General features: G+C 34.7%; 2 protein-coding genes across 2 annotated transcripts; one reads left to right on the top strand and one right to left on the bottom strand.

The window, feature by feature from the left end:
- Positions 1–6571: 6571 nt before the first annotated feature.
- LOC149799395 (ubiquitin-like-conjugating enzyme ATG3) lies at positions 6572–48532 on the bottom strand. Its single transcript, XM_089958734.1, has 10 exons — positions 48370–48532; positions 42463–42504; positions 38315–38435; positions 33750–33860; positions 32581–32636; positions 25513–25635; positions 18161–18310; positions 10475–10602; positions 9722–9790; positions 6572–9047 (listed from the first exon to the last, which is right to left on the bottom strand). Exons 1-10 carry the CDS (start codon positions 48439–48441, stop codon positions 8966–8968), a joined length of 954 nt encoding a protein of 317 aa, XP_089814860.1. The 5' UTR covers positions 48442–48532; the 3' UTR covers positions 6572–8965.
- Positions 48533–61953: 13421 nt separating this feature from the next.
- On the top strand, positions 61954–103132 carry LOC149799394 (uncharacterized). The gene is made up of 8 exons (XM_089958732.1): positions 61954–62631; positions 72143–72495; positions 74549–74704; positions 82744–82988; positions 84179–84250; positions 89677–89788; positions 93095–93157; positions 95236–103132. The coding sequence occupies exons 1-8, from the start codon at positions 62499–62501 to the stop codon at positions 95317–95319; spliced, it is 1218 nt and encodes a 405-aa protein (XP_089814858.1). The 5' UTR covers positions 61954–62498; the 3' UTR covers positions 95320–103132.
- Positions 103133–105856: the final 2724 nt, after the last annotated feature.

Below are 105856 nucleotides of genomic sequence, written 5' to 3'. Positions count from 1 at the left end.
CATATCGAATAATAAGGTCCTATTATGATATTAAGGTTGACCGAGCCCAAAGCAAATTACAAAAATAAAGAGCACACTAGGAAACGATTGTGGGGTCACACCGAGACTTTCTCGGACAAAGTTAACTAGAACTAATCGTGTGCGGTTGTCACGAACAAAATTTAATCAGCTTAATGCAGCCAAACGAAAGAACACCTATTTGACATAAAAGTTCAAAATTAGGGGTGTCACATATGCAAAAGACCAGTGGAATCTTTCCATTCCTCTTGGCCGTTTTTGGGCTGTTAGTGGCTCCAGCTCCCGCTGTTGCAAAAGGGCTGTGTTACGGGTTGAACAAACTTCATCATGGCTCTGAAAAAGGCAAACAGAGGATGCACACTATCTTGTAAAGGAGGAAAAGGAAAGGTCTTTGAGTGTCCCATTGGTCTAAAGGTCTTTGGTAGTGGCTTTGCTATTGACAGCTGCAGTGAATCCATTGAACTATGTTGACTTTCTCTCCATCACAAAGCCAGTCACACATTTCAGCTTGGATTCATAAACAGGACCTTGGATTCAATGTATTACATACTTGGTGACATCAAAACAGCTTTTAATATTTTGACTCATATGGACTTGCACCACCACTTGAATTTGCCGATCTTAATCAGCCGCTCGGAAAGTATGCATGATTATAATACAATTGCTTGTTGATATTTACAGACACTTTGCTGCTCTGTGACACAGCCCTGATGTGGATATGTCCAGGCTTTCTACCAATGTGGGTTTGACTGTTTACTGGCAGGGTTGTTGTTGATGTCAACCTGGGGGAGCTTCTTATTTTTGAAGATCCAACTGAGAAGCCTAAAACATCCAATGAAGACATTCAAGATATTATTTTGAAGATGCTAGGAGCCGTCAAAAACAACATTGTTGAAATCAATAAAATCGGTGGAAACAGGGACTCTGGCATGTCGATTGTTCATGCTCCAACAAGACAATATGAGGATGAACAGATCAAAGAGATTCATTCTCCATCATGTGTAATAACTTCATTTATGCCATACCAAAATCTGATGACCAATAAAGGAGAAGAACACACTTATATTAAAAAATGGGTCGAATTGGTTTTGATAAAAAAACTGAATGTTTCTGATGAACTTAAAATTCATATCATAACAGTATATGAATCTGGATCATACTTATTTATTGTATGCAGGTACTATAATATACCAACTCGAGGCCAGCTTGGTGTTATAGCATTAACATGTGAAAATACCCAATCACAGACTACACCACCAGGTGTGAAACCACTCAGGGATTGTTTGTACAGCAATAAAATAATATTCACGGGAAAATCCACCCCAGCTGCATTTCAAGTTAATTATGTTGCTCCAACATTAATTTGGCCGAGAAAAGAAGACATCATTAGCTGATATTAAACAAGAATGTACTATTATAGGTACACCAATCTGAATTGTGTTTGGAGCCATAACAATAACTGGTTTGACTGGTGGTGCTGGTAGAATAACCTTGTCATGGCTGCATTCATAAATATGTGTCTACTCTGAACTTCTTGCAGCAGCACAAGGTAGTCTCAATACAATTACAAAGCTGTACTCAGTGGTTACTGAGGATAAAATGACTAGCATGGCTCAGTTTGACACTGTGTTGCGAGAAATGGAAAACCACCAGCGACTGTGAGGTCAGATAAGGAACTGGATCATTAACAAAGCTTATTTACAGGAGGAGAAAATGAAATTATTGTTTGCATGTTTGCGAACGCATTTCTGGTTTCAGGATCTGAACCATAAAGCAGTATGATAATTGCATTTTTTAAGTTACTGATCCAGGCTAAAGTCTTCTACCCCATATAACCATCCTCTTGCAAGGGCGTATGATGGTAACTTTGGAAATGCATGTGGATTGCAATCATGAATTCGCATGTTGGGTCGCATGCATTAGCATCTGATATGAGGACAAAGTCTTTGGCGTTGGTGTAAAAGGCCTTGACCTACATAGGTAACGAAATTCTAAAATTGCTATTATCATTCTGCTCAAATTCATCAAAGTAGGTGTTCAGATGGTGCAAAATGAGGATAGAATTCAATTTACCATGTACCAGTGTTTTCATACCCATTAGAAATAAGTTGATTCTTATTTCACTGATTTGTCTCAGTGAAATTTGTTAAGACTTCGTTTTTGGGTTAAAAATATCCCTCAAAACCAAATCTTAAAAAACAGGTCACCACTCATGACTTTGCGACAATTTGTCTCCATTCTGCTATGCTCTCCAATGCGCTTTGGGACTATGCAAAGTCCATGCCTGTCCAGTCTTTGATGTTATCTTCCCATTTCTGATTCTGTCTGCTTCATTATCTCTTTGCTTTCACTATGGCCTGTGGGATTAATTGTCTTTGACAGGCCAGATGAGCCTAAGACATGACCATACCATCTTTTTTTGCATTTCGTTAAAGTGATGAGCAGATCTTCATATGGTCCACTTCACCTTGGATTCTAATGTGCACCTCCTCATTAGAGACGTGGTCTAACACGTTAACCTTGAAATAATCGACAGGGTTGTACAAAATGTTTTCTTTCACGTCATTATAAAAGTTAATTTTCAACGCAGATACAGAATGAATCTGTGTGAAGTTGAAGTCTTTTCAGCTTCTTGTTGTGAAATTCATACATCAACCATTTCGAGAGCTCTGACCCTCTAAATCTACAGTAAATTGGTTTGGATAATTTGGTTTAATTTCTTGTTTTTCATTCTAACTAAAACAAACTGTAATCTATGGCAAATCAATGAGGGATATAAGGACATATTCATTTGTTTTTTTAATTCTAAACATGTTTACAGCATGCAGTGTTTTTATCAATTTAAAAAGTTCTGGTCAAAATTTCTAATTGCTTTTTTTTAAATCAAACTTTAATTCAATTTATTGTCAGAATTTATCTACAGTTTTGTTTGTTTTTTGGTTTCCGTTTTACTTTTTACTGTGCACAATAGTTTAAGCTCTGTCAATTTTAGGCCTTTTTCTGTATGATAAACATTCTTTGAAATTAATATAATTTTTGCATAGAAATAACAATTTTTTCTTCCACTGCCTTGTAGATGTTAACAGATATACCAAACAGCATCTACAAATCTGACATTCTATAATTTACTGGTCGTTTATAAGGATCTTATAGGGAATATTTACAATTGATTCAAAAGTATAAATGAAACCTTTATCAGTATTTTTCACAAGATCTTTTTGTTCTTCACCCCATGGTGCATGTCCTTTTAGTAGCTTCCCCAAAATGGTTCATACTTATCAACTGTCAAACATCCATTTCGTGCCACTAGTTCTCTTTCTTTGATCAAATTAGAGTATAAATCAAACAGTGCATAAAGTATAGAATTCATCTGTTTTGTTTATTATTGATTTAAATGTTTTTAATTTTTTCATTGCCTTAGTCCGACAGTTACAGTCAGCTGAACAAGTACTGTACAGGTATCAGGATCTATGCTGTTTGTTCTACTGATTACTCCTAACAAATTGCACAAACAAAATCTGCCACACATTATACACTGGCAGATCTGGGTCTGTGCAGTTTGCATTTGGACTTGTCTTATAAGCAAATATACACAAATATACACAGTAGTTTTATGTGAAATATGTACTGTATCAAATTTTTCAATAACATGACAATTATTTTCTTCATGTGTGGTTATATCTGGCAGATGACTATAAACAGGCCTTATCACTGTCACTAGAAAATGTGGATTTTTTTTAACTACATTCCTAAATAATGTTGCCATTCAATTTTGATTGGACTTTATTGCATAAGACATTGTCTCTGATGTTCAATTTTGTTTCATTTAGTCAATTCTTTGTCAGGGTTGGAATTCCTCTTGCCTTTGCCATTGGGCTTTACTTTCATATTTAAACTTTGTGCTCTACTTTGCTATTCTCTGGAATTAAAAACATTAAGTCATCAATTTGTTTCTAATATTTATCCATTTAGCCAGATTTATCTAAAAGTCTGTCATAAACACATGCATATATGGCATTTGTATGGTGAAGCTAGTCAATGTGTCAGACAATCGATGACACATGATGCCTTATAGTCCAGCAAGCCACGCACAACTATCCAATGGCACATAACAAATCACAAAACAAATTAAACATGGTTTCACTTGATAGAGTGGGCAGTGGTCCACTAGAAGTTTTACAAAATTGATTAACTTGTAGCTTTCGGTAGGCAGGTGGAGCTTGAGGTTTGGCTGATTTCATAATAATTAAACCACTGGCATTCCACCAATCAGAACCCACTGTTCTGATTCCATTGCTCATTTGAAGAGATGACTGACTTATTGTTTATCCTTTAGTTCCCGTGATTTTTTAATATGGATAAAAGCTTTAGAAATGGTTTATTAAGAACTAAATATTTTGGTTCCAAAAGCCAAGATATTATTTATTTTTCAAATTCACTACCTCCCCCTGCAACCCCAACCCATAAAATTGATGTACTTACAGTACTGGGTCTCTTCAGTTTGTAAGGGACAATGAGAAGAACAATGTAGACCTTTGCCAACACACTATGCAATGGCAGATCAAGGTCTGTGTTGTCTACAGTTGGACTCCACTTCTGAGTATATGTGGTACCTGCATGCAATCTGCTACACAATCTATTCCATGTTATACTCAGGTGCTGTATATTTACAGACCATGTAATACTGAGGTGTTGATAGAAGGTATCATGTTATACTGGGTACTACATATTCCATGTTATACTCTGGTGCTGTATATTTACAGACCATGTAATACTGAGGTGTTGATAGAAGGTATCATGTTATACTGGGTACTATATATTTGATGTTATACTCATGTGCTGTATATTTACAGACCATGTAATACTGAGGTGTTGATAGAAGGTATCATGTTATACTGGGTACTATATATTCCATGTTATACTCAGGTGCTGTATATTTACAGACCATGTAATCCTGAGGTGTTGATAGAAGGTATCATGTTATACTGGGTACTACATATTCCTTGTTATACTCAGGTGCTGTATATTTACAGACCATGTAATACTGAGGTGTTGATAGAAGGTATTATGTTATACTGGGTACTATATATTCCATGTTATACTCAGGTGCTGTATATTTACAGACCATGTAATCCTGAGGTGTTGATAGAAGGTATCATGTTATACTGGGTACTACATATTCCATGTTATACTCTAATGCTGTATATTTAGAGACCATGTAATACTGAGGTGTTGATAGAAGGTATCATGTTATACTGGGTACTATATATTCCATGTTATACTCTGGTGCTGTATATTTACAGACCATGTAATACTGAGGTGTTGATAGAAGGTATCATGTTATACTGGGTACTATATATTCCATGTTATACTCTGGTGCTGTATATTTTTACAGACCATGTAATACTGAGGTGTTGATAGAAGGTATCATGTTATACTGGGTACTACATATTCCATGTTATACTCAGGTGCTGTATATTTACAGACCATGTAATACTGAGGTGTTGATAGAAGGTATTATGTTATACTGGGTACTATATATTCCATGTTATACTCTGGTGCTGTATATTTACAGACCATGTAATACTGAGGTGTTGATAGAAGGTATCATGTTATACTGGGTACTACATATTCCATGTTATACTCTGGTGCTGTATATTTACAGACCATGTAATACTGAGGTGTTGATAGAAGGTATCATGTTATACTGGGTACTACATATTCCATGTTATACTCTGATGCTGTATATTTACAGACCATGTAATACTGAGGTGTTGATAGAAGGTATCATGTTATACTGGGTACTATATATTCCATGTTATACTCTGGTGCTGTATATTTACAGACCATGTAATACTGAGATGTTGATAGAAGGTATCATGTTATACTGGGTACTACATATTCCATGTTATACTCTGATGCTGTATATTTACAGACCATGTAATACTGAGGTGTTGATAGAAGGTATCATGTTATACTGGGTACTACATATTCCATGTTATACTCTGGTGCTGTATATTTAGAGACCATGTAATACTGAGGTGTTGATAGAAGGTATCATGTTATACTGGGTACTACATATTCCATGTTATACTCTGGTGCTGTATATTTACAGACCATGTAATCCTGAGGTGTTGATAGAAGGTATCATGTTATACTGGGTACTACATATTCCATGTTATACTCTGATGCTGTATATTTACAGACCATGTAATACTGAGGTGTTGATAGAAGGTATCATGTTATACTGGGTACTATATATTCCATGTTATACTCTGGTGCTGTATATTTAGAGACCATGTAATACTGAGGTGTTGATAGAAGGTATTATGTTATACTGGGTACTATATATTCCATGTTATACTCTTGGTGCTGTATATTTACAGACCATGTAATACTGAGGTGTTGATAGAAGGTATCATGTTATACTGGGTACTATATATTTAGACACATTTTTTTTCCTGTTCAATACATATTTGACAGAAAACATGATAAAGAGTGGAAAGCAAAGATGTATTTCAGTCCTGTGTAGAAAGAATGCCACTACTAGGTCTTTACAGTTTTGTATCTTTGATTCGGCAAGTTTCTGTTTAATTTCTATTCTTGCAAAATTTCTTTGAAAAATTATGTTTTTAACGGAGAAACCTCAGACACACTATCAACTGTTATTTATTTGTTCAAATTAGCAAATTACAAATATGACAAAAGCAACTGTTGCACCAGTGTGATAATAACTTTTTCAGCATCATGATGTAGTATATTCTTTACTTAAAACTGAAAACAGATATCTCCACAACAAAAAAGCAGCATTCCCATTCAGGACAAGAAAACTATCAATCATTTATCCTTGATCTTAACATTTCTCATCCCTTCTTACATGTAACAATAAACTGGAATCCTGATTACCCAAAATCATCATTATGGGCTGATGTTTAAAAATAACTGAAATAATCATTAGTATGAATATTAATTAATAAATAAAACATGCAAACTCTTTCCAGGATCTGTTTGGTCATGTGGACTATCATCTACAACCAAAGTAATGGGCTTGAATCCACATCAGGATAAGTATTGTTTATTGTTCCTCAAACCTAACTCAACAATAGTTGATTAAGGAGACTGATGTTTTACTTGCTAAAAAGACGTTTTAGCTATTCACATGAAGTCAGTTACTTCCCCATACCCCATCCAGTTTATTATTCTTTTCATTGCTGAGTACTGAATTCATGTTAAATATTCCAGAGACTCCAACATATCAAATTGAGTAACAAATATATTTTCTTATATGTCTCAGTCAACATGTACCTGAAGTGCAAAAATCTTTGTCATGGCATTTGACCTTGAACCTGATGTGAAGGACAGAAGACAGAAGATCACTAACACATCTGAGATACTGTCAAGATTTACCCACATGCCAAGTTTAATCAATAATTTGTATCATTTTGGAAGACCCCGCCACACAAAAAAAGGAAGCTCCAGAACTCATATCATTTGAGACATTCCTCAGATGTACAGGGTTTGAAAAAATCTATTTCATACTTGTTTATGTCATCATGCTCACAGCAGCACAGAAAAATGACTGTCCAAGTGCTGACCTTAAACTTGTTTATTGAAAGAAATACAAACTCTGGTATAAAAAGATTATTTCATATATTTACAAGTAACTGTATTCATAAGCTCAGTGAAGAATAAAAATGCAAGCAATGACCTTGATCTGATCCCAAGACCAAAGAGAGGCCTGGTTTTCAAACTTGTTCACAACAGCGCAAACATGGTTGGTCAGACCTGCACCATTTTTATTTTACAGGTCATTCTGTGAAAACTCCATGTCAGCGCCATCATTCTTTCAAGAGGAGTAGATATAGCAATATTTTTGCAATGTTCATTATTGTAAGCGGCATCACGTTGATAGAGACAAACCAGACCATGGAGTGAATGTTTGTGTAGAGTTTCATGGCAACCCTCCATGTAGTTTAGGAGGAGCAGCATTAACAAAATTGTGCTAACAGAAAGAAGCATGATTCCCAACAGGCCATCCAACAGGTTCTTCAGGTCTATGATCAGTAGCTAAAAACACATCAACATCACTGTTCATTTAGAAGCAGCAATAATGGTATTTTCACATTAACCACAAAAGCTAGGTTGGCTGTCAGACGAGCACCACATTATCAACAATTACCAAGTCCCTTGTGTCTGTTGAAACCCTTTTCCATAGAACTCTAGCTTCAACAACCCCTACCAGATCTGGCAAATGTTGATATCAGAAGAAAAAAAAAAAAAAAAACATGCATGATTCCTATATTAGTACAAGTAAATGGAAATGTATTGTTACCCAAGGGCAGTAACCCTGGAAGCCTTATTTATTATATAAGGGCAAAGAGCATAGTTCAAGCCATCTTACACAATCAGTCCAGAAACATCTAAACTGTTTAGTTACAAAGTTTCAGAAGATGAAGGCCAGTCAAGGGAACACATTTAGGAACAACCTGCTTGAACAGAAAAATATTTCACATAAGTTGACACATTTCAAAAACATTACACTGGAGCCCATTTATATCAACTCAATTTTACTAAATTTATAACATCTTGGATTTAATAAATTCAGATTTAGAAATTTATCAGATAAACTGAAATACTACCAAGCCTGAATGTTTAAATTGTCCTAGCATTTTTTCCTCCACTTGTATCAGCATTCAGGTTTAATCAAGCAAATTTTACTGGTCCCACAGAGTTCATAATATACGAGTGCTAATGTAATCAGGTGTGTGCATAATCAAGGTTGGATCATATTTTTTATACTTGGCTTGACCCCACTACTTCAACATTTGACCAACAGTAATTCTTACATCTAATCCGAATGATGTATAATTCTGAATCAGTGAAATCAGTAATATTTCCTGTGTTTCCTCTGGTATCATTTGTATCACAAAAATGCAGACTAATTATATCACATGGTAAAATGTCTTGTGTAGTCGTATTCTATGGTTGGTATTACTGCCTGGACAAACTTCAAAAATATCATGAGGTACCTGAGAAGTCATTAAGGAAATAACAGCTGAAATTAGTATATATACTTACATATTAGTTGGATGCAGCTACAAACTGAACAGACCCAGATCTGCTATCATATAATACACTGGCAGTTCTGGGTCTATGCAGTTTGTAATTAGTAATCAGTAGAAGGAAAAAAACATGGACCCTGATTTGATGGCACATCTGCTGGCAGATCAGGGTCCATGTTGTTTGTATTTTGGACCTGACTTAAATGTCAGTACATGTGTATATTTTTCAATAGCAGCTAAAATTTGAAGACATTACAAGACTTACATTCGTCTCACTAACTAATTCCCACAGAGAGATGGATAGACATACACACTACTTTGGCAGTATGTACCTATACCACATACTAAATGGAATAAACTGCATGTATTGAAACTTCATGACTATGGAATCAAGCATAAAATAAGCTTCCATTGGGTAAAAGTTTCATGTAGTGGCTATCACTTACCGTCTTGACAAAATCAGTATATTGTGCCTATGGAACCCATTCTAATGTGTTTACACTTTATTACTGAGCCATGAACATTTGATGATTTCATCTTTCTCTCTCCCTGTCTAATATTTTCAAACATTAGAAATATACATCTTCTTTTACTATTAATTTGCCCCAAAATAATTTCTTCCTTTATTAAAAGAAGGATACATATGAACACCAAGCTCTCCTCCACCATCAGCTACCATTTCTATGATTTTCTTCATAACGTCAGCATGTCTGTAAAGAACCACAACCATAAATTTTATTAGCAAAAAAATCAAGCTATTATGTCGGGGTATGTAAGTGATTTCCTAGATAAAGTAACAAAGCCTTTAATCTAGAGAACTTCAATTTTTATACAAGTATCAGGCCTATGAGTTTGTTGTTTTAAAACAAAAGGCTGGAATCTCAGCCTGCACTGTTTTCTCTTGCTGACTGCATACATTTGACAGGATTGTATATCATGAACAAATATCTTCAAGAGACTTGAGTCTGTATCAAAAACAAACAATGCATAAAATCACTGTTATGAAAGAAGTTTGGATTAATCTGCCAAATATACTGTATATTCTATAATTCTCACCTGAAAAAAAGCAGTCATTTTTCAAATGTTAACCATGAGATTCAGGATTTCACACCTAATGACACCCAGTCTTGACACTCAGAAATCCTAATAAATTTGAAGAGAAAAATGACATTCATAAAAAATCTAATTCATGGGTGTGAGTTTCACTAATCTCCCTTTTTTTTTACTTGGACCATCACTTACCTTTTTCATGGCAAAGTTAGTCTTCGGATTTTTGTCACTTTCTGTTTGGTTGCTTTACAAACTAAAATTACATTCTTCAACAATATTAAATCTCTTGTGACCTCTACCATTTAACACATTGTAATGAGTATATAAATAAGAATTCTTTATACCTGCAAGGATGTACAGAAGCCATTGGAGGACCAGAAATGTTTGGGTGGGTTTCCATAGTAACTGTTTTCTTAGCATGGTCCTGACTAAAATCTTCATACATCTGATCCACTGACAGTGGTTTACCATTCTGAACAAAAAAAAGACAACAACTGGAAATAAAGAGGTAAAACTATAGAGTGTGGCTGTTTTCTTTTATTTATTTTTTTTCATATGAAAAAAATTGTTTTGAAACCTAAATACTTTCTGAAAATCTTTTTTGTTAATAATTACCATTGACACCCTGACAGAGGATAATTGTCTTTTCTGTTAATAATTACCCAGAACTAACAACCTGACAAAGTCAAATAGTCTTTCTTGTTAATAATTACCCAGAACTGACACCATGACAAAGGTAAATAATCTTTTTTGTTAATAATTACCCTAAATTGACACCGGGTCAAAGTCTTTTTTCTTAATAATTACTCAGAATTGACACCCTTACAGAGTCAGTTTTTATTGTTAATAATTACCCAAAATTGACACCCTGCCAGAATCAAAGTCTTTGTTTGCTAGTAATTAGTCAGAATTGACACCCTGAGAGAGTCAGTCTTTTTTGTTAATAATTACCCAGAACTGACACCTTGACAGAGTCAAATAGTCTTTTTGTTAATAATTACAGAGAATTGACACCCTGACAGAGTTAAATAGTTTTTTTCATCAGCTTTCAGCATCTTTCATGAAGTATTGCACTGTTCATTTTAATCATTACTGAAAACAAATTTAAATGCCTTGTATAGGGATAATTCTGCTACATTAATTTTGGGTACCTGGCAGCTCCAATTTTCCCTGGCAGCCATATAATTTTTATTGAGATATCCCACTTGAAATTTAGTAACTCTTGCCAGAACTTTACCCCCATTCATTTTCATTATAAATGTTACTAGATATCATAGTAACTGCACATTTTCCCTTACTAGAAATTATTTTAAACCCAAAAAACTCCGAATTACTTTTAAGCACATATAATCTTAATAAGTCAAGATCCAAGTTGGACCCTAATATATGGGTGAAATTTCCCTCTTGCTAGAATAGACCAAATTAGCAAAAATATGGTGAAGTGGGTGTAGAAAATTCACTTTATACTACTTTTTTTGCTTATTTTGATTCAAATTATTAAAATGCTGATGAAAGATTACTGAAAGCTTATAAAAATGTAACACATTTCTTATTTTGCTTTGCCACAGTTGTTATACAATGAAAAACAGCAATCTCAAAAATAGGTTACAGTTGAAAATCAGCAACATTTTCCATAACAGAATTCATCTTTTCATGGGATGATGTGGTGAAATGATCAACATCATTAGTAATGGACCTATTTATGTCCACTGAGACATAATTATCTTCTGATCAGGCAAAACAAATTAAAGTTTTCACTTGTTTTTCAAGTTATGTCAGAATTTTTGCAGAAATTCCAAACATATCAAAAAACATATACTAACCACCATGTACAGCCTATCATTTGTTGAAAATGGTGTTAAACACATCAAACCAAAACATACATTGCAATGTAATTTTTGGTATTTATTATCATCACTGATAACAGATTATAAGACTTCTTTTTCTATTTTCCACCTTCATCTTTGATGGGAAAATTGACACAAAAGTCAAGCTTTTATATTAATTATTAATGTATTGTATTGATACAAACAGGGTCGAGGTAATAATTAGTAATGTGTTGTATTGATACGAACAGGGTCGAGGTAATAATTATTAATGTGTTGTATTGATACGAGCATGGTTATGGTAATAATTATTATTGTGTTGTGTTGATACGAACAGGGTTGAGGTAATAATTATTAATGCGTTGTATCGATATGAACAAGGTCGAGGTAATAATTATTAATGTGTTGTATTGATACGAACAGGGTCAAGGTATTAATTATTAATGCGTTGTATCAACATGAACAAGGTCAAGGTAATAATTATTAATGTGTTGATATGAACAGGGTTGAGGTAATAATTATTAATGTGTTGATATGAACAGGGTTGAGGTAATAATTATTAATGCGTTGTATTAATACAAACAGGGTCGATGTAATTTCAACAAATCATTGCAAGGTGAAAAGACACATTCTAAAGTGACCATTTTGTCTGTATCGCCTCCCAGCATGGACCCTATATGTACTGGGATTCTCCAACATACAAAAAGCTGACAAGACAGCTCCCATTATTTGTAGCAACAGATGTATTCATTCCTTCCATAGTTAAAAATTTTTTTTTTTTGTTTTTGGCATTTGGGCTTCACACCATTTTTCAGCACAACATACAAGATGGCCATTATAACTAGTGGAGGAAGAACCCTCTGTTACAACTCAAATGTCTTGAACTAAGTAACAGAAAAGACCAAAAACCATCAAGTTTTGTAAAATTCCACAAATAATTTATTTCCCTTGAATACAAAGTGAAAATTCAAAAAGTACTTAAGTACTGTGAATTAAATCCCAAATAGTCCTATAAGATCTATCACAAGTCCAAATGTATGAACCACCTATTGAATTTCAGTGGTGTTCCAAATAAATTCCAATAATGAATTAGTGTGTGTGTGTGTGTGTGTGTGAGAGAGATTTAGATTTTTAACATAGCTTTAACAATTTTTCAGTCCTAACGCTAACCTCTTAATGTTGAGAACCAAGTGAGGCAGCTGTTATTACCATTTTTAAAGTATCTGGTATGAGTCTGCCAGGGTTCAAACCAGTGACCTTCTGCATCCAAGGCGGATGCTCTAACCACTAGGCCAAATTTGTTGACGTGCCTAAAGTCTCAATTTTGCTACCAATGGCCTGCAACATGACAATATGTTGAGTCTTATGATGTATCAGAATAATGTAATCCAAAATGTCCTTCACTGAATTCATTATAATTCCAAAGTAACATCTTAGTTCAAGAATATAATTGAGCACACTTTAATTCCAGCAAATAATTTAAATAAACACAACAATAAGACTGATTCCGCTTCAGATGTTCAGACAGGTACGAGTAATATATCAAATAAACAACACTGATATAAAAAGCAAAGACACAATATTAGTTCCAGAATGTACACCTACATTCAAAGTTGTCAACAAATTTAGGAATATCCAACTGAAAAACTAATATCCTACATTAAGATAAAAATAAACATGATGACCTCCATTAATAATGATCTGAGTAATTAATCTTTAACCACAGAAAAATATTAGTCATGTATTATACTGTTTACAAAATAAATGTCACTGCTTACAAACTAAATTTCACTAGTCAAATCAATCATTGACTTGAATTGGGACCAAGGTCAATTAAAAAATACAGATATACATAACACATTATCATTTAGAAAATCCACCAAACAACACAAATGACCCATACATAACACTGGGAAAACCCCAATAAGAACCAGTAACACACAGGAAGATACTGGCAAGCCTTTTCACACTGGCTGAACCCAATACTCTAACCCTAGTGGACAGAAGTGAGATGGCAATGATCGGTAAAGACAAGGACTCTAGACCACATTGCAAGCTGACTTGCCATTTGGATAATTGACAGTATATATTGGTAATTGTCAATTCACACATTTTGTACTCTGAATGGCTTGTATTCAGCACATGGCTAGATATTCATCTGGAGTAGCATGCTTGATCAAACATGAAACATGAAATGAATTTTTGACTTTACTTCCACTGAATGAAATCATATTTTTTATGACATCTATTTCATGCTTTCTTATATTGAAAATGGAGAATAGTTTTAATTAGTGTTCAGTTTCTAGTTTGTTGACTTTTGTTGGTCTACTTGATAAATATACTGCAAAGATTCCTATCATTTAAGACACTTAAATTTTATGTAAAGCTAACAACTGGTGTCATATAATGCAGCCTCCATATATATTATTGAATTTGTTTCTACTATCATACTATCTAAACAAGTAACATGTCTACAAAGCAAGAACTATAACTTATACTGCAATAAAAATTACAAGTGATGAGGTTTAGGAGGATATAAATCTTAAGTCTTAACAATTCCCCAAAATACTGATTTTGCAATGAAAAATTCCCAACTCTAGGGATGTTGACCCCAACGTTGTATTGTCTGAATCATCCATGTTGCACAAAACTTGGAACACAACAGTTTTAATGCTCGTACAGGGGCATACATTCAAAGTCAACCTAATCCTTAATTCCCTTGAAACTATTCTAATTTAAACTTTTACTGCATTGAACAGTGTTGATTGCACAAAATAGAAACTAGCTATACACAGTGGTGTTCATTACTTTAAGAAAAATTACCCCAAAATGTAGGACATTTAAATTTTAAAACATACAGTATATATGGTATCCCTATGTTTCCCTGCTCTGAGCTTGACACACACTCTATGCTTCCCTGCTCTAACCTTGACACACTCTTTCTTTGACACACTCTTTCTGTGTCTCTAAAGAACTGTCTTGGGGGAAACTTTTAGCATGGTATGTGCACATGTCCTTTGAAGCAAAGAGTGTGTGTGTGATTTGGATTTTTAATGTAGCTTTAACAATTTGTCAGTCATACCGCTATGACGTCTGCAGTGTGGCAGTTTATAGTGATGTCCAGCAGTGGGGCATCATGCTGCAGACATGTATTTACAAGGTCATGAACATGTGGGTTGTCAAATTTGTGTACTCGTACGACTACCAATGCAAATTGCAAGTACCAGGTCAAATTTAATCAATGTCCTAGTTTTATTTTGTCTTTCAGCAGATTAAGACAATTGTTGTTGTTGTGGGGTTTAACGCCATTTTTCAGCACGATAGGCTATACATGGCGGCCAGTATTAATGATGGAGGAAGAACCCGGAAAACCCCGGAAAGAACCACCAACCCACGAGAAGCTACTGGCAAGCTTTCTCACATGCCCACATTGGCTGAATCTTAGATTAAGACAAGATTTTAATACTCGCAATTTATGAGAAAATAAATAATTTTCAGATGAATTTAATGCGGGTCTGACTTGATTTAACAATGTTTAAGTTTGCTAGGCCATTTGGTAAGCGGCTATGCTTTGCCGACACCTTGTTGGCCTCTTGTGATGCTAGACTGGTTTTCATATCTTCCATGCAAGAAAAAATACAGATATCGAGCTGTCTGTTGGGAAAAAAAGCCTACTAGACAAATCTAATCCAGTAAGCATTTGGATTGACTCAACAATGTGTTTATGGCAAGCACCCAAATGATATATACTGCAACCTCCAAAATATTCTAGTCAGAATTCAATAAATTTAACTCATGATCAATTCAGTTACGACTCAATTGCATAATTGTTTTGGGCATCAAGTGGTGGCAGAAAATTCCTGGTTTTTTCCTGAATTACATCAATATTTGCAAAAATCAAAGACTTTTCAGGGTCGGGAACATTTTTATCATTTCTCCCGACTTTTTCCCCGATTTCCCAGTAGTGTGGGAACCCTGTAGGTATTTTACTTATTCTGATGAAAAAATTCTTTCTAACAATTAAGGCCTGATCAACATATACAGTCTCTCACTCATAATCCAAGTCATCATCCAAGATTCTGATCAAATAAACCCATTACCAATTTTTATAAAAACTGAATGAGAAATCAAGACAGGTAACAAGCTCAGCCAATCTGACGAGTGTGTGATTTGGCCTTGTCATGTAGCTTTAACATTTACCATTTTTATAAGTCTTTGGTATGACTTGGCCAGGGTTTGAACATGTGACCTCCCATATCCGAGGCGGATGCTCTAACCACTTAGCCAGAGTTGCAAAACTGATGAAGGATATGTCATTAATATGTGCAACCCTGGGTGGTTGAGTGTTCTATGGCACTCGCCTTTATGGAACACTCACATTTCACCTTTGTCGATACAAGTTCAAGTCTTGGTTCAACTGACATGGGTATGTAAGAAAGCTTGCTAATAACTTCCCAGGAGTCAGTGGTTCTTCCTCCACCAAATATAATGGCTGTCATGCATAAAATATCATGTGCTACAACATGGCATTAAACCCCACAAAACCAAACAATCATTAACATGTGCTGATTTCACTTATTAAAGAGCTATGACAGTGACAACATAAACCTAAAATGGAGCAAATCCAATTCGAATTCAGTCTCCAGACTGGTAACAAGTTAAGCCGATTAGAAACAAGATTGCCTCAGTAATATATGTAGATCTTGTGTGTGTGTGTGTGTGTGTGTCTGTGTGTGTGTGTGTGATTTGGATTTTTAACATAGCTTTAAAAATCTTTCTATCGTATCGTTACAGTGTCTGCAGTCTTGCAGTTTACTGTGAAGTCTGGCATGGGGCATCATGCCACAGACATGTAGCATCATGTCCCACCCAGTCACATTATCCTGACACCAGGCTGACCAGTCCGAACAATAGCCTCTTAATGAGGAGTGCAAAGCTAGGCAGATGCTTTGGTATGACTTGGCCAGGGTGCGATCCCACAACCTTGCACAGTCTAGATGGACACTCTAAAGTTGGTACAGTCAAACCCGGTTATCTCAATTGTGTCGGGGGTGTCAAAAAATTGTCCACATAACCTTGTCCCGAGATATCAGGGTTTAGTTGATATATCTAATGCAGAACAATAATTATGCATCTGAAGTATCAAAAATGAGGAGTTTTGTTTCTAAAAACAAATGGCATTTCTAACGCACAATAAAAATAATAAATTTAAATTCAGTCATGCCTGGTTGCAGAAAAAAGATTGGAGGTCTATTAAATGAGATTAAGTAACAAGTGACACATTTTTACAATAATAAGTTACTGCAACAATGTCAGTGGTTTGTATTTCCCTGTGAATAGCCTCGTCCATTTGGTAGCCTCAGCAAGACAAAGATTTTCTCATGCCATCCAAAATCTAGGCCAACTGAAGTACATGTGCATGTAGGACTATACTTTAAAAAAAAAAAGTATTTTCTTTTGTTAGAGTTGACTTGTGACTAGCAGCATAATGTTGCTGACGAATATTGTGCGTGAAAATCAATCAATATTTTTTGTTTGATCATCAGAGGCTCCTTTACACCAGCTGGTTTTCGCCAATAAAATTGGTTTGTGTACTGGAAAAAGACAGGGCTGTCGGTATTCAAATTCTGTATGAAGCCAACTTATTCCATTCATATAGTTGTAGTCACATATCCCTCCCCACTTTTATCAGTGACTGTCATCAAGAACACAGCACCAGAAGGAGAGTTGGCTAATCTCACTGATGGATTGCAAGACTTTGATATTCATGATAAAAAAATACAAATGTTTTAAATTTTAATCCTATCAGTTGCTTTCTGCTTCATTCTGTTTGTGTTGAAGAACATGTAATCATGGTACAGCGATTGACAATTTCACGCAAAATATACTGGGCGCTATCAATTTTACTTTACAATACTGTTGGTGCTTTTATTTACTCTTGTTCAAAACAAATTAATAACCAATGTGGGGGGTGGGGGGCAACTTAGTTTGGAATTTTGCAGGTTTCTATTTATAGATTATTGTGAGTCACATGATCTAGCCATGCTGAAGTGGAAGGATTAAACTCACACCAAGCATGGAAACACTTTAACTATTGGTGGTTCTTCCCTGGTCCTTCCTCCATCAATTATACTCAATGCTGAAAAAGGGATGGTCACTGTTCTGTATTATTATTATTGTAAAACAAAAGTTACATGTGCATACCTCATCATACCCATTCAGCCAAAGTCTTGGAGTTTGGTAGTATTTATCATATGTAATGTTGAGATCGTATGTCCGTGTTTGTAGCACACCACTATCTGCCCCACTCTCCGAATCCTGGTTCTGGGTTGTTGTGGGGTGATTCAGGGTAGCCTGCAACGATACAAACATAAATAAATTTGTATATACTTTGAAACCTGGTATAGCATTTAACCTTTTTTGTTTTGGTGTTTTGATTGTTCCAATATCAATGTTAAAAGCCTTTATTTTGCTGGGAGTGAGCAACCATTATCAATGAAAAGGCCTTTATTTTGCTGGGACGAAGCAACCAATATCAGTGTTAATGGCCTTTATTTTGCTGGAACTGAGCAACCATTATCAATGTAAAAGCCTTTATTTTACTGGGACTGAGCAACCAATATCAATGTTAAAGGCCTTTATTTTGCTGGGACTAAGCAACCAATATAAATGTAAAGGCCTTTATTTTGCTGGGATGAAGCAACCAATATCAATATTAATGGCCTTTGTTTTGCTGGGACTGAGTAAAACCTCCAAATAATGCCAAATATCTGAGTAACATATGTTTATCTTAAAACATTTTGAAAAAAACATATGTTCATAAGAACTGCATCAGGGTGTATAGGTGGTGGTCATTAGCAACTGGGGTTCCTGAGTTCTCTTTGTACAGGTATAAATTGTGTTTTTCAATATGCTTGCATTTTCTTGTCAACTACAATAAAAAAGACAACACAAGGAAAGTGTATACATAATTAATTTTTATTAACTTGTAGCATTTCTATTTTTATTTTGCTTTACGTTCCAGGTTCAAACCCCTAAGATGTATTATTTTGCCAATTTATGTAACATGTTTTATTGAAATTTACCCATTCTGTATTACAAAATTATTTTTCAAAATTTGTTTCAAAAGTTTCTGAACTCTGCATACTAGACCTAGTCATATGTTACTGCCCAATATTTAATTTGCAAACTTGCAAGTTTAGGATGCTTTCAATCAAGTTTTGTTCAATTTCTATTTAATGCTTTTGGAGAAGTCATTCATGTTTTGCTTAATTATAGTGATGATGGATCATTATCACTTGTAAAAAGATTAAAAGCACTCCATACCAGGATTATATCTGCCAAAAGAGATCCAATTATTTAAAGTGGTTTGCAAAACAAAAGTTTTTTTAAATAAAAATTCTAACTGTGGCCATACTGGATGGAAGATCTGCAGCTTTTACATAAATCTGAAAGGTCTTCATGCCTGGATGCTTCCACCAAGGTTGTCTAATTCTGTGATAAGAAGCTACAGTGGTACAGTGCTTAGGTCACTGGACTCATTGCTGACAGGGTACAGGTCAGAATCCTACCATTAGATCATCCCTGGTTGGCTACCACAGTGTACCCTTGGGCAAGGTACTTTATTCCAACTACACTTGCACTAGGTAACCTGCTGGTGTGCCATACAAACAATAAACCAAACAAGAGTTCCATAATGGGACTGATGCTCTACTAGCTGTAAAGAACTTCCAGGAATTTCTTCCTTTTAACTGCTGGAGCTATCTCTGATAAACTTCAATTAAAACAAGATTTTCAAATTAGCTACTGTGGTGAATTGATCAGAATGATACCATTTTCGTTTAGGGTCAAGAAGACATTATACATTATTTATGACCAACAAAACATTTATAATCATCAAGACATCTTAAGAAGTCTTCTGATGGAAACTCTGGGGTGATATGGCTTTCAGTTTTTGGAGGTGCAACAATAACAAGATATTAAATTTGGATGTTATGGTGGTTCTTTTGGATACTAGATTGTCACCATGTCCATTTAGGACCAACCATATCATAAGTCTTTTAATCAAAGCACAATACTGACATGAGCAACTAACAAAAGTAGCAATAACAAGATATTTAGTCTGGGGGGCCCCGAGTGGCCGAGTGGTCTAAAGCACTCTCCGTTACGGATCACTGCCATCTCACCTCTGTCTGTGTGAGTTCAAGTCTAGGATTCAGCTAATGTGGGTATGTGAGAAAGCTTGCCAGTAACTTCTCGTGGGTTGGTGGTTCTTCCCGGGGTTTTACCGGGTTCTTCCTCCACCATTAATACTGGCCACCATGCATAGCCTATCATGTGCTGAAAAATGGCATTAAATCCTACAACAACAAAAACAACAACAATATTTAGTCTGGCCATTATAGCAGCCATACTGGAAGAATGATTTGCACCATCTTCACTCTGGACCAGCGAGACATGATAAAAAGTCATTCAGCAATAACCCCATGCTGGTAAGACCATTCATTCTGGAGGAGTGGCAATTAGATTTTTAAGACCCCATATCAATATGACTTTGTTCAGTAATAACAAGATTTTCAAACTGGCTGATATGGCAGCCATATTTGACACAGGTTGACACCATTTTCATTTATGACCAAGCAGACACTGAATGAAGTCTTCTGGTGAAAATACTATGCTAATATGACTTTTTGTTCAGGCAGACGAGTGATAAGATTTTCAAGATGGCTGCTGTGGTGGCCATACTGGATGTCAGATTGGCATCATTTTCATTGTGGATCAACTAGACATCACATGGAGTCTTTTGTTGAAAACCCCATGATGATATGACCATCCATTCAGGAGGAGTAACTATAACAAGACTTTCAAGATGGCCATTGTGGAGCAAGCAGCACAATTTCACTTATGACCAACTTGACATTATAAAAAGTTTTCTGGTAAGAACCCCATTTCATTCAGGAGGAGTGGCAATAACAAGATTTTCAAGTTGGCCCCAGCTTCATTTAGGACCAATTAAAAATCATTAGATGTTTTCTTGTGACAGCCATGTCAATATGACTTCCCATTCAAGAGAAGTAGTGATAATAAGCTTTTCAAGATGGCTGCTGTAGTGGTCAAACTGGACATCAGATGGGTACTATTTTCATTTAGGACCAACCAGACTTGACACCTCATGGTGATATGACCATCCATTTAGGAGAAGTAGCACTAACAATGCAGCGGCCTTATTGGATATCTGTGTAGTACCATTTTTTTTTATAGAACCAACTAGACCATAAATAATGAATTTGACTTTTGTGTACATAAAGTTTAATGGTGATCATCCAAATAGTTTATGTGGAACAGCGATAGCAAACTTGTACTAATGGATGAAATGAAACAAGACCACGCCACTGGTTCTTCTTGTCTATGACCACTACTGAACAATTCATCAGTTCTGACGAAGTCATTTAAAGGTTTTTCTATTTATAGTAACAGTGGCCATTTTTGATGGAGTATCAACATAATTTAAATAAGTCTGAAAGGACCTCATGCCAGGATGCTTTCTTTCGAGCTTGGTCAAATTATATTCAGCAGTTTCAGAGAGCAAGTCATATAACAGTTTTTCTGTCTTCAGTAATGGCAGCCATATTTGTCAACTGATTGGTAAAAATTGAAAGGGTTTCATGCCAGGATACTTTATATCAAACTAAATCAAATTCTCAACAGCAGCTTTGGAGAAGTCATTGAAAGTTTTATGTTTTTAGTAATGGTGTCATATTTGATGGTACATCAGCATCATCTGAGGTCTTCATGCCAGGATGCTTTCTGTCAATTTAGTTTATATTAAGTACTTTGGGAGAGGATGTTAAGATTTCTGTTTTAAGTAATAGTGGCCATATTTGATGATGGATTGGTCTTATCTGAATAATTCTTCAAGTCAAGATACTTTCAGTAAAGCTTGGTCAAATTCAAATTTTTGTTTTGGAGAAGTGCAAAGGCTTTTCTATTTTTAGTAATAGTGGTCATATTTGATTGTGCATCACCATATTTGATCAAATCTGAAAGGTCTTCATGCATAATGATTTCTGTTAAGCTTGATCAAATTATATTCAGCAGCTATGGAGAACAGGCCATTTAAAGGTTTCCTATTTATGGTAATGGTGGTCATATTTGATGATGGAACAATTTGAAACAGCTGCATGCCAGGATTCTTTTCATCACATGTAATAAAAATTCTATTCAGCAGATTTGGACATATCATTTAAAGATCTCTTTATTTTTTTTGTAAAGCCAGCCATATCTAATGACCGACTGGCATCACCTGAACAAATTTGAAAGGTGTTTATGCCACACAACTCTCTGTCAAGCTTGGTCAAATTCAAATTGTACTCAACCTTTCTGCAGATGCTTTTCTGCTTTCAGCAATGGCAGCCAAATTTTGAAGAAATACTGCCATAGTTTTTAGGGGCCCCGAGTGGCCGAGTGGTCTAAAGTGCTCTTCATTACGGATCACAAAATACTGGCATAATTTATACAAGTCTGCATGGTCAGAATGACTTCTGTAAAACCTGATCAAATTCTGTTCAGAAGTTTTCAGAGAAGTCATTTTAAGGGATTTTACTATTTAATGGTGACCATACTTGATGGCCGATGGTCATCATTTATAAAAATTTTAATACTCTTCATGCAGTAATAAATTGTGCACAATTTGGTCAAAACTGGTCTGGTGGTTTTTGAGAAAACATTTAATATAGGAACTGTTGATGGACACAGACCAGATGGAGAGTCATACGATAAACTACCCTGGATTTATTTTCCTTGTTGTTGTTTAGTTTAATTATAGTGGTGTGCGCACAATTGTGCATGTGCCACTTTTTTCTGACTGCACCACAGCCTGCTAGTTGTTCCTGGGGAAGGGGATGGTGCCACCTCCCCCAGGCTTTTATGGATTCAAGGAACCCTGATAGTTTGACCTCAATCTGTGGGTCCATAAAGGTCCCTACAGTTGAATGGTTGGCTGTCATTAGTGGGAAGGAGAGTTCAGGAACGGTCCTGCTTGCTTTACATCACTGGTTTCTTGTTGCATTTGCCTGGTATTTCTTGCAATTTTTTTTTTTTATTTTTTTATTTTTTTTTTATTTATTTTTTTCTTCTTCAAAATGTTCTAAAAGGAGGAGGGGATGTTCTATGCTGTTTATAGAGGTTCTTAGTAGAAATCATGTATGAAGAGAGATTTTCAAGGTTATTATGGTATTACTAGTTGAGGTGTTTAGGGTGTGTTTCCTACGTTATGTTATTTATAAGTTTTTAGATATTACCTCTTTAAGTTATTTATTAATTAATGTTTTTAGAGATTGAATGTTATTTATACTTTATTTAGCAAGAGACCGGAGTCCTAGCCGATTACACGGTTCGTTAAGGACATCAAGGACCAGAATCCTAGCTGATTACTCGGTTCCTTAAGGACATCTAGGACATCCGATTTTGCGGTTTCCTTAGTTTTTTATAGGTGCTTCGTAAGTGAATTATTTATTAATACTTTTATAAAATTGAATGATATGTTATGGGTTTTTATGTGGTGGCTTCTAAATTTATTTAGCTAGTTACTGGGTCTTTTGGTTTTGTGGGGATAGTAATTATATTTTGTTCCTAAGTCCTGCTGAGTCTATGAATTGATTTATATTTTTATATGCTGATTGTTTATTTTTATTAGAGTCCATAAGTAACTCTGGGTATGTGTGTGGTGATCCAATCTCTTTTTGGTTTTTGATAAATATTTATTTTCCTGGTGAACTAAAATATTATGAAAGGTGTTCATTGAATGCAGATGCCCCACCAAAAGTGTCTAAAATGAGAAAAAGTTTAACCAATGTGTAATGGATGGGCATAAAGACATACAGACATGGGTATCACTATGTGCCTCTACCAGTGCTGATGTGAGCCATAAATAAACAATGAACAGTTAGCAGTTCACATGTTTAAGCTCAAATTCTCATTTCCATCACTAAAGACTTCATCATGATATAAGGCAGGCACATGTGTAGTTATTGTATGCAATTAAGATTTTGTACGAGTACAAGATATGTCCAAGTGAGAACAGCTTCAACCAAGCTACATATTCTCAAAAAATCCTCAGTCTGAGCATGCATTCAAACTTGCATTCAACAGTGAATTCACTAATTCATATACTTGAGATCTGAAACTAATGATTCAATCAGTTCAAGATGGTAAAAAATATTGTGAAAATCAAATAATATGATGTAATCCACAGAATCCAAATTAAATTGGGGAATTTTGTAGTGAAAGTATGCTTAATAAAATGTCAGCTATGAATCTGTTTTTAATGAAGCGTGTTATAGTGGGGTTTCACTGTATGGCACCTGCTGTGTATGTGTTTTTAATGTAGCTTTAATTATTTGAGTCCTACCGCTACAATGTCTGCAGTGTGGCAGTTTATAGTCATGTCTAACATTGGGGCATCATACCTCAGATATGTGGCATCATGTCCCATCAAGTCACATTATCATGACACCTGGCCAACAAGTCCTAACACTAACCTCTTAATGCTGAGCATCTAGTGAGCCAGCTGCTACTATTAATTGTACAAGTCTTTGGTATTACTCAGCTAGGGTTTGAACCTGCAACAACCCGCATCCAAGACAGATGCTCTAACCATTCAGGATACCAAGGCAGATAAGGCACTATATTCTCAAAACTTCTTGACCACAAAACTCAAGTTTTAACATGAAACCCAAAAATCTGATACAATAGTTGGAGTTTACCTACCGTATATACTCTATTATAAGTCAGTCCAACTACAAAACAAGAGAGACTCTGACCTGCCATTGCATACTGTCATGCCAGATCAGGGCCTATGTTATTTGTTGTACTGATTACTCAAAACAAACTACATAAACCATATCTCCTGGCACACTATGTAATGTCAGATCCAAGTCTATGCAGTCTGCATTTGGAAATGACTGAATGGATGGCAAAAAATGAAGAAATGTACTGCAACACAATAAATTGCATTACAATATACATGTATCACAAAACAATTTTTCTATAAAATACTTATCCATACACATGTTCTGTTTATGTATGTTAATGAACAAGTTGTTTGGCATGTGATTGATAAGCTTATGAGTAGGCTACCCCAAAATAAATCCACTCAAGATATCATACAGTACACATATAATAACCTGTTTATTATTTACTCTAATTTATAATTAGCATCAGTTACCATATCTCTTAACATTACTCTAAGGAAAATTACAAATATGTCAAAAATATGCTCGACATTCTATTCTTTGCTCTTTCCTCAGCTTGATTCATAATTTCATTCATGACTCGGGTAAATATGTCTATCACACTGATGACCTGATAATGCGATATGATGGATGACACCATAATGTTTATAAGGAACATCCTTATTAATGACATATACTGCTTGATGCTGATGTATACAGCAAAATAATGTTTAGTTAAATCATATGTTCAGTCAGTGGCTCAAAATCAGAGTATATAATAATCTGTATTGATGTTTGCAGTAATTTGAATCCAAAATATCTTACATCATCCAGTTCTTCCAACATCCCACTTTCTTCAAAGGCCTCCATATCCTCTGCTTCTTCATCTTCATCCTCATCATCATCATCTGTATTTATCACAGCTCTGCCACTACTGCTTCCCTTTGACTGCAGAAATTAAATAATCAAAAAAGGAACTAAAACAATGAAACTAAACCTTGTATAAAAAAACAAGAAATGTATCCACATGACAAGGATGCCCTGCCAATGTGATACAATTGAAGGACAAATATACCAGTCAAAACGGGGGGCATGACTAAGAAAATTTTGCAGGAAAATGATAAAATCAAATGTAATATATTTTCCTTATTTAAAGCAACACAGAAATTTGGTTTGAAACTATGAAGTCCTTAAAATGCTGTTGGGTTAAAATTAAAAGGCATGCTGTTATGTACATTTAATCTGCAATATTTGTTACTTATTTTTTTTTAATTCATCATATGCTATGGCTATTTGTATTTTAGACTGGACTCTGTCCAAAATCAAGTTCATGTTGTTTCTGATAAGAGACACTGGTGTTTATATTTTATAAAAAATTATACATAGTTAATACTTCTCAAGGGGTGTGGTCTAAATATTAGGGTCGTTATCTTAGTCTGAGTCAAGGACATTATGTTTACTATGTTCTTTATTACAATTTTAGTAACAATAACTGTTCTATAAATGACCTTTTGTCCTACATCCTGGATCTTCTTTTGTGTCTTAGCTTTTTATGTAATCTTTTTTAACTGAAAAATTATTCATTCTTGCTTTAACATTGTTCAGCAGAATCGATCTTATTGTTGTGTTCAGTATCTAATTTGGGTGAAATTATTTATTCAAATTATTATTCACTGGAAATACAAAGTGCTCATAAATAATATTCTTGGACAGAAACATTAGTTTGGAATTATAGTGAATTTAGTCAAGGCCATCTTGTACTATATTATTAAGATTAACCAGAAGTATATCATCACACTTCAGGCTACTGGTACATTAGTACATTCAAGACTACAGGCACATCAACACATTTAAATCTTGATCTTAATTCATTCATCACTAGAACTTTATTTACTGGGACTGGTGATAGAACATTTTTGACTATTTGGGATTTAGTTTGCAATACTGCCATTTTTTTTTAAAATTCACTTTGTATTCCAGGGAAATAAATTATTTGTTGAATTTATAAAACCTTGTTTTCACTCTTTTTGCAGAATCTCATACTAACCTTGATTTTAATCGAGTCATTCAAAAGTTATTTAGTGGAAATAAAACTGAAAGGAAAAATTCTAAGTTAAATAAGAGGCATAACAAAATAGTCCTTGAATTTTCACTTCAAACATAGTAAAATTTTACAAAAAAATTGTGAAAAACAAAATTGGTCCAACACCTTTAAATAAAACTCTCATACCAAATTTGGTTTGAATGCATGAAGCCCCTTAAAAGTTAGTAAAAGGAAACTAAATTTGCAGGATGCAATGAGATGAGATATGATGAAAACATTTAGGCAACACTATATACCCCTTCCAAAAGATATGGTAAATGCATAACCAAGTCCAATTCTCCTGTCAAAGAGATAGTAAAATAAAAGGCTGGAATAATTCTATGCTGCTGATTCATTTGCAAATGATGGTAGAATACGTTATGATAATGTCCACTTAACATATTCATGAAGTTAATTTTGTTTGTTAACACATTAACGTTAGTGACGACTTAACGGGGTAGGAGGTAGTAGCCTACTGCCGAGCTCTGAAGCGTCACGGTCATGCATGATACACTAAAGTGGGTGGTATTATAGAAAGGTAGACAGATGTAGCTCTACAATTATACCAAATAAGATCTAGTTGCACTACAAAATACAGATAAAAAACCCTCATTTTTTGGACCCGACCTTTTTCTACTGAAAATTCACCCATGGTCAAAATCCGATTTTGTGTCCGGATTTTAGACTTTTTGGTCTAGATCTAGGGCAAACCAGTATGAACTTCAAACAGACAGATGAGCCTTTACAAAAAGTAGGATAAGATGGGCATTTAGAATAAAGAGTGGTCTTGATACAAAAATAATGGCTCCGTTTAGCAAAAAAAAATTTTATAAAAAAATCTAACTTTTACCCTTCTGCTAATGTGTGAGTCAAATAGCCAAATGAAAATTGATGTTTCTAACACAACTAGGCAGTATGTTATTGAAAGATTACTGGGGATTTGTTGTTTTCAGATCTATTCAGAAATAGCTTTCAAAATGTGTTTCCTACTCAATTTTCAGGCAAAAATGACAAAAACCTCCAGGGGTTAATGTGTTAACAATTTTGCAAAAATTCTGATTTCTTAGCGAAATGCTAAACTCAAAACAAAATTTTGATTCTAATGTTTCAGTGGTCATACCAATCTTCTTTGAAATCACATAAGTACACATAAGTGCACATAAAATCCCATGATATTTTCCATAATGTTGGATGGATTGTCTCTTTAACAAAAAGAAAATTCTTAAAAGACACAAAAACTGTTCATGGTACAGATTTATTTTATCTAAAATATACTTTTTCTGTAATGACTAAATCAACTAAAAAAACATTTCTAAATGTGTCAAATATAAGTTGTCTATTCCCATTATTAACCCTTTTTACCATATACATATACATATATAGAGGATATTTGCTTGAAACGAGTGAATAACGGATATATTTCATCGAATGGATGAAAAACTCAGTATGTTCACGAGTGGCAAAGCCACGAGTAAAAATACTAGAGTTTCACACCCACGAGATGAAATGTATCTGTTATTCACTCGTTTCAAGCAAATATTCCTTTTATTTTATGCTCACATACATTGGCTACCTAAAGTTTGTGACACAGTGAATTAGCAGATTTCTTACGTACATAAGTAAAAAGTAGTTCACTGACAGAAAATCAAAGGGAGGTATGTTCTGACCAAAAAAAGTAGTTCCTGTAGTGAAAAAATATTATTTTTTCACTACAGTGAAATATCAATATTATTTTAATTAGAAATTCAAGTAATACACTGCTTAGCATAAAATAAATAGTAATATATCAAATAAAAGTTGTATATTCAGATTATTTACCCTTTTTACCACATATACAGTAATATATCAAATAAAAGTTGTCTATTCCCATAATTTACCCTTTTTAGCCTCTATATGGAAATGTATCAAATATGAGTTTTCTATTCCCTGTATTTACCCTTCTTACTCTACACACAGAAACATATCAAATATGAGTTTTCTATTCTCATTATTTACCCTTTTTAGCCTATATATGGAAATGTATCAAATATAAGTTTACTATTCCCATTATTTACCCTTCTTACACTACACATGGAAATGTATCAAATATGAGTTTTCTATTCCCATTATTTACCCTGTTTACTCTACACAAGTTTTCTATTCCCATTATTTACCCCTTTTACTCTATACATGGCAATGTATCAAATATAAGTTTTCTATTCCCATTATTTACCCTTCTTACTCTACACACAGACACATATCAAATATGAGTTTTCTATTCTCATTATTTACCCTTTTTAGCCTATATATGGAAATGTATCAAATATAAGTTTTCTATTCCCATTATTTACCCTTCTTACACTACACATGGAAATGTATCAAATATGAGTTTTCTATTCCCATTATTTACCCTGTTTACTCTACACAAGTTTTCTATTCCCATTATTTACCCCTTTTACTCTACACATGGCAATGTATCAAATGTAAGTTTTCTATTCCCATTATTTACCCTTCTTACACTGCACATGGAAATGTATAAAATACAAGTTGTCTATTCCCATTATTTACCCTTCTTACTCTACACAATGATATGTATCAAATATAAGTTTTCTATTCCCATTATTTACCCTTTTTACCATATATATAGTAATATATCAAATAAAAGTGTTATATTCCCATTATTTACCCTTCTTACACTACACAAAGAATGTATCAAATGTAAGTTTTCTATTCCCATTATTTACTCTTTTTACTCTACACATGGCAATGTATCAAATATAAGTTTTCTATTCCCATTATTTACCCTTCTTACTCTACACAATGAAATGTATCAAATATAAGTTTTCTATTCCCATTATTTACCCTTTTTACCACATATATAGTAATATATCACAGACAGTCTCGTCAATGATGGATGAATAAGAAAGAATTAATCATGAAATTCAGCAGCTGGAACGTGAAATAGAAGAAACTAGACGTAGGACTATCTGTATTGAACATCAAATAACACCATCGAGACCCTGGGAAAGACATCAAGCACCCCAAAGAAGATTAGAATTTTCGGAACAAAATAAACTGAAACGACCACTTGTAACGCCACAAACGTTCGACGGTTCCACACCACTGATGGACTTTCAAGCACATTTTAGTACGTGTGACGGGATAAATAAATGGACTCAAGAAGACAAAGGGCTTTATCTAGCAGTGAGTCTCAGGGGTCAGGCCCAACAGCTACTGGGATGTGGAACTCCAGATTATGACAGGCTCATGGATTTACTAGAAAGAAGGTTCGCGCCAAAAAACCAAACGGAAATTTACAGAGTACAACTAAAAAGCCACCTTAGAAGGGAACATGAAACACTTCCAGAATTGGGACAAGTGATATGCCGCCTCGCTTCCCAAGCATATCCAAAGGCGCCAGAAGAATTATTCGAAACACTGTCAAAGGAGCAATTTATCGATTCTTTAACTGACAGCAAACTTAGGTTAAGAATACAGCAAGCACAACCTAAAACCCTTGATGAAGCCATTCAGATGGGAGTAGAACTCGAAGCCTTTAATAGAGCCGAACTTCAGCGAAAAGATTTGGGAAGATATGCACGAACCGTGACAATGTCTGATGAAGGGTTAAGTGATATCCAGGAACTTAAGAAAGAAGTTGCGGAACTCAAGACATTACTAAAGGATTTGAAGGCAAAATCTGCAGGGAAAAATGTAATGAAGGCAAGATCTTGTTACAAGTGTGGAGAAATAGGGCATTTCAAAAGAGACTGTCCAAAAATCAAGCCCAAACTGTCGGAAAACTAGGGTGGCCCACCCCAAGGGCCAGGGGTGGGACCGTAATTCTGGGCCTATGAATATAACTGGACAGGCAATGATGAAAAATGCTGGGATGTACCTTCCGGGATCTGTACACAGAATAGGTGTCAACTTCTTAATAGATACAGGTGCTACAGTTACCATGATAGCAAAGGGTGTCTATGAGAGGATGGCGCCGGAATATGGACCTCTGTTACATGAGGTTACTGGGAACGTTCTGTGTGCTGATGGGAAACCGCTAGAAGTAGTCGGGAAAGGAAAGTTTACCTTTTCGTTCGGAGGGATACATCACGAGCATTGCGTTATCGTTGTAATGATGGGCTTGACAGCAGAAGGAGTGTTAGGATTGGATTTCCTAGAAAAAGTAGGAAGCAAAATTGATTTTGTGAATCACAGTTTAACTACTGGGGATGCCATTTTATCATATGATGTGATCAAATCAATTTGGAAAGACAGAAGTCCTCTTCCAGCCCGCCCCAAACACTGTCCCCTCACTCACAACCCTGTATCACCATTGGCGACGTGCAGCTGAAGAATGTGGACAGTTTCAAATACCTTGGCAGCACAATATCTAGTGACGGCTCCCTGGACAAAGAAATCACTGCGAGGATCCAAAAAGCCAGTCAAGCACTCGGATGACTCTGAACCAATGAAAGTACAATGCAGTTGTCCTCACGTCTCTCTTGTATGGCTGTGAAACGTGGACACTCTACCAAAGACATATCAGTCAGTTGGAACAATTCCACCAGTGCTTCCTGAGATCCATTATGCGGATCAAGTGACAGGACTGAATCACCAACCAGGAAGTCCTTGACAGAGCCAACACAACAAGCATCGAAGCCAAACTAATCCAGGCCCAGTTTCGTTGGACTGGCCATGTCATCCGCATGGATCAAAGCAGAATCCCAAAGTAGTTGTTCTATGGTGAGCTAGCCCAGGGAAACCGAAACCAAGGCCACCCTCATAAGAGGTACAAAGACAACCTCAAGATGAACATCAAATGGACAGACCTCCAACCCTGCCATCTCGAGCTCGCTGCCTTAGACATAAGCCATTGGCGAGCGCTGACCAGAAAAGCCTGTTCCACCTTTGAGGATGACCGCCGCCAGCATCTTGCTGCAACTCGGGAGAGACGTCACAGAACTGTATCACAAATACCACCAACCACCGGTGTCCCATGCCCCACCTGCAACTGCCTGTGTGCATCGGAATTTGGACTCAGGAGCCACATGCGCGTCCACCGTTGAATGAGATCGCACAACTTGTCTTCCTCGACTCAAGAGACTACCATTATTATTAGTAATATATCAAATAAAAGTTTTCTATTCCCATTATTTACCCTTCTTACTCTACATACAGAAATGTATCAAATATAAGTTTTCTAGTCCCATTATTTACCCTTTATATATATGGAAATGTATCAAATGTAAGTTTTCTATTCCGATTATTTAACCTTTTTACTCTACACATGGCAATGTATCAAATATAAGTTTTTTATTCCCATTATTTACCCTTTTTAGCCTATATATAGAAATGTATCAAAATATAAGTTTTCTATTCCCATTATTTTGCCCTTTTCACCCAATATATGGAAATTATCAAATATAAGTTTTCTATTACCATTATTTACTCTTCTTACTCTATATGTATAGTAATATATTAAATATAGGTTTTCTATTCTCATTATTTACCCTTTTTAGCCTATATATGGAAATGTATCAAATAGAAGTTTTCTATTCCCATTATTTTGCCCTTTTTACCCTAATATGGAAATTATCAAATATAAGTTTTCTATTACCATTATTTACCCTTCTTACTCTATATGTATAGTAATATATCAAACATAAGTTTTCTATTCTCATTATTTACCCTTTTTACCCTATATATGGAAATTATCAAATATAAGTTTTCTATTCCCATTACTTACCCTTCTTTATACATGGAAATATATCCAATCAGGAAAATAATGATTACTAATGGTTTATTAGTGATTATTTGCTTCAACAACAAACCTTGGAATCTAAAGTCATCTCTGAGACAGCTTCCTGAACTTGCCCAATACCAGAATCTGAAACAGAATAATGTATTTGTAAAAATCTTGAATCCCTCTTGTACTATATAGCAATGTAGGTTTAATCCATCACAGTTAATGACAATTTTATGGCATACCTTACACTAGAACATTGCAGAGGGATGATTGAAATGTGCAACAAAAAGAAAACTAGAAATGTATCCATATGACAGAGTGCCAAGGTAAAAATGATTCAATTAAATGGCATACTTCTCACTCAAAAACATGGACCATAACTTTCATGTATTTTTTATGCAAAATGATTACATAAAAAGAAATATGTCCATATGACAAGGGTGCCTCTATGAATATGACTGAAATAATAGCAAAGTTCTAAGCCAACCAGGGGCCATAACAACATAAACATTTTCCTGAAATCAATTTTAAAAAATGAATAAAAGTGTAACATCAATATAGGTGACTACTAATATGATACAAATAAATGGCAAAGCTCCAAGCCAAACAGGGGCCATAAATACATAAAATGTTGCTGGAAAACAGTTAAAATAAACCTTTAAAAAAATGCATTATCAAGCAGAAAAGTAATTCATGAAAGGACGGGAAGAGATGGACAGACATGGCAACACTATACACACATATATGGTGGGAGCATAAATAAGGGGATAAAGTGGCTAACAGAAGGATGTGGCAATAGGAAGAAATTAATGTTTTGTGTCAAAGTTAATTCTAAAGAACCTGAGAAATCTGTCACAATTATTTCACATATACAATATGAGTACAAAATGTCAGTTTCATAATCAAATACAATTGTGGCAGTAATGATCATTGTTATCAATAATTGTGATTGCAATATGTATGAATGGAATAGCCAACATGTATGAATGAAATAGTCAATATGTATGATTGGAACAGCCAACATGTATGAAAGGAATAGCCAATATGATAGCCAACATGTATCACTGGAACAGCCAACATGTATGATTGGAATAGCTAACATGTAAGCATAGAAGTCATCACAAATATAGTAATACAACCTAATTCTGGAAAAATTTATTCAGGTTAAAGCCTTTTCACAATGCTTCAGTTGCAAACATATATAATCTGTTTAAGTATTTGCCATTTGCAATAAGGGCTTTAATTCTCCAATACCTGGAAAGTGGTGTGTGTCCACCCAGCCCCCATCCTCATCATCCATTTCTATCACCTTCTCCTGCTCTTCCTGATGGTTATCCACCTGCTTCACTCTCTTGTAACATGGCACTACGAATGAGACAAATCGTTAGACAAATAATTATCTATAATTTTATTATACACTAATGTATCAGCTGGAAAAACAATAAGTACCATAGAAATTATTTGAATGCATCTCATAAAGGACAACAAAGACATGAACTACAAATGCGTTCTGTGTTTATTAGTCCTGCATGTTGTTACTAGTGGCCGATTTGGCATCGCTGACTCTAGTACTAATCAGGGAGTCTAAATACTGTAATCTTGACCCTGACCTTTCAACCCTGCATGCAACAGATTCCTTGCAAACAAGGGAACTACATGCGACTTTGTTTTAAAAAATGATGGTCCAGAAAACCAATTGTCTTTATATGGATCATGGTTATCTTCAAGCTATCTGAAGTGTATTTCCTTGCCATAGCAGCCAGCCCTCTTTAAAGCTTGTTGCCATTATGCAGTGGTTAATCAAAGTTACTTTAAAGATTACATACATTTTATGCAAAGAGAATGATGTCATGCATTGTTAATGAAATTGAAGGATGCTTATTGTACAGTAAGACTTTCAAAACTATTGTCATATTTATATAATTATGTTAATTCCGAGTTTTCAATCATGTATTTATGTTCATGAACAAAGTCATATGGACAATGTTCTTTTGCATACCAGGACCCAGCAATGTGGAATGAATTGCCCCATGAGCTTAGACACAAAGACACAGTGATCTCATTCAAGAGTGCTCTTAAAACTCACTTATTCTGACTGCAAGAACAAACTTAAAGACCCAATAATGCTTCCTACCTTAAATATTTTCAGCACATTTTTTATATTTTCTAATGTCATGGTGTTTGTAATAATATCATTATTTATGTTTTTTAGTTTATAGTTGTTGTTTAATGTTGTAAAGTGCTTAGAGCTTCTAAAGATTAGGCACTATACAAAGTCCTCATTATTATTAGTAGTATTAATGTGTCATTTATGTAATTTACAGATTTGGAAAAATCAAATTTAGTCATTTTACATGATACTTCAGCTTTCACTTTTAATCAAGTGAAGCAAAAAAGATCTTAAGAAAACATTTTGACTTCCTTGCTGATGGGTTGGATCTCTGCACAATCAATTATATATGTGGTGCATGGGTAGTTTTTTCAGAAAGATTCTGGACAACCGTCACTAATTACTTCTCCTGGAAGCCATATTATCAATGATTTCAACTTATCTGCCATGACTAGATCCAAAATTCAAAATCTTGCATGCAAAGCTTCTTGTAATTCCTAACCTGCAACTATTTTCATCAAATAAGGAGTAACTGTAACCTCATTAGAACAAGAACAATTTGAGCTTCTATCTCCAACTGGAAATTAAAATTGAGACACTGAGCCAACAGAAGTAAAGAAGACATGCATATAGCAAAATATCACTGTCAGTAACCAAATGCTGGGCCACAGACATTGTTCCCCCATCTAGTTTGCTTTGAACCCCCTTTACCTCTGTCAAAGTATTATTTGACCGAGAAGACCTTGTTTGATAGTCTATCGATTCTTGCACATAAGGGCATTGTGATTTATAAAGTGTGATTTGTCCTACTGTGCTGCAGCAATGCACGTAGTTGGAGTTTCAACATTACAACTTCATGTAGCTTCACCACCTACCGAAATGTTTTATTAATTCTCTGAAGAAAAAGAACATGGTTCTTGTCATGATCATTAACTAGTGCATAGCAATTTCAGGTTTTGTTAAGACCTGGTTCTTGTCTCAGAAGTTGATGTAAATTCAGTTTTTGCTTTGGTTTCATATCCCAAGTTTAGCTTTGTTTCTGGAGTTCTCTATTCAGAACAATCAAAAATTTTCTCTGCAATGTTTATCCATATATGGCTTTAATCCACTCAGTCTTCATTGGCCCAGTGGATGGCGATGAATGAAATTAAATGGAATCAAACAAGCAGCCTTCATACACTTCATTCACACCAATTTCTTTCTTCTCCATAAATTCAGTTTATTATTTTAACATCCACTGACAATCGTATACTCATTATTCCCACTATGAAAATAAAGTCATATGGACAGTGTTCTTTTGCATACCAGGGCCCAGCCACGTGGAATGAATTGCCCAATGAACTTATACACAGTGATCACATTCAAGAGGGCTCTTAAAACTCACTTATTACGACTGCAAGAACAAACTTAAAGACCTAATAATCTTTCCTACCTTAAATATTCTCAGCATGTTTTTTAATGTTTTCTAATTTCATGGTGTTTGTTTCTGTAATCATATCGTTACATGTTTTTTTATCTTATAGGTGTTGTCTAATGTTGTAAAGCACTTAGAGCTTCTAAAGATTAGGCGCTATACAAAGTCCTCATTATTATTATTATTATCCATGTAAATGTTCAAGAGAAAATAAACAATGATAAACTGTAAACAAAAGATTGACACTGATGTTCACTTTACTACTGTCATGGCTGATGCATCACACTTAATGATACAGATAATGGTATCTATAGATTATTTTCTCATCCACAAAGTTTGATGAAAGTACTTGATCTACAGTAAAGTTATTGTGCCGAATGAAGTTCCTTTTTTTGTCAGTGACCATTTGACCATGAAATCAATAATCTTTCTTACCCCATGTGCATACCATCTACAAAGAGTCATCAAGGTCCATTATCTAGAACAAAAGTTTTGTGTGGAAACCAATAAATGGATGGATGGTCAAATTGACTGAAAAAGCCATAACATTATATGATATGCCTAAGATAGGCATAAATGTGCCAACTCAAATCTATATCAAAGATGATACAATCAATTTTCCTACAATGTCCTAATTGATATGTTGTTACATGTTTAGGCTCGAATAAACAGTAACACAAAAAGTGAAAACAACAAGCTTCTTAAAATTTAACAAATAATTTATTTTCCTGGAAAATTATGTAAAAATTAAAAAAAGGAGAAGAACTTATGGTTTCAAGAATCAAATCCAAAAATAATCTAAGAATAATCCACAAATTAAATTGGAAAAGTCCTAGTAATAAATGTTCTAATAATTTCAAGTTCGAATCCTGATGGAAAATCCAAGATGGATGACGAGGACGTATGCTGTAGTCAATACTGTGCTTATCTACAGTTCTTGTAGAATTACAAATAATGGTACTCCAGGGTTGGAAATCCAAATTAAACTTGTAAGCAATGTCTGTCCAAAATTTTTGTGTGAGCACTCCTCAAAATATTTACATAGAAAAAAAGAATTAATCCTTTTGAAATCCAGCTGATCTATGAATCTGGCTACAACAAAATAACTTGACATCAGTGTAAAAAGCCCAAAACTGAGAAATCTCTCTCAAAGCATCTCTATTAAAACTAACAAATGCGCATAATGGAAAAACCAGAATTGCAAAATCGTGAGGGTTCACGTGATCGTGTTTATGTCACGTACACCAAACATTACCCTGACGACAACCAATCATTTTACTCCAAGAAAAACTGTTTACATCTTAAATCATGTAGTAACATCATGATTTGGAAAACAACCAATCATTTTAAAATAAAACAGAACTTGTTTCCAAAGGTAGCTACAAGTTCTGAAACAAGGTCAGAATTTAGATCAACACCTGGTGTTTAAAAATTAACAGTCAAGGTCAAACAATTTTCTGAAAAAGTATCATCTCCAGTGAATAAATTTACATTAATATAGCTTATAATAAAATAAAAACTTTAAAACTGACAAACAATTAAATTAAAATAAATAAGAATGAAATCAGATATGCATAACAATGTGCAGACAAATCCCAAATTAAAATGTCAGCAAAATTGTTTGAACAAGAAAAAGGCATACATAGAGAGATCATGTTTCTTCAAAATTTGATGATCCATTTTATTTTAATTCATATGGGTGACAGTGAATAAGATAAAAAAAATTTAAACCAATGCTGACAAACCCTAAATTAGTATAACAGCAAAATTGACTGAATGTCTGATTTCTATTTAATTTTAAAGACCCATTAATTATAGTTCATATCTGGGACTGTGAATCTAGTATAAATCTTTGCCTTACATTTATTACTTCTTTAATTAAATTGTGACAAAAGTTGACATTTAATAGTGACATACAAATATTTAGACAATTTGGACATGTCTATCCAAAATAAGTGTGAGGTCACTATTTTGTAATAGTTGGATATGGGCCAATCATTTGAAAAATTACAAGTTCATTATTATCGGCTATCATTTTGAAAATTAGATTTAAACCATTGATCATTCGGTGCATACAGGCTTATCATTTGCAAAAAAACCTGCAAGTTCAGTTTCTTTAATGGGGAACCTATTTTTGTGGAATCATGGTTGCTTTGAAGAACAAATTTCAAGACCCTACAAACATTACGACCCTGACACAAATATCGCATTTTGCAAAATTACAGAAAATGATACTCGTATAAAATCAAACTACACGTACATTTTGTGTGAAAACACATAGTAATAAAGTCTTACCTTTCCTTGTGATGAGGAATTGTTTATCCCTGGGAAGATATGGCTTGATTTTGGACTCGTCACCCATCGCCCACTGCCATGTTGGACAATGGTGCACTATATGGTCACCAGCAGCCACAAACTCAAATACAAAGTACAGACAAAAACAATAAAATACAGTCTAATTAACTGGACTTCAAAGTTATTTAACAATGGAGTTAATATATGGCACAATGATGTTAGTGGTTTTCTTCCATTTATAATTAATTCTGCATGCACATATTTATTTCTGACAAATGTGTTATCCATAGTATCAAGGAAATAGTTTGAGAACATAGACAAGAATTAAAAAATAAGTTGAACTGTAAAACTGCATAAATTTACAGGTATTGTATTCATGGGAGCCAGTTACACACACTATTTAACAGACTTAAAGTTAGTCAAATTTGAAATTTGCTGGATTTTCTTCAATTTAAATGCACAGAGTGCTTTGGAAGGTAAAAGGCTTTCAATTGTGAAACTGACTGGAATCAGAATTCATGCAATAATTTCAATTAAGGACTGACTATTTAATGATGGGAGAGGGGCTAGTATTTTTTTGTAGAAAATGTCTGGCACATTAATAGTTTTAGAAAGATTCTCCTTTGCATTCATTTTTAGTGGGTTTTTTATTATTAAAAAAAGAACCAACTCTATCCATTATATTCATTAAAAATAAAATCATCTTGTGATTAAAAAAAAAATATTTCAAAATAAAATCAGAGCCCTCCTCCACCCAAACTCATTGGTCCCTTATGAAATCACTTTCAGGGTATGATAGGTGTTCAGGTTTGATTTGCTTGGTTTGGATGAGGTTCGTGTTTCTGTGTCTCTATGCACTTTTGATGTGATGTGTTTGTCACTGGGTACCTTCTTAAATGAAGACAAATGCTTGAAAAAATATATTACTCAAGTTAAAGGGAACCGAAACTGTTGAATGACATGCTAATTTATGTAACTTTAAGCAGATACTGGTACTTGTTACATTAAATAACAGAAATTAAATGTAGTAATTGTTGTATTGTCAGTCAAGCATGAACTGCATATTTATCTGAGGGTAACCAAATACAACGTAACTAAATAAACCTGACACTCAGTGTAACATTTTCTTGTACAAGTAATAGTCTGTACATAGATTTCTCCTGATTCTAAGTAAACTCAGATTGACAAATTGAGGTCCACTGGAGCATTTACAAAGGGCTTGCCATTATTATGAGCAATCTGCAAGCATACTGTGTATTTGTTATGTACAGAATGTCATTTTAAATTAGCATGAATCTCATGACCATGAGCTATCCGTACACAGAGAGTACAACGATAATTGGACCTCAACCAAAAATAGTGATTTTAAAAAACCCAGTAAAGAAATCTTGACAAAACTGCTGATCAAACTACTTTGTTGCAACAAAAAAACACCTGCTGGTCGAGATTTCAGCAACAAACTTAAGGCTCCATTGATTTAACTGGATTAAGTTTGATTCAAACATATAAATGAAGACCAAATAAATTTCTTAATTAAGTCTAGACTTAAAATTTGGACCCAATACTTGAATATAATGATCTATGATCTCTTGTTATTTTGCAAAATCTTGAAATTACAAAACAAGGCACTCACTGCTGGACAATTAATAGTATATTCTTGCCTTATTTGTACATGTAAAACACATAATACATGTATGCATAAAACATGTTGGTTTTTATTGCAAATATCCAATTAAATCACACAAAACACACAGCATCAAATTTGGGGAATGCAATAAAAATGCAAAACCCCAGATTCAAAATTAAGAGTATAATTTACACATATTATTTATACCGGGTAGTTATTATCTTTAAAAGAAATATTTAAAATAGTGTAACCCTTCATTGCACTATACATGTAGATATATTTTAAAGACAGTTTGTACAAAATGTAAATGATTCATATATGAATTGTTATGATAGTTACTCTTTCCATTAAATTCCAGAAAATAAAAACTACCCAATGAATGTAACAATAAAACAATACTATTTAAGATAATAAAATAAAAATTTCATGTAGATTCTTTTGTTAACTAAAATGCAAACAATCAGCATCATCAATCCTATTGCATATTTGTTTAGAAAATTTGAAAGCTGGCATAAAAACAGAAGCATTAATGACTGATATTTGAATTTTCCTGTGTTAGGAAACCAGTAAAAATCATGAATATTACAAAATAATTTTATTATTTATGTTAAGCTATATATTGTTTATTTCAAAATGTTCCAAACTGATAAAAATTCAAATTCAAAATTGAATTTCAGCATTCTAAACACAGAAGAAAAAAATAAATGGTGCATAAAGTGAGGTCAAGAAAATCAGCATATTAATATGCCAAGTGGGAGCTGCTGTGGCTCTGTGGTAAACTTGCTGAACAAATGACCGAAAGGGTACAGGTTCAAAATCCTACTATCAGACCAACCTGGGTCAGCTACCATGAAGTATCCTTGGGCAAGGCACTTTAATCCAATTGCCCCAGCTCTAAATAACCTACATGTGTTGATGTGCCATAAAACACCAAACCAAACTAAATTTGGGAAGTCAAGCCTAGCTTTGGAGCAAGCATAGATCGAAAAGTATTCAACATTAATGAGAAGAGTTATCTGTGCTTAGAAGTGTTCTATGGAACAATAGTATAGATTAAGTTTCCTGTGGGTTGTGGCAGATTGTTAAATGAGTCATAAGTTTTGGTATCTACAGTTTTAACAAAAGGTTATATAATGACACTGTGCTGGAGTTTCTCAGATTATAAGGCAGGTTGGGAGTAAATCAGTTATATAATCTAAAGACTGGTTGTTAATTATTTTATAATAAGTGCATACATTTTTTTATTTGTTCTTTCTGTGCAAGTAAGCTAACCAGTTTCCAAATAAAGTAGTTCTCTGCTAGAAAATTATAAAATTATGGTAGACCAGAAACTATTTGTATGGTTAAAAGCAATGATGCGACAATTCAGTGAAACAGAAAACATGACCATTACTTTCAAACTTTAGCAACTATTTTTATTGTAATTCTCAACATCCTGTTCAGTGTAATTACCCAACACTAGCAGTGACAGCCACGTTTTGATTGTTAGTGCTTGATGTCAGGAAAGTCATATCTTCCAACATGCTTATTATGAAAGGGGTCTGATGTAAACAAATGAAATCTTTCCCACTGGAACAGGGGCCACTTTTGGTCGATTAAAAATGTCCCCATCATTGTGGTAAAGAATAAAACCAACTTGGAAGAAACTATCAGCAGCAGAGTACTAAAATTGGGAATTCTGAATAATTATGGGACAGGTACTCATTTATCGCCACATAAGACCCAACCAAATCCCCGTCTTTTCATAAGACTTTGGCCAGACAGTGCCATTAACCACAGCAACAACTGTAAAATACAAAAACTATAATAAATTGAATCCCATTCTTGCATTTTTTAACATGAAATTTATAAAATTTATAATTTGTTTATTTATTTATTTATTACATTTTTAAAACACATTATTAGGCAGATGTTGGAGAGAAAAACAAAATAAAGCAAACAACCAAATGTTGAGTAATAATTCTATTTTATGTAAATTAATTTTTCTTTCTTCATTTCATGGTACATGTAAATGATCATTAAATTTTGTAAAATAATAATTTATAGAAGGGAAATAAAGATTTAATCCTAATCTTCATGTGTTGTTTCAATCTATATTAAATACACTTGATAAATTAATTCAGCTAAAACAATTTTATTTTGGTCACAGGATCCACAGCAGTACTGTGATATATCCAGAATTGAGTTAACGGTATAATGAGTTGTACAATATACTAATGCAGCCCAGAAGAATATATGAATTAACTTTTATCACTCATACGTTAACAAAACGACAGGTGTTAATTTCTCTGTATTAACCATCTATTGTCAGAATTAGTCTTTTTCCCTGATAACAGACTCCAACTTTACAAAGAAATCTTGCATTCAAATTCAGTGCCATTTCAAAATATTGATGTTTGATTGGCTGTCATCAAATCAGATCCAATCAAATATCAGAATTCTGAGAGAGTCCGAGTTTGATCATGGGAATTATGGGGTAATATCAGGGTGCAGATTAGCGTCTACTGCATCATACACATACCTCTTCGGGTGTTATTACTCCAGTTTCCCTGAATTTTGATTCCTACAAAATACAATGAAATGCTGTTACTCCAGTTTCCCTGAATTTTCATTCCTACAAAATACCATGAAAAAAGACCTAACACAAGAATAATGCTGATAACTTTGAAGTCTCAAAAATTTGTACATCTTACTGAATTTTGTTAACAATTGATGACAAAAGTTTTTCAAGACTATGAATAGTGCTCAAATACCATAAATTATCAAATATAGCACATAGGTTGTCCAAGTTTTTCCCTACCACACCTCCCCTGAGGTGTATACATGTCAACGTGTTCCGCAATTTGATTTTTACTCATATTACCTTGTAGCAGTAATATTTTAAAAAACTTGTTTCTCATGTCAAACATTGCACCAAGTTCGAAATATTAAATGAGTCTAATGTTATATAGCTATGCTTTACATTTCAGCAAAACTTTTTGAAGTTTAAAGACAATATAATAACAAGAAGACAGGATCAACATAAAAAATCATCTTCAATTTGACAAGTTAATAATTTATGAAGAGCGACAATGTTGTTGCATTTACTAAAAACTTAAACTGCCATAATTTTAGAATATGAACTTCAAAGCTAGAAAAATTTAGTTTATTCTGCATCACTTGAGTCACAGCTAGCAGCAGGATCCTCAGTGTCAGAATTCAAATATAAAAACTTTTATCCTACTCGCCGTCTTGAAAAACATCCATAACCTCACCGAGGTGTGCTTCATTGATGGTTGTGGTGGTGATGCTGCATCTGATTCACTGTTATAGATTTCAGAGCGAGACAAGTTGACTTCCTGAAGAATTTCACAGTTAGGGAATCCACTATATAACATTGGTCCTGCATTTAATAAAGAGAGCATGTGGCGCCACTGTGAAATGGTTAGGATGGCTCAATGTGAAGAAACAGACTTTTAATGGACCCAGTTTGGTTGAAATGGCTCTACTGTGGTATGTCCTTTTATCAAGTGGATCATGTGGATTATACTGCTCTGGTATGTCCTTTTATCAAGTGGATCATGTGGATTATACTGCTGTGGTATGTCCTTTTATCAAGTGGATCGTGTGGATTATACTGCTGTGGTATGTCCTTTTATCAAGTGGATCATACTGCTGTGGTATGTCCTTTTATCAAGTGGATCATGTGGATTATGCTTTAGACAGTTTAGAGTTTCAAGGGTAAACAGGACAGATGATTCAAAATACCCAACCAATTTATTCCATGTTTATAAGAAGCCAACACAAATTTTGGGGGTTTATTATTCTTTATGAAAATCTGCAGGTTATGTATGCAGATATTCTAATATTTTGTTATGCAATAGAAAAACTGCCTGGCAATACACGAGTGTGTGTCATACTTGGACATGTGCTATATTCACTAATTTATTATATGATTGCCATTTCTAATGTCTACCAATTATTTTCTCTGGGTAAAATATCAGAGTAGATTTTCTCTGGGTAAAATATCAGAGTAGATTATATGGTATGCAAGAATTAATCTATCCATCCTTTCACCAGAATTTTGAACTAAAGCAAAAAATCGACAATCCTATGTGGGACATTACCTTCCCTTGATTGTATGACATAAGTGGATTTGAAAATTTCCCAGTACCATCTTCATTTATGACCAACTAGACATCAAAAAAGGTCATTTGGCAAAACTCCATCTTGATATGACCATCTAGGAATAACAAGATTTTCAAGATGGCTACCTTGATAGTCGTATCTAAGGTGAGATTGGAACTATTTTCAGTACGGACCAACCACACATATTAGCTAGTCGTTCATAGAAAATCCTATGTTTATATGACCATAAGTTCAGGAAAGTAACTATAACAAGACTAACAAAGTGGTCACAGTGATGGCCATACTGCATGTAAGTGTGGTACCACTTTCCTTTACGACCAACTAGACCCTGGGAAAAATATGTATGCAAAGCTTCATTGCAATCCTCGTTATAGCCAAGGAGTGGCAATAGCAAACATTTGCAAACAGATGGATGGACAACAAATGGTGGACAATAGGCCATCATAAACTCTTCTGATCCATAATTATTTGAGCTAAAAACCAGGAAACCATCTTATAACTCCTGAATAGCAGCTATTGCCAAAATAATTTTAAAAAATGTACTTACAAATCCAAACTGAGTGAAAAGGACACATTTTCCTTGCATTACACTGAACAGAAAGGATTTCAAATCTCAGACTGTCCAGCATTTAGTTGTGCCTATTATGCCTATATTTGTACTTCATAAGGTAACTTATCTGAATGCTTCAATCATTAAAAGACAAAAACAATTTTCTTCACATTTTCTAAAAGTACAAAATGTTCTACAAGTCTGTTTCAGTCAGGGAAAACATACATGTCATAGACATTATAAACTGAAATACTTTTTGTATAATCTTTAATTTTCAGTTTTCTTATTCCCTAATAGGGCAATATATAATAATGGCTATTTTGCTGCACTAATGTCAAAAAACAAAATTAATGATCTGCACTGTGGTGTATATAGTCTTATATAGATTAAAAAAAACTTTGGAAGAAATATTGCCCAATTCTCCAAATGTAAGAGAGACTGTCTAGTCTTCTGACCCGCTTCACACCTAAGACCTTCTATAGTTTCAGAACTGAAACTTTCAAATATCTGCGAACAACTTTTCATTGGTTGAATACCATGTCATAGTTCAATAATGGATCACAGATTGCACCTTTTACTTCTGCCTTTCATCCTTTCTACAACTTGCAGTTGTGTCAGCAAGTATATGAATATATTATCTAGTTCACAGTATCAAACACTGTGCCTGGATACTCTTATTTTTAATAACTTGTAGTAGACATCTATGACTTTTTCTGGTGTTAATGATAATCTGTTTTTTAAAATAAAAGTAACAATAAAAATTTGCATGAAAATAATGGAAATAAGTCCGATAGGCACACAGTAAACAAAGTATGCCCAAACTATACTGCACAGATTACTGGCACAGGGGCTTGTATCGTTGCTTAACTAGCAGTCATGCATAAAGTATCAAATAATTTATGAATCAACGCTGATATTTCAAGTTACATTTAGCATAGAGTAATAAATTTGGTACCAACATTTAGCTCATGAATTTGACTGTCTGGCTATCCAAAGTGTGGCTTACTATCATGTCTTTAAAGAATGCCAGACCATTTTCCCATTCTACTGCTTGACATGGCCATGATAACACCCAACTAATATGCAAGTGAAACCCCAATGAATGGAATAACTGTCCTCTCATTGGTTAAAAGAAAATGACATCCTACATTTCTTTTCAGTTGGATAATGAGAAGACTATTCCATTCAGAGTGTTGTTCTTGCATATTAAGCAGAAGCAATACAAATCTTGCTGCCTGTTGTTGGACTTTCTCAATTCTGTCAACATCCTAAGTGTAGCATGGATCCCAGACCATACAACCATACTCTAACACAAATCTGACAAAGTGCTAGATAGGCAGTTTGTCTACATGTCTGTGGCCAGTGTGACTGAGGTTTCTTTTTAGAAATGCCAATGTAATGTTAGCTGTTTTAGTCAATTTGATAATGTGCGATTCCCACTTGAAGTCCTCAGACAATATTAGTCCAAGATAGTTTTCACTGACTTGTTGTAGCATGTGGTTATTTAAAGTGTAGAAGCTAAATGATTTAGTTGATTTATGAGGTAGCATTCTGTAGTACTGAAAAATATACGCCAATCTGTCACCCATTTTTCAAGGGCTGTCAAATCATTCTGGAGGGTATGGTGGTCACTTTGGTTTTCAATTGTTCTGTACAGGAGACAGTCATCTGCAAACTGCATGACCTGAGACTTCACACAGTCTGGAAGATTATTAATGTGATAAAGAAAAAGGAGTGGTCCCAGCACAGTTCCCTGAGGGTCACCAGAGTCAACAGCAACTGCTTCAGATGATTCTGCATCAACCACAACTTGCATAAGTAGCTTTGTCATGAAAATCTCTAGCCAGCAGCATAGTGGCCCAGTGATTCCATAGTTTTCCATCTTGAACAGAAACTTATGTAATGGCACAGTATCAAATGCTTTTATTTATCAAATTATTGTATACTACATTTATGACTGACAGTTAAATTGTAAGTAACTATAGCAAAAGTCACATGGGTCATGTATGCGCATTTACTCATTCTAAATTAAATACAACTTAGTCTTTTGAAATTTAACACTAACTTTCTTTGACCAAAGTCTATTCAATCATGATTAATGAATGCTCTGCACCTTCAGTGTCATCAAGAAACTTCCAGACAAAAATTACTGATCTCTATGGTCTTTTACAATGATGGCCATTAACCAAATTTTGGACAAAAAAAGAGCATGTCGAGTGGAATCATCACAATATAGAGTAGTATGAATTTGTTTATCAATATACGTAGCTTTCACTGTTAGTCCTACAATGTAAGACACATCACCTGATATTTTTGCTCTGGGGGGTGATGGGTCTTACTTGCCTAACTAAAGGCACTCTGTAGCGTGTTTTGATGTCGACTAACAGTGTAACAAAAGTTAAATTTTCAGGAATATCACACACAACTAGCAACCAATAACTATGCTTTTCTACAAAGTAAAGTTATAATGTTTTTGTCAGACTTTACTAACCTGGTTTTCTTTTCTCTAATAAATTCAAATTATCACAAAAGAAATGGACCTGTTTTCAAGTTTCTTTTGCCTACATTTCAGTTGGCTGGAAAGCGATGCAAACTGGGAATGCCAAAATCGGGTTAAGTTGAAATATTATTCTTTAACGAAACAAATAAAAAATATATTATGCCTATTGGATCTGTAAGCAACGTTTCGTTCCATTCAAGAAACATATCTCCCACATGAGCCTACTTAAACATACTTTGGCATACCCTGACTACCGTTGCATTGCAAGAAATACAAGTGTATGTCAACGGAACATGAAAATGCATCCATTTGCTAGTGTCATATTTTCATTCTGCTGGGATGAAGACAGCACAGTAAGTATATTAATTACACATAAATTAGTGGACGAGTGTCGATATAGGCTGCCAAGTGTGTGAGATATTCCTAAAACTACTACTCATTCTGGTCAACTGACATCAGAACACTCTATACAAGGCCATTATTTGGTTAGTAAGACATAGCACTAATACAAAAACAACATGAGCTATATCTTACATTGTAGGACTACTTTCACTTTGACATCACAGCATGCAACATTCAATCCTGACTGTACTCAATCACACCTCTTTAGATTCATTTTGTCCAAAAATCTCTTCGTACTTTAACATCGATTTTGCTGTATGCACTTTTCAGGTTGTCTAAACAAAGGCCTTCCAAAGGAATGTGGATGTATAAGAATCCAAATGAAGAGAATACTTGTTACATAAAGCTATGTAATAATCAAATTCTACAAAATTACACCCATGACTGAAATATTCGGTGTTGAATGCCTACATGGCCTGTGTGACTTGTACGATAGCCCCTGTGATTACATAGCCTGTGTGACTTGTACGATAGCCCCTGTGATTACATGGCCTGTGTGACTTGTACGATAGCCCCTGTGATTACTGGCGGGTGCTCAGATACTATTACTGTTGACGTAGTTCATTATAACGTCAACGTATTTATAGATAGATCGATAGTCGAGGAAGATTCCAGATGGAGAGAATAGAAAGGAAGAATGGAAGGAATATATACGCTGTAATGTGGATGTATCTGAAGCCTAACATCACGCAGCGACAGAACTGTGTATGTATATTTATAAATATAATATATACATGCACCAGAATGTGGTTGTGTGCGTGAAGAATGTTCCAACAATCCAAGCCCTTCAGGCTGAAGATAGAAAGTATTGTAATGGATATTTCCAAACATATAAACTACAAATTAACCTTTAAAACTGGCGTAAGATATTCGGCAACACCTAGTGCTCTGCCTTTTACTGCATTGATAACGTTTTGCATTTTGACGACTTTCGAATTTTACGTCTAAAGTCGACGTTAACCAGATATCGTCAGCTGTAACACCTCCCAACTGCACCTTAAGTAAAGAGTTACCAAGGGGAAACAACTTTAATTCAACGCGATGTTAAAAAGGCACAAAAGATAAAATCTCCAATTGGACAGAGGAAAACAAACGAATAAACTCATGTTCCATTAGATAAATATTGTTGAATGACATTTTGGTTTAGACTGTGTTTATTTACAGAAGTCATCGTGTAAAGAACAAAAAGAAAAGAAAAGAAAACAAAACAAAACAAATTAACATGAGATGTAGAGAATACGGCGACAAGCATTAGCTTATATAAAGCTATCTTCTCGTTGACAATAATATTTAATTTTGCATTCTGGTTGACGTCATTAATGAATTATGCATGCTATTGCAAACATTGAAACATGCTAATTAGGTATTAAAATAAAAATGTATGTACAATATTGTAACTATGTCAGACAGTAATTTATAGTCATTTATAACTGAAACATGTTACTGTTATCTTGCAATTCAACACATTAGGAAAAGTACAATCCCGTTGGCAATGATACGGGGGGGGGGGGGGAGTAGATTTTAAAAAAATTAATTTCAGATTTGGTGTATATATTTATAATCATCAAGTTAGCTTACCGGAGATATAACAGCTTAACATGAATATAAAAGTAGTGGTGAGGCAAATCTTGTGGTTGTAATTATGTACTAATTGACAGCCTTGAATGATATTTTATGGTAAGTTTAAATCAAATATTTTATCAAAATGATATGTAGAGAATAAAGCAAGAATTGTATTACGAGTCCCCTTTCGGCATGTTATTGATACGCCACATAAATCACATAAATTTTAATGAAACTTTACACACATATTCACCCTGAAATAGTTATGTAAGCATCTATGGGGTCATACAGGAATTAGCATTAACTCGCAGGAAAACGTGCGGGAGTCACTCTGTGGTCATGTTTGAGATCCTGTATTAAAACTTGTCGCAAATTTAACAAGGGAATAGTATTACAGAGTGGGAGGTATTTATGGGGTAACAAGTATGCATAGGGTTAAAAATGGTCATGGGATAAAACGTGTTTATGAGGTCAAACGGGAATGGTGATGCTAAAAGTTTTCTTTCAAATCCAGCATACCACATATACTATCCAGACACAAACCACAACAATCCAGCACCCCATTTCTGATTGCTGTCTAAACACACACACACACTACAATCCAACACCCACTTTATTACTATCCTAACATACACCACTACAATCCAGCACCTGCTTTTTATTTACTATATAAACACCACCCACCCCATTATAACGGAAAGGGTAGGAGTATTTAGACATGCACCCTATACTTACGTACACAGAAGCATACCATCACATGCAAGGGTACGAAGTGTTTATAGACACACTTTCAAAAACCATTATATATGAACACGCTATCACAAGAAGAGAAAAGCGGTAAAGGAGTTTTAGCTCTCAACAACACAGACATACAAAAACACCTACATGCGCAAAACATGCAACGCATTGTCTAATAAGATGGATTTGAGTATCTCATTTCTAGAGATTGTGTTGCCCTGAATAGGGTCGTTGTATCTTTTGCAACCACTCTCTTTAGTGTTTGTAGCTCCCGGATCAGACGCGACAGGCCGTGAATGTTTGCACTTATTTTTTCCCATTCTTCCTCCAACTTATTTTGGTGGGGACCAATGGCCTAAAACTAAGCTAGATGGCTTTCTTCTATCAGTCTTTGTTCTACTCAGGAATCTCATATGGATGGCAAAATCAGCGGAATATTTCCTGGATCTTCATCGAGTTTTTGTTCAGTCGTTGCAAGTCCCATTCTCTCTTCTCCTCCTCCTTTAGCCTCCTTTCCTCCGCCCAAGTCCTAGCGGTTTTCTCCTTCTCTTTATGCATCACAGCTCTAACGAATTCTTCAGCAATTCTCAGAGAGGTGATTTCCCTCTTCAGGTGATTGGTGTGGAGGTAGAACTCCAAGTCTTCGAACCAGACCCAGTAGGAGCTGTACTGTTTTCATCAAGAAAATGCCTTTCATCAGTTTTCCCACTTTACAACAGTCTGCTATTCTTCTTATGCACACAAGAAGACTATAAATGATGATGATGATGATGATGATGATGATGATGATGATGATGATGATGATGAAGATGATGACGACGACGACGATGCTTAAATTAAATTACAGACGTGTACGACTTTTTGGGATACGTACATCTGCTTACTGTAAGCACAGACTATTCGTCGAACTGGTGCGAGGCACCCCTCCAACGCTTTTGATGTGTGCGCTGCACACTTTTTAATTGAGCTTGTCGTGAAGAGACAACAAAGGAGAAGGAGCAGAAATGGTCTTTGTCGTTATATGCCTCTTATTGATCCAAGGTTGAGAATTTTGTACTTTTCCCAAAATGTAATGATGTTGTTTTGCACCTGAATATTGACTTTTTAATATCGTACTTACGGATGATTGCTTAGTAAGGTGATAACAGAAAAGAAAGAGTTATGTTGCGTATCGGATCATGCTCAGGTTGGCAATATAAACGTTCCTAAATTTTAAAGCAGCTGCACCTTTATGTTGGGTTCTTTTGTAGTTTTGATTTTGTTCACCCAGTGCCACTTTGTGTGGCTGGGCCCGATGATTTGGATTATTCACCACTTGGACCTATGGAGGGGGATTTCCGTCATAATTATATGCATGTATTTTAGTTATATGCATGTGTGTACTATTATTATATGCAGTGTATTACATTATTCTATTTTGTGTTTTCTGTTAATTCTATGAGATATACTCTGATTTGTATTCTATTTTGTGTTTTCTATGTGTGTAGGTTGCACATACTAGATGGTAGCATTACATGTGTTTCTTAGGTATGGTATGACAACATTGCAGCTTCGTGTCTTCAGATTCCGTGTGAATTATTCTGTTGCGTTTTTAATATAACACATATTATAATTCTTAATTGTGTCGTTTCAGCTCTACATTTTTTTCTTCTTCAACTGGTAGATTTTGATAACACACGTTGACATGCTGAAAGTTACAATATTGGGTAATGAAAGTTGCTAGTCGGCCGTTAACAAGACGCAAGCGCACGGTACGAGCCCCTGTGGAAGCAAAATGCAATATAGATTAATTATAGACTAATGTCCCTATGACAACAGAGGGCGCTGTGTTCAATAAAAATTGTGACACGGATTAAGTATAACACACATTCTAATCATGGGTGACTAAACTACAGATCAGACATGCATTGTCTCGAGGGAAACATAGCATTTTGTTTATTAATAGACAGTATAAATGCCTCCATCTCTTAGATTGTTTTTTATTTTTTTACTTTTTACTAAAGGTGAAGAATTTATAACTCTCTCTCTCTCTCTCTCTCTCTCTCTCTCTCTCTCTCTCTCTTATTGTAGCATGGCGGCTCGAGTGGCCAAGTGTTCTAAGGCGCACGCCTTTACGCATCACCAAGCTCGTAACAACAACAACATACTGTTGCCTTTCCATTTGTGTGAGTATGATCTCAGGGCCATATATTAGCAACAAAGGGCATTGCTGAAACGACAACAGCAGCAACAGTATTAATAAATTGCATTGGTTGGTCAAAAACGTGCTATTTTATTTCTTTAAGCTTCTGCTTGCCTTGCAATACAGCCATTTAACTTCAAGTATCAATGGTACTCTAAAACGTCCATTTCAAAGCAAACAATTCTTTCAATTCCCGTGGACTCATTACGTGAATAACTTCATAAAAGAGCATCATGTGATCTTAAAAAAATCTTAAGAACAAAAGCATTTTGAAAATATTTTTGACACAAAAATGTTTAATCGGTTGATGAATCTCAATGAACGCCTAGCAGTGTTTGTATAGTTTTCATTGTTTTTCACGGCTAAACGAGAAAGGAAGACTTTTTTTTAACTTCTTTTTCAGTACCATTACAATCATACAGATTCATAGATGTTTTACATTTAGCAAGACAGTTATTTCAAAAATGAATTTATTTATTTCTTAACGAAGTTTCATGTGGAAAATTCATCACTTCACAAAATAGTCTGCATGAACAAAACGATGCTTAAGCGAAGGGTGTTTCTCCACTAAGTATTTGACAACACCCGGGTGTTCTATAAATAAACAAACGAAAATAGAAAGCATAAACATGATAAAGAAACCAAAGATATCTGTATCTAAGACCTTGAAAAAGAGGGTTGGGTGGCATGGGGGAAGGGAGCGAAAGGCATTTGCGATCTTATAAGTAGTTATAACTACTTATCACAAAACAGCAGCTACCCAAAACACCATTTTTGTGTTATAATTGCGATTTATACGAAATGCATCAAACAATAAAAAACAAAATACAATTAAATAAGCTAAAATATATAATTAGTTCTAAGTAGTCTTGGTGTCAGCCTCGGCTAGTTGTGCAACTTCATTAGATCCGTATTGTTAATCATACTCGTTTTATTAAATATTTCCTTGTTTGAAATCGGAACCTACAAAATCGGTTGGCAAAGAGAAATATCCAACTTCCTTGAGGATTTAAAGGAACGCAAACATAAAACCTATACCTCTGTTATATGTATTTGCAATACCAATATAGGTTTGGTGAATTTCAGTAATATAAAATTTACAGACAGAACGTATGGATGGACAGATGGAGGAAATCATTAAATTTCCCGACACTAAAGCGTGTTCTACATCATGATATACGGGAGTATAACTATATCTGATGATTCCAATGAACAATCCCTTTCCCGATCAGCCCGCTTAGAGAATAAATAAATAAATGCATAAATAAATAAGTGTGTGTGTGTGTGTGTGTGTGTGCATTATACACTGATTACATTATAACAATTCGCATGATGCGAACATCTGTGTTGTAACTTTCATTGTTACATTGCATTGTGCTAACATCTTAGTTGTAACTTTCATTGTTACATTGCATTGTGCTATCATCTCAGTTGTAACTTTCATTGTTACATTATATTATGCTAACATCTTAGTTGTAACTTTCGTTGTTACACTGCATTGTCCTCTCATCGTAGTTGTAACTTTCATTGTTACATTGCATTGTGCTAACATTTTAGTTGTAGCTTCCATTGTTACATTGCATTATGCTAACATCTTAGTTGTAACTTGCATTGTTACATTGCATTGTGGTATCATCGTAGTTGTAACTTTCACTTCGTTACATTGTGATTTCTACAATGTTGTGTATTTGTACCGTTATGGCGATTACTGTGTAATCAAATAAACTGTTAGAATGCAATGAGTTGACATTAAAATGCAGTAATGTAATGTAGAATGTTGACGTGTGAGTGATGTGATGTGATGTGATTTGGATTTTTAACGTAGCTTTAACAATTTTTCAGTCATATCGCTACGATGTCTGCAGTGTGGCAGTTTACAGTGATGTCTAGCACGGGGGCATCGTGCCGCAGAAATGTAGCAAGATGTCCCATCCAGTCACATTATCCTGACACCAGGCCGACCAGTCCAATTGACGTGTGCAATATTTAAATAGACAAATTAAATATGATATTCCAATATCACGCATATGTCATATTTAGAATGAATTATTGTCATAATATTGCGAATACATGGTCTTAAACTAAGTAATGGAAAATAGCGAAATCAACAAGTTTTGTAATATTCAACAAATAATTTATTTCCCTTGAATACAAAAGTGAAAATTTAAAAAGAACATACTGTAGCGCTAATTAAATCCCCCAGAGACCAAGATATTGTATTACCAGTCCTAATGAATAAAGTTAAACGCCAGCGGTGTTCAAAATAAGATCCAACGATGAAAGGGTTTATGTGCCTGTTATCTCAAATGTATTAAAGTACCAGTAATTTGACGTGTGATAATGTGCAAACAGTCTTTTGATGAATCACAATTGTATAATCCAATATATCCTTGTTTTAATTCACTAGAAATCAAACTTAGTGTTTATGTCCAGAATATTATTGAGCACTTTGTAATTCTAGAGAATTAATAATTTGAAATAAATAGTTCTAACCCAAATCAAATACTGAACACAACAATAAGACTGATTCTGCTTCAAGATCTTACAGCATGAATACATAATATTTCCCAGTAAAATAAGATTGTAATCCCCTCTGTTTAACCTATATCGCAATTATCATTTTCCTTTTTTGAAGATAAAAAACTGAATGGAAACTTCCATTCTAGAAGATTCTGGTTCCAAAATAATAATACAGAACATGGTAAACACAATGTCTTTGACTCAGGCCAAGATAAATATGTTTACTTCTTTTGACAATGGTCAGATCATTTTAATTATTAAAGATAATATTAAGGCCACACTCATAGAGAAAATATTAGCTATTTGTTAGTTGTTAACAAAAAAAAAGAATGTTAAGCGGGCGCAATACAAATCTGGTCAGGTAGACAATGATCTTGATTTTAGACAAGGTCAGCTACAAAATACAATTTTGCATAACCCGTAGTATATAATGAATGCAAAAGTAAAAAACAATTCAAATTAAATGTACATAATACAGATGTCAAGACTCAATCTTGAGTATACACGGGAAATGGAAAATAGAATAATATAGAAAAGAAATATACAGCATATATAATAGAAAATTCTTCTGACTAACTCGTTTAACATATTTGGTGTTTTAAGTCCGATATTGGAACATTCCATTTATCACAAAGGAAGACAGGTTGTCAAACTGGACTGTCTCATTCAGCATTAGGGGTGTTTTATTGTGGATCTGGACTGTTTCATTCAGCAACAGCAGTGTTTTATATTTAATGTCGGAACATTCCATTTCAAAAGAACAGTATGATCAGTAATAAACTGGTCTGATCCGGAAAAAAATGGTATTCTCAGAAAAATTGTCTGAATCGGTCTGATCCAGAAAAAATAACCTTGTCTGATCGTGAATAAACTGGTCTCAACAGGAATCGGGAATAAACTAGTCTGATTCGGAACAGACCGAAGTAAACTGGTCTGGTGAGGAAAATACCTGTCTGTCAGTCAGTTAACTGGACTTGTCCGGATTAAAAATGTCTTATCATGAACTAACACTTCTGATCAGGAATAAACCCGTGTGATAAATAATTAACTGCTTTGTTCACGTATAAACCGGACTGATCGTGACTAAACATGGAAGATCCGAAATAAACCGGTATTTCCACTCCTCCTACCTCCACTCTCTACACCCCATCCTATATGTGTACGAGTCTAATCTAGAACACCAACGAATATTGATATTGAATGAGTGTGAATAAGCAAGAATACTATTACAGCTATTTAATTTGGGTGTGTAAGCTAGAACACCAACTAACACTGATACTGAATGTGTGTGAGTACGCTGGAACAACAACTAATACTGCTGTTTATATTTTACTTCTTAAATAATTACAGTGTCAATAAATGACTTCATCAGTTCCCTAAATCACCCTTTTTTATTTTTTATTTTTATTTTTTTATAACAAAAACAAATGCAACCGATTCCTCCAAACATCCATTTCAAAACAAAACAAAACAAAACAATACGAAAGATAAAAACATATTTTTACGAAGAAAACACAAATCGAATTCTGTAACAACTCTGGGCTATAGAAACGTTAATAATGACGCAAGTACTTCAATTGTGGTAATGCGAAATGTATACTGTAACCAAACTTTACAAAGCACAATTAATGGCACAAATCTAAAGTATGCGGCAGATTTTAGAGGGTGACTGAAATATCCCATGAATAACAGTAACACTGTCGATATAATGGTTTTTCATTGCAAATTTGTTAAGGAAAAAAATTATGGCCAAACTAGTTGTGTTTACAACAACAACAAAAATCACCCAAAAATCAGGACAAACATTTGTTTGAATCTCATGATTTCAAACATCAAATAAGTTATACTGCGATGTTTCAGGAAAGGGTGCCGATTTCACTTATCACAGTATCGTCAGTAATGATAGATTATTGTAGCAGATTGCAGGAGAAGAAATCGTTATAGGTGAAATACAAATCTGAATGAATGACATCGGTGAACATCGATCATCGTGTTTAAAATACATCTTTTGGGATCGATAAAGGATATATTTTACTGTATTTAACAATGTGCAAATGCACAGCTGTTGGTTCGAAGTATTAATGCAGCAGATTGTACAGCGATTTAACACTGGGATCAAAATGAAATACATACATACATACATACATACATACATACAGGAGCCCCGAGTGGCCGAGTGGTCTAAAGAGCTCTCCGTCACGGATCACTGCCATCTCACCTCTGTCTGCGTGGGTTCGAGTCTCGAACTCGACAAATGTGGATATGAGAGAAAGCTTGCCGGTAGCTTCTCGTGGGTCGGTGGTTCTTTCCGGGGTTTTCCCGGTTCTTCCTCCACCATTAATACTGGCCGCCATGTATAACCTATCTTGTGCTGAAAAATGGCGTTAAACCCTATAACAATAACAACATACATACATACATACATACATACATACATACATACCAGTTTGTTCCCGATCATTTGGACCAGCTAATTCACGATCAGACAAGTTTTTCTGGATGAGACCGATTCAGAGAGAGAGAGAGAGAGAGAGTTGTTGTTGTGTAGGGTTTAACGCCATTTTTCAGCACACGATAGGCTATACATGGCGGCCAGTATTAATGGTGGAGGAAGAACCCACGAGAAGCTACTGACAAGTTTTCTCACATACCCACATTGGCTGAATCCGAGACTCGAACCCACGCAGACAGAGGTGAGAAGGCAATGATCCGTAACGGAGAGCGCTTTAGACCACTCGGCCACTCTGAGAGAGAGAGAGAGAGAGAGAGAGAGAGAGAGAGAGAGAGAGAGAGATAATAGACGAAGTTATGTTATTATATAATAGATTATTGGTATACCAAATCTCCAATGTGTGGCTTTTAGGTAAATGTCTCTTTCCAATCCATGCTTAGTGTTAACAGGAGTGTGCAATGTTTGGAGTACATAAACTGAAGAGAAATGGTGACTTGAAGAGTCCGGATTTGTTAGATCAAAGTTGTCATTTTCATAATGTCAGCTTTTATTTCAGAGCTTTTATTAAGTAGTGTTGTGTTGGCCTAGACCTAGAAAAAAGTGGAAGGTGGCTTAGGATTTAAAGAAAATATGTGTTGGCCTTTGATTCAACACCAAATATAGTGGGTTAGCATATTTTTGTGTAAACAAAAAATGTTGACCCCCCCCCCCACTCCTCTCTCTCTTCTTCTTCTTCTCGGCCCATACTACCTTGATCTTCTTTACGTCTTCTTTCATCACTTCTCTGACGAATTACTTTGCTGTTTTCAAGGAGGTCGTCTAAGCCTTTAGATGGCGTTTGTTTGGGTAACACGCCAGGTAGTTAAACTGGCCTGAGGGGTTCTCCATTCCTTTCTCTCAAACTGAGGGCTTCTATCACTTTTCCCGCTCAGTAGTGCTAAGTTCACATTTTTCTTCTTATGTCTGGGCATAATCAACAATAAATGACGAGATCAATGGTGACTATTTTTTATTAAATTTACGTCGTTAGTCGCCATTCGACCATGTACGACAAGGACTGGCGAACATAGTGTATGCATGCTTTTAAAGCGGCCATGAAGGAGAATGTTCATATGTGTAGTAGACAACCCATTCGACCATGGCGAACTTAATGTGGACATGCATTTAACAGCGGACGTGAAGAGAAACGTTCAAATGCGTAGTTGACAAATCATTCGACCATGCACTTCTTGGACTGGCGAAGTTAAAGTTTGCATTCTGTATGCGCGGTCGTGAAGGAAAACATCCGTATGTGTAGCACACGCTACAAGTCATTCGATCATGCACGACTAGGACTGGTGAACATAAAGTTTGCATGTTTTAAGCGCGGTTGTGAAGGAAAACGCGATACAAGTCAAAAGAAATTGCACGGATCCTGAAATATAATATTTTCTTAGGTTTAACAGTAGACAAGAGTAAAGGAGTGTTGATACGTACACAATATACCCCAAAGCATGATATTACAACAGGGTAGAGTGGTTGAACTTTAATGGTTTTGTGAAATACAAAGACATGTACAAACTAGAAACATAAGGATGTTTAATGAGTAATTTAAATCAAGGAGACAAAAATATCGAAATGGAGTATGACCAGTTCAAAACACCACATTTCGTCACACATGATCTACAACGGATATGTGTGTGTTTGTGATGGTAAAAGTAATCTAATGCCTGTCCTTAAGTGTGTGTGTGTGTGTCTTTCTTTCTATCCTGTTGATCGTTTCTCTTCCCACACCCCACGTACAATAGTGTATAAGTGCCACACCCCACGTACAATAGTGTATAAGTGTATATCTGCCGGAGCCTACTTACCCGCTGGTTGGTAAATGACTATGTGTTGGTCACTCAAAAACTGCGTAATGGATAGCTGTTGTTGTTGTAGGGTTTAACGCCATTTTTCAGCACACGATAGGCTATACACGGCGGCCAGTATTAATGGTGGAGGAAGAACCCGGGAAAACCCATGAAAGAACCATAGACCCACGAGAAGCTTACTGGCAAGCTTTCTCACATACCCACATTAGCCGAATCGGAGACTCCAACCCACGCAGAGGTGAAATGGCAGTGATCCGTAACGGAGAGCGCTTTAGACCACTCGACCACTCGGGGCCCCAATGGATAGTAAATGAGGGTTGTTGATAATAAGTGTGATGACGATGGATAGACCATGATAGGTTTGTTGGATAGTACAGCACGTTGCATTAGTCACTTCAAATGATGTGTTGGATAATATATGTGGTTTTAACATTATATATCCCATCTTGTACTCAACAAGTTCCATCATGTTAAACCTTTCGACATTTGTGACATAGGACTTCCAATCTTAACCTCAGAGCAATACATCATGGGAATCATATGAGAAGAAAATGATTTAACGTATAATTCCCTATCTTGATCCCAGAATAGCACAATATACTTCTTATATGTACAGGCGGACAAGTAAGTAGGTATGCACAGTCGAAGCTCGCCAGCAAACGTGAAGAATTACAAATAAAATAAAATTATCGCTGGCCAATGCTAAATACGTACATGATATAAATATTGACTAGGCATGTCACTATGCCACTCAGTCATTTTATTTATTGTAAATCCTCGGCCACCCTTCGAAATTCTGTTGGAAAAAACCCTGGAACAAACAACCAAAATATTCTGGGGGATATAGCTATCGTGGTGTATAAATCAATCCTGGTGTATATAGCTATCCTGGTGTATAATGCAATCCTGGTCTATGTAGCTATCATGGTGTATATAGCAATCATGGTGTATATAGCAATCCTGGTGTATATAGCTATCCTGGTGCATATAGCTATCATGGTGTATATAGCTATCCTGACGTATATAGCAATCCTGGTATATATAGCAATCGTAGTGTATATAGCAATCCTGGTGTACATAGCTATCATGGTGTGTATAGCTATCCTGACGTATATAGCAATCCTGGTGTATATAGCAATCCTAGTGTATATAGCAATCCTGGTGTACATAGCTATCATGGTGTATATAGCTATCCTGGTGTATATAGCAATCCTGGAGTAAATAGCTATCATGGTGTATATAATTATCATGGTGTATATAGCAATCCTGGTGCATATAGCTATCATAGTGTATATAGCTATCCTGGTGTATATAGCTATCATTGTGTATAAAGCTATCCTGTTGTAAATAGCAATCCTGGTGTATATAGCAATCCTAGTGTATATAGCAATCCTGGTGTATATAGCTATCATTGTGTATAAAGCTATCCTGTTGTAAATAGCAATCTTGGTGTAAATAGCAATCCTGGTGTATATAGCAATCCTGGTGTATATAGCTATCCTGGTGTATATAACTATCCTGGTGTATATAGCTATCATGGTGTATATAGCTATCCTGATGTATATAGCTATCCTGTTGTATATAGCTATCCTTGTGTAAAAAGCTATCATGGTGTATATAGCAATCCTGGTGCATATAGCTATCATGGTGTATATAGCAATCCTGGTGTATATAGCTATCATGGTGCATATAACTATCCTGGTGTATATAGCAATCCTGGTGTATATATCTATCCTTGTGTATAAAGCTATCATGGTGTATATAGCAATCCTAGTGCATATAGCTATCATGGTGCATATAACTATCCTGGTGTATATAGCAATCCTGGTGTATATAGAAATCCTGGTGTATATAGCTATCCTGGTGTATATAGCTATCCTTATGTATAAAGGTATCATGGTGTATATAGCTATCATGGTGTATATAGCAATCCTGGTGCATATGGCTATCATAGTGTATATAGCTATCCAGGTGTATAAAGCTATCATGGTGTATATAGCTATCCTGGTGTATATAGCAATCCTGGTGTATATAGCTATCATGGTGCATATGACTATCCTGGTGTATATAGCAATCCTGGTGTATATAGCTATCCTGGTATATATAGCAATCCTGGTGTATATAGCTATCCTGGTGTATATAGCAATTCTGGTGTATATAGCTATCATGGTGCATATAACTATCCTGGTGTATATAGCTATCCTGGTGTATATAGCAATCCTGGTGTATAAAGCTATCCTGGTGTATATAGCAATCTTGGTGTATATAGCAATCCTGGTGTATAAAGCAATCCTGGTGCATATAGCTATCATGGTGCATATAGCTATCCTGGTGCATATAATTATCCTGGTGCATATAGCTATCGTGGTGTATATAGCAATCCTGGTGTATAAAGCTATCCTGGTGTATATAGCAATCCTGGTGTATATAGCTATCATGGTGCATATAGCTATCCTGGTGTATATAGCCATCCTGGTGTATATAGCCATCCTTGTGTATATAGCAATCCTGGTGTAGAAAATGGCCCTTGTTTCAGATTGTATGACATGGAAAATATTCTATTATAGACAGGTGACATAAATTGTAGGTACAGATTTAGGCAATCAAATAACCATGTAACAAACCATAAATCGCCCTACACCTGATAAATGGGAATATGAGAGAGAGAGAGAGAGAGAGAGAGAGAGAGAGTGGTATTGATGGGTACTAATTTCTAGTATCGATTTAAGTAATAAGAAAGTGTTTTATGTCAAACATGTTTTAGAGTTTTATTATTCAATCATCTTTTTTGTTGTAATTTTGATTCAAATAGTTACAATAGATTTTTAAAAAATTGCAATTAAATTAATATAGTGTTTTGATAAAAGGCACTTTTGTTTCAAGAAAAACAAAATGTTGTATATCACGAATAATTTACAGGTTCTTTTAATAATTGTGAAGATGCACAAAGATGGGAAAAATAAATGTAAAGACACACAAAAACAGAAAATGTTAAGCCAAAGAGATTTTAAAATATTTAATGTTGATAAATAATTTATAGAATTAAATATATGAAAAATCTATGTTTTTATTGTCTATGTGTTGATCATGTTTTATTTTATGAATGTCCATTTGCTGCCAACATTGTAATAACTGATGACAAATATTCAGAAATATTGTTTTTCTCAGAAAGTTAAATTTTCTTATCATTAGTTGTAATATATTTATCTCATGTTATAATAACTCAGGAAGTATATATTTTTAGCATACATTTTGAATTTGTTTAGGATCTCAAGATCTGATCGATTCTCATATTGTAATAAAGAAAGACTCATTTTCCACTTTTGTAGATTTGTAGATTTTAATAGAGTCTTTGATAATGTATAGAATTTTTAAAACTTTAGAAATTTCGCCACTCACTATTTAAACTTTATATTAATACACCATAATGGATGTAATGTAAATAGAGACAAAAATGGATTATTTACCATAATTCATTACAACACTGAATGCAAATAACACCCCCCGCAACAACAAAAAAAAACCTGATCAACACATATAAAATACAGATATGTATGATTCTCGTATATTTAAATTTTTTAAATACATTTTGTATCAACATTCAGTATATTTCAGCATTGACATATAAACCGACTTCGCACTATCCTCGCCCGTTCGCTCGTCTTTGCGATGTTTAGTAGGACTGTAATTTACTGTAGCGCCACCACCGTCTTAAGCGTTTTGTTGCTGTATCAACGTCGAACATCTCATTTGAAAATGGAAGTTGACAAACAACCAGTGGACAAAATTGACATGTCTCTAGGTAAAGTGGAAGAACGTTATAAGTGCACGGCAACAATTGAATGTGTTTAATATGTTTCAGTCATTAAGGTAACAAGTAAGTTGCAAAGTGAAGTGTCCCCATATATCGATACTACTACTATTACTACAGTACAGCACACAGTTCCTCGACGCAAGCATGATGTTGAGACCCACCCCCCATAATCATAACGAAAAAAAATTATACGGAGTGACAAAAATACCTTAGATTACCCTCATCACCCGTTCTGACATAGGACCCTCTCTATCATACTGTATAAGAGAGAAGGTACGTAACTTCCAAATATTTGGTTCCACCCATGACCCTCGATTTCCTTATGTTATTTCTGTCTTTAAAAGGCACACGACCATAATATATATCTTGTTTTACTCCGGAGATATTTTTCTATTCATCAAGCCATCATTGACTTTTCTGCGTTGTACCAAACTGAAGTTACGGGCTCCAAAAAGTGCGACTTTTACCTGCCAGGACAACCAGTGAAAAGAGCTACATATACCATGTTTGCGACTTTACGATACAACCCTTCTTTAATTACAGAACAGTGGAAGATGCAAAAGTAAGTTTTTACGTACCATTAACTCTATTCAACTTTAGGAATCCAGTTCCATGGAAGAATTAGACATAGTCTTCTACACAATACATACATCACATACAAGTGACTCTCATTTTCAAAACATGTACACTATGGGGCACACACATGACCAGTGAAATAAGATTGGCTCAAAAGGTTATGCTTAAATAACATACATGCATCAGAGAACAGTTTCACGATGTAGATTATTTGTACCCAGGCAAAAATAGGTAATAACATGATTGCATTATGTTAAAAATCATTTGAATGTGTTAAATGAGAATTTATATCATAGTGTCACAAACATGGTATATGTAGTTATTTTCACTGGTTGTCACCTGAGCGCAATGTTGTACCGGTGGGCAAAATTCTTGAAATTCACATGTTTTGGAGCACGTAACTTCAGTTTGGTCATGGTGTAATGCAGGGAAGTCAGTGATGGCTTGATGAATAGAAAAATATCTCAGGGGTAAAACAAGCCATAGAGTATGGCTGTGTGCCTTTAAAGATGGAAATAGCAGAAGGAAATTGAGGGTCATGGGTGGAACCAAGTATTTAGAAGTTATGTACCTTCTCTCTTATATAGTATGATAGTTAGGGTCCTGTGTCAGAACAGGTCATGGGGGTAATCTAAGGTATTTTTGTTACCCTGTATGATTTGTTTTCCTTCAGATTATTATTTTTTTCTTTCTCAACATCTAGCTCTTGTCGAGCACCAGTGGTACATCATGGTATAGTCTACCACTATATGAAAAAGTGATTTTTAAATGTCAGCATGAAGACCCACTCCATGACCTTCTTGAACCTGTAACCCAGAAAATCCTATTTACTATGTATCTTTTAGAATCATACAAATAAATACATTTTTTTGCCAGCTCAAGTTTCCGGTCTTTGATGGGTCATGGTAACATTGCGTAAGAGTGTAACACTAGTAAGTCTGCAGGAATCTTTAGACATCAAATACATGGCTGTAGTAATATTTCCAGAACAGTAGATTATAGCTTATATGTGACTTTATAGATGGGGCTTAGCAAACTTGACAGTGAATGTAATGCTGAAAATAAAGGTTAATTCGGCAGATTAGATTTATTAGATGGTTGTCCAAGAGTTATGCATTGGTACGTTACTGTATTTTGAATAGATATGTGTAGCTTTTCAGTCTTTTGGCAATTCTGAAGCGATAAAAGATGAGGGACAACAGTCGAATTGAGCTGAGGCTGTGGTCATTCTTGCACTTATTGTGTTCATTTATAATACCGATAAGGTGATTTCGTGTTGTCAGAGATTTCATCGTACTTTGTTGATAAAATGTCAGACTCCTGTGGTTTATACAGCAGCGTCCAGTTGGTTTGAAACGTTGGTAAGATGGCAATCTTAGAGGCCACCTGGTGACAATCACATTAGATACTTTAAATTCATTAATTAAATGACTAATTTGTGTGCATTTTTTATATCATAGATGCATTTAATTTTTTTAATTGTAGGTATAGTTCCACAATGTAAAACATGTCCCTGAGAAATACTCCAATACTCTATTCTCACAGCAAATAGGGATTTCCTGATTAATTTTGAACACATGCCATCTAGCGCAGGTTTTAAAAGAGTTGTCACCATAAATAATCGCTAGCCTCAATATTTTGTCGCCAATTTTCAAAAAATGTCACCATTTTCTTAGTATGGTACTCTCCTTTTATCTCAAAATCCTCGGGACCAAGATAATATTGTCGACGTAAGCAGATGTTTAGATAAGTGGGGGGGGGGGCTGAAAATGAATTGAAATGATTCATACAAGTGAAATTTTTAAGAGATTACCTGTGTCAGTGACTAGGATTTATGCAGAGAGAAAAAAAGGAAATTTTGATTAAATGAAGACAGCTAGTCTGAAATACATTTGTATATTGACAACTTACATTTGTGTAGTACACTCCACAACGTGTTAAATAATATACATGCATATGAAAAATCCAGGACGTCGTGTATTCGATTATGTGTTAGAAAATTCATGTATCAGTCAAATCACATTAGAAGACAACAACTAAAATGTATATATATAAAAAACAGTTGTCTTAGTTTGATCTATATCCCATTGTCAACAGACATGTTTCCCAAAACAATTCACTCTGGTATTTATTGTCCTAGTAGCAAGTGGCTGTATAGTTGTTTATATGCTACATGTACATGTACTTAAATTGGCCTAGATTTTAGTCAGTCAGAGACAACTACCATAATGCCAAGGCTGCTAAAAGGATGAGACTATTAACAGGGAAATGAAAACATGAACAAATTAAAAAGTTTCACATTCTTGCAAGATGTCCCACCTTCGTTTAAGTTGATGACCAGATATATATTGTTTCAAAATATTGGAACTTTAATTTGGGTTTTAAACTGCCATTGGTAGTGATCGTAAGCATGAACTTTTTTGTTGCAAACAGGAAACTTTCATGGCACAATAAATATGTTCCAGTCACTATGTAAAAGGAAATAATGCTTTTATTTAAGTTTGTTGCAGACATTCTTTGAGCAAAGGTTTTTGACTTGCTTTGATGAAGGTTTGTTGAAGGTGCCACTAAAGGTGGTCTTTGAAGTACCAAACAATTGCCAGTTATTGCTGCAGCAACATCAAATAATTGTAAAACATTGACAGAAACAGAACTTTTTACATTTGCTTACTATATATACAGAATGATTGATGCTTCAGAGTTAATCAGTTTTCTTTTGAAGTGTGAGTTGTCTGTTATTTCGGGTTGAAATGATAACACTTGCTTGTCAATTGTGGGATTTATTATGAGATGAAATGGTACGGAATAAACCTTACCCGACTCAAAGGTTATAATTTTTCCAAATTATATTCAATTCCTGGTCTTTCACTTGCGTGGCAGACAAGTGCTCTACATCTTCACAACTTGTACTAACTGAGTTGTTGTCTGTCTCAAGAACTAGAATAGGAATGCCAGAATCTTTTGTTAGTTTGGTGGGGAATTGATTTTAATACTCGTTAAGCATGGGAATCATGCATCACGATTGATCGCTCTCTCACTCACTCATGACAAACACGCACATTGGTACATGACATGAGTCCTGGGTCACAGAAATTTCAGCAAAACTATTTTTTCTGGTTAATTTTTCAAACAGGAAACAATTGCCATCATCTGGTATATTGTAGTCATTCCTGTTCCTGCCTTCAGAGGTGGTCAAATGTAGCTAGTCAGGTAGCATGACTATTTGGGCTACATTACAGCACAGACTACTAACGCCAGACATCAGCATAAGCAGATTATGAAACAAAAATGCTGTGTTAGGGTGGTTTATCAATATGAACAGAGGATTTCTTTATGTAACAGTAGATTCTAGTGAAATATTATATCAAAATTTGTGGCATCCTGTCATAGTGCCTTTGAATTTCATAACTCCCAACTCAAGATTGTATATACAATTTCTAATAGTCAAATATGTTGTCACCAGAAGGTTTGCCAGATGGATTATTTTGTCACCAATAAGGGAAAAAAATCACAATTTGCAACATTGTTGAAGCCCAGTGCAATCTCTTCTAGTGGTTGTAGCCAGTCAGTATGCAAATCTGTCAGAGCACAACTTTCTCCAAAATCTGTCAGACCACAACTTCCTCCATACATCAACAGTTTTGATAAGTCTACATTGGAAAACAAGGAACATTACTTTTATTTGTAAAGTGCATGCAATTCCACTGATCAACATAACATGTATACAGAACTCCTGTTGAACTTACCATACCCAATTTGGCTTCGATTATAAAATATACTCAGTATATTGTCCATTGTGTGATGATTATAGGTCATATACAGATGGTGACATACATGTCCTTACAAGGTTAAGCTAGGAATTTCATACCATGGTAGTAAAAATGGACCAAATTGACAAAATGTTGCTTATGGTCATACTTAATATATATATTAAAGAAACGATAACAGTTAAAGTTTTTTTTTTAAATCAGTAATATCTTAATAATATTAATAATAGATTCTTTTATATATTTATATCTTTTACATACATTGCCTTTAAAATTCATATAAAGTTAATAATATTTGTTGTAATTTGTGATGTTGTTATTCATGGATTTCAGCTTTAATTACATTTGTGTGTTAACCTCTCCGGTTGCCTAGTGGTTACAGGTTCTTCCTTGGAAGCAGGAGGTCGTGGGTTTGATCCCTGGCTGAGTCATACCAAAGACTTACAAAAATGGTACTAACAGCTGCCTCGCTATGCGCTCAGCATTAAGAGGTTAGTGTTGGGACTGGTTGGCCTGGTGTCGGGATAATGTGACTGGGGGGACATCATTCTAAATGTCTGTGGCATTATGCCCCAGTGCTAGACATCACTATATACTGCCACACTGCAGACATGATAGCGATATGACTGAAAAATTGTTAAAGCTATGTTAAAAATCCTAATCACACACACGCACACATTTGTCTGTTTGGTTTATTCATTTTATTTATTAGGTTGCAATTTATATTTATTATAATAGAGACCACAAAAATATAAGGTTGTTCCCCCATGGTACTTTAATCTGGGTCAGCCACCAATGTGCTGTTTTATTATATATGTTTTGGTGGTCAAGGTCTTACTGTGTAAATAGAAGCTCTCTTTAGTGTGTTCCGATGTCAACTTACATCAGAACAAAAAGTCAAATTTTCAGTAATATCTCACACACTTGGCAGCCAATATTGATGCTTTTCTACAAAGTAAAGTCATAATGTTTTGGTCAAACTTACTTTGATGTATTTTTTACTAACAAAGTCAGATTCTCACACCAGCAAAATATACATGTTTTCAGGTTCTGTTGGCCTACATTTCAGTTATCTGTATTGCAATCTAAGTGGGGAATGCCAAAATCTGGTTAAGTCCAAGTATGTTTCTTGAACATAATGAATAGAAATACATTAATATTGAGGAAAGTATTCAGATAGCTTCATTTCATTGAAGATACTTATAATCGTTTTAATTGATTTCACTATTTCTTGATTCCATTGAATTTCAGGCAGTGGATCTTTAAAACATATCCAGTTTGGATTTTGGAAATCACCTGATTTGCCCTGACCTAGGTTGTCTTTTGTATCATATGTATGCTATTCGTTTTATTAAAGAACTTTCACCTACCTGAGTAGGCTTTAGCATCAATCAGCTACCATGATGTTTCAACCAGTTGAAATGTATTTCAATGGATCTTGAAAATATAACCACTTGTATAGCTTTCAACAGGTACCTGGGTACCCGTACATTCATAATTACCCAGGTAATAAATGCAGCTATAGTGCACCCATTTAGTTCATGTGATAAAACCAAACATGTTTCCAAGATCATTGAAAAGTATTTGAATTTCCTGATAAGAAATATGTGCTTTGACCCAAAGTCTCGTATGGTTTTCATGGTTGAGTAACTATTGTATTTTAAGCAATCAATTTGTTATGCCCTGTTTCACATAGAAATGAAAATGGGTCATTCTCATTTTGGCAAATTTTCCTTTTGATTGCATGTGTAAGAATTTGCATTATTAGAATTTTATGCTCTGAAGTTACTGACCCGCTAACCCAGATTTGAGGGGGGGGGGCCTTGCATGTAAAAAATATTGTAGAAGGTTCACGTTTACACTTTAGTGACTGAACACCTTTGGTATTTGAGTTTCTTTGACCCTTTGTATCATGGCTCGATAATTAACATTCCATGCTCATGACTGAAAAGGTGCATGTGTAACCAACAGATCGACCAGAATCAGCTTCCATGGTGTTCCTTGGGAAAACACTTGACCCCGGTTGCCTCAGCACTAAGTAATTTTCCTATGTTGCTATGTCAAAAAAACACCCAACCAGACTTGATCCTGTTACTGATAACTTATCAAACTTGATATTCTTATGTTATGTGCTTAGGCTCTAATAAAGAGTAACAAAGAAAGAGTGAAAACAACAAGCTTTGACAAATTTAACAAACAATCTTTTTCCCAGGAAAAACAATGTAAAAATGAAAATAAGAACTTGCGGTTTTAAGAATCAAGTCCAAAAATGATCCAAGAATAATCAACGAATTAAATTTTAGAAGTCCTAGTAATGAAATGTTCTAATGAAATTTGAGTTCGAGTCCTGATGAAAATTCCAAAATGGAAGGCGATGACATATACTGTAGCTAGTATTGTGCTGTTGTTTAAACAGTTCTTTGTTGATTCACAAACAATATTCCAGTGTTTGAATTTCCAAATAAAATTTCAAGAAATGTCTTTGACCAAGAATACTGTATGAGCACTCAAATGTTTCCAGGAAAAAGAATTAATCTTTTAGAATCCAAATAATTTTAATAAAAATTAAAATGTAACTCCAAACTGGTCACAAACACTTTCCTCTGAAAAATATCTTTAAACATGACTATTAAATCTAACTACTGCACAATTTCAGAAAACCCAGAATTACAAAATAGAGGCTGTTTACATCTAAAATCACGTACTCCCAGTATGACTTTGATAAAAGCCAATCATTTTACTCTGAGAATAAAATAAAAATAGAAAGTTATTTACTTGTCTCAGTGATTTCTGAATCAAGTTTGAGAACTAAGTAAAACATAGAAACAGTGTTTCTGTTATTAGGTGTTTTCAGCTGAACAGTCAGGTCAAACTAATTCCTAAAAAATTTCAAATTCCCAGTAAACAAAATTACATTACTTTAACATGTAATGAAATTAAAAATAAAAGATTTTGAAACTTACAAACAATTATATTAAATCAAATATAAATTAAATCAAATATACATAACAATATGAGCATGTTTCTTAAGAAATACAACATTACCATATAAAAAAGTACAGTGTTGTTTCACTTTAAGGTACCTTAGTAGACGGTAATCCATTATATAATACACATAAGATCATGGAGTACATTTCATCGTTTAATAGTAATATGTATAAAATACCCTAGTCTATGGTGATCTCATCTATAAAGTGAGCCACTTTATGGCTCCCATACAAAGCATAATAGGGAGGGAATATTGCAACTGTGACCTACATTAACCACATGACTTGCCTTCATCATCACTTGGTATTTGATCACCCTGAGTATTGTGAAAAGCAACACTATTGTGTCTGAATAAACATGTGGAAGCATTCTTTACTAACTTTTACACAGCTTCACGACAGGATTTCAATTTCACAATAGGAATCATCAATCTGATAGAAGGCATTGATAAAAGTTGTTCAGGTGACCTTTTGAATCCCATGTCTATGGATCATCTGTCGGATTAAAACTTAGATCTTCAGCGTTACTGATTTCCTATGGGCATTTATATAAGGTTGTGTTCAGTGACCTTTTCAATTCCCTGTCGATATATTTTTACATGTACAGTAGTAGTAGTAGTAGCATATTGGATAAAGCATTGCATTTTTATTTGAATTTTTTTAGCAGTAACACGTACAGAATGATTTTTCATTTTATCAGTATAAATGCTGTGATAAAGGTCAGCCTTGTATATGCATTATTTGTACATGTATTTAATCCCATCAGATCTGCTTGTTGGCAGATCTACTTGATAAGTAAATCTCAATTTTTATCAGATTGTTTGAATCATTATGTGTCTCTTTCAGAAAGAATCTGTAGATCCTATTTTGATCACTGATCAAACTGTTTAACTGCAAGAGTCCGCCTTTATTTGGAATATCTTGTATATTAATAAAAACACATAATGGAGTCTTTTCCTACTGTTCTTTAAAAAATGGCTAACTGAATAAAACAAAAGAAATTGCGATCTATTTAGTTACAAACATTTGTTTTTGTAAGTCATTATTTCATTGCCATATAACCTAAGGGAAAGGGGGCCCCAAGTGGCCAAGTGATCTAAAGCGCTCTCCGTTACGGATCACTGCCATCTCACCTCTGTCTGCGTGGGTTCGAGTCCAGGATTCGGCCAATGTGGGTATGTGAGAAAGCTTGCCAGTAGCTTCTCGTGGGCTGGTGGTTCTTCCCGAGCTTTTCCCAGGTTCTTCCTCCACCATTAATACTGGCCACCATACATAGCCTATCGTGTGCTGAAAATGGTGTTAAACCCAACAACAACCTAAGGGAAGTCTCTGTTATTTAGAATAGTTGGTCACCTATCATGTCCATTGCAGTCAAGATTTGTGTAACCCCAAGTGGTGAACGACTGAGAGTCAAAAATTCCCTTGGTGTCAGAACTGAGGGTCATATAATAAAAATGGCATCAAAACTGGGAGTCAGATTAAAATTTTGGGGGTCCCAGAAGCACAAATGTGTGTAAAGGGAAACACTGAAATTGTTAAGCCATTGTAAAATAGCCAAGTTCAAATAGTAATTAAGTGCTGACAGCAGTAAATTTATACTTTTATTTTATATAATTTCCCTGGTAGAACCAGTTATTTGAAATTTGGGTGATTCATGCAAAAATACATGATCATCCATTCATCAAATGAAGGCATTTTTTATCCAGATAATTGCCACCTGCAAATGTCAGTTGCCATTGGTGATTGTAGCAGTTGCTATGGTAATATGAACCAAGTACATATATGTTAACCAGACAGAGTAGGTGAATATTATTATTTCTTCACTTTCAAAGAAGTGCAGAGATAGTATGGTACAGTCTGTCTATATTTAGATCTGGTAAAGATTGTATATTTATATCACCCTTTAACTCAATCTGTACTGTTATAAAACTAGACACGTAAACTTCGTTTATTGATAGTCATATGGGTGCAGATTGTGCCAACACATTATGGGGGTTGAGCTTGGGTAGGATGGGGGTAGGCTGCCACTGGTCTTCAGCCAGTAATTTTCTATAAATATATATGAGTGTGTGTGTGTGTGTGTGTACTATATGTGTAGTACACTGTTTTACAGTGACCTGGTATATTAAAATAAAATATTTTTGAGTGTTATCTTTTTTTCAATTACAGATGATATAATAAAATTGAACAAAAAAAAGCAGAACTTAGGAGGATCCAGAGGTAGAGGAAGGGGAGGGGCCTTTGGCAGAGGTAGTGGTGGTGGAAGGGGTAGGGGTGGTGCAAGGGGTAGGGGTGGTGCAAGGGGTAGGGGTGGTGCAAGGGGAAGAGGTGGAGCCAGAGGCAGGGGTGGAGTCAGAGGCAGGGGTGGAGCCAGAGGCAGAGGTGGAGCCAAACGATTTGACAACAGTGGATACAGAAATTATAACAAACTGAAGCAATTTAGAACAAATCTACAGCGATCAAATCGTGGAGGAGGACAGACTTCTTCCACTGGTGTCAGCCCATTAAACAGATTAAATCAGGTAATATCATATGTAAATTTTGATAGCAGTTTATCATAAAGTCACTGGTATTTATCTGTTTATGATTGATTTCCATATTCTTTTCTGAATATCATGAAACCTGCATACTTTTCAAACCAGCTAAAATCGTTTAGTTTTTGTTTTTTATTTATTTTGGTTTTGTTATGGTTAGAAAAACAAAGCATCAAAAAATCATTCTTCCGTCTTTTATCTTTTTTTACCTTGGTTTGAATTAGTTGGAAAACTAAAATCTGCTGCATGTATAGGTACTTGTAAATTTGTTTTGTCTGTAAAAAAAATATTGTGTGTCCTATCCATTAGTTTCCATACTAATTCTGATGGAATGTACAATTTTTTTCACTCATATGGTATTTTTTAGCTCATTTTAATCATAGACCAGATGTGCTTATAGGATGGTGTGTTTTTTCTGTTGTCTGTCCATTTGTTAGTGTAAATTTGTTCTTACTGCTCCTCCTAAACTACTTGGAGGATTGCATTAAAACTTTACATTGTCTCAATGTTCAATCATTGTTCTATTTGGTCATAAATGAAGATGGTGTTGCTTGGACATCAAGTAAGACCACCACAGCAGCCATCTTGAAAATCTTGTTATTGCTACTTCTACCCAGTGGCTGGTCATGTTATTGAGGGGTTTTTCACTGAAATACCCCTTTTGACGTCTTGTCAGTTCTGAATGAAAATAATGCCAATCTGACATCCACGATGACCACCGTGACAGCCATCTTGAAAATCTCTAAATTGTAGATCCTCCTGAAAGGAAAGATATACCAATATGGGTTTTTTACAATAGTACTTCTTACATTGTCATAATTGTCCTGAATGGAAATGGTTCTGCTCGGATTTTCAGTATGGCCACCATGAAGGTCTTTAAAATATATTTTTTTGTTATTCTCTTGATGACCATATCAACGTTTTTTTTTTGTAACTGCAAGACTTCTTATAATGCCTCATTGTTCAAAATGAAAACTGTGCTCAGGCATCCAGTATGGACACCCCAGCAGCTTTTCAAAATTGTATTGCTGTTTCTTCTTCTAAAAAAATCTTGCTTTTGATATTTCTCCTGAATGGATGGTCATATCAGCTTGGGGTTTTCACTGAAAGACTTCTTATGATGTCTTGTTTATCCTAAATTAAAATGGTGATCTTTGGTCCTTTAGTATGGCTACCACAATAACCATCCTGAAAATTATATTATTGCTGCTCTCTCTAGATGATTGGATGGTTATGTGGACAAAGGGTTTTCATCAAGAGACCTCTTTTGGTGTCTAGTGGGTCCTAAATGGAAATGGCACTTATCCATAGTAGTCATCTTGAAAATCTTATCACGACTTCTAGACAGATGATAGTATTGATATGGGGTTTTCACCAAAAGACTTCTTATGATGTTTAGTTGGTCCTAACTAAAAATGAAGCCAATCTGGCATCCATTGTGGCCACAGTGGCAACCATCATGCTTTGTATCATAACTCTTAATGGATGGATGGCCATATCAATATAGGGTTTTCACCAAAAGACTTCTAATATATAATTGTCCTAAATGAAAATGATACCAATCTTACATCCAATTGGCTGCAATGACCATCATCATCAAAATCTTGATTTTGCTACTAATTTTGAATGAATGGCCATGTTAACATGTTTTTTATGTATACCAAAGCCAGGACTTCTAACTAATTATGTCTTGTTGGTCTTTAATAAAAATAGTGCTGTATTTTCATTAGGTGTGGCTGGCACAGTGTCTAATTTGTGTTTATTTTGAAATTTGTTTTATCATTCAAGAACATCAGAGATTGTTTTGACAGTTTATAATCCCTGTAAATTCTTTTCGGCCAGTAAATCACGAGACCCTCTGAAGAATTGTTGTTTAATTGGTTCATAATTGTTTATAATAGGATGTTGTAATTGATTATTTATTGTTATGTTAGAACCCGTGGTTTGGAATTTATTGAGCCAAAATGAATGGAACGTGGTTATTATGAAATCTTTAGAGAGAAAAATAAGAAAATGAATACATTTTTTTATTGTTGGTTAGATGCAGAATGCAAGAACTGGCCAGAACCAGAGACTCACTATAAAACAGCAGAGACAGAAAGCTTTAAATGCTCTTCAGAATGCTAGAAGAACCCTTTCCATGCTCAACAGACAAACAAATAGACAGGGATTTGTCAATCAAAGAAGAGGCCTAACAGTAAGTTACATTATTTACTGAACGTACCTTTGAAGTTGTTGTTGAGTCTTTCAAAACTGTTGTAGAAGAATCCAGTTAACCCTTTACCTCATGCAAGCGTCTTTGGACGCCTCTACTCCATTCGCATGGAAGCGCCTTTTGTCGCCTCTACAAGATTTGCATGGAAGCGCCTTTTGACACCTGCTGTAAACATCAGCCATTTTTAGCTGATTTTTGTAGTGCCACCTTCGGGACCCCCCCTGCCCCATAAGATACTACATTCATTTCTGTGAATGACAATTACATCAGATCACGTGGTCACTATTTATGCATTGGTTGATATCTGCTATTTAAAGTAATAGGGTCGTAATCTCCACTCTCCAAAATGGCGGTTGCGGATTTCATTCAGTACGTACGAAGTTTTCACGATTAGAATCACAACCATGAAAGATTCAATAACTTAGGTAATGGCTCTGATATTGATGTAGGCAGCAATTAGTTTTTATAAATTATCAAATTCAGATGACTTAGTGATGTAGACGCACACGAAAACCTTGTAAATTTCGAGTATGGGAAATGGCAGCTACGGTTGATCACGTGGCCTCACTGACATGACGGTGAATGAGTTCTCTCTCGATTTTAAAGCACATGAAAAATTCAACCTTTAAAAATAATTACACGATATAACAATCGGACTTTACTCTTAAATTTTTCCATATATAATAGGTGTGTACCAAAAATGTAAAATGGTTCAAATTGTTGTTAAACGTAACATACACTACATTGCTTAACAGTTCACAGGCAGGATTTCATTCAGTACTTATGAAGTTTTCACGATTAGCATCACAACTATGAAAGATTCAATAACTTAGGTAAAGGCTCTGATATTTATGTAGGCAGCAATTAGTTTTTATTGATTATCAAATTCAGATGACTTAGTGATGTAGACACAGACGAAAAACATTTAAATTTCGAGTATGGGAAATGGCAGCTATGGTTGGTCACGCGGCCTCACTGACATGACAGTGAACTAGTTCTCTCCCGTTTTTAAAGCACATAAAAAATTCTTCCATGAAAAATAATTACACAGCTATAACAATCGGACTTTACTCTTAAATTTTTCCACATATAATAGATGTGTACCAAAAATGTAAGATGGTTAAAACTGCTGTTAAACGTAACATACACTACATTGCTTAACAGTTCATAGGCAGGCCTATGCTTATGCAGTCGACTAGGTAACAGGTGTTCTATTTATAGCGCACTTCACTTTGTCACTATGCTCAATGAGGTAAAGGGTTAATACCCATCTTCTTTACTCCTTTAGTGCAGGATTGTTGGGTTTTCCTGCAATTTATTGCCTCAAGTTTTCTTTGATGCACATGTATCACATGAATACATGTATGTAATATGTAATTCTTCAGTGTCTTTGGGCTATTAACAGACATAATCACCCCTGACAGTTGAATTTTCAGATGGCAATTCTTTTTAAGTAAAAGAAACCCCTCCCAATTGTTGCAATTTAAATATTTTAAAGTTTGTTCGTTTGTGTTGTTTACATAGTTTGTATGCAAAATCACTGATGGCCAGTAGTGTTATGTATTTCTGAGGTTGAATAAACAGAAGAAGGGTCATGATTTTAAATGGAACAAACTTGCACAGATCCGTCATTTAGCATTTAATGAGTGCATTATTGGTTTGGAAAGAAAAATAATTCAGACACAAACGAAGTGTACAAAACACAATTAGATAATGAGTGAAGACTAGATATTTGTATGGGTTACTTGAGATCTTTGCTAAACCTCCTGAAAATTAATGTAAATGTCCACAGAAAAGATGGTGTACAAACAATGAAGTTGGGTGCCAAATTTTCCAGAGCAAGTCACATCTCATTTTACAAAGTTCAAGTATTGCAATTATGTTTAGTGCTTTTTTCCTTGGCCATTTTTAATTTTGTGCTTCCTAGGTATGAATGACACAAATACAATGTCCCTTTTCCTAGGGATCCTGAGTACAACTTTGCTACCACAAAAATGTCAATACAGTTAACCCTTAAGGTGCCTATAGCATCACAAGTCATGCTTAAAGGTCTGATGGTGCATGTCACAACAAATGTCCCTTTTTAGGCATGCACCTGTCTGTTTACATATCTGGGTACTGTGACTTGACAAATGGTTATGGCAAAATTGATGGGTATATTGGGTCTTGGAACAAACATTTTGTTGAGGTTTAACCTTGCATTCATGAAGGAATTTGTATCAATGGTTGCTTAAAGTACATGCTATGTACAAAACCCCAAATTTCTGGCTCCCAATAAGGTTCATCTTCAGATGATGATTTTATTTGGCAGAGTTCATGCTACTGAAAGATTTTGTTTGGAAACAGATTTCCAAGAGAATACCTCTGACCTGTGGAAAATGGAACATTACAACCATAAAGAACAGTTTCCCAACCTGTTCAAGCATGCCATGCTATGCCCCTTTTAGACAGCCAACTGAAAGGGGTTCTTAGTGCAGAGCAGTATTCATACACAGACAAGGAGCAGGTTAAGCTCGAAACAATGAACAGATTAATGCTTATACAGCCAGAGAGAGGGGACATCTTTTGAGGGTTTTTTTTTCAGTAGAGACGTAACAGTGGAGCAGGAACAAACAGATGGATTTTTAAGCAGATAGTAAGTACTGAACTATAGCTGTTTGCCCCCACCTCTTGGAGCTCATGATATATCCCCAGTGTTGAAGTCTTCACTTGTATAGACATTAACAAATGCATACCTTTTGTGTTTAACATGTACATATCACAACTATAAATATATATAAATACTATGTACTCACTTCCAGCCGGAAAATGCACAAATCAGATGTGCCATTGAGTAATGCTACAGCAAATTTGGCTCTGCAATTTGTTACGAGTGATCAGTAGTGCAAAAAAAAATTGACCCTGATCTTCTAGTGCCTTATTTGATGTCACCTCAGGGTCTATATTGTTTGCAGTTGAACTCAACTTAAAGTAACCAATTTTCTTAGAAATTTGCTAATACAGTGATGAAACTTTAAACGTGCATACAACCCATTGAGTGCTGCACCACCATTAATAAAAGTAGGTGTTGTTGACCTTCATTTTACATGTGAGTGACAGGGCTCTAGTTAGATCAGAAATTTAGGGAGGCTTGATTTGGGTTTGGCAAATATTCTGTATGCACTTTTATTTTGTCTCTGCTTCATATGTTTGTACTGTATTTTAAATATGTTTTATATGTAAGGCACTTATGAATGTATGTAATCTGACTGTGTAAAGTAACAGTGGTTTTATTTCCATTATTTGTGAATAATTCCCTAAATCCAAGTTATTGTAATTTCCTGATTGCAACATCTAATTAGATGACACCAGGACAACATGTACCAGTATCAATGATCTGGGGCAGATTTCATTTTCAAATGCTTACATTCAGATTTCAGTCATTTCACAAGCTATTGTATTGTTAGCACCTTTAAAAATTACTCTCTATGTCAGTTGACTAGTCTTGTTCAGAAGCAAATATGTCTACAAATTTAGTCATGTGTTATTTGTGATGCATGACGTGGAATTATTCATCAGCTATATGATGAATTTGCTCCCTTGATTGTACCAAGTGTTGGCTAAGAAGAATGCTACTCTATCTTTGCCCCTGGCAATAAAACAGTGCCATGTTGGATGGTTCATAACAGTGTTTTATTCCACTTTGCTTGGTTACGTGATCCCTGCTGTGATCATGTTTATGTTTAGGATAGTTTCTGGAACATTTACTTATACAGTCCTTTAAATATATATGTGCTTGCATACTGAAGAGAGCCTCATTACCGTAATAAAAAGTAGATCACTGTGGCTTACTTTTTAATGTTTATGAGTCATGTACAGTTACACTGTTGCTTGTACGATCATGAAAATCCATATATGTTGCATCCTTAAAAGCATAACACCACAAGTTGGTTAGTATTACCTACTTTCCACTGTGTTTTGATAACAACATATACACCTTATGATAGTCATAAAACTTCCTACATGGTTTATAACTGTGGCCTATTACATGGCTGTACCAAAAGTAGGTTTCATGACTTACTTTTCAGGTTTCATTGACAACAAACACTTTTCATGTTTCATTGATTATCTTGGACGCTTGTTTCTTGAATCGTAATGGAACTTGATATATGCATGAATTCATGATATCAGAAGTAGCTCAAAGTCACTGTGATATTTTTTTGCACTAAAATGTCTGTATACACCTGTAAAATATAGGTTACTTTTTAGGACCCTGTTGCTTATAAGTTGATGAACTGGGTAACCTGTTGTATAGATTACATTTTGGGACCCTGTTGCTTGTAAGTTTAAGTGAATGAGCTGGATAACTTGTGATATTAGAGTACTTTTTGGGACCCTGTTGTTTGTAAGTCAAATGAGCTGGATAATCTGTGATGTTAGGTTACTTTTTGGGACCCTGTTGTTTGTAAGTCAAATGAGCTGGATAACCTGTGATATTATGTTACTTTTTGGGACCCTGTTGTTTGTAAGTCAAATGAGCTGGATAATCTGATATTAGGTTACTTTTTGGGACCCTGTTGTTTGTAAGTCAAATGAGCTGGATAACCTGTGATATTATGTTACTTTTTGGGACCCTGTTGTTTGTAAGTCAAATGAGCTGGATAATCTGTGATATTCGGTTACTTTTTGGGACCCTGTTGCTTGTAAGTGAACGAGCTGGATAACCTGTGATATTATGTTACTTTTTGGGACCCTGTTGCTTGTAAGTCAATGAGCTGGATAACCTGTGATATAGTGATATATAGGTTACTTTTTGGGACCCTGTTGCTTGTAGTCCACAGACTGATATGTACTACATCATGGCATCAGATAAATATCTGGTGCCAGTATAGGTATGTTCATGTATGATTTGCTGTCTTTTAACACCTTTATTTCTTTTGCCCCAGTACAGTGTTGTAGGGCCATATAGTGTTGCAGTGTCTGTCCTTTGCACCTTGGTTAAAGGAGACTAGAAATCAAACTTTTCCTTTTATGTATGTAATTCTCTACAGATTTTAATTCGACTGTAATGTTTATAAATTAAATATCTAAGCAGGTAGTGATTATATGTGTGGAAGATACCATGATTTTATAAATTGTCATGTTTTGATGCGACGACAGATCACATGGTCCCGTGATGCAATACTAGCCACTCCTTGAATACAAACATTAACATGGCGAGTGAGACAGACAGGAGGAGACCAGATTTGGGTTGCACATTCAAAAGAAATTTTTTTTTAGGCACAGGCCCCGGGCTGGTGACTTAAATATCTCAAGCCCTGACTGAAATTTCACAAGCCCAGAAAGTTCATACCTGTCAACTCTCAAGCCAGGATAAAAACCTGCCTATTTTGGGGGTATATCTACCTCCCAATTTTTCGCAGAGAAGTCCTGATTATTACATTATGTCTGTCAATTTTCATTTCTCAGAAGAAGAAAACTCCAAACCATACCTAAATAGGTATAATGTATGCAATCCACAGATGCCATATTCTATTTTATCACTTGTGAATATTGTAGTGATGAAATCGGTGCCAGATTTAGGCATAAGCTAAACAAGCTACAGCTTAGGGCCTCACTGTCTGAACTCAGTCTGAAGGGGCCTCTCAGTTTTATTTTATACCAAATAGGGCCTTTACAGCTTACCATAGCTTATGGCCTCGCTATGTCTAAACTGCCACACTGCAGACATCATAGCGATATGACTGAAAAATTGTTAAAGCTACAATAAAAATCCAAATCACACACACACACACACGCCTTAATCCGGCACTGGATGAAATAATTAATATCACATGACAGGTTTTTTCTTCAGTAAAAAGAATGTTAAGATTAAAATTATTCACATACATTTAAGATGTTTTTAAAAAACTACAACAGTACTATAGTATAAAAAAATTAAAATATAAAATTGTCACCAATTAGCTTGGAATGATCACTGTGAATGCTTGAAATTTTATCTGCAAACAAAATCGCATCTCTATTTCTGCCAGATACCTGACATTCCTCTACCATATATGTAAAGTTTAATTACCATGATTAAATTAAAACAAGGAATAAAACAAAATAAACCATGCAGTATATGTGCCCCATAAGAACTAATTCAGAATAAATATTTTATTAGTAAACAGTGTTGCATGCATTAAGACTTAAACCTAGGGAAATAAGGTGGGGCATAAAACTTAGGAAAAACAGTTGCCACATGTACAGTAACTTGTGGCTGCAGATTTGAACTGGTTAAAACAGTCCTAGGCATTGTAAGTTAAAATAAAAAAGGCATCATTTATTTGGCAATTAATCAATTGCTGGTTCTTACATACATACACTTTCGAACATGTTTCTTTGAAGTATGTCCGAAGGGCAGTCATTTTCACAAGGTAAATGCAAGGATAAGGATTAACTGTTAATTTGTCACACTGGCTTTATTGTTTGCCTACTGAAATAAAAACGTTTGCTACGTGTATTTTGCAGTTTAGCCAGAGCTGACAAGAATAGCAAAAAGGGGCTTGTTCTAGGGGAATAATAAGGAGTATCATAGGGAGAAATGGCACGTCTCATGGGTGCTCGCGCATTGGGGCAAGGAAGTTGGGTCAGTAGCCTCCTTCCCCAATTTCCATTGTCACCCAGTTAATGTGAAACTTTGACCTGTTTTCTTTTAATCGCTGCTATTTAAAATGCCCAAGGGATAGTTTTATGTCAGTTTCAATTATTACAGATTACTGTTTATACATGATACATGTAACAGACATAGATTGAAAGTTTTTTAAATAATTTTTTAAAATAAAGATTACTGAAAATTGTGTTTTCTCGAAACATGACAGGTTTAAAATCTTATTTTTTGCAAAGCTTCCATTCGAGTAAAATCAGATCTCAATTTCACCATGGACAGTGGTGATTTTATTTAGATTGCACTTTTTTAAGGCATGTGTGTCAACATCTTGAAAATACATTTACTCATTTCACCAGCGTGATCAATGTTTCCTCAGGCAAACAATTTTTATTTCACCAAGCCCAATGGGCACGTCACTTTGAATACAGGATGGGCCAGAACTGAAATCAGAGGGGCTTCTGGTGTCAGGCTATCAGATTGTTTTTTAGCACTGCTGGTGTAGATAAAAATCTGCATTGATTGATGCATTTCGTGGTCACTTACTCAGCCTTCTGCCTATTTTCATAACTCACACATTTAACACTTTTCACAGGATTAAAAATATCCAATGGTATGTCTGGAACAGCGCCAACTTTTAGTCTAGGCCTATCATTTGCATATCCTAGAACTGCCATTTTTTCAGGATCCCTCTCGTAACATTCCTTTGAGAAATGTAACAAGCACAGAAGAGGGCCTTATGGTGTTGCTTTGAAATCGACCTGATTTTAATAATGGATCCATATGTTCTTTATGCTTTATCTTTTGGAACAGAGAAAAAAATGTTGTCCACAGGATTTTCTTAATGTGCTATTGCACCCATAAGCAACGCAAAATGACATTGTCTTTTACTGTGGCAACTCCCACTTGGGATGCTGGAGTCGCTACTATGACATCCCATCCCGAAAGTAACCGAATAGGCTCGGAAATTTTGCATACAAGGTCATTGAAATTCAGCTCCTAGAAGATATGCCAATATTTAAATATTGGCATTATGGTCGCAGATGATACTTTAGAATAAGGTTTTCTTCTTTAGTGCTTTTATTATTATTCTATATTTCCATTGGTTTCTGGTCTCCTTTAAGGTTTGCAGTTAAGTCATTTAAGGCAGTGATGAGGGGCATCCATGTTCCATAAACTTATTTGTATATCAGGGAAGGCTTTTTTCTTTAACTTCAAATGGTATCTTACTCAAAAATAAGTGTTGGGAAGAATTAGCATGACCGAAAAGCAAGGTCAGGATAATTGGAGAAAAAAAAAGCAGCTGATACATATAATTCCTGGGTTATTTTGTGAAATGCTGAGCCAGGAAAAGTAAACACTAGAATTGATCATTGAATGTGCTGATTTGTTTTAGATTCAAACACAGAAGGGCCAAGGGCCTCAGAAGCAGAGAGAAGACTTTGTGGAGCTTGCAATGAGGCCACCACAGAGGAGAGGCCAGAACAGAAGGGGCCAAAATAGAGGTCGTGGTAGTCTCAACAGAACCTTAAGTACCAGCACATTGTCACTGAATCACAGTCAGACAGGGTCCTTGGGACAGAACAGAACGTTTGGAAGCACTATGTCACTCAGCAGTCAGGGATCCCAGGGTAGGAGAAGGTATGGACAGGATTGGTATTGATGCATGTTAAAGCAGGAGTTGAACTCCAGGGTTGTCCATGTACTTTTGATTCTCATTAGTTGATTGCAAACATTTTTCCCTAGCAAATTCACCAGAATGCATTTTTGTAAAGTCCTTTTTCTCATACAGGTTGTCGTTAACACTGAAAAGTTGTATGGATGTACTTGAAAATGAGAAATCAAGTTACTGTTGCCAGTCCTGTGAATTCTGAAAATCTTTTATCAACACTTGTTCTTATTGACACGTAGTTTTTACTCAAGGACATTTTTATGGCATGTAGATGGTTATACACATTGTTAGCTCAAGGACCAGAAGAGTCTCTGTAGTGGTCCTGCATCCATATGTTGTCTTGTCTTCCATCTGTCTGGTGTTTGTTAGCATTTGTTTTCGGTACTTCTACGGAAAGTCATGGAACTCGGCAAGCAGTTTTTTCATAGGTCTGGTTGATTCTATATATGAATATCAGATATGACTGCCAATAGAAAATTTATTTATTGTTATTCCTTCTTGTCATATCAACATGGGGTTGTCCAAAAATCCCACTTCTTATGATGGCATTTTCACAAAAGGGCTTTTAACCATATTAAGTTGGTCCAATGAAATTCAGTGAAGGTCTGACTGCCAGTACTAATGGACTTTGCATGTATTTGTATTTCAACAAGCAAGTTAATAGTCAGCACTTGAACATTGGTTTCAGAGTTAAATATTTTGACTCGGGTTAGGTGACATGGTTAAAGTGTTTAATCTACACAATTTAGTTTCTTTATATTCTTTGTCACCCACTCATGTGGAGCAAATTGTCTTCTGTTCTGTTTAGGTGGAAATGCCACTGAATTATCTACTGTTTCCACTCAACTATATCTTACAAATGCTTTTAAAAAAATGCTTATCTTCATCTTCATTGTGAAGATGCTTCTTAGAGGTTTCCATGCAATCATCTGGCAAAATAAAATTCCTCTGGTTTATGTCAACTCATTATACTTAAATATTATCGAAAAGAATTAAAAAAAATATCTTTGTACATTTTGTTTGTGAAGGCCACTTTTATCTGAGTTTATTTTCTGCATGATAGGTAATATTTACACTAGCTGCTGGAGACTACAATTTTTTTTATAGAGGTGATCTAAGTATTTGGTGATTAAATTCTGGGTTTTTTTTATATTTTCAGATGGAGAACACCCACAACCCAAGTTGATGATGCCATCCTTACTATATCGGTGGATAATTCACAGAAACCTAAGTAATACTGCTCTTCTTCAGGGAAATGGATTGGAAAACTCTTTCTCCCTCTAGCACACACTCTTCTTGATTATCGTTGGAAATTATTTGAAACCTTTTAAAAATACAGATGTTTGGGTTTTTTTCAAAGAGGGAAACAGTTACAGTGAGCTTTCATAAAAATAAAAGTGAAACCTGGGCTTTTCTTATGATTAAAGTTTACTTTAATGAGTTTAAGGGAATTACCTATCTCAAGAAAGTTCTCATTTTTAAGAAAAAGAAGAATACTCGAATTGCTAACCATATAAATATGTAAACTAGAACATTAATCCAGATTTCCCTGTTGAATACATTCTCTGATCACATTAAGGTTTGGAAATAAACTCAGCTACCTCCCGAATCCAACCAATCTTGGAAAGATAAACGCCATCTTTCCCATCTATATAACATACAGATGAAGGGAAAAAAAGACCATACTCATTTCCTGCCCATGCCACTACTTGATGGCTGATCATTGGCTGGATGCTTACCATGTTAAACTTTGGTCCATATCATGTCACTCAGCCTATCGTAATCCAGATGTATCGTTGTAATTTTCAACCATATATTGACACAGTCAGTATAATATTGTGTTAGAGGGTATTTTGTTAATTTGGACAATTGTTGTTGTTGTAGGGTTTAATGCCATTTTTCAGTACAAGATAGGCTTTACATGGTGGCCGTTATAAATGGTGGAGGAAGAACCAGGGGAAAACCCTAGGAAGAACCACTGACTCACGAGAAGCTACTGGCAAGCATTCTCCCATACCCACATTGGCTGAAACTGAGACTCGAACCCACGCAGACAGGTGAGATGGCAGTGATCCAAATTTGGACAATGACTTTGCAAAATATTATTTGGTTGTGGACTTAAGTATTCTGTGTGCTTGATATAGTAGTGTTGGTGCTCATTGCTGGTTGTTATTCATCCATATTGCTAAATTTTCCTTGTTTAAGTAACAGATATGTATTATTTGCAGAGGTCAATAATTGTGTGATATTTTCTGATTTTTTTTTTTAAAGCTCTGCTGGTCATAGTACAAGCAGTAGTGGCTTATGGTAGAAGTTCCTCTACAGTGCTCAAAAAGTCTGATAGCTCGTTGCCCAGGGCCCCTCGAATGATAGATCCAATCTGTCCTGTATTCTAAGTTCAGTGCCCATCGGGCTTGTGAGAACATTTTTTAAATTTGCCTCTGGAAATTTTGATTGTTCTGAAGTGGAACAACCCATTTTCAATATGTTGACATACCTGCCATAAAATGACATGATCTTGATCAGATTACCACTGTCCGATGTGAAAATGAGATATGATTTCAATCAAACTGAAGCATAGCATGTCATGCTAAAAATACGATTTTGTACTTCCTATTCCTCTGACACGATCTTGTTTAAAAAACCCACAATTTCCAGTAATCTTCAACCCCCCAACCCACTTTCACTATATGCCTGTTACACGTAGCATGTATGAACGATAAACAGTCATGACTGGAGTTGATGTAAACCTTTCCCTTGGGCAGTTTAAATAGCAGCAATTAAAGGCAAAGAGGTCAGGTATAAACCACCATATCACATTTTACTTCACTGGCTCACAATAGCTAGGGAGATGTGTTTGAAGGCCTAAGTGGGTGAGTCCATTATGCTAATTTGCATAGGTAGGAGCAGGAAGTGGAACAACCCAATATAGGTAAATCAAAGCGATGCTAGATGTGTGTACAAGAACAAAAGTTATTATATGTCATTGCCATGAATGAGAATGTTTAAGCCATATGTAATATATTTTTAACAAGTTTGTAAACATTGGCAACATTTCTTTGAAGTCAAATTTTACTGCTATATATAGAATGCAAAGCATGATCATTTCATTTGTCGGAATAGTGTTCAAGTGTAATTCATTTTTGAAGCTGGTTTAGGAAGCAGAGCCCAACAAAAATAAATTTCAGAACTCTTGGTTGACAGAGTTTTATTTTGTGAAGCAGGCTAGCGAAAAAAATAAGGGGGGTGTTTTATTAATTGTTGGTACCTACTGCAAACAACACATTGACATATGACAACTCGGTTCTGACCAGGATTCACTCAGAGAATCCAGCAGAGGAATTTGAACACCAGGACCATCCAGTCCCTTGTGAATGAAGTGATGACACATGCATTACCTTCAAATTCCTTTTAACCCTATTGAATTTATATTTGAACTGTAGCTAGTGCAATGTTGTTTGACAATATTAAAAAGGGGTAAACTGTGGGCATGTGGAAATTGGAGTCTGGGCTTGTGGAATTTCATTTAGGGCTTAAGAGTTAATTTAAGTCACCAGTTTAGGGCCTGTGTCTAAAACATTTTTTTCTTTGAGTACTGCTCTGGAAAATTCTCTTACGTCCTATAATGGAAGGAATAAATCAGCCAGCTTGTGTGTTCTGATCTGGGACATTCTGTACTAGTGTACCCAGAAGATAACGGTCTGGGACATTCTGTACCCAGAAGATAATGGTCTGGGACATTCTGTACTAGTGTACCCAGAAGATAATGGTCTGGGACATTTTGTACTAGTGTACCCAGAAGATAATGGTCTGGGACATTCAGTACTAGTGTACCCAGAAGATAATGGTCTGGGACATTCTGTACCCAGAAGATAATGGTCTGGGACATTCTGTACCCAGAAGATAATGGTCTGGACACTTTGTACCCAGAAGATAATGGTCTGGGACATTCTGTACTGGTGTACCCAGAAGATAATGGTCCAGATCAGACATATCACTTGTAGGCTCGGTGCCGATCCAAATTGCTGTCATAAAGGGGTCAAACCATTCATACTGAGTGTTCTGTCATTTCTGATGTGAAATCATGGATGACATGTAACAAGCTGCAGATAAATGATGATAAAACGGAGGCCATTCTGATCACAACACAAAGACTTTCTCAGTCACATCCTTTACCTCAAACAATAACTATCAGCAACACCAACATTAAATTCATTCTGGACAGTACTCTCACATTGAACTAATATGTCATGAACATATGCAAGACGCATCAGCTCCATTCGCAAATATCTTTCAGTTCATACCTGTAAAACACTTGTGTGTTCATTAGTACTTTCAAGACTGGACTATTGTAACTCAATTCTGTCTGCTTCATCTCAAACTCTACTCCAGAAACTTCAAACAGTTCAAAACACAGCTGCTCGGATCATACTTAGAGTACCACGGTCAGAGCACACCTCCCCGCTGCTCTGTACCCTACACTGGCTATCCATTTGATCCAGAATCAAACACAAAATTTGTTCTCTGTGCTACATTTCACTGACAGACTCCAGTCCAATATACCTATCCGACCTCACCCATGTGTACATACCAGCAAGATACTTATGCTCCTCTTATGACAATCGTATACTCATTATTCCCACTACGAAAACGAAGTCATATGGACAACATTCTTTTGCATACCAGGGCCAAGCAATGTGGAATGAATTGTCCACTAAACTTAGACACAAAGACACAGTGATCTCATTCAAGAGTGCTCTTAAAACTCACTTATTTCGACTGCAAGAACAAACTTAACAGACTTAATAATGTTTCCTACCTTAAATATTTTCAGCATGTTTTTTTGTGTTTTCTAATTTCATGGTGTATTTGTTGTTGTTGTTGTTGTATGGTTTAACGCCATTTTTCAGCACACGATAGGCTATACCTGGCGGCCAGTATTAATGGTGGAGGAAGAACCTGGAAAAACCCCAGAAAGAACCACCAACCCACGAGAAGCTACTGGCAAGCTTTCTCACATACCCACATTGGATGAATCCGCGGCTGGAACCCACAGACAGAGGTGTTTTTTTTGTAATAATATCATTATATATATTTATTATGTTATAGGTGTTTAATGTTGTAAAGCGCTTAGAGCTTCTAAAGATTTGGCGCTATACAAAGTCCTTATATATATATATATATATATATATATATATATATATATATATATATATATATATATATATATATTATTTGAATCAGTAGAACAAAAATGATTAACCAACATTAATATTAACTATATATATATATATATATATATATATATATATATATATATATATATATATATATATATATATATATATATATATATATATATTTAATAACTCATTTTGTATAGTATGTCGGTTTTGAAATTTATTTAGCTTTGATGTTGGCATTCCAGAATAAACACTAAATAAATTACAGAAGTAAATGAAATCTAAAATTAATGTAAACATCCATGTCTTGTTATCTTGACCTTTAAATCGGACTGGTACGTGATGCTATACATAATGAATTAATAATTAGTTTCATATGCTCAGTAGTTTTGTTGCTTTCACACCAGTTTGCTGGATTCTGATTTGGACATTTTCAGGCATTAAATACTGTATAGTTGGAATTAGCTGGAAAACTATTGAAATTTGGAAGTCTGTTGAAGAGATGTTAAATATTGGAGAACTTCAGAAATTATTGGAAAACCATAACTTGTCATGGGACTTGAAATCTGTGTAGAAAGGATAATTATTTACAGCTAAACAGACATATTTGATGAGATTAACTTCAGGGGAGAATACTTTATTGAAAATGTTTCCAAAATCCATTGCTGAACTGCAGTTTAGTAATTCGTATTGCCCTCAGTACATGTGTACTATACTGGATCAACCCTGTGCATGTTCGGTAAGATATAAACAGCAATGGCAATGACTAAGTACGAAGGCTGTATGTAGTCAGAGATCAAATGAAGCCCACTATTTTCTGTAAGAAGAGGTGACATCTGTTGAGTATCATCTCCTGTAACCAAATGTTATCTCGACAGTCGTTTCCAATGTGAAAAATTCTCCTTATCATATCAGACTTGCAAATGCATTCTTCAGAATCGTCAGCAAGTTGCACGTACATGTACATGTGTGTAATCAGCTGATAGTTCTGGTGAATCTTATAAGTTTTAACTGTAACTTTTTTCTTCCTCTCTGAAAAATGTAAATGCTAAAAATATCTTATGTGTAACATAGTAATTGTGGTGATCTTATATTTTGTAGATAATAGTGTTTGATGAACAGTAAACAATTACTATAATTGCTAGAACAATTCTATGTATGTGCATGCATGCTTGCAACTAGTCCCACAGCATTTGATGAATTGCCCAGAAACTTAGCAGTCGTTTGCATCAGGTTAATTTGTTTTGTTTTCATACTTCAATTCCTTTTTGCATTTATGCTGCTTTTGTTTCTAATCCATGTGTAGTATTCATACATTCTGTCAGCCTTATTGCTTTTCTCAACTTCCCCAATCATGTAAGTGACACATTTATAGCTTTTAAACTAATTTTTGGTATTGTCTTCACGTCATAAACAAGGTGTCATCTTACCTTTGCTTAAATTTGCCAATAATGAACTGGGATTCTCGTTACAGTTTCAGAACTCGGGGAAACAGAAGGAGGAGGGGCCTTAACAGGCAGAATCTTAAGTTCAATACACAAGATGATAAGAACAATGACAATAGCACAATACAGATGCAAATTGCTGTAAGTAGTATGCAGTTTTTATCTTGCTTGCAAAATGTAGGTGTCATTTTCATTGGTGTCAATTTTAAGTTCTTTAGTTAAATGGGTATAATTTATAGCCGTGTTACCTTATGGTTTGGCCCTGTGTCCATCATCCATCCATCAACATTTTTTTTTTCCACTGTGGAGACCATGTTTCTGACCCAGTTTTGATCAAACTTGGAATGTGGTTCATATCATGAAGATTTCAGATGGGTTCAGATATGTTAATGAGATAATTTTGTGTCTGATTGGTTGCGCTTGTTACCACTTTAGAGACCATAATAAATGCTCCCATTCACAGGTGCTCAAGAATCACAGTAATAGTACTTGGCACAACAAAGCAGTGGCCTGATTCATGAAGTTCATGTACAGAAATTTAAGTCTAAGGAACTTTATTTTTTACTAGAGATCAGTATTACTCAATTTGTGCCAATTTCTTAATGATAAAAATGAAAATGAGAGATAAAAACAGCTGATACATGCAATTTGTATGACACATATAAGTTATAACAATGCTATGGTTACCATATTGGTCATGAGAGGTAAACTGGTTACTTTTGAGAACTGTACTAATATGCTTTTAGCATACAGTACAGACCCAAAAGAAAAATATAGATTAAAAAAAATTTGGAGTGGCATATGGGATTCTGACTTTTGACAATTAAAATATCACATTTAACACATTAACCCCTAGCGACAACTTAATAGGGCAGGAGGTAGTAGCCTACTGCCGAGCTCTGTAGCGTCATGGTCATGCATGATACAATAAAGTGGGTGGTATTATACAAAGGTAGACAGATGTAGCTCTACAATGATACCAAATAATCTGGAATATCTAGTTGCACCACAAAATACAGATTTAAAAAACCTCACATTTTTACCTGACTTTTTAACCCAAAATTCTCCCGTTGTCGGAATCCGATTTTGTGTCTGGATTTTATACTTTTTGGTCTCAGATCTAAGGCAAACTGGTATGAACTGCAAACAGACAGATGAGCCTTTGCAAAAAGTAGGATAAGATGGGCATTTGGAATAGAGAGTGGTCTTGATACAGAAATAATGGCTCTGTTTGGCAAAAAAAGAAAAAAGAACTCCAACTTTTACCCTTCTGCTCATGCGCGAGTCAAATAGCCAATGAAAAATGATGTTTCTAACACAACTAGGCAATATGTTATTGAAAGATGGCCAGGGATTTGGTGTTTTCGAGTCTATTCAGAAATAGCTTTCAAAATGTGTTTCCTACTCGATTTTCAGGCGAAAATGGCAAAAAGCTCCAGGGGTTAATGTGTTAAATAACTTACTGCTGAATCCTTATTTGCATTATAATTACTTTTCTGTGGTATTAAATAAAAACTAGTCATAATTTTCTTATTTTTTTCTTTAATCATTTTTATTTTTTTAACATGCACCCACAATTTGTGTTTATATAATTTAAGTCTCTTATCAGTTTGATAATGAGCAAGGTTTATGCATATTAAGAAAGTGATCCTGCTTCTGATTGGCAGAGATTTTACCAGTGTAAAAGACAAGTTCTCATCTGATTTGGATACAACTTTAAATTTAGGATTGTATCATCAGGATCTCAGATGAGTTGGATAGTGGGGAAGATTCACACATGGATTTATCTTGCATATGAATAGCTAAGTTTGTTATGACTTTGGAAGCCATATTTCTAACCTGATTTTGATGAGACATGAATATGGGCTTATCCTATCAAGCTCAGTCGAGTTTGATAGTGAGTGGGATTTATGCATCTTAATAAGGTGATTTTATTACATCTAACTGGCATGTTGCCACTCCGGAATGATTTGAACATTATCTAAGCAAGAAAAACCAAATAATCTTTTCACAGTATTTATTTATGAGAAACTATTATCAAATCTGATTTACCACAAGGAGCCATTCTTGGATCTGTCTTTTTTCTAATCAATGTAGATGATACTGCCAGTGGTATGAGTTTCTGGCATTACTTATCCTGCTGACATTTGTTGAAATGTTTGTATCATGTAGTGAGAGAAGTTAATTTAGTTGTTAACACTTGTGCCCAAGCCCACTGGCAGAGCACAGTACAGTTCATGGCCATATTTTTTATATGGCTTTGATTACACTGTTAATGGTCTTAAATTATCAAGATCATAGATGGGTACAACTCTGAATGAGATCCACATATATGAATGAGGTAATCTTGCATCCGATTGGCTGAACTTGTCAACACTTAACAACTCTATTTCTGAAAATTGTATAGTCATACTTGACAGATAGGTCTGTATCATCAGAATATCCAGTGAGTATTTTTATGTGCAAGATCTGCACATATTAGTTAAGTGACCTGTCGTCTGATTGGCTGAGCTTCTTACCACTCAAGAGATGATTGTTCTGACCCAGTTTAAATCAGTCTTGAAAAATATGCTATTTTGAAGATAGTGTTGATTTTTATTATGAACATGGCCTATGCATGTTTATGATGTGATCTGGTACATGGTTCACAGAGCTTAATAGAGACTAGTTTTTATAAGATTTTGATTGAAAATGGCAGATACACTTATATCATTAGGATTTTTATAGAGGATGTTTGTGAATAAGATCCATGCATGTCGCTAATGTGATCTTGTATTTGATTGGCTGAGTTTGTCAACACTTGCAACTATATTTCATGCCAGACTTTGATCAGACTTGCATTATAGCATTGTATGAATGTTGGATGAGTTTGATAATGAGCAATATATATGCATATTTAAGAGATAATCTTGACCGTGAGGTTCGTAACTCATTGACGTTGTTTCATCATGTTGGTCACCCATACATGTCCAGACCATTGTAAACACCTTACTGAAATTGGTCTATCTTGTGGAAAAATATCAAGAACGTCTTTGTAGGGTTGGTATTTATATTTTGTGACAGTGAAAGTGAAAATTCACAAGAAAATTTTATAATTGGATTCGTAAATTTGTCATAATTTGATTTGATAAAGTATTCTTTTATATTCACAGAATGATAGAAGATAATTTAAATAGTAGATTTTACTGTTGGAACTGAGTTGCTGTTTTACAGACCAATAATTAATCAGTTGTAACTTGTTGTTGTATGGTTTAACACCATTTTTCAGCACATAAACCCACACAAAGGTGAGATAGCCTTGATTCTTAACAGTGAGTGCTTTAGACCACTCGGCCCTAGTTGTAACTTGTAATACTTTTGATATTAGACAGCAGGCAGTCATGGTTATGGTCTTTTTTTTTCTTTTTGCATTTCATGTTTGGTTGAAATAGTCTTCATATTTTTCAGAATCTCAAGCCATCAGTCAGCCAGAAGTATAACTTTGACAAGATATTTTTTAGCCAAGCATCGGTAAGTCAGACCTGAAATAAAAATCATGAAATCGTCATATAATTGTTTTAGATTGATTTGATTGATTGGTTGTTGTGTTACAGAGGGAGTATTGAATAATATAAAAATTGTTTCTAAAACTTTTCCTTGGTATGCAAGACCTAGCAATTCATATGATTTGACTATAAGTGTTACTGAAATGATCCATAAATTATAGACTTGCAGAATAAAACAAAAATTTGGATATTGGCTTGTCTCTGTTTTATATTAGATTATGGGGAACCAGTCAAACTTTACAGGAGTATCTGAGATGTTTGAAACTGGCTATAGTTTTTAAAATTCAAAATGCTTGCAAAAAATTCAAAATGCTTGCATTATGAATCCATTACTTAGATAGCATTATCTAGAAAGGGCGTACAATCAGTGAAGATGAAAAAGATGGTAGGCTTATAAAATGTTTAAACAAATCAGTACAAAAGTGTAAAAAGGAATATTCAGATGGGGGTGGAGCAGGAAGGCAGAAAATGCAGACTTTACTTTATTGGACATTTTGTTGATTTGAATATGTCTTGTGGTGGAAGAGATGAAATAAACCCAAAGATTCTGTCAAGTTGAGCCGAGTTTGGAACTGCAGTTTCTGAAACTACTGAAGTAATTATGGGCTAAGTGTACTTCACAAACTTGTAGCTATATATAATGTTTGCTATCGCTGCATCAGTTAGAACACGCTTCATACTTGTTGAAAAATATGTTTTCAGAGTTGAGAATAGCAATACTTGATGTTGTGTTGTATCTTACTGAAAATTGGTCTGAATTACAGAAAAATATCTTTCCTTATCTCAGAATAACTTGTTAAGTGTTAGCACATTGGGAATGTTTGTCTGTTTTTATATTGCCTCACTGGTTTAAACATGGTGAGACATAGGTATGACTTTTAAGGAGTTAATTTAAAAAGTGTTTTGGCATTATACACCTGCCAAAAAATGTAACATATGCTGTTATAAAGTCTATCTGTCAGTCTGCTGTCCATCTGTTACTTTTCAGTTTTGCACAATAACTTTAGTTTTACGCCTGCCATTACCAAAAATTGTGATGGCTTTTACTTGAGGTAAGATAGAAGCCTGTTGATTTTGTGATCAAAAGGATAAAGATCAGGGTCAGCATGGCTTCAAAATGAAAATGATTTCTGCATACAAACTACAGATATCTGACATGTACATTCACTTAGTTTGTGGTAGATGTTTTTTTTCTTTTCTTTTTCACTCTTTGATTAAGGAAGAAGCAAATTGAATTTTGGCTCAAAAGGTCAGTGGCCTAGGTCACTGTGACTATAAGAAGATAAATGGTTTTCCAATAATGCTAGTTCTAGACCACATATCTCAACCAAAGTTTGGAAGGTTTGAAGAGACCTGTTGCTTTTAGGATGAAAAGGTGAATTGTCATGGTCCTTATAATTGAAAGAATACTTGGTTTTTCACTATATCTTTGTCAACATTAAAGTTCCTTGATAAACCTTTGTGGCTAGCTTTCACTTGGAAAAGAAAGGAACTTATAGATTTTATGGTCTAAATGTCAAAGGTGTTCTGATTCAAGATCTTAAATATGTAACAGAAAGGAAGTGCAAACTGCAGTTGAAGTAAAATTCACCAATTTATTTCCCATGAATACAAAATGAAAATTGAAAAGTCACAGTATTGTGAATTAAATTCCACTTAATATGGAACGTCCAATTGCAAGTCCAAAAGTATAAAATGTTCCAAATGAATTCCAATAGCCTTGAATGTCCTGATATATCAGTGATAACTCATAAGCATAGTTTGGCCTTGAACTAAAATTCTAATAAACCGCATTTTCACTACTTAGAGTCATAGACAAAAGTCAGGTAGGCAAATACTCCATACACAACCCACAATATAAATTAAATATACATTGCAATGGTCATAGTCTAATAAGAAAATAATAATACTCTCATTTTTGGTGTTTCCATATTGCAAGAAGATTACCTTTATTGTCAAGAAATTGAAGAGCAGGTTCCTTTCAATATTATGATGTCTTTCGATAGGGGTCATGTGTTAACTGACTTGTTATTTTATTTTCAGACCAGCTTGTCACTGAGTGATAGATTTGGAGGTGGCAAGACGAACACACAGGGAACTCAGGCAGGCAGAAAGGTCTTCTTTTGACAACATAGATTGTTCATTTTAATGGGGAAATTGTTTAATGTCAGGTGGATACCTTTAAATTGATATACACCTTGGAAAAGTTCTTGAATATCTGGTTGTCACAACATTGATTAACTTTTGTGAAAGTATTGATTTAATCCATTTCTAGCAGAAAATATTTTCCCATTGAATGGAAGGAATTGACAAGTTCTCATGAATCCGATTGTTTAATGGACAAGTTTAAGTTCAAACTGATGAGATTAGAAAAGAACAGGATTTCCTATGTTGATAGAGACCATCTGTCCTAATATTTAAACATGATTTATATCTTCAAAAGATAATACATGGGTTGTACACTATACAATGGACACAAAGATCTTGTGTTATTCCTGCTTATTAAAATGTGACTTGTTATTGACCGGTGATACATGATATAAATTGAAAGTTGAGCTATGTATCCACTATGAAGTGTGTAGCTGAGTTGTCACTGCCAAGCGATGCAAAGAATTATATTGAAAAAAACACAGTTCTTGATTCAGACATACAACGTAGTCTGGTTTTAAGATTTGAATGGAATGATCTGATTGCGAGAGTTGCCATTTATCAAACTCTTATGTAATCAGTAACAGCAAATACAAGATAAAAATCAGATGTAGTATTACAGTCAGATGTATAACAAGTGCAACCCAAAATTTATTTACAGGAAATGAAACTATGGTTTCTGTAAAGGAAATTGCATAATATGTGTATGTTTTACATTTTATTAAATTTTCCTATATGGGCAGCTAGAACCCTCCATTTTCCATATAGTGTATTAACCTGTATAATAACATGCACCTGCCAGTAAACAGATTAAACACCAATCAAGTTTTACTCTACACCATGGTGCCTCAGTTGTTAAGTGTGACCATCTTGCATGGGTTTGAGTCATGTCCAGATAAACCTGGGTCAGTTTGGTCACTTTACTCTTGTTGTATTGGCTCTAAAAAGCCTCCCAGGTTTAGATATGCTTTTAGAAATACAAACTTACAGAGTTTTCAGTCAGTGCATGTTACACATTGGCAGATATTGTAGACCTTGCAAGACTTGTCAAAACAGAAGGACCAGGTCACATAACTGTACATTGTGTATCCCAGTTAACAGTAGAAATATTCAGGTCAAATCTGTTCAAGGAGTGAAAAATTTAAGACATTTTGACCATCTGCCTTATATTTGAAAAAGTCGATAGCTTACATTAAGACCAGATGCACACTCCAGCTTGTTCTAACTAATGGAGGTGGCTCAGTTGTTAATGTGTCAGACTTGTGAAAAGCATTTGGGTTTCAGATCCTATCATCGGATCAGCTTGTTTTTGCAACTGCATGTTCTTGGGCAAGGTATTCTACTCTTATTTCCTCAAAACTAAGTAACATACGTGTGTTGCTGTGTTGTAAAGCACAGAGAAATCATGATACTCTGCACTATAATATAGCCATGATTGTGCTGATGTACCATTAAACTCTATACACATTCATGCATATCATCCCTTTTTTAGTGTTACGGGTTACATGATCTAGTTTTTATAGCTGAACTTAACTACATAATCTATTCGTGACTAATTCATTGACACAAATAAAGGTTCTAACAGATATTTGATAATTGATTTATTTCATTTTGGAAAAAGATATGATGGAATATTCACTGGCATTGTATTTTACTGTTTTCACATTGCTGTAACTTTTTAAGGTGTTTTAACTGCTGTTCTTGTAGGGCGTTTCATATTGGCCTTTCTTAAGCTTCTTTATTGCATAATCATGTGTTTTTCAGGTTCATAAACCCACAGCAGATTAATTTCATATATATATATATATATATATATATATATATATATATATATATATAATACACTTCATGACATCACATATATCATAATGAGGTATCCGAATGTACATCGAAGTCATTTAGCTACATGATTTTGCACTTGTGTATGCATATTTATGTATAAATGTTATCTCTCAGATAATAATAATAATCATAATGAGGACTTTGTATAGCGCCTAATCTTTAGAAGCTCTAAGCGCTTTACAACATTAGACAACACCTATAAGATAAAAAACATAATAATATTATTACAAAATCAAACAACATTAAGTTAGAAAAACATTAAACAATAAAAAAACATGCAGAGAATATTTCTGGTAGGAAACCTTATTAGGTCTTTAAGTTTGTTCTTGCAGTCGAAATAAGTGAGTTTTGAGAGCCCTCTTGAATGTGATCACTGTGTCTTTGTGTCTAAGTTCAGTAGGCAATTCATTCCACGTTGCTGGGCCCTGGTATGCAAAAGAATGCTGTCCATATGACATGATAAATCAGATCTTACATTTGTGCTTATTACAAATGAAAATTAACAATCTTGTAAAGAAACTTCAACCTTTTACTTGGCAAGACTGACAAGATGGAAATTTTTTAACTTGTTTCATAAATTACTTCTGAAATGAATATTCTTTTGAGATCCCATATATATATATATATATATATATATATATATATATATATATATATATATATATATATATATGCCTCTTGTTAAAATTTTGTACAAAGTACTATGGTAAACAGTGATTCTATAAAAGTATAACCTTAAGTCTGAGGCCTAAATACATTTTATTTGTTGATTTGTTTGAGATGATATTTTAAATCACTTCATGGCAAGTAAATTTTATGTTCTAAATTTCTAGACAATATCGATTTTATGCCTTGTTGGCTAAAAAATAGATTTTGAAAGAATAGATCCTATTGGCATATGACTTAGTTGCAGTCTTTCATGGAGGAGGTTCAGTATTATCAGTACATCTAAATTTTCTCAGGTTATAAACAGTCATGATACAGATTCTAACTAAAATATTAATACAGGACCTGTTGTATCTAAGTCATTGTAAATAATGTGGTTTATTGTGTGTAAATTCAGTGAATTTTAATATCTCGGTAGATATCTATCCCTAATCCACAATTTTTTTTTTCTTTCTTTCGTAAATGTACTATATGTGTGATTTCATTTGTTCCAGTAAATAGCTTTTAAAGTGAGGTGTACCACTTTTCTGAAAATAGTGGCATTGTTGTCATCGATAGTAAAGGTTTTGATGAAATTTAAATTTTCAAGGGTTTACTTAAACATATTTTTTCTATTTTAATCATACTTTTATCATGAATCATAAGAAAGTTAAGACGATTTATTGTGTGACAATATTACTCACTCCTTTGAAATTGGGGTAAAGGTCCCTTTCATAAAACTCTTGGTAATAAGGTTATTTTTTATAGTTTTATTTTCATCTGCCTACATTTCCTAAACCTCTAGTTGTAGATTGTTCATACTTGAGATGAATCATTATGAAACTATGACAAATCATTCTCGTTCCCCTTTTTGACCTTGGGGTCAAGGTCACTGCCATAGAAATATTGCATTAATTGTTTTGATAAGTATTTTTCATTTGCTTTGATTTATCATACCCCTTGGTAGAAGTTGAGGCGGTTCATTCTGCATGTCTCTTGGATATCAGATCATAGTTACAGTTGAAGTAAAATTTGCATATGGGTTTTGGGTAAAGTTTTTTCATTTGCTTGTATTTACAAAACTCTTGATGGATTTTGTTGATACAGAGGTTGAATCATTATGACTCGAAGTTCATTCTTTCATGTTACATTTATTATTAATTTAACTCACCTAAGAGTGCATGATAAGTGTTGTAAAGTTACTTTAATGAACATTTAGAAGATAGTATGAAAAGAGTAAAACATAAACTTTATTCCTGTTTGTTGCCTGTTTTTCATCAGATGCATGCATTGAAATGAGAGATTTTTTAATTTTTTTCAAACGTGCTTGTCTCATCAAAGTCGATTAATATGATACATATTGTGATACAAAATAACCAGAGATAGACATTTCTTTTGTAGTGTTAACATGTATTTTTGTATGTTCAGAAAATGCGTTCCTAAACAATTTCCTTGTAATTTAAAACTTCATGTTTTGGTGCTTTGTATATTCTACTTTCAATTCTTTATTTTACAAACCTGATATGTAAGTAGTGTGCATTTATAAAATCATAGAAAATCCTATTGAGGTAAATTTTGAAAACTTTACGTTAAATTAAGTGACCTTTTTGATGAAAGGAGGTTTAAGGCTTAGTATTGAGGTGTATGTTCTATTATCACAGTGTAGCTATAAGAATTAACCAGCACATTTGCAGGTGTCACAGGTAACATTTTGGGCAAATATGAGTTTTTCTTACATGTAATTTATTTGTTCATTTCATTAGGTCGTTCTTCTCTGAGTGAGTTTGACCACTGATGATTTTCATTTAACAGAAATCTCGTTTAAAATCTGAATTTTTGTATGTATTTTTAAAGAAGTATTCATGCTTTTTATTTAGCTTAAATTCAGCATTGAAAATACTGTATGAACTACAGCTTTATCGAATGATTGTTCATCAGTGTTTTTAAATTGGTCAGTTTGATTGAAAAATGAAATAATTATTTCAAGTGTATTTCCAGAAATGCTTACTGCTGTCATACTGTCATGGTGAAATAGTTTGATTATATTGGTTGGAAAGGCCTTCAGTAATGTCAAGTCAGGATGTTGGAAAGGCCTTCAGTAATGTCAAGTCAGGATGTTGGAAATGCCTTTAGTAATGTCAAGTCAGGATGTTGGAAAGGCCTTCACTAATTCAAGTCAGGATGTTGGAAATGCCTTTAGTAATGTCAAGTCAGGATGTTGGAAAGGCCTTTAGTAATGTCAAGTCAGGATATTTTTCTTAAGTAGTGAACCATCCCCAAAACATTTCCACAAGTTGATGTTATGTCATGTACCAACATTTGTACAGTTAAATTAGGTGAGTTGGTTATTAGATGCAGGCCAGGATAAAACTATGTAGGGCAACTACATATCTTGTTTCTTGGACATGTATGAATAGGAACCTAACTTGCTGTATATACTCATTTATCAGTAGAGTCCAATTGCAAACTGCACTGACCCAGATCTGCCATTGCATAATATGCTGGCAGATCTGGATCTGCAGTTTGTTAGGAGTAATCAATAGAACAAGCAATATAGACCCTGACTTGCTGGTGCATAATACAACAGCAGACCAGGGTTTATGTTGGTTGCTGCTTGATTCAACTTATAAACAAATATATCCATTACTTATTTTCTTATTAGACTACTGTAAAACAGGAATAGTATTACTGTGTTTACAAAACCAGCAAACTGTCTTAAAAGGATGATAACTGAATACTGCAACTCCCATTATAGCAAGCCAGAGAAGCTAGTTAACAGCAAAAGCAATATTTTTATAGAATCCAATTGCCAGTGAAATGCTAATGTGTAATTGGCAGAAAATATGGATGAGAATTTATTAAGAACATTTGAATACACAAAGTTGAAAGTGGTATTTGAAGGAAAGGCAGCTTTGAAGACCACCAAATTTGACCACTCTTTTCATTTTGTTATGTGCCATATCGTTTATATTAAGAGATAGGAAAATGATGTTCATTAGAGAAAACCTCTTTGGATTACTTGCTAATGTGTTTGTTTAATTTTAGATAGGTACCATATTTGGCATAATGCCTACATGCTACAATTAAACAATTACTGGATAAATTATGTAAGGTTGCTCATCATAAGAAGTGCATGCAGTCAATGTCGCAATGTACCCACCACATGGACATACTAGAAGAGTTAGCTGTCTTTCTTTGTTTTGAGAACTTAGAGGTACAGTTTCTCACAGTATGGTTGTGCTGCCTAAAGCATAAGTAAATATTTGTTTTTGAGATTGATTGAACCAATTAAGTGTTAATGATACATCAGAAATGTAAAGTAGCAAATTCCAAGAAAATGATGATCTAGTGGGTTTTAGCAGCCATTTCTCTCTCACAAGTCATACCTAAATAGCGATAATGAATTATCAGACATGCAGAGTGGTTAGTTCCAAGAAAATCATGATGTTATATGTGGGTTTTAACAGCCACGAGACTTATCAGATAGTGGTAATGAGACATGCAAAGTGGTAAGTTCCAAGAAAATCATGTTTCTGATTTGGTTTTAGCAACCACTCCCCTTGTGTGAGACATATCAGCATAGTGGTGATGAGACATTAGACATGCATAGTGGTAATGAGACATCATACATGCATATTGATAATGAGACATCAGACATGCATAGTGGTAATGAGACATCAGACATGCAAAGTGGTAATGAGACATCAGACATGCATAGTGGTAATGAGACATCAGACATACATAGTGGTAATGAGACATCAGACATACATAGTAGTAATGAGATCAGACATGCATAGTGGTAATGAGACATCAGACATGCATAGTGGTAATGAGACATCAGACATGCATAGTGGTAATGAGACATTAGACATACATAGTAGTAATGAGACATCAGACATGCATAATGTATTATGTGAGTTGTAGATGGAATGCCTGTCCCATAAGGTATGCAAAGATCAAGAAACATCTCAGATGGAAAGTTGTTTCGCAAGTACCTAAGGGTTGTCAATAAGTATTTATGCATGTGGTGGTATTTATGTTCAATATGGTAATATTTATGATAAATATGTATTTAGTTTGAATCTTTTGTTTAAATATTTCTGGGTTTTAAATGCTATCGATGAGCTTGTCACTTGTCGTACTAATGTGAATGTAAAATGGAAACAAAATGAGCATAGCATAAGGTTTTGTTTATTATATATAAAAATTTAATTTGTGTATTAGACTTTGGTGGAAAAATAGTAACATATTGTATGGATTTTAATTAAATGTAGTGATAAAAGTTTCGATTTTAAAATATATCTTGCCTTAGCTCAACTAGTAAATGTTACAGTTTTCATTACCATATATACTTGCATGTAACTTTGATCCAGTGGCAAATTACATAGACCCAGATCTGCAGTTACATAATGCACAAGCAGGTCTGGGTCTATGCAGTTTGTTAGGACAAATCAGTAGAAGAAGCACTGATCTGCCAGTGCATTATGTGGTGGTAGATCCATTTTTTGCAATTTGTTTGCACTTGGACCTTACTTGTGATTATTTATGGTATTTACTTGTATAGGATGATATTATTATTTCGTTGAATGTTTATAGTTCTAGTTTTAATTTTGATGCTTATAGATCACAGTGCAAACTTTTCATGTTTACCACTATATCCTTCAATTTGAATCAGTTCCTGCTGCAACCCACATAGACTCTAATCTGATGTTACATAATGTGCCAGCAGATCAGGGTCTATGTTGTTTGATTTGCTGGTTACTCCTAACAAACTGCATAGACCCAGATCTGCCAGTTTGCAGTTGGATCTGACTTACATTCAGTACATTTTAGATGGTAGGTTCTTAAATGATAACAATACATGAAAAACGAAATATTAAAAAATATTTGCAAGACAACTTTCATTAGCTCTGATGTTAAAATAAAAATGCACATATCAGTAATTTGAGAATAGTATATGTCTGGTGTACATCATTACTTTCAGGGTGCTAAAGTATTGGGTTATTTTTATTGGGAAGCCACGAAAGTCTGTAATATTGTATCTTGCACTGTGGTCTACATTGTTTGTACTACTGATTATTCCAGACAGATTGCACAAACTCATATCTGCTGGCACATTATGAGCTGGCAGTTATGGGTTTGTGTGATTTTTGGTTGGATTGCCAGTGAGTATATCCAGTATGTATGTGATGTGAAAGTAACATTCATCACAATATTGTCATAAGTGATATTACTTTCATTGTAAACGGTTGTTACAGGAATATCCTCCATTGTAAATAATTTTAATTAAAATTTCTTGAACAAGTTTTAAGGTTGGAGTTTTTTTTGCTTGATAACAAGAAATGGAGTTGTCTGAAGCTCTTTGCACATGTATTAAACTTAAACTGAAATGTTGTCCATTTGCTAATGTCTACACTGCTGTTGTTCTTAAGTACAGGTGAGCAAAAACAAATTTAGAATCTATTTTTCTTGCTAAGGGGGTGCTATACAGTTATTACTCTGTATGTACTTAGGAGAGAGTGACAGCTGCAAGGTCAAGTGGTTTGTTTTTGCAACAGTAGAGAGAATGTTAGCTTACCTGTGTTACTTACACATGCTGCAGCTGAAATTTCATTTAATGTTGTACTTGTGGAAACTGTACATGATCTATTCTATCAGCTTGAATTAGTCTAAAGTACACTATCTTTAGCAGTTTTTAAGTGGGGAAACAAATTTTGCCAGACTAGTCAATATCAGCTTATGAAATATAAAATATAACACAAGTTATCAGCTTCTTTTACTTTTTTAAACAATGTACCTTTTGAAGTCCAGGAAGTGAAAATGACCAAGCAGAGCTAGATGGGTACACATCTGAAGTAAGGCCTAGCTGTATACTCCATAACCCAAATTATACCCATCAATCAGTCACCAAAATAAAGGGAATTAAAAGCTCTTTTAACAAAACACCAAAATAAAGGGAATTAAAAGCTCTTTTAACAAAACACCAAAATAAAGGGAATTAAAAGCTCTTTTAACAAAACCTAAGATATACAAGGGCTTTTGTACAATAGCCAGGATAACCAATGAGGAAAACACCGGAAATTCTTTTTCCTTAAAATTAGAAACTGTAGAGCACCAGATGACTAGTGAGTGCTCCATTTCTTGAAAAGAAACCCTGGTTTATTAAAGTGCATATTAATTTGCCATATATTTTGCTTTTCATTTCATTGTTGAAGATTTTTTTCTCCAACCACAATCTAATCCTGAATCATTTCAGTTCACATTGTAAACTAAAACTCCTGTGTTTAATTCTTTTTTTAGCATGATTGGAAATATCTTCCTAAATATTGATCACTTCAGCAGTTCTAATTTCATCAGGACTTTTAAAATGGGTTGCTTAAGTAGATTATGTCATCTTCATTTATGTTTTGCTAGTAATTTTAGTGCTGATCAGCTTAATTGGTCTGTATCCCCTAAATGCTTCAAGATTCTACTTTTGTTTTCCTTGCATGTCATTTGCATCATTATGATTGTTTATGATGAAAGGAGATCGTGGGAACCGATTACAATACTGTCATTTAGCTGTACACATTTGCAATTTCTTCAAGAGGTGGAAAAGGTTGAAAATTGGCTTTTGGTTTGTTTGTATTTCAAAACTGCAATGTCTGTACTATGAAAGGTTTTATTTGTTCATCCATGAGAAGATTTTTTTCACCCAGACAATCAAATTCATTGGTAAATGTATTCATAACGATCTTAGCTGACATGGCAGCTGTGATTATGCCAGAGATGAATTGTCAGGATTTGAAAGATTTTTTTTTCTTTCTCCATTCACAAGTTTCAAATGAGGAAAACAATACAGACATCCATAATACTGTTAAAGAGTTTACTTAAAAATACATGCATACCAATGTAAACTGTATAAATATGAACAAAGATCAACAGTGGTGTGAGTGAGAAAATACCATAACAGAAAATGTTCAACAACATCACTAGCTACTACATCTGTCACCTGGTGGCACAGTAATAGGAGGAGATAATCAGCAACACAAAACTGATGCTCGCTAGAACATGGAGTGTTACAAATGTTTGAAAATGTCTGTTCATGGGCGAAATGGTTTGAAATATTTTTTTAATGGCACGGACACATACCATATATACTGGCATATAAGCAATATATAACTGCAAAACTGCATAGACCCAGATGTGCCATTGCATAATACTCCCGATCAGGGTCTATTCAACTTGCAGTTGGATGCTACTTTTAATGAGTATGTACAGTATGTATATTTTTTAACTGAAAGCCATCATTGTTTTATATAACACTTTGAACTGTTTAGGATCTAAATACTGAAACAATATGAAATGAACAAACTATGTTTGTTTGCATCTATTCACTAATCTACAATTTAACAATTATTAGGTTAAGGTATCTGTACCACATAAAATGGATGTTTATAAAATAAGCTACCACAATATATACTCAAATGCAAGTCAAGTCCAACTGCAAAACACAGACCCATATCTGCCATTGCATAATACACCAATGGATCTGAGTCTATGAACCTTGTTATGAGTAATCAATAGAACACACAGACCCTGATCTCCAGCCCCATTATGCAATGGAGATCAGGGTCTTTGTTGTTTGCAGTTGGACTCGATGTGTATGCAGATATCAATAGCATTTATAGTTAGGGTCAGGTCTTTAGTACTTGCATGGTGCAAGTCCACTGTTATGCTTCATTACAACACAGTTCAGGCAGCAGCTTGTGCAAGCCTGTTTAAAGGAAAGTTGGTTCCGACAAGGAGCCTATTAAGTGTACAACAGGAAAAAAACAATATTAGTCCCAATATTCATTATCCTATAACTATAACAAGTTCTGTCAATGGGTTGCTCAGTAAACTGGGTAGTTTAACTTTTATGCATGTTAAATTAGTGTATAGATAAATTCAAAGAACTGTGTACTAGAGTTTTTTATTGCAAAAATTACTGTGCTTTTAGTATGTAAAAGATTTTAGTTTTGTATGTATTTAATTCTTTTATACTTAA

The sequence above is a fragment of the Sinohyriopsis cumingii genome, chromosome 5 (assembly GCF_028554795.1).
Source record: "Sinohyriopsis cumingii isolate HCF-2022 chromosome 5, ASM2855479v2, whole genome shotgun sequence".
NCBI classification, from domain to species: Eukaryota; Metazoa; Mollusca; class Bivalvia; order Unionida; family Unionidae; genus Sinohyriopsis; species Sinohyriopsis cumingii.
The sequence above is the reverse complement of the archived record's forward strand: the minus strand, read 5'-3'. Positions and strand labels throughout refer to the sequence as shown.

Excerpts from the sequence above, each read along its gene's own strand:
- LOC149799395 (XM_089958734.1), bottom strand. The coding sequence starts at position 48,441 with ATGCAAAACGTTATCAATGCAGTAAAAGGCAGAGCACTAGGTGTTGCC. Across the intron at positions 10,603-18,160 it reads GGCTGAATGGGTATGATGAG|AATGGTAAACCACTGTCAGT; the intron begins GTATGCACATGT and ends TTTTTTGTTCAG. Across the intron at positions 9,048-9,721 it reads GGAGAGCTTGGTGTTCATAT|GTACCTCATGATATTTTTGA; the intron begins GTATCCTTCTTT and ends ATGACTTCTCAG.
- LOC149799394 (XM_089958732.1), top strand. The coding sequence starts at position 62,499 with ATGTTTAGTAGGACTGTAATTTACTGTAGCGCCACCACCGTCTTAAGC. Across the intron at positions 62,632-72,142 it reads CAAAATTGACATGTCTCTAG|ATGATATAATAAAATTGAAC; the intron begins GTAAAGTGGAAG and ends TTTCAATTACAG. Across the intron at positions 84,251-89,676 it reads GATAATTCACAGAAACCTAA|TTTCAGAACTCGGGGAAACA; the intron begins GTAATACTGCTC and ends TTCTCGTTACAG.